This window comes from Rhopalosiphum padi, chromosome 4 (assembly GCF_020882245.1).
Source record: "Rhopalosiphum padi isolate XX-2018 chromosome 4, ASM2088224v1, whole genome shotgun sequence".
Lineage (NCBI taxonomy): Eukaryota > Metazoa > Arthropoda > Insecta > Hemiptera > Aphididae > Rhopalosiphum > Rhopalosiphum padi.
In genome coordinates this window covers 18666360-18776856 of record NC_083600.1, presented here as the reverse complement: position 1 = coordinate 18776856, position 110497 = coordinate 18666360, and the positions used below count along the sequence as shown (strand labels likewise).

The 110497-nt window shown below is 26.6% G+C and overlaps 5 protein-coding genes and 2 non-coding genes across 8 annotated transcripts; 2 read left to right on the top strand and 5 right to left on the bottom strand.

The window, feature by feature from the left end:
• Nucleotides 1-45920: 45920 nt before the first annotated feature.
• On the bottom strand, nucleotides 45921-51850 carry LOC132930224 (large ribosomal subunit protein eL21). Its single transcript, XM_060995969.1, has 5 exons — nucleotides 51694-51850; nucleotides 50796-50937; nucleotides 50574-50707; nucleotides 46695-46824; nucleotides 45921-46039 (listed from the first exon to the last, which is right to left on the bottom strand). Exons 2-5 carry the CDS (start codon nucleotides 50922-50924, stop codon nucleotides 45956-45958), a joined length of 477 nt encoding a protein of 158 aa, XP_060851952.1. The 5' UTR covers nucleotides 50925-50937; nucleotides 51694-51850; the 3' UTR covers nucleotides 45921-45955.
• LOC132931101 (small nucleolar RNA SNORD31) lies at nucleotides 47433-47497 on the bottom strand. The gene has a single exon (XR_009662346.1). It is a non-coding gene; the product is annotated as a small nucleolar RNA SNORD31 (small nucleolar RNA).
• LOC132931100 (small nucleolar RNA SNORD31) lies at nucleotides 48927-48992 on the bottom strand. Its single transcript, XR_009662345.1, has one exon. It is a non-coding gene; the product is annotated as a small nucleolar RNA SNORD31 (small nucleolar RNA).
• Nucleotides 51851-53962: 2112 nt separating the features above from the next.
• LOC132930231 (uncharacterized) lies at nucleotides 53963-54873 on the top strand. The gene has a single exon (XM_060995979.1). It carries the CDS (start codon nucleotides 54421-54423, stop codon nucleotides 54643-54645), a length of 225 nt encoding a protein of 74 aa, XP_060851962.1. The 5' UTR covers nucleotides 53963-54420; the 3' UTR covers nucleotides 54646-54873.
• A 2982-nt stretch (nucleotides 54874-57855) lies between these two features.
• LOC132930230 (large ribosomal subunit protein mL43) lies at nucleotides 57856-58735 on the top strand. Its single transcript, XM_060995978.1, has one exon. It carries the CDS (start codon nucleotides 58005-58007, stop codon nucleotides 58587-58589), a length of 585 nt encoding a protein of 194 aa, XP_060851961.1. The 5' UTR covers nucleotides 57856-58004; the 3' UTR covers nucleotides 58590-58735.
• A 4923-nt stretch (nucleotides 58736-63658) lies between these two features.
• Nucleotides 63659-66048, bottom strand: LOC132930722 (cuticle protein 7-like). Of its 2 annotated transcripts, none has more exons than XM_060996747.1 (2): nucleotides 65859-66048; nucleotides 63659-64542 (listed from the first exon to the last, which is right to left on the bottom strand). In XM_060996747.1, the coding sequence occupies exons 1-2, from the start codon at nucleotides 65871-65873 to the stop codon at nucleotides 63844-63846; spliced, it is 714 nt and encodes a 237-aa protein (XP_060852730.1). In that variant the 5' UTR covers nucleotides 65874-66048; the 3' UTR covers nucleotides 63659-63843. The 2 variants fall into 2 exon arrangements, with proteins under 2 accessions (XP_060852730.1, XP_060852731.1); XM_060996748.1 differs by having other exon boundaries at nucleotides 63659-64539.
• Nucleotides 66049-77379: 11331 nt separating this feature from the next.
• LOC132929195 (proton-coupled zinc antiporter SLC30A2-like) lies at nucleotides 77380-110056 on the bottom strand. Its single transcript, XM_060994369.1, has 7 exons — nucleotides 109296-110056; nucleotides 82775-83001; nucleotides 80865-80978; nucleotides 80447-80747; nucleotides 79568-79754; nucleotides 78094-78334; nucleotides 77380-77853 (listed from the first exon to the last, which is right to left on the bottom strand). Exons 1-7 carry the CDS (start codon nucleotides 109670-109672, stop codon nucleotides 77708-77710), a joined length of 1593 nt encoding a protein of 530 aa, XP_060850352.1. The 5' UTR covers nucleotides 109673-110056; the 3' UTR covers nucleotides 77380-77707.
• Between the last annotated feature and the right edge of the window lie 441 nt (nucleotides 110057-110497).

The window sequence follows — 110497 nt, the reverse complement described above, 5'->3', positions numbered from 1 at the left end:
TATGAATGTATAATATTATCGGTCAATACTCGATATCGTGTTTGTATACATTTTATGAAAAATATTTCCAAAATTAATTTTTTTGTACATAAGAAGTAGCTTTTCAGATTAATAATTTTTATCAACTGTGTGATTGGAAATGTCACGATATCTAGATTCCGTATTGTACAAAAAATTAAAATCAGTATGTTTTAGTATATTGCGGTAATTGTTATTTCGTATCCTATATTATAGTCTGACATGGCGTCGTGTAATTAAGAAATACTTTACTATTTATCTACATAATTTAACTTTTCTATGTTCTACTCATTTCCTGTTTAGAAATTTTATTTTTATTTACTTATTTAATATGCTTAAATATGCATAACATGACTTTGAAAAAAAAGTATTAACCTTTTAAAGAATTACCCTATATATAATATTATACGACACGAGTAAGTTAGATTCAATACGTGCGAAAAAGTTGCCGAGTTTCTCTCAAGTGTATTATTTTATTATACCATGAATTTCATGACTTCAAGAAGCACTCATTTTGATACATCATAAGAGTTGCGAAACGTTTCATATATTATTATGTATATGATTTTGAATCAGTCGTGGTGAATTACAGCGCGCAACATAGGTGTCAAAATATATTGCACTTTATTAGAATATTATATGTGCCTTAGATCCGGACCGAAACAGTATTTCCGGATAAAAGTATAAACGCAAAAGTCAGATTTTACAGTTTTGTTGTTACGTTTTATTTTATTATATCGTTAAAAGCACATTTTAAAATTGTATTTATTTTTTATTTTCAATCCTATGGGAAGTGATTGGTTTTATACAAATATGAGGTTTTTTATTACTATTAATACCTACTTTTTTCGGACTAAATTCAACAATACCTCTTTTCAATAGATAATTGAATCTAGATAGTATTTTGATGATGACATTTTTAATTTACTCACGTTTTCATTTTAAACACCGTGAAAAACTATTTAATTTACGAGAAATATGATATATGAAAAATATCATATAAAATATATTTTGATTAGAAAAAACATTTATGCATTTTTTATTGGTATTTTTAATTATTATTTATTTAATAATTCAAAATATTAAAATTGTACCTATTTTTCTTTCAAAAAAAAAAAAAGTTTTCAAAACAGTTTGTTTTTGTATTTATTGACAATCTAAAAAATATTGACCAACTTTAATAATATTATTAAACAAATTATTTGAAACTGTGTTGTGTAATGAATAATGATAACTTGGAAAATTAAAAATTCTAATATAAGATAAAAATAACGAAATAATATTTTGTTATCATAAACAATGTTACAATATTAAAATATAAACTTTTTTTTTTAATTGAAGAACCCTAGTCTGGTGCATTATTGCATACTAATGTCGAATAAAATGTGTGTACAGACTTTGGCAATGAAGATTATCTATTTTCCATCCAGCTCAATAAAAGTGTAAGACATATAATTTATAGTTAAGGAAAAACATAGATACACTTGAAGTGATGTACGTTGAATACTTGCAAGCACGGTCTTCGCAAATAACTCGACCATCGCAATGCTAAAAACTAATACTAATAATTCTACATTTCTACTACTGAGTATAGTACATAATATATTATATAGTCTAACTTTGGATTTGTGGCTAAGCTTTTTCGTTCAGCAGCGGTTCCGGCACAACTGAAAAACTGAGTATTTATACTATTTATAGAGCCACTAATCACTCTAAATTGTACACGTGCATGCACTCCAAACCGACACTGAAGGAAATTGTATTCTTTTATTTTATTTTAAAAACATTTTATAACGATCTTTCGCATAAAACCACTCGCGATACATACTATATTACATATAAAATTATTTTTCTCAAAAAGTGGAATATATGATAAATTATTCGTAGATTTTAATAAAAAAAGTTTTTTCCTGTGACATGTGCATATACCTCAGTATGGCTACTTGTAAGACAATTTTAAAATACATTTTTTATCGAGGTTATGTGGAACTGTAAAATAGCCAACGATTCAGATAAAAATAATAAATATAAATTGTTAACACTTAGTTGAATTTTATGTGTGGTGTGTTGTGTGTCATGATGAGACGTGAGATAATTATTCAAAATGTATTAATTAGTACTTTTTTTTTTATTTAACGTCGTATAGGTAATTTAGGTTTATCTGCATGTGTGGCTTTCGAATGGAAATCTATTCTGATATGAGTAATTTAATTTGATATGGAAGTATTTCAAAAATTTGAAAAAAAACATGTATCTAGTATGATGAGTGGTGACAAAATAATAAATTAATAAATTATAATAATTTTTATAAGCATTGGTTACGAGAAAGATGCAACTTGTAGTAGTGAGCTTAATCATAAATATTATAAAAAAAAAATATTTGGCTTGATTAATAAAATATATCGATGTTATTTTTAAATATATAGCAATCACTGGATAATTTTCCTTTTTCCTGGGTAGATAGTTATAAATATCTTTTTGATGAAACCTTTCAATCGGAATTTTTTTTTTCAATTACATTTAAAATTAACGTTTCAGAGTACATATTAACTTATTATTATCAAGCAATCTATTAAATACCAGATTAAAGAATTATACGATTCTCATCGACTTTACCATAAGAACCGACTTCTGAAACGTGAAATCATATAACCAAACGATGTAGGTACTCCGTGATTAGGTTAGATAATGGCCACTGCATAATTGGTTATCACAAAAGTGGTGTTATCGTTTGTTGTAAACGGGCGTAATGCTTTTTTTTTTTTTTACATCACGACATTCATATTAAAACAAAACATAAAAACAGAAATACAGAAAACCGACAAAAACATATATTATAATTTATCGTTTTATAAAAAAAATAGCTCCTCACGTGTTTCTTTCTGTCAAGGACAGCATCAATGTGGCATTATTGCCATGATTTATATTGTGTGTGGCAGAATGGTTTTCAATCCAAATTTTTCTTCCATAATGTCCGATAACAGCGAAGCACGGTAACCTGTGCACGAGGTATTCGATACTACTTCCACTCGTACTTTTATCATATTCGTAGAAATTGACGCCCCTTTTCCCCTGCAAACTCAAGATACAGAAAAAAAGTAAACATTATTAATATTAGTCATCTATAACAAAGAAAGCGTGAAACAAGGTAAATAAGGAGAGAATATTAAATTGTTTACGCTGGAATCATCAAAACAGATGACAAAACAAGTGACGTACACAAACACAACCTCCTTGAAAAAATAGCCGATATATCGAAAGAGATGTATGAAGACTAAATTGATGTGGACTCACCTTTCAAAATTTCAAAGGTTCCAACAAAATTTGAGATCTGGAATACGACTTTGAATTCTTAAACACTAGAACAGGTTGCCACTGATAATTTAGAAGAAGAAAACAGTGAGAGACCTCTATTAAAAAAAAACCTTTTAGTGTTTAGTTTTAGAAAGAACAGTCCATCGACGTTAAGTGGCATTAATCTTATGAAAGCATGACCATAAAATTACTTAATACAAAAATCAAACATCTATTGCGATACATTTTTTACATAACACATAAAAGAATTAGTGCTCTAGTTATAAGTTTTTACAATAAGTGAATTGATAAAACAATAAATAAAATAAAATAATTACATAACAATAAGAGAGTGAGGCCTCCCAGTAAAGAGGTATTTCATAAAATAAATATAATATAACATACACAATAATATAAAACGTAATAAATATATAATATAATAATATATTTAATATGTAAATACAGTATGCAGCTAATCGACTATTAGAAATAATCTGTTAATTGACACATTTCACGTTGGTTCCAGAGTGTTACTAATAAGAGGCTTCAAGTGCTTCAACTGTATATCGATTCCATAAAAGGACCATCGTGTACACTTAATTTGTTTTTTCTTTAATTATATTGGCATGATTTTTTACATTACCAGGTGGTCACTGTTTGTTGTCGACGCAACTGAGCTTTTCACAATATTTTTTTTGTTTGTAATGATCAAGAACAATGCTTGAATCTCAAGTGCTTGTCTTAAAGTTTCTTTTTGATTTGAATAAAATTTTTATACGATTTTTATAAACAATCAAAAACAACCTATAAATGTGGCTTTGTCAAAAATACTTACTCACCCTAAATCAAAATATTTTAAAGACTGCTCTATTACACTATTTATACAGTATTATACTACCCCACAAACAAGTAATGGAATAGATATAATATTTGGCATGTTATTTAATATAAACCGCCAAGTTTAGAATATTAACCATATACCATATTACATTATAATATAAATATCTAACGATATTTATGTATAATATACGTATAAGGTCCCTACACCAAAAATACATAAGACCCGCCTGCAGAACTTTACAAAAACGGTTTTCCCGCGGGAAATTTCAATTCGGAAGATCATTCAAGCGTCGATTTATTTATATTTTTATTTCCATTATATACATTCTGTATGGCCATCTGTAGATGAGTACGAGTGCTGTACACTTTTCGATTTGTATTTCGATAAACATTATTTTCCGATAAAAATATGCGTACTGTGGTTTGTTGCCCGTGGCTGCGATGTCTATGGTATTCTCCCCGGTTCGGAAGTTTTTCCACAGCGCATGTTCTAAACGCCCAATGTTCTGCCATACTAATGAGTCTTTTTAATTACCTGTATTATAATAACCGAAAAATATTACGACGCTGTATTTAATATTTAAACAATCAACTTAACAAACTATATTTTAATTAACCCGTTACGGCATACACTAATCCAATCGTGCTGAACATTATATGGGCAGGTATCGCATTTAAAAGACATAACTTATAAACGATCGTTTTTATTGTAGAAACCTACATTTTTTTGAAACCCACACTAATTTAGTAATTAGTTAGCATTTCATTTGTTCGAACGAAACTATTAAAATATACCTTAATACTCAATAATATACTTGCATTATGATGAAAAATCACAAGATCAATAATCTTTGTAATACAGACTGCGTATTAGATTGAGTTTTCTAAATATTCCAACGCCAGTTCTCGCGGCTATATTTTTATGCATCTTATACATTATAAGAGAAAAAATAAAATTATTAAAATAATAGTATACCTAATATACTTAATATACCTATCTCGTCTTAATCTACGGCATACCTCTATTATTTTTTAACATTGATACATATTATTTAGTTTTCTTTTTATATGTGTTATTTGCTTGTACCATAAACCCACAAGCCAAGCATAAGTTTGTTTTTAAAAATGTTTTTTTATTGCCCACATCTTATGGTTCACAATCATAAATATAGTACCTACTTTAGATATAATAAGTATTTCATATAATTAATAATAACTAAAAGTACTAAAATACTCTCTATGTTGGTGATCGGTAATCAAATATGTATTTTAAATATTTGTGAAAAAAATTCTTAGACGTAGTACTTTAAATAGATATTTTAGTTTTTCTTACTTTATAAATTTACTTTTAATTCAAGTACATATAAAATAATAGTAATTATATAATTGTAGAATATAATCTATGTAAAATAATACGAATTTTCTAAAAATTTTATTTTCATTTAAACACATATCTTCAAATTTACAGATAATTATTTCAGAAGTACGAATCAACAATTTAATTCAAAATACCAGTAGGCAGTGCGGTATACTACAACTAGGTACTATCTCCCATCGGTTTTATATAAAGTTGAAAATAGCTTTATAGAGAATAGAGATAAGTGTTTTTAATTTTCTTTCTCATGATTGAATTTTTTTTTGTGTGTGTGATTTATACTAAACTGAAATTCCAAGTAATGAAAATAGATGGGTAATTTATAGTTACACTTCCAAATGGTGCAATATAAAATTATCAACAAAATTAATTTAATATAAAAAAAATTCCAAATAAACTTCGTTCAAAATTGATTTTAGGATTAATAAATAAAATCTATGTTTCATTATTTGGAAATATCTATAAGTTGTACTATTTTCAAATATTTTTAAGTGTTTTCCAATATTTTTATACAAAGAATTTAAATATATATTTTTCAAATAAGTATCTTTATCTGTACTTAAATACTTTTAATATAATGCTTTTAGGTATTTAATCTTAGCTACCAATCAATTGGTCAATCCAATTATTAAAAAATAATAAAAAAAATTGTAAAACTACCACCTCTCTCTCTCTCTCTCTCTCTTTCAAAAAAAAAAAAATAATATTATATACTAATTTTAAACTCATCAATTATCCTACCATATTTTTCGAGACTTAATTAATGGAATTATTTTATACTAACTAAATGCATGAAAATATTTTTTTTCGACATTCAATTGGTTTTCAGTAGGTACCAAACTATTGCAAATTATATTTCATATGATGAATAGTTACTATGTATAATTGCGTACTATATGCTCATGAGCCATACTGATTTTTTGCTTTTAATACAATTATAAAACAGAAATAGGTTCAGGTATACACATTTCATATAATTGAATTCCAATAAAAAAAAAAATTAGAATATTAAATAAAATTCAGGCTATGTAAAAATGTCATTATTAATGACGGAAAATAAATTAAAAACTAGTATTTCTATAAATTGTACTAATAAAGGTTTAAATTTTAATCTAAAATGCATTTTATTATAATTAATAGTATTAATTCATTTTAGCATCATTTAAGTATAATAATATTTGTGAAATGTCTTGAATAAAAGAAATAAATGTCTAAATCTTTAAGTATAATGAATAACATATTTATGTTTAAATATAAAAATAGGTATTTATCTTATTTTCTATTGTTTTTAAATATAATGAGAAAACTGTTATTTTACACAATAGTCAATGATATGGATTCTTGTTCTAATAACACGTAATGATGGAAAAATAGTTTTAAAGAATCATGCCTTAGTAATTTATGACCATGATTGGATCTTAAGCACAAATTTTAATACAAGTAAGTATTATTATTCACATAATTCATATCCATAAAATGGTAAACACAATAAGTGTATTAACTAATAAGTAATATTTTATATTTATTAACTTAAAATAAATAAATTTTTTTTTAAACCAAGTGGAATCTAATTTTTTTACTATAATAATAATTTAATAGTTTATCATAATGTAATTTATTTTTGTATTAAAAAATTATTTATGATCTGCGATAAACCGAATTTATTTCACACATAAATATTCAATAAATTATAGTAGTCTAATTATACAATAATAGTTTTTAATGTCTTATTAATTTAAATTTGTTAGTAAAAATATAATATTAAAAAGAAAAAATTAAAAATTAGTAAAATACAACTGTATTTACTAAGTATGAGAATCAACTAATTGATTTTTAAATGAAGACTTACCTACCTACAAAGTAACTACGTGCTGTAAACTAACTACCTACCTATTTAGATCTATCGAGGTAAATTCTTAAACATTATATTTTACTGCAAATTTAATTTATATATCATATAATGATGATATCATACCTCAACAAAAAAAGAATATGATTTATAATATTTTGGAATTTTTTTCTAAAACAAAAATAAAAATTTTAAATTAAACTAATCCAAGAAAATGTTTGTAAATACTAAAATGAAAGTAACAATTTTAAACCTATATCGTCGCATACTCGTAAATAATAGTCGTGTATAGGTATAGCAATACGTTTTTTTAGTTGTTGTGTATTTTATTTACAGTCAGAGTCAGTTTCCGCGCTGTATTTTTTAATTAAGTTTTTTGATCTATATATTTTGTATCTATACAACAAAAGGCGTTTTACAGTGTATAGGTATAGAAAATACAATTTGTGTTTACAAGCGTAAATCATAGTAGATCATATTCTTTATAATCTACCATAGTGTAAATAACACAATAACAATTAACAACATAATATATTAAAATGGGACTGCAATTCAATTCTGAATTAAATTTGGTCAATGTAACAGCCTCTTTATTTATTTGTTCATTGTTTAATTTAATTGTGTTGAAATATTGAAGTACTTGCGTTGTATTTATTTTGTTATTGTTTATAATTTTGATTAATTTACTTAGCTTGAAAAATAAGTTGTTACGAGATAAAAGTTTTAAATTATATATTTATAGGTTATACGTATCTATATAGACAGCTTGCATAAGATTCTACTACAGTAGAAATAAAATAGTGTAAAAAGTACGATTTTGGCTTCTTTATTTAAATAAGTTTTATTAAGTATTATGTATAGACTATGACTTATTATAATATTAATTAATAAAAAAGCATTTAAATTTAATAAAATAATGGAAAAAATTAGTTTAAATATTGTAAACGAACATTTAATATATGATATTATAATTATAATAAATACAATAAATTGAATAGTAGTGCTATAATTAACAGTACTAGACAGGAACGAAAACAGTTATGTATTACTATGAATCCCGAAAATTATTTTGCTACCTAGATTATGAAAAATGTTTAGATAATAAACATAGTTAAAATTTAAAAACAAAAGAAGACAAATATTCATTATAATAATATCTCAAACAATAATAATAGGCGAAACAAAATAAAAATCTCCGACAGAACACAGAAATATATTCTTTTTTACAAAATCTTCTATCAACCGGTTTAAACTATAACAACTTTATAAACTGTATTGCATAATATAATAATATACTCTATGAGCATAAACACGAGTAGGTTAACAACTACCTGAATCCTATTGCAATGAAACAATTGTACTTTTTTAATATTATGTAAGTTAGATCAATATTCCTACATATTCCTCGTGATAAATGTCCTGAATAAAAATTGTTAACTTCACATTAAAAATTTATTTATTTAGAAAAGTTATAACAAATAATAAATGTACATTAATTTTTCTCCTAAAATATTTCTTTATCTATAAAGGTATACATGCTCAAATATTAGTTTCTAAAAAATTAAATAACTCACTTCTAGAATAAAAGTAGGTACCTATACCGTAAAATGTCTGTAAAAAGCGTACAATGTTACTTGGATATGGTGAATTCCCTACATTCTAAAATGGTTAAACATCAAACGGTAAATTTCTGACGTTATATACATACAGTCGTAACTCGAGGATAAAACATTCCAAATAAAATTCAAAAACTCACAGTCAAAAATAGGTAACCCTTAAGCGGTTCAAGCGCAACACTAGGTGTTAGGCGTCCAACACTATTTACAATCAAAATGGAAATGTTATTATATGAACTACCTAAACATAAAAAAAAAAATAGCATTTTAGACTCGAGATAATAATTTTCACCTGAATAAATTCGTCACAGTTTTTGATAATTCAAATAATTCGATAAAGAAGAAATATAATAAATAATACTATGTTAAAAATAAAAAAAAATGAACGTAACAATTACTAGGAAAAATTGTGGTAGGTACCTACTGTTACGTGTAATCTTTTTTAAAAAAAAAGTCAATTTATTTTAATAAAAATATATAATCTATACATGGTATGATAAGCAAATGAGTGGTAACACAAAGCTTTAAATGAAAGCATTGAGTAGGAGTTTCACGTTATAAACTTCTGAAATAAGATCAGTGGTCTACTTATCGATTATTATCAATATCATTTGAAATGTTTATTTAAAATCAAAACATTTATTAGGAAATGTGGAATTAATTTTATTTTGTTTCAAACAAGTACATAGTCGGGACTAGACAATTTGTACTAATAATCCAGTACCTCTCAAATTTATCAAAAATCATATAATGGTATAGATTAAACCAGACTACCACCGTGTTTGTCTGTCTGTCTAACTGCAATACGATAACTGAATTATCAAATCAATTCAACTATTTCGATTAGCGAAAAATGTCTGTACATATATTTCTGTAGTATATGGGAAAAAATTGTTATTAGTGCGTAAGATCGATAAGTTTGACAGCCTTTTTTAGAACATCTCAAAAACGTTATTACTTTTATTTTTCCCCCTAGATCCCATTTTTTCTCTTTTTTTTTGTTATCTCTTAGATTTCGTCTGCAAAAAACGTCGTCTTTTGTGTTTGCACAACTCATGTTACTTATTTAATTATTATTCAATAATAACCCTTTACTTTTCAAATAATATGTAAATTTAATTTCTTCGCTTATAATAATTCAGTACAAAAAAACTATTGTCGATGAAACTATTAAAAGCATGTTACAGCGAAACTTGAAAATGTGAACACAAAAAACTAACGCACGTAAAACGTTAACAGAGAGTGAGCAACTAATTATTGTATTAGTATAGCTTTTGAATTGTTATCCATTTCTGTATAATCGTTTTGATCGATGATTATATTGTGTCAGAGCTTATTTGTCTTAATTATACCAATAATAAGTAATAATCATATGATATACTAAATCCGTAAATATTAAATTGTTAAGAACGAGTCTTGATCGAACTCTACTGCCGTGATATCCAAACATTACAATAGTACCATAATTGTAAACCCAGTCAAAATATGTAATATAAAATGTAAGCTATGTAGAGCTTATTCTAATAAATTAATACGGATAAACAAAACATTACAAATTTAAATTATTATAATCGTCCTAATCATACTTGTATTGCTATATACTTACCATTGTTTTTTTTTTTTTTTTGTAATACAGTTTATAACCGAAATAAAAATGTTTATTCTTATGTTTAGTTGGCTATTGAGATTTTAAATTGTTAATTTATTAGCCTAATATCATCAGATTTATTTCAATATAATATAATCAAATTACAATAGCCCATAGATGAATATTACTATAAATATAATGTGTATTAATTGAGACATGTTGTATCATTAAGAATTAAAATCATCTTGGTCTTTGAAATTTTAACCACATAGGTATCGGGAACTTAAGAATAATTTGAAGGAATCAGAAAGATATGCCTTTATATTGAATTTGATTTTGATGTTTTTACTCCTTATATAGAAACAAACATACTAACTGAAAGTAATAGTTCAGGTTGAAAATTCAACATAAATAAAGTACATGAAACATAAATGTAAAGCGTAAACAAATAATATAGGTAGCAATATATTTTAAGAAAATTTTTATTTCAGTAACACTAAATAAAATGTGTACGTTATTGAGGTACGAATATTATTTGAATAAACTTAAACTGATACATTGTAAATATTCAAATTGAATTGACTTAATAACTTATTACCATTGCGGCGTATCTATACAAAGTTACAAACAGAATACTATCGGTTTTTGAACTCAGTAACTTGTTCAACATCAAATATTTAAACACAGAAGTTTGCGACTTATTGGCTGCGAACAATATTTTGATCAGTTATTTTGAATTACACTTCGTGTATTTCTATATACGTTTAAAACCCGTTAAGCTTCATTCATTTCTGTTAAAAAAGTTCTATAATTCACATTTTTATGAAATATTCCAGACTCCAAACATTAAAGATTCCTCATAGTTTATTCATATAGCAATTTAATAAAATTTAAAACACATAGGTATAATTTTTTTAATGGATTAAAAATTAAAATATTTGCAACATTCGTCAAAATCTCGGATATTTGCAAATTATTTTGTAGCTAAAACTTAATTAATTTAAGTAATAAAGAAAAATTTTAAATTTCTATGGTTAACATTTATTTAATAACAACAAACATTTAAAAAAATAACGTAGCTTTACGGTGTTTTAATTTTAAATTTCACTTATAAAAACTTTTGAAGAATCTTGTATTTATTTTCCAAAAAATTGTACATAATACGTAAAACAAAAATAAAAGTCAAAAATTTAAAATATTTATAAATAACATAAAAAAATATTAATAAATACTATGACAATTATATCTAGTAAATTATAATATTATTATTTTAGTGAAAATGTTAAGGCTCTACTGTTATTAATTTTTGAATTACAGCGAAAATAACAAAACCTAGTTAATCAAAAACTGAAAAAATTACTAAGAAAAATACTGAAAACTTTTATACCGAATACTGACTAGATTCAATTATAGATCAGAAACGACTCTAAAAATTGAAAATCTAAGAATTTTAAGTGCTCCAAAAGATGACGACAACCATAAAAACACATTATTGTAAAATCTATACATTCAACGCTCTGCTTAGAAACTAATATGGACATGCACTATTTTTTTTTTAAAAAAACAAAAAGAAAATTCTCATTGGTGTTTGAGTCCTAGAGCATCCATGTCTATGTATTTATATATTTATAAATAATATATATATATATACAATATATATAATAATATAATATAAAAATATATAAAATAATATAATATACAAATATATATATAATAATATAATATAAAAATATATAAAATAATATAATATACAAATATATATATAATAATATAATATAAAAATATATAAAATAATATAATATACAAATATATATATAATTATAGGTGTTCTTATAATATTTTTAAAGAATATTAGTTTAAATTTTATAGTTATAATCATATCTTAAGCCATAACTTAATCATATTAATTATTAATATAAATTTCTACTAATTTTTACTGATTAATACTAATTTATTTAAATAATAAAAAATATAATTTATTTTAGTTGGGAAGAATGAAATATTAAGGATAAAATCCCTTAAAAATAACAAAATAACATTTAAAATATTATGAAAAAAACGATTGAGAAAAATGTGAAGTAACATAAAATATATGTTTACGAACAAACAATTACATCAAATTGATAAAAATAATAAGTACATGTTTTTCAAAACAAAATATTTTTGGATTTTTTTTTATCTTTAGTAGTTAACTATTCATTTGTATTTATAGTAAAAAATGTAATTTAACAATAAAATAGTTATTTTTTATTATTAAAACTAATGAATTTAAGAAAAATATAAATTAAATTTATTCAACCGTAAAATTATTACTTACATTTTCTTTGTTTTAATAAAAACGAATACATACTGAATACATTCTAACGCTACTTTATTTTTATGTAAATACATATCTACATAATTTGTTCTTAATTGCTTTACTTTGTAAGGTGTTAGTGCTTAATGAAATATTTTTCACATTGTTTATAAACGATTAATTTTGTTTTCCCATTAGTTTTTTTAATTAAAGTATGTTATGATAGAAATCATGAGCACAATTAGAGGGAAGTGGTACTTCCGGTATTAAACATTGGTAAAATTTATTACTAACATTTTTTGTAAAAAATAAAAATAAAGATATAAAATATTTAGTTTGAATATATTTTTATTTTATTATTTGATCATTATTCAATATATGAAAAATGAATACCAGTTAGAGACTGAAAAAACAATACCTACAATTGTTTAATTTTAAGTTATAAAAATTTGTTTAAAATTATTAATTAATAAATAATACAAATCTTTGTGCTTTAATTTTTTTTTTAATACATTTTTTTTAAAATAAAAAAATATAGTTAGAGAGGACATACATGAACATAACCCTTCGTGGTTTAAATTTTAGCACAGTTAAATTTTTTATTCTTATTGCGACCGCAACATAAGTTATTTAATAACATTTCAAACAACTTTTCACGCAGAGTTGATAAATAAAATATAATATTATTACAAAAGGGACAATTATAAAGCAGTAATAATAAACTTTTATCAGTTTAAATTTCAAACTATGAGGATTTGTTTTCATATAAGTAAATTATAGTACACCAAATTTATACAATTAAAAATGTATTAAAATGCATGTTATTAACTTAATAATTTAATATCATATTTTTTTTCATGATAATATATGCATAGTAGAAATACTTAATATAATATTAATATATTAACGTGATGAAAATAAATATGTCACAACTCATAATAGCTGGTACACTTAATTAGCATAAAATGTATAGTAAATAATTTTAATTATTTATATATGTTCGATGGTTAAAAAAAAATAATAATGTAATTACTAATATGTTTTAAATAATAATTTTATTTAATAAAACAACTTAAGTAATGAATACCTTTTCGTGATAAAAATATAAGCTCTGAATACTGAAATTATATTTAGATAATCAATGATGGATGGTTTAGTGTTGTAACAATAAAGTCCTAACTTGATTAGGCTTTGTGTACATATATGACACATATATGTATCAATACTTTACAAAATATGTAAAGGGTTAGGTTTAAATTGAATTGAATTTGTAAAAAATCTAGTAAACAATGTTTACATTTATTTTCAATGGATAGGTATGAATATAATAATTTTTAGCATTGAAATACAAAACATTATAAAAATGTATTTGTTATTTTCACGGAAATTAAATTGCGTAATATAAGAATAATACATGTTGCTGTTTTTAATTTATTTGCAATATTTAAACTTGGAAAACCATGTACTTAGTAACTATTGGTTTTTTTTTAAATATAATATTAAAAGATATCAAGAATATTTTAATTATTTTAATGGTGGTTTCTCGTAAGATGTTGTTAATAAAACTTTATAAATAGATTAATTATCGGAAACATACTACGAACAAGGTGTTGCTAATCGGCTTTCAACTTTAAATAATTGTATTGGTAATTTTATAAAGTTACAATCCTGTATAGTCAGGTTTCAAAATGATTATCTAATCACCGTGATATTGGAATACATGTAGTATCTATAATATTTCAATACTTGGTATATTCACGAAAATACTGCCAAGTTAATAATACTAATTTAAATAATTCTATATTGTATATACTTAACATATTACTAAATTTAATTGCTTCATTTTAATTAAAATATTTTATGTAGTATTCTGTGAATAGTGTGAACTAAAGTAAGACATATAATATTTCTGTCAAATATCTAATATTTACTCAATAAAAATTGAGTTATTAACCTTTAGTAATGTATTTTATTTATTTTTAAATAAACTAAAATGAATATATACAGATTTATAAAAATAATAAAACGTTTATATACTAGCCTAACCTCTCAGTAAATGTCCACTTTTAACAAATAACATTTAAAAGCAAAAAAATAATACTAGTCAAAGCCGTAAATATTTAAAATAATAAAATAAAAAGTATCTTTAAGCAAAAGATTAAACTCAAACCTTCAAAAAAAGATATAATATAATAATATTTTAACGCTGTATTATATTATCACTATAATTCCACACAATTATACATAATATGTTATAGCCCATGTGGATAAATGACCATTGTAAACACTTACCAGACAAAGTTTACAATTTCCAAGTAACTCAGCCCATGTAAATAATTATTCACATAATACACCATATACATTGTGTAAAATAACCAGTACTGAAAGTGCCAAGTGAACAAAATATTATACAAATTATTGACATTTATATTTTTATTTAATATGTTATCAAAAGATTTGTTTGGTAAAAATACTAAAAATAAAATATTTTGAAAATATTAATATACAAATACATTTTTATTAAATATTAAAATACGATATTTTATTTTTATTTTTTTTTTTAAACGAATTTTCGTTTTATTTTTCGATTTTATTTCTTTTAAATATAATTAAAGTTCACCGAAGTGGTTTTTCAACATCTCAAATATTATTTAAACGACTAATACATTTATTTTCCATTTTAAAAATAACATACACAAATACTACACAAGTATAACACGGCATTAAATAGTTCAAGCAAATGGCAGTATTTATATACTGTCAGCTATTATAAATATGGTAGCATAAAGTCCCAAGATAATAATAATAAATTTCGATATCAATTGTACGTTATAGATGAACGACGAAAAGCAATGTAGCGTACGTTAAGAATGTCCACAAAATTCCTGATCATCTATAGTGTATATACTAATGTGTAATGACACTGCGAATAAAGAGTATCGTAAACCGTAGGACGCAATGTCTAACATTTCTGTATTTTGCTACTTCTCACTTAGTCCAAAATTTAAAAGAAATTATAAAATATAACACACTAAAATAACTCTAATATTCACATTAACCACACGGGTTTTAGTTCAATTACTAGTCTATACGGGTATAAAATATTTATCATTTATTTCGCCCAAATATCTGAAACATTGTATACAATGCCCGGACATTGTATTGCAATAACTGATTTGTCCACCTGGACCGTAACATATATACCCAACCGGCAATCACGTCCAGTAAAACTCATTATTTTTTAACCCACAACAATGGTATCTCAAATAGTACAATGTGTAGCAATTGAAATTTCAGTACTACTATGTTGTTGTCACTTGTCACCTTTAGACGTTTCATACTGTAAAGAAGCTCCTAGGCGAATCTGACAAACACACTCATACCAACTTTTTCAAAAATAAAAACATCTAACATCTTCAACCAAAACTGTATCAGTAAAAAAAAATAGCAAACATATATAATATATATATATTGTTACGTATTATAAAAATCTAAAAATGCAAACAGTAAACCATTATATTAATATTACTTATAAGCAATCTATTTCATCGTAATTTAAAAAAAGTTCCGTCATAATTTAATATTACTTCATTATTAAAACTGAATGTTTACCATTTTGTAATTTATAGTTTACGTGACATAAAAAAATTAAACAAATTCAAAAACTATCGCTCAAAACAAAACATACGCAATTAAAATAATAAAAAAAAACGTTCATCAAGATTTAACTCAAGTTGTATTGGATAGTTTCTGCCCCATTGTGTATATATATTTAAAACTTCAAAAACAACAAAGGCAAATAGTTTTGTATATAATAATGATAAATTTATCAAAAATAATTTGTTTTTGTTAATAAAAAAATAATGGATATATTTATACTTTATATTATAGTAAGTATATAGTTGCACGCAAAATTGAAGAAAAAACTATACAACATAGGCATTATATTCTTCTAACATAAAAGAATAACTAAATATTTTTTTTTTAATGAACCAAACATATCAAAACTAAATCTCGAAAAATATTTGTAGTTTGATAGTACCTATGTAAGAATATAATATATAGTTACTTTAGAAACTTAAGCTATAGCTGCAACTAGTCATTAATCATCAATTTAATAGTTAACATATGAAATATAATAATATATTATAAATCTATTTACGAAGTTGTAGCTAAAAAAAATTATCTGAAATATGCCTAAATTCAATTGCTGTATATTTTGCACACGAAGAACAATTTATTTTAACCAATTATTTGCATGAATGATTTGATGACTGCTGAGTGTCGATTGACATACAAGTGTTTTATTTCCTACTAGCGCCTGAAGTTCAACAGGTGACTCTAGACTACGTCATAATATATTAATAATATACAGATTATTCACGTTTCACGTATATATTTAATATGACTATAGTTATGTACCGAATGCGTTAAAAGAAAATAGATGACAATTTTATTGAATACAACATTGGTTTGAGAGGGGGTTAACCTATTGGCTATACCTACTACTTGTCTTGCTAGTTGCTGGCAATAAACTGAGTAGATAAAATACAATTGAATTTATATTCGATATTAAATATTTAAATTTTCAAAACAAGAGAAGCTCCTAACCAATGGAGTTGTGAACTTGAAATTATTCAGATACATAGTCTATTGGAACTTAAACAAATATTTGTCCATTCAATGGTTTTTCCTCCGATTTCTACTAGTATTATTCTAAGTTTACAAGCAATAAATATATTTTCATATGTTTAAATAATTTTACTGATGCTGGGTGGTTGCATGAATAATCACTAAACATTTAATGAATCGATAGTGAGCTAATATTAATAATTGAAGGATCCTTAAATACGATTTAGTGGCCCATATGAATAAATTAATTTTTATACAACCCGGAATTCATATTCATGAAAATGAAAAGTCCTAACTACAAAAACAAAAATACAACAGCATAATGATTATTAAATATCAAATATAATATTCATAATACGATATTAAAATAAAAAAACAAATATAATACTTTAAATAATTATAAATAATTTCACGAATTTATATAAGTTTTGTCATCTCATTAAAATTAAGTAAAGATTGTCTATTATTTAAGTATCCTTTTGATCTTGAGACAAAAAGGTTATTGCTTATAGTGTGAGTATAATTGATTACTGATGTTATTTTTAAATTGAGCGCCATTTATTTATTCCGTATTATTCATATTTTATAGTAAAGAAAACTCATTGTACTTCATTATTATATCTAACCAGACTTTACAATAATTAAATTTTTTAAACTACATATTAATCAATTTTGTTTTTAGTTATTTTTAAATTTATTATCCATATATTCCAATACAATATTATAGTTTACTAAATCATTGTTATTTTATATTTATACAACTATAAACTATATTATATTTCATACTGAAATGTTCTCGTGTTAAACAATAAAACATATCGCAGAAGAATTTTTTTTAAACAAAAGACAGAAATATAAACATTGTAAAAATAGTTTAAACCTCTACTATTTTATTTTGTTTTATCATTATAAATTTGCATTAATTTTATATTATTTATAATATACATATATTATTTTTTGTTAGTTTATTTTTAATACTTGCCGAAATATTGTATAATTTTATTACAAAATGTATAATTGTTTTCAATTTAAACCTGCATACCAATGTATGATTTAAATTTATAATTTAAATTATTTCATAGTGAATGCTATAGAAAATTTTGGTACGGGAATAATATTACAAGTTATGATAAAATGTATGATCACATTTATACATCAACGAGATCAAACCAATTTAAACACTACAAGTGAAATTGCCAATGTTAAAAGGAAAGTGTCCAACGTTCAAATGTTAAATGTTCACTAAACACCCTTTGAATTATTAGAAAGTGTTTGATGTGTCGTTGGTCTGATAGATTTTATTGACGTATTCGCGTATAAGTACCTAACTGATTTCGGTTACTTCTATTGTGAGGCACAATGATTTATAAAACGGACGAGCTAGTTATATGATGTCAATGTAAAGTGCGCATTTATAACATTCTTTTTAGCTTTAACATATTTGTTTGATAACCAAAAACGTGACACATAAAATAGTCGATTATAGACTACAGTACATGGTACATCTTGACTTATGACGTGGTTTATAATATAATACTGTTTACAGTATACTCACTATTATGAAAGTTAAAATGATTATAGTTATTTAGTTATTATATATTTAAATTTGAAGTTTGCAGTAATTATAGTAGCTTGTAGTAGGCGGCACCTACTTATATTTTAAATCTTACCTAATAAGGTAATAGACTTCGAAAGATGTTTCATATGAGCAGTACAACAAAAACTTTAAAATAAATATAAAATATATACTTAAATACTGTTGTGTAGTGTGTACGATAGTTCGGTCTGAGCCTATACCGTCCGTTAGTCATCAGTCCTGGTTTAATTCCGAATTTGACGACGTTTAAATTATTTTTGAGTTTGCACTTAAGAAATATTCATCACAAAACAAATTGTTTCAAAAAGTTTAATTATTTATTTAATTATCCAAAACACCGTAATAAAATAAAAGAGAATTTCATTAAACTTAACGGAATCGCTGGTTCTTCACGACTGCATACATCGCCCAACGATTGTGTTGTAATAAGAGTAATCAAAAAATTGCAAAATTTATTATGCTTACGTGGCTAAAAAATATCCTAATTACCTAGTGTATTCTTAATACTACAGTCAAGGATTTCCAACAATACAATTGATTCAAAGTACTTTACAAGTCGTACCATGACATTGATGTTTACTGAGTTGCTGTGTATAATAAAATTACGAAATCATATCGAAAGCTTATAAAAACATGTTTACGTAAATAGACTATACAAATATTACCTATACAATATTTTATATAGATATTCTATTTTGAAAATAATGACAACAATTTTTCCCTAAAACAACTTCAGAACGAGACAATGTTGTTGATTTAGTTTTTCGTGACATTTTAATTTTGTTTATATTATTTAACAATAGTCAATACCTAAGTAATAAAATATACTATAAAATACCTAACAATTGTCTTAATGGTTTATATTAAAATGCATAAATAGTCAAAAAGATCACACACGCGACACAATTTAAAATTATTATCTCGCACTACTATGGTAGTTTACTGTAAACAGCACCAGTCACTAATGTGTTTTATAATCACAACAGCAAGTTCAGAAGTTATAAATAACTTTTGGGATAGCCACTTTTGCGATACCTACTATTTATCGCATCACGATAACAGAAAACGATTACATTACCTACATAATTAGTTAACATTTTCAGTTTGATCAATGTTTATGTAATACAATAAAATCATATATTCTCCCAGATAATAATATAATATTTGCATGAGACTTTGTGGTGACGGAGACCAACCACCTATCCATCAACAATTTTATATGTAGGACAATATTGTCCTACATTAACAATAACATAGTGTTTGGCGCCACTTTGAACGAATTATCAATAAATATGTATATGTGTGTGTGTGTGTGTGTGTGTGTATTTAGTTACTAAAAATAATCCTAAGTTAACAAGACATTGGTTATAGTAGTTATGGTTATACTTATAACATATAACGTTGTCTTAAGTAGTAAATTACCTAATAAAAATTAGTCTGTTATTATATATGAACAATATAGGTATAAAAATGAAATACATATTAGTTACTCACAGCTTTTCATTTCCTGTTCAACCGTCTGTTGATATAATTATGATCCGTTGTTAAAAAGAGATTGGCTTTTTTGTGTTTTTAATTCCAGTTTAGTTTAATAAAATATTTATATTAATTTCGTATAATAACAAAACCATTAACACTAACGTTCAAACACTTTTACTGTGTGTCTGTATATTATATAATTACACTGAAGCTAATTGTGTTTAAACCGTTTAATAAAATATCTATTGTTTTTTTTTTTATTTATTCCAATAACCCAACTCGATATCATGAATTTTCTAAAGTTGTTACTTTATTAATTATATAATATATTGTATGTACATCTGTTGACTGAAGTAAAGTGTTTTTCGTTATCAAATATAATTAATAATAATATAATATTTATATCTATATCTGAGTCTTTTAAAAGGGATTAAATCAGTATATCAGTATAGCTGTATTTGACATTTGAAAAAGCATTCTATTGAGATTTGAATTTAGCATTAAGATTTCCTGCAATTCGTTCACAGACCGAATATAATAATAATCTGATAGTCATTATCATATTTTACACGGATAGTTTGTAAATGTATAGGCGAGTTGTATTATATTAATAAGAGATTGAAGAGATTGAAACCTACCCGCCCCACGACCACCGAGCGCAAAGCCATTGAGGCTTTGATGTACTATAATACAGAAAAATTAAATAAATTAAAACTCGTATGCAGTAACGTTTGAAATCGACTAGGTAAAACTAAAAATATAAAAAGGAGAAAGTAGGTAACTGCTCTGCTGAATTCATAAAAAAATGTAGGTACATAGAAATAAAAGCTCGAACACTGACGACAAGAATATATGAAGGTAATCCAGTACCAACAATACGTAAATTCAGTAACCCCGATGAATATTTACGAAACTTATGCTTTATACAGTGGCTGATAATAAAATATCAATGGTAAAATTTTTAATTTATATACTTCGGCCATTTTTGCAGTATTCAAAACCGGAAATAATATTAAAATATTATTAATTTTGAATTTGTGTTCTTTTTTTTTTTTTGTTAGTCTTGAAGTTATAAAATGCTTCGTATTTCAAAAAATGGGGTGGTTTTAAATATAAAATTGTAGCTAGTTTTTACTTTAAAGAGGTCAAACTTAAAAATCCCCAGTACTTATTCTTATAATCTGGAAAAACAAACAAAATATTAAGTAAAAATGGTTTTATTTTGATAGGCATATTTCTATGAGCATAAGAAATTTTCAATATATTTTATGTTTTTTTTTTTTTATAAATATCGAATTTATCATTTCGATTTAAAATGTTTACGGCACTCGATATTTACCCGTAAAGTAATTATTTCTCCTCAAATAATTTGTACACGCCGGAAAAGGACGATGTACCCAAAGGACCACTCGGATTACCAGACTATGTTTCGCTTCTAAGGTTGCCCGCCTTTGCTCGGATAGGCAACCTTTTAGACACACGACGATGACGCAGCGGGATGCGAATCAAAGTACATAACAGGGAAAAGGATAGTCAAAATATTATCACATGGTAGAAATACAATAATATTGTAGAATTCTTAAAACCAACTTAATTTATTTACTTAAATCTATAGCTCCACTTAAGATGCGCTATCGGAATTCTGCGGATTTTCACTCGTATACGACTGATATTTGTATGGACTCTCTCGATGATCTAAACGGCCTTTCACACATACCCTTAGAGTATTGGCATACTTTTAGATTGCTCGGTGATAGTTCCGCAAGCAGGTGCCGGTCCACAAATGGTTGGTGTTGAGAATTCAATGACGAAATTTGAGTATTGTGTTTGGTGTAAGCAGATAACAATTGTTTTTCATGGCAAAAACCAAAAGTTCGTACCGCACTAGCAATAAACGACCAAAAATACCATAAAAACTATGAGCGCCTCAAAGGCAACGAACGAAAAAAAAACATACGGTTTTATATGCCTCAATGGCGACAAGATAAACTTCACAAATTTAAAAATATATAATATTAAAAATAAGATAGCTGCTTGTGCTTACGATAACAAAAAAAAACTTTAATAAATAATAAGAGATGCACCAAGGTGGATATTATATATATATATATATCCACCTTGAGCTGCACAAGATAATGCAAAAATACAACAACTTACCAAAGACAATAGAATATAAATATTCATAATGCACAATAGTAATAATAATAAGTTAGGAGATCAAGGTAGAGTGGACATAATATGAAGATAAGACCACGGGAATCGTTGTGCTCATTAGCATATCACAATGATAATAAATATAAGTTGTAGGCTGATATTTGATTGTATTTCAAAAAAAAAAATAACAAATATTGATACTTAAAAATTTCCCCAAATGATTAAATTATCATTTCATAATACAATAAAAATGTAAAAGTTTGTAACTCTTTTTAAGTTATTTATCAAAAAATTTTAATTTTTTAAGTTTTTTTTTTTGAAGTTGATAAAAAATTATTCACTGGGTCAAAATTCTTAAAAATGTATTATAAGATGTGAAGTTGTTCTTATACCTGTGTAGAAATATTAAAAATACATAGAATCAGTCAGGCACGTATACAAGGGGGGTTTCGGGGTTCAACCCCCCCCCCCCACTACCCACTCCCGAAATTTTTGTAACGTGCCTGGAAACAGTTATTTTTATATTATTTTGAATTTTACTAAACCCAATAACATTATTGATTTTTTTTAAATATTTATCTATTTTAGCGGTTTTTGAAACTACATGACTTAAATATAATCTTGTTATATATTTATATTGTTAGTATGGTAATTTATTTTAGTAGTTTAATTATTATTAATTAAGACAAATTAATCTTTAATGAAAGCATTGCGTTTATTATATTATTATAAACATTTATTTTTATAAAAGTATATTATATAGAAACCACTGTCAAAGTTGAAAATCGAAGCATTTATTAACTGCTCCAATAGGTGAAGCCAACCACAAAAAAGCACATATCATTATACAATCAATACATTTATCGTTTCACTAAAATATAATTGACCAAAATTCAATAAATCTCCCTGTTAAAATAAATTACTGTATTTAGTATATGAATGTATAAAAATACAAACTACTGACCATTATCATTATTTTTTTTTACGGAGAATTCAGTAACATGATCGTTAATTTCAACCTTGAACATCGCGGCAATTATAAATAAGTATGTCGAAGCTACACATCAAAATAATAATAGTAATAATATTATGTACAATAAAAAACAGATAAATTAAATAAATAATAAAATTGCAATAATATCTATGCATATAACCAATCAACTTTACTATATATTATTATTATGAAGTACCGTCCACTGCCAGAACATGTGTAATTTGATATAATTCATCTGCGCCGTATAAATTATACTGTTTTTATATAAAAAAAAAATACATACAGACAAATATTTAACATAATAATATAACAGGCAATTGATATATCAATGAAAATTTGATCTACATAAGAAAATGTGATAAAAAATCACCTGGGAAGTCGCTTTGCTGTATAATAGACCTCGTGAATACATTTTCATTGAGTAAGTCACTGTAATGGATATGTTAAATTTTAGTTAAATTTCAAATCATTACATGTGAAAAAGGATTTTTAGCGGTAATTTACTGTCCTGGCCTTTTATTTTTAAAGATATGATATTGTACAATAATGTCTATAAAAATACCTTCTAAATATTATTTTCTACTAGATCTAAAATTATTCTTACCTGATTGATACGAAGTATTATAAATTAAGCTATATATTTTATAAGAGCGAAAATTGTGAAGACAATTTTTAATGTTATATTATTATATTGTTCATTTCAACGGTATAATATTGTACTTTTAACTCTCGAGGGCACTTTTGTGTTTGCATTTTATTATTTTGCACACGGTTTTGGCAAATAACACTCAGTCTTCATTCAAAATCGTTTTTCGTAAGCAATAATGTATTATTGAATTCAAATTTAATATACAGATAACAGTGACTTTCTCAATTACGATGTACGCTCAACACCTACTGTACATCAAAGTACATGCTTTGCACATTTTTTAGTATGAATTTAAAAAAAAATGTAAATACCTTTGGATTTTATTTTAATTACAATTAATCATTAAACAAAGGATCGATTGTAATACTTGGTTTTAAAGCCCACACATAATAACTAAATAAAAATATTGTTATATTTATAAAGCTATTGTAGTAATTGATTTTACTAAATATTGATAATATTGGTTGAATGAATTATTATTTTCCGAAAACATTACACTTGTTGTATTATATGCGTGTTTATATAATGTGTTATATTGTTATTATAACTTTTGAGTTAATACCGACTTATTAAAGGTTCGTGGTATAAATAGACAATAGCTTAAAATTAATCTTAACGTTTTGAAAATAAAATTGTGTAAGTAAAATTTAATAATAATATGGCCTTAGCTATAAAAATTGAACATTTCATAAATGTTTAACTACAAAATAGATAATATATGCTCAAAAATACGATTACAGTCCAAATCGCATGATTAATAATTGTTACACTATACCACATACACTCTTGAACGGTGATGATAGATATTGGTCTGAATTTGAATATCCCGATGGACGAGGCGAAGATAATCGATAGCCTCTGGTTTCATGTTAGAACAGACCAACAGAAAATAATGATAACATAATATTATATAAACCGGCGGTTCCCAAACTTTTTTTCCGTGGTGGCTTTTTTAGACCAAATTTAGCCGCGATGCCCTGCTGTGAATTTCGTGAAAGACAGAACAAATGAATACTCATTTATAACGATTAATTATTTATTACGAGCCGTAGATCGCGGTGCCCTTAGAAAGTGCTCGCGGCGCTCAGTTTGGGAACCGCTGAATTATAAACCATTGTCTGAATGGCAGGCACCTCGTCAACCCTATCTGTCACTTCGACCATAGTATAAATTCAGCGACCACGGTTCACAATTGGCATTTGTGTTCAGTGACCGAACATAGCAGGTACCTATGATATTTTTCATTGTCGGTAAATCTGTTTTTAAGGAAACGCGTCGTCCACCACAACTTTCTCAGAATCCACGATCGATTCTCGACCAAATAACCGCTTTCGCGTCGTTAGCCATGAATGCTCTGCAATATTAATTAATATATGGTCGTTAAGACGTAGCAATGTTTTTCTTTAGGAGTGCGGTGGCCGAGGGATGCTAATAATTTGAGGCTTAACTGGGATTGCTCATAGTTTGATATGCTGATGCTATGGATATTAGATATACATAGTATTTCAGACTTTTACAGCAACCTTCTTGAAAATTACAATTTTAATATATGGTTATTGGTTATATATTAGGTAGGTATCAATAATACATTCACAGTTCACAGAACACTGAAAGCTGTTACCGTTCAATTATTTGCCAAAAGAGCAATTCGGAAAACGAAGAAAATTTTTTTTTTTATTATTATTTGTGAATCACGTTTTCAATACAATAAAAAGTAATACCGATTATCGACAGCCTCAAGCCGAGAGTATAGTCATCAAAGTAAAACTCACGCTATCCTTTATGTTAATATTATTCACAGGCGTATAATTGGAATAAACAGTTATTTATACGCTTTTATGACTAATGACAAGTTAACTAGGATTATGATGAAAGTTAAGAAACCATTCATTTAAAATTGAATTAATAATGAAACGAATAAAAATCGAGTGCTCGCCAATTTCAATCATTTTTCAAATTAATATAATATCTGAATTGATATAAAACTATTTTTTATTTAATATTTGCAGTAAAATCAAATAATATAAGCTTAATAATAAAAATTCTGATTAAGTTAATTCAAACAACAACAAAAAATACTCCAATTAAAGGTAATATAAACATAAAAAATACGTGACAATTAATCAAGCGACGAGATAACACTAAGAGTACTTATTTCGGAAAAATGTATAAAGGTAAAACAGTTTTCCAAACTTTGTTTAATCTCTAAACAATTTAATATAATTATTAATGGTATAATTATGTGATGGGAATATATAGAACATGTCATATACAATATACACACTACAGAGCGTTGCGTTATAGTATACTATACAGTATACACTACGTTTATAGCTCGTACCGGATGTAGATAATGCCCCATTTTATAAAAATGTTTATTATAATATGGTCGTAAATTAATGCATATACAATAGTAATGGTTATATTACTAGCCTATCATACTCATCTCCATTTTTTCATTTAATAATGAACACATTCAAATTCTGATTTTTAAATATACCAAAATAATCTTGTTTTTAAATTCTTGGGAATTGTTTGAACTAAGTACTTGAAGATAGTATAATCTTATGTGTGGTAATATAAACTCCTATTTTTCGAATGAAAAAATAATGAAAATTATTTAGTGGATAAATTAAAAAAAAAATTATACTCACTTATTTCAAAATCTGAACAAGTAGTTTTTCAATTATTAAAATGTTTAAACTAAGGATACAATATGTCCTTAAAAATGATTCTACAAAAAAATATATTGAGATGTAATATCGGATTTTGTATTTATTTATTAAACTTATTGGGCTATTTTATAAGTTATAAATATATTATAGATTAATATTAATTACTAAAATTTTCAAAACACCAAATACCAATGCCCTCTTATTTTTTAAACCCATTATTATAAACCTAAAAAACACAAAGTTAAAAAACTAAAATACTACTCAATTGAATTTTTATTTTGGTGTGTCAACATTTTAAAAATATCAGATTTTGCTTGCATTGTTAATCAACATGTAATATTTATATAATTACATTTATATATACGTATATATATAGCCGTATAAGTTAACTTTATTTTAATTAGTTGACCATCTGGTCACTCTAGATGCCCAGAATCTACACATGATATTTTCAAATGCCCAGAATCTACACATGATATTTTCAATTATTATAAAAATCGGTTACTATATATACTATATAATATATAAAGTATATACAGTATCTTATAAATATAATAAAAATAACTTCTTCAATCTTTTTTAGTTTTTTTCTCTCGCTCAGCTTGTCTTTTACGGTTTATTCTAATTACATGCTACGTGGTATCCAGCAAACGTTTGATAATATACAATTTAACTTGTACAACGATTTCCCTAGTGCTAAACTTTTTCGAAGCAATTATTCTAAAAGCACGTAGCATAATAATAATGAGCACAGGAGAAATTATTATTCACATTCGGAACATAGCATTTGGAAGCTATGAATGTTCAAAACTCGCGGTCGTCGAACATAAATAAAACTAATGAATTCCAAAAAGTAATTTATCTACGATTTTCTCTTTCGTTTTCGTTTTTTTTAACGCGTTTTTCCTGTAGAATATATCGGATGGATGATTCATAAACAAGCGCTTATATTATATTTTTGTAATATGACAAATTGATGAATACATGCCAACAAATATCCGATTGCTAACGTATAGAGCGTTTTAAACAACATAATATATACTACGACAACATTATAGATGTTATTATAATATGTACTTAGAATTTTGATGGCCCGTGAAAAGTGTTTAGATTCCTAATGTGGTCCTTAAACATTATTAATTGGTGACCCCTGATATAAAGAATGTTATAATAATATTATGTATTGTACGACTTTGGAATCTCGTACCCGACTAAGGTAACGCGGTGGCTTTAAGTGAACACAATATATATTGTCCAGTGACGTAAATAATATATTAAATACCAATCTATTCTGCTTTCACTAAATATAACTATATAAGTAATAAGTATGTACAAATCATTAAACTTCTACAACTGTTAATAACTGAAAATCTACTAAAAGGGGTCAGTAGCGGGTGATTCATTTAAGATAAAACACTCATTATTTCAAAAACTATTAATATTTTTGAAAATATTTTTTCTTGCATAATATTTTAAGTCATTCAAATAACATTTAAAAAAAAATTGGTACTACTAAGTATCTTCCCACTCTGTAATTCCCCATTCTTTTAAACGATTATAAAAATACTTATTGTTCAGATATTAATGTACCTATACATTGTATTCTTACGCTTTTTAATAAAAAAAAATTTTTATTATTTTTTAATGACACATTCATTTTTAATTTCATGTATTTCGAAGCAGAATATTATGAAGTACTTCAACTTATAAACATCGAATTTAAACGATGATTTTATGAATATAAGATGAGTGGTGTAAAGTGGTACATGGTATCCCTCAAAATGTTGATCCATTACTACCTTCATCTAAATTTTAAATGCTTATAACACCTAACCTAATTGTCTTAAATGAATCTATATTTATAGACCAAAATACTCCAAATAATATTCTGCTTGGAAATACATGAAATTAAAAATGTATGTTGTCATTTAATAGTTAAAAACAATAAAAACTTAATAATTGACAATGGTATAATATAGAAAAACTATAATTTTTTTTCAAAAATATTCTTTTGTAACTACTTATAATTATGTAAAAGAAATATATTAAAAACATTAAAGTTTTTTTAAATTACGAGTGTCATGTGTTAATAATGGAACAACCCATACATTATATTTCTTCAGATGATAGGGCGAACGGAGCTCCTAAAAAGAACCCTCTAGCTACAGTATAATGTGTACATCGCTAATCACTATAGCATTAAATCTTGAAGTATACTTCATGAATACATATATATATATACATATACAGGTACCACCTCAAGGCATAATATACATTAGCGATTTCGCTGTCCTCTGTAAAGACTATTCAAAGTAAAAAGTACAAAACATTTTTCGCACTCACGGATGACAATATACTCGTATATATACATCAGCTAGTATAGGTATATATTATGTATGTTCGTTGTTAACACTGAGTATAAATCATCCTGCACTTCATAAAGTAAACAAAAAACTCTCAAACACAGCAAATATCAGATTATCCAAAACATGTTTTTCAAAACCGATTAATTAAATTTACTCTTAAGTCAAAAAAAAAATAATCGATAAACACAATATTTATGCAAATAAATTCCTACACCGCTGTGAGTCATATAATGACCCAGTATATTATATAACATACGGACGTTTTCACGACATTTGGAACTTGTTTCAAAGACGTGAAAAGTTTTCAGCGTACACGCCGCTAAATGAAAACATCATAAATAGATTTTGGTACAAATTGGTTACTAATTATCATACGATTCATACGCGCACATTTACATACGGCAGATACATATAATATAATAAATATTAGATATACGCAACTACAAACTGCTATAATTCTTAGCCAATGTCCGTCCCAATGACTGTTAGTACGGAACATTAATCACGAAACATTGATCACATTACTTAAACATTATCAAAACTCGACGACTCGCGGTTTTGGTCCCTTTGCTACTGCGTATAATAGGTCTTAGATCATAGTATACAATGTATATATATTGTATAATTAGAATTAGAATTAGAATTTGTAGACCGAATTGTGTCTATCGGCAGGCCCGTCACCTTAAAATGTTCATACAATATACGACACGAACGCTCACGACTCAGGGACGTTTACAGGGAAACTTTTAGTGGGTGTTTTTGAAAAGTAGAACTTTTTTTAATAAATAAACAAAATTTTTTTATGAAAATTAGGTATACTTACAATACTTTATTTAAACATTAAACATTGATCTAACAAAATTAACATTAAAATTGAATAAGTAAACAACCATACAAAAACCCAAATATTTCGGGGGGTGTCTGAACACCCAAAACACCCCCCCCCCTGTGTATGTCCAAAGGCCAAAATCAGTTATCAGTCGTCGTAATAACCACCATCACCAGCGGGCAATATAACACAGGCAGCGCATTCGTTTCATTGTGTAGTACGGTGTTCGCGATGCGAACCAACGACGAAATTTTTAAGGCGATCCAAATAACATATTGGGCACGACCGTGTGCAGGAAAAAACACACAGTACATAACCACATCCATATGTACATAGTATAATAGTATGATCTAAGACGTAGGCTGCAGTATCGTCGATGGATGTAGGACAGCAAAACATTTTATTACGGCCGTTGCCGTAAAGCGTGCGCATTTAAACGTCAGTCGGCACAAATATATATTACACTGCACGTACCTATATGTCCTACGCGCACGTGTGCTGCGGCATACGATACGTATACCTATAAATTTAATACGAAATGCTAAAGGTTACCTAACGTCTGCAGCACTGTGTACACAATAATATATATATGTATGTATGTATGTATGTATGTATGTATGTATGTATGTGTATAATAGTGCTTTGGCGGCGGCGTATTACATCATAACGTCGGTGGTTTCTTGCGATACACATATATTTTGCGTAATAATATTATAAATAAAACCACCGAGTCCTATGTGATGGACATGACGGAGAGCGTGTATGCGACCGTCACGCTGGAGAAAATAAAATAAATTTAACTTTTACGTCGCGAACGGTTTGATGTGGCTAATAATTATTTATCGTAATGCGACATTCTTGTATTTTAACGTAAGTACAGCAATAAAATCATATAGCATCAATAGACTAATTTAATATCGTACATTAACTCGTTCAGATTCGGCCGAGCTTCATTCCAATAGTGATGTATTTATATATTACACATACTTTAGGGTGAATCATCAATTGTGTTAACCTCTTTTTCAACAATACAATTATTCGAAATATGATTTTTGACATTTTAAAAGTATATTTAATGACCATATTATTTTCAAATCCTTTAGATTTTTGTACTGTTAAGAAAAATTTTGTAGAGATACAAACATTGATTTTTTAAATGAATAACCTCCCTTTTCTATTGTACATTATTTTACAGATAATTTCTTTGAAAATTTTGATGGATCAAAATCAAAATGCAAACGAGTAGTTTTCGAGCTATTTATGATAATATGTAAGTCCATAATGATAATGAGTTTGAAAAATATGGGTGCTATGGTAATTTGAAAATGTTAATTTATATTATTCTATCAATATTTATAATTTATAAAAATGATTCAAGTATAATAAATTCAATATTCAATGAAACATTTATTTTATATTTTTATAATTTTTAAGGATTATTATCCTTAATAAACCATTTAATAACTGAATAACTACTCGTTCGAATTTGTATTTGATGGGTACATCAAAATGTAAAAAATTAATTTCTCAGTAAAAAGGGGGCTTTTCATTTGAAAAATAGACCACCAGACACTCTATAATATAAAAATCTCAAGAAGCTGGATATATGGTCTTAAAAAATATTTAAAAAATTTCAAAGATCAGAAGTTGAATAAATGTATTATTAAATTTAAAAAATAAGGTTAGCATATACTTAGTAAATCAACCTATACGGCTATATATGCACATTAATCTGCATCAGCATTAATTCAAAATAAACTCCTAGGAATATTATTATCTGCCTACGCATGTAATTAGTTTAAATTTAAATCATCAAAACATTTACGGAGTCATGGTTTTAATCAAGTTACAACGAAGTACAAATAAGGAGCAAATTGATTATATTTATTTTAAGCGCGCTTTTAGCTCACAAATCACAATTTCAACCATGGCCCACGGGCTATATAGTTCAATACCAAGTGTAATCAAAATCCGATCGGTATGATTATAAATTATCATGAAGTATATAATAATTGTTTTATTTTAATGAGCAACTAATAACAAAACCTGTTATATAAACAATTTTCTGATATTATCATAATTTATTATGTATAAAGTAAACTTAATGATTCTAATAAAATATATCATATGATATTAAAAATTACATCCAGCAAAAACTTACTGAATAACTCTGCAGTGTCGAAGCGTGAATCTTTAGGTCGGGAAAACATTGTAAAAAAAATCAACTACAATTAAAATAATAACGATATTTCATATTTAGAAAATATAACAATATTAGACCAGTTTATTGTACTAACAATAAATTAAAAACCAACAATAATAACAATTTCATGGTGGTCGATAATGTGACGTCGATTACTGAGTTAATAACGATTACTTAAAAAAAATAAACCTAACAAAACTATGAACGGCAAGAAATGTTTTATAGAAAATTCCAAACGATCATTTTTATTTTGCTAATACAGTTTTATTATTTATACTTTGTAGGCATGTGTGGACCGTTTTCACAGACCACAAGGAAGATTAATAGAATATATGTAACCAGTTAGAGACAAAGATATTGACTTACAAATTTGGTAAAAAAAAATTATAATTACTTGTTGTGAATACAGAAAAAAAAATATTTTAATGTTAATACCTATTTAAAAAGAATCGAATTATTATTAAATCACATATTTTACACATACCTTGTCAAATTCCGCAGTTCGTGTATGTGCATAATGGACACGACCCGTAGACAAGCTCGTCCAAGTATATTATTATTACACGCATGGAATGTTTCAATAATAAAATAATTACCATCACACACACGGCGTTTTAGATAGGCCATTTAGGTACATTGTTGTCGCGTAGTCCATCTCCTAGTATCTCACGTGTTCGTTTGATTTGATTTTTAATGAAAATCAAAAATTGTCATAATATAGATACTATCGGAAATTTTAAATATCAATTAAATTGCATTTAATAAACATTGAATAAAAATATACAAATTAATATTAATTTTATAAAATCAAAATGTTTAATTAATAATATGATCGTATGTAAACATAATATAATAGTAATTAAATGTAATTTAATGTAGTATAAATTAAACTGTATAATGTAATGAAAATTCAACCCATTGCCTATATAAATAATGTAATTACGGCTAATAACCACGCAGTTTAGACCTTGAAAATTAAATAAAATAAATAAATAAAAAAGTGTGTAATTAGTAATAAATTATTATGTAACCTAAGCACCTACTCGAGAGCTTTTAAATGGTTAAACCAGAATATAATAGGTATATATTATGTAGATATTGTAAATAGGTATCTGACACCTATTTCGCCCGATCCATTCATTTATTTAAACTTGGATTACAAAAGTAATTTCGAGTAATTTTGTTTTATTAATATAATAATATATATATATTCTTACTCGAATTTACTTTTATCTTATATTGTACAATGAAATTGTTTTCTTCTTCAAAAGTTTTCTTCTTACGTGAACTTTTACAGTCTCTATAGGATATAAGAATATTTTAAGAGAGATTATTAAGGCGTAACAGGCGTTTAATAAAATGTAGCCATTGGCGGTTGGCGGTTGCATATACACGCGTGTACGTGTGTAATTAAAATATAACTAATTGTCATCGACTATAAGTAATCGAGAAAATTAAGTTTTAAATTTAATTACGGGCAAAAACTCGCGCTCGCTACATGTACTGACTATACATTTTAGATATGATAATACGGTATAATACACTTACACAGACACACAGTTATACGAATTTACATAAATATTTATGTTCTATTAGATTCTAGATAATTTATTTCAAAAATTATCATTTATTATTTATGAACTATTAATTTTTATTGATATTTATTTTTTTTAGAAAATCTATCAAGATACTTGCATTTTTTTTTCATAATTTATTTGTTTATTTGTTAAAAAGTACTATATAGTCTTTTAAGTTTTCTCATGACAAACTATATTTTTAATTTTTTCTGAGAACGTCAAAGTTTAAATGCATATTGATAAAAAAAAAGGTATAAATATAAAATATATTCGTTGGTTTTTTTTTACTTATACTTCAAAGTATCAAACGATTAATATTCTGGTTCAGTCACTCCGTGGGCTATGGAATAAAAATCTAAGCATTACTTTAAAAATCAAATAGACGTAGAGTTTTCCCTGACATATCCGGTGGTGAAACAAATAAGGGCAATATAAAACTTACAAAAAGAAAATGTCAAATACGAGTATAACAATGAATGTCTTTCTCTGACGGGTGTTTGTTAAAAGAATCGCTCTGTACCCACCACACATATACCTAATATAGGATAGCTGCTGGTCAAATTATATTGTTTACATTACTACAGCACCGGTAGCTATAGGTGGTTGAACAAATAGGATTTGCTGAGCGCTGAAAACTAAAAAGCCGACTTACTTTTTTTTTTTTTTACCTTATTTATGACTCTACGACTGTATGTGAATATATTATAATATATATATATTTGTATGTGTGTGTGCGGTTTTGGGTGTGTATATTGTATATATACAAGTATTAGATATATATATAATAATATACATGGGATCCTACATCTATATAGTATATATATATATATATGTATAGTAGGATGTTTCTTATTGGAGAAAAGCCCACTTGACAACCCTTGTAATTCGAAAGGCGTGTATTTCTATATTTCTTGTGCGAAAGATCTATTTCTCAGACATGAAATGTCATACAATAATTCCACCGCGGTCATTATGCACGTTTTGGTTTATTTCTATATATATATATTACGGTACAACTGCCCTAAAATGCGAGTATATTGGATCTCGAGTGTAACAATGGAATGAACAACGTCCACAAGTACCTACGTCACGGTCAAACAACACAAAAGTTAAAATATATATTATTATATTATACAGTGTTTGGTCGTGTTGATCCTTATATTACTCACCTATAATGCTATAAAGCTAATGACAATATTCGTAATAATTTTACTAATATATACTTCTTTTATGTACCTTTTAATATAAAATTATTTTAATACATTTAAGAAAACGTAATACCCATTTAATAATATAATTTATTATATTGCTACTTCCGTCTATATCCAATGAAAAATATAACATAACGCCACTGCGCAAAAACAAAATTAGTCTATGTAAAATTATTATAGAATCTAGCACCTTTTATCAAGTTTTAAAAGAAGAATATCTTGAAGATGATAATAATTAATATTCTGTTTGTAAAATATTCTCTTAAACGATAATTTCTTCGTTAATTAATATTTTATAAAATATAATTAGCCATTTTCTCGAAAATATTATCATATTTAAGTTCAGTAATAGTGATGAATTTAAACTCTAATACTATTGTATAGATGGCACAACTTTAATTTTGTGCACCTGATGGTATTTCGTTGCGTTGATCATTAGATAAACTGAAAAATCTAATTTACACATGTACTTACTGTTCACTTACTCTCAGTGAAAATTTATAATTCAACTTTTAAAATATTTTCTTATAAACGATGCCTTTTGACTATTTCCGTAATTATAATAGAAAAGCGAATACTGCGCAACAATTTTTCAGTATTCTTCGAATTTATATTCTTAGTATCTAAACCCTAACTCAATTATAAACAATAATAAAAATAAAAATAATAACAATTTTACTATAAAAATGTAAATATATATAAATTTAAAAAATATTGAAAATCTCTAATATTTATAATTTATATGTTAATTAAAAAAACACGTTTACCCTGAAAAATACAATGAAAATAATAAACTTTAAAACCAATATTGTGACGACATTTATTCAATGAATCGCTATATGTAGACGCCGTGTATAATAATTTAACGTGTGTTGTCATGAACGCTTTAGATATAAAAATCGTGAGAAATTCTAACTATATTAACATTAGTGAAAAATCTTAAACTATAAGTTGAATCGAATAAAACATACTTAACTAGCTACAATATGAATGAATAAATTATACACGATTACAGCACAAAATAAACAAAACAGTTTTTTCACAACTGTAAAATTGTGAATAATGATAGTAATACCTAACGTTTTATCCACAGCAGTTTGGACATTGATCGGTCATTCGAGTCGGGTATATCAAATAACTAATGGCGAATGGGTGTAAAATCCTACCCTAATATGTCAAACAGTTTCTACCATTTTAGGCTTGTAAAAAAAAAAAATAACTCTGGGACACATGACTTTATAATAATACATACTATATAATATATACATAGGGTTTTGGCGCTCGTTCTCGCGTTGTCGTTGATTTTTTTTCACGCCCAAAGTATACAATTTAAAAACAAAAGCTTATTCTCGTAAGACAATTTATTTTTACGCGTATGACGTGTTAGTAAAAATGTAAATATTAAATAACAATTTTTCAAATTCCTATCACAGTTTTTGTAATTATAAAAAAATTCGTTACCGGTGATCGATGACTGCACCTATAATTCAAAGTATTTGGCAGCGAAGGCAAACAACGTCAAACTACCATAAAGTCATATTATTGTTATAAATACTTAACACACGGTATTATATCATATATGTATAATACAAACGACCAAGAGGGGGAACGTCAACGTCACGATATTAAGTACACGATTCGCAAAGTTTGTGGTCTATATTAGTTGTCGCTCGTCTTCGAAATAATTTTCGTATATTTGTCTATACTATACTGCTCATTGTAATCGATAACAAATACGCCGCGGGCAATATTACATATATTTTATTAAAGTAGACGCACCGTGCATGCGTAACGATAGAGGCTGAAATTGTTTAAAATATAAAATCAAAAATTGTGCAGTAATGCTGCGTATTACGAAAATATGTTATTATTTTTTTATTTTATTTTTCGTAATTAGTGTTAATTCGATAGTGTTTTCTATCTTCTATGCATTTTTACATAATTAATACTATTGTGAAAAAAATATCTTTACAAAAGATATAAGCATAATATTTTGAGAAATTCAATAATCTCTTAAATTTTTACTTATGAGTAAAATCAATATAGGTATCGATGATAATCATAATAATGGGACGGATTTTAATTTAAATAAATGTTTTTTATATAGTTTTAATATTAGAAAGTTTTTGACATATTTGTACGTTTCATTTAATTTTGAATAAGCTGATGCTAATTGTATTTTAAATATTTTCAAATATTTTAGAATAATTAAATATTTTATAAATAAATAAATAATAATTAAATTGTTTACAAATAAATATACGTAATTTATATTATTGTAGAATGTCCTGGAGAAATTGGAGTTTTAACCAATTCTAAATTACAAAACATATTGAGAAAAAACCCAGGATTAAACTCCGTAATGTCGATAAGGGATATACTATTAAACAAGTTAAAACTCCAAAAAACAATTTAGAAGTACAATACAATCCAAAAGAATAATTTACGTGTATGAAATATGCACGTATCACTTCTGTTGATGTGGAGAGAGATGTCAATTAACCGTTATAAAGCGATACTAAGATCGAATCACCGTAATTTTAAATTTGAACATCTCAAATTATATGTCAATTCTAACTGTTTCCCCTACGAATACTATTTGGATGATTCAAAATAAAAATTTTTAATTTGTATTATGCCTTCCTTATGCGTTATTTATAAATTATAGTGAATTCTATCTTATTTTCAATTTAAATATTTCAATATTATAAATACATTTTTATGAAGTAATAAACAAATATATATTTAAATATTTTTGATTTTGTATTAAATTAAAATCCGTTCCTTAATCCTAAATCATGTATTCATGTATACAATGCATCTGTAAAGGAATTGAGAAGAGAAATGTGTATTTTTTGTGCCATTTTTTATAATTGACAAAAAATGGAGTTTATTTAGAATGAACCGAATAAAAATTTGTAAAAACATTTTTCTTTTTTAGTGAATTTTATTTAGGTTTTTATAAAAAAAAATATTATCGCTTCTTTTAATTTTGAACCATTAGCCATTAGGTCATCTTTAGATAATGTACCTACATATGTGGCTTATTATTATGGTACATACATCAAGTGTGCAATACGGCCAATACGAGCAAACATATAACTTAGCCTCTGCTTTATACATTAAATATTATTTAAGTACGAATTGTATAGTAAAAAGTTATTCGATTATAATATAAATTAAAAATATGAGTGTCGCACTGCACTTGGAGTTTACCCGGAAATGGTATTTGAACTGTTTGTAGGTACCGCGTATAGTTACGTTTATTAGATTCTATTTTTGCCGTTTTCCAGAAATATACTGGGAAACTCATAAAATTATCTCTTTCCGAGTACAATCTGCGTTCAATTTGCAATCTATGGGATTGCGCAGCATACAAAACTTTTTCACATTTCTCTATTGTAGCAAAAAGCGTTAACCGAATGATCAAAACGCATATTACATTGTAACAAAACCAATAAAGCTCTATAAGGCCCTGCATGGGATATTAAACTAAAATTGATTCGTTAGTAGAATGTAATCGATGTCACCCGTGGGTGTGTGCTACAATAACCCCTAACTCCATCACTACCCGTTTACCCACTTTGAATTATAATAATAATATTATTCCTACCTTGCGATATATTATATACCTACGTATCTATTATTGATATTTGATTTTATTCGGTACAATATACACGATATATAAATATAATATGTATTATGTATAAATATTAAATATACGATGATCAATAAATAGTACACACACGCGTCGTTGTCGTGGTAGACAGTGCTACAGCGGCAGTTTTTTTCAATTATTTTTTCGTAAAAGAGTTCTCAAATCTGTTCACATTTGTATCTATGTATATTTAATTGGAATAGCATTTGCATAAAGGTGGTCGTGGTATGGACGTTACAATTCAATAAGATGGAAAGTATATGCTAAAAGCTAAAAAGGCACCAATTTCTTACATAAAACCGTCGAGCTGCTTAAAAATACAGTACACACAAATTACATAATATACGAATAAATAACCCTCCATTTTGTCTACTCAACGTAGGGATTTAAGAAAACTCAAGCTTACGGGTCGGTGGTTAATCAGCTATGAGCTAACGCTCTTGTAGCAATGTAGCGTTCCATGACAAAATATATATTTTATAGGTACCTATAAGTGTATGGCGTATATAAGGTGAAATTAATGTTTACGCAAGTTTATCCTATTTCGGAATGATAAATCTAAAATATCTAATCAGTAATCTATAATACTTAATATAGAAACATATGCATAAAATACACGAGCACGAAATAACCCATATGTAGTCGCAGTTACCTATATCTTTAGCCATTTTATATTTACAAAAATAAATTATAAGCTAACATTATAATATTTTAATAAAGGTTTTATATAGATATAAATAGGTTTAGGTACATCATTAATTTATTTTTATAGATATTAATATATTATTTATTATATTATAAGTAGTCGTTATTACCTTGGGGACCATAGAATACTTATAACATGGAAATGGAATACAAGACATATTATAATTATTTTTGACATAAATTATTTAATTAGATGTTTTGTTTGACAGTTGGTTTGAGTCCAAATTTAGAAGACATTTTTATAAAAATGTATGTAATATTAAATTCAGAAGTTTATAATTACCTACTTCATATTTTTTTCGACAATCTATTTATAGTTTAAAATAAAAAACCATACATAGTTCAACCTTTTAATTTTAGGACAAATATACATTTTATTATATAGGTACAATATGTACATCTATTTTGTTATAAAAATATTATTATAAAATCGATATTTTTATTTTTTATCAATACAAAACCAAATATAATTCTTTATTGGTGTAAATAGGAATAATTAATCAGTGCTCTAAGTACCCAATAAGGTATAATTAACAAATTATTAACAAGATTAAACATTTTGAATTTAAAATATATTAATTAAATACCTACTGTAACACAATATATGCTAATACAGCTAGAATTATGTAGGTATATATCGTAATCAAAATAAAATATTATCATACAAATTATTGTCCCTATAAGAAATAAGCAAAAAAGCCCACAATTTAAGCTTATCGAAATTACTTACTCAGCAAAAGTCTGAACAAATAATAAATATAAGTACCAACAGCCATATACCAGATAAAACTTAATATTCTTAATTAAAACTACTTAACCATTACCTGCATTTGTAAGTCTAGCGATATTCAGTTTATCACGTTCACCTAATTATAAATCGAAAATCCACAAACGCATGAATTTATCCCGAAATTTGCATAACTTATACACAATTATACCTACGTTATCAATATTCCACATGCAAATTCGCGAATTATATGATTACGGAAACTCAGTCTTCCCGATTATTACTGATCGGTAGAGTTAGGATGTTGATGACCTAAAAAAAAACACAAAAATGCCCTAAAAAAATGCGAAAATGCCCTAAAAGCTTCAAAAAATTACCTTAAAAATGGAAATATGAATTATAGATTATAATATTAAATAATAAACAATAATATACATTTACACTTTAAGCATTATATAAAATTATTAAAAATAAATTAAAAAGTAAAATATAAATTAAATTTTATTCCAAACATGAGTTTAACACATGCTTTAAAATCTAAAATTGCCCCACATTGTACAAAAACTACAAAAATGACCTAAAAAATTACGTTAAAAAACAATAAATGCATTTATAGCTAAAAATGCGAAAAATGCAAAAAAATGCAAAATAAAATTAGAATATTCTGCATCAAGAGAGTATGATTAAATTTTTAGCTAAAATAGCATTGTATAGAATTAAAGGGAAAAAAATGCAAGTCATCAACATCCTAACTCTACTGTTCGGTGTGACGGTGTTAGTAAGACAGTTTTCGTACCTATATTTTATATCTACCTAACTGTATAATTCGATAACTCAAAAGTCAAAAATGACTTAGTTTTGCTAGGTAGGTCGATAAAACTAATTGTAATAACTATCTTAAGGCTATTGGATACCAGTCAATTTTTCTGTCAAAAACTACCCATTTAACTTCAAACAGTGCGATCATTGTATTGAAGTGATAATACTTCTGAAAACTAATTTGAATTCGGCATGAAGTCTACTTGAGATCGGTCGGACTACATTTTTTAATTTTGACCTTAAAATTTCACAAATTTGATTTACATTTTTTGAAAAATATTAAATATTGTAGTAGTGTTTAACAAATATTATTAAATAAAACTGAAAAAGTGGCCTGACCGATCTCAAGTATACTTCACGCTGAATTCAAATTAATTTTTAGAAGTGTTATCGCATCAATACAACGATCGGACTGATTGAAGATAAATTGGTAGTTTTTGACGGAAAAAAATGTACGAATCCTGAACAGTAGCTGTTTTAACCGACTTGTGCGTGTGTGTACGAGAGTCACCCTCGTTGGTTTTTCTAACAATAGTCAATACGTTACGCGGTCTCCGATAACGCAATATCTGGTTTTATACACAATACACGAATAGGTGCATCATTATTATAATCGATAACAATAATATTATTGTGTATGAATTATTGAACTAATGTAAAACATTATGAAATATAATTCTGTGATCAACGACATTGAACGTTATTTGTCAAATAAACAGTCAAAAAATAAAAAAAGTCTAGTAAAACTACTGTAAAGGAACTTTACCCCTCTCTTTATATACATACAAATTCATATCACTTCCATAAACCATATTTATGACATTGGGCATTTTCTTGTTTATTAATTAAACAATTTATAGTTGACAAATCACTACTTGCAATAAAATAAAATTCTTTTGCCAACATATTGTGTATATGAATACGTAATATAAATTACAGTGTCGCACAATAAGTGATCTACTGACTACTGAGCATCTGTGTCCATACTTTTACGAAATGTTGAAGCATTTTTATCAAAAGTTATAATGTATAAGTATAAAGATTAAGCGTTAACCAAAGAAAAAAGATTAAGTCCTATCTATAAAAGATAGTCAAAAACCTGTGTATTATCAAACCGGCCGCTTGGAAGCCACATTTTATTAGGATTTCGGTAAAAATTGTTCTATTTTAAAATGGAAAAAATTCATCAAAATACAAAATCGTTATTTTAAATTTCCTTTTACCTAATTATTTATTTTTTAGCCATTTTAAGGATAAAAAAAATATATTAAGCCCATTTTTAGTGTTTCGTGTTTCTAAAACTTTTCGGAATGAGGGTATCTCATTGTAGTTAAATTAGTTTTAAGTGGCACTGTTGCTTACTCATTTATCAGACACAAAATAACAAGAAAATTGACTTAAAACTTCGTTTTACTTCAAACTCATTTAAGCCATATTGTATTTGTTAACCCACTTACTCTTTTTTGACACATTCTTGTATTTCTTAGCAACTGTCTGATTACTCTGATTAACTTCCAGCACATCATTAATAAATATGGAATTTCTTTAGCAACAATAAACGACAATCTAATTATATTATTTGTCAACTAAGTACTAACAATAGAATAATTGAGATTTTCATCAAATGTTTTAACTTTATAGTGTACTTTGTGATATGAATAAAATGACATAACAAATACCAACACAATAAAACATTTCATGTACAAGTCACGATAAGTCCAATAGGTACTGACGTACTGTCATTCTTTCATTAAAATAATTTTAAATTTAATTTAGTTAAGCTTTCGTATAAATTATAATAAACAATTGTACTTGGAAACAAGACGAAAAAAATTATATTTTAAATAAAAATAAAACGATAATCTTGATTAAAGTAACATAATAATACAAACGCCTATCATTATTTTTATTTTTCTAACATAATATTATAGGCTATTACTTATTCGTCCTACCATTGATTATAGAATAATTCTATAATCAATGGTCCTACACTCCTACCTAATGTTAATACCACGGATATAGATACTACGTACGTCCGTGATACTAATTATTAACAACTATACTGTTTATCATTATCAATTATCATTCATTATAATATTTATTATTATAATTACCTTCATCAATTTTAAATAATTTATGTATATATATTATATCATATAGCACATAAATAGGTATGTTTATTATTATTGTAATATAATTTTACAAATAAATGAATTCCGCAGTTTTTTTACTCGTTTCCTATTCCTATACTAAAACCTGATAAAACGAAAATTTAAGTTTCAACAACACTGTCCAGCGAGAGAACGCGCCGCAACCCGACCAAAATCAGTTATTCTGCGCATTCCCCAATGATACCCAGTCATAAGCACAGAACCAGTTTTGATAGCATGGTGACGCAGGGGAAAGCGCAGAATCGGCGCGTTCTCTCGCTGGATAGACCAGCTATTTACAGTGTTGCGCAAAGATAACTAAAAATGTATCTAGATACAGCGGATAAAAGATGGTCAATATCGAAATTAACTAGATAAAGATTAAACACTATTTATCTAGATAAAAAAAGTTAGAAATTTTTATTTTATTTTTTACACACTATTATAGATGTAGTATGGAACTTACTTTACTATATTATAATATCTATTAATATATAAAATACATATTAATCTTAATGCAACTATAAAGCACGATTAAAGATATTCTTTTTTAATCGTGCTATAAAATCATAAAGATACCTATTCCATTTCCGGAAATCAATGCATTATTCTATTTATATAAAGATTTTAACGGATATGAATATACCATTATACCAAAATATCATTGTTGTGTACATAATGTGTTGTTTGGCCTATCGCTTATGGTCTACTTCTACACAAGTATACAACGTCGTAAGTCACAACCTATTATTACGTATAAGGTATAACCAGTATCAGACTAGATAGAATTTAAAGGAATTACGTTAATAAACGGTACAGAAAGTTATAATTACTTTATATTTATAATTTAGTTCCGTTTCTATACTCTAAAGAAACAAATAAAAATAATATAATAAAAATAGTGAGACTGGTTTTCAACTATCTCACTAATAGTTGTGTACTAACCTAACGTTCTATTTTCTGGAAAAAAATATCCCATAATTTATTTATATAGATGAATTGGGAAAAACAACACAATTATTTCGAAGATAATTCTTCAGATAATCAAATTAATTTATTTAGATAATGCTCAACACTGACTATACAATAACTTTACTGATTACGAATATTCTAAAATAAAAGAAGGTAGATTTTGTAAATTTTGCGTGGCATTTGTAAAATTTGGAGGTGGAACAAGGGTTTCTTTCTAAAGCATTTAACAATTGTAATTTCATTAATCATTTTAATTTTAATATTAAAATTCAAAATATAATATATTTATACATAATTAAAATTAATTTTTTTGTTTATATTTTATTTATCAATAGGCGTTTTAAAAATTATTTATTTTGACTATTATTTAACTTAATTCAATTACGAAATTAGCTATGAAAAATTTGAGAAGTATATGAATAAAAAACCCGAAACATTATCTATGAGTATATTTAACATAATATGTTAAATTACCTATCACTAATTATATCAACTAAAACATTAATTAATATTAACACGAGCAATTATGTTAGGTAGGTAAAAACCAACAAACTGAATTTTGTGTAAACTTAACATCTCAGGACTAATAAAAGGAAAAAAAACTAACAGTCCTATAAAATTAAAATAGTTAAATAGATCAATAGATGTATACATTGAATATACGTGTTTATCACCTAATTTTGATTAACGGAAACAGAGGAATAAAATACTTAGATTTAAGATCATTTTGCTTAGTTATTTTAAAACTAAATGAATGTATTATATTAAATAACGTTCTCTTATGCCAATAAATAAATATGAAACATTGAGCTAGGTATTCAAGTTTCTGACCACGGTTTTGGAATCTTAAGTGTATGCATGCTTTGTCTATAGATCTTTTATCATCAATCATCGTTTACAACAAATATCCAGACACTATTTGTTTTATATACTTTAAATAGGTATTTATACTTATATATGATTACGTACACAGGTTTAATCTAATACCAACCGTGGGTTGCACGATGTCGTTGGTCAAATTTTGTTCCTTGATAAAAAAAAACTTAACCAATTTTTATGACGAATAACTTAAACCGAACAATTACACGTCTAATAATATCTTTCATAGCCTAATCATTGACGAATTAAACGTTAACGCTACAACGTACAAAATAGATAGTCTTTTAAACGGAATAGTTAAATTGCGTCCGCACAAAAACGAAAGTACATTATATGTAATGTACGAGATTCGTGTATGCATAAAAATAATCACACGAGATGATTAAAATGAGTAAAATTCTAAATAAATTTTACCAGCAAACAGTATATATAAAAAACAAAAAATGTTGCGAAACTTTAGACACGTTTGCATTGCGGTGTTTGTAAAGAACTTGCATAATAGCGCATCGTTTTCCATGTACACAGATCTCCACTATTTTACACGATATAACGAGGGAAATCTCAGTTTGTAGGAAAACTGGGAAAGGATTTAACTACAGGGATAAAAGTTGAATGGAACCGACAACCGAGGCGGCTTACTGATACTTTTCAATGCCAGAATCCTTTCAGATAGTTTCAGGAGAGGAGAGGTTTATACGGACTAACGAAACATAATTAATAGGAAGTGTCAAACAAGAATTTAATAATTGAAAAAAATAAACGATAAAATGTGTTTAAATCGACATTTATATTTAAAACAGCAATTAAGCAATAAATTCATAAGGTAGAGGAGCTAAACTGATTGGATCCGTTCCTCTTACTATGTGACCTGGTCGGGGTCCTTGAGGCTGAAAACAAATTGAACAAATTAAATAAATGATAAACAATATTTAATCAAATGTTAGTTTATATACTAAAATTTAAATGGTATACTTATAACTTTGTGATAATTTGTATAAATAATTATGGTGGACAAAAAAAGGATAATTATTTATATATATATATATTTTTAGTAATTACGTACTAGTTTTTTCTAAAATATTAGATAATATTATCTTTATTGTTTACCCACTATTAGTAAATTTTTATTATTTTTGGCTTTCATAAATATTTCTGTAAATAAGTATACACATAAAAATGTTCAAATGTACATTTTTTCATGTCTTTCAAATTCTTTTTAATTTAAAATTAAATTATACAAACATTCAAGAACATTGAAGCAACTTTAGAATTCTATAAAATGTCATTAAGCTAAAAATCATAACATTTTTATGAAAATGTAGTATTTTTTAAAATCATAATCATAGAACAATGTTCAATTTATAAAATCTATTAGAGTACATACACGGCACAATGATAAAAAATATAAACATAGGAAGTAATACTATTTACAGCTTCATTAATAGATTCAAAAATTAACAATTTTTTTTTAACAATAAAAACAATACCTATAGGCTATAATGAATCTAATGTATTTACTGAAAAATGAATTATTAATCTTACTTTGCGTTTAAGGCACACTCTGATTCCCTTCTTTTTAGCGTCAGCAACTTTATCTTCGTTTTCTTTGACGCGCTTCAAGAAATCATCTCGGCATTTTGATGGGTTGACATGTTCAATACGAATGTTAATTCTAAACAATTAAATTTTAAATATGTTATAAAATAATTAATTTTTAATATAATATGTTTATTTCAAGTACAGAAAAAAATATATATCAACAACACAAACATGTATTGACTAGACCCATTGTCTATAATAGTATCTATTTATAGGTATTTACCAACAAAACTATAGTGTACATTACAAGAAATGTTTTCATATGTGTATATCTCTTATTGAATTGGATAAATATTAGGTAATCCAATTTTTTTTTTTTAATTAATTCTTTGAAAGTGAAATAAGAATTGTCAATACTCTCCATGCAAACATTTTTAAAAACTTCAGGGTTTGTCAAAAAATTAAAGACATTATAATAAAATGTATTTTCTTCAAAATAGCACTACACATATGGTAGAATAATTTATTTTGCAATCATTAAAAAATATATTAGGAATTTTTAATTTATTAATTGTTGGTAAAAAGTTAAACATACAAATATGTACAGATTAACCAACATCATTACACTCAGTCTGGGGTGGTAAATAATCATAGCAATGAATACATTAAAGGTACTCCACAGACCACATTTAACTTTGAATATAACATTTAATTAAGGGTAAAATAAAATTTAAATTGTATTATTGCTCAGATCAAACCTTCAACATGACTTTCAGTCTGGGGCGGTATAAAATCATCATATAATGCATTAAATTACAATTTATATTTTAATATTTGATGAACAATTATTGCAATTTACAATATCTCAAGTTGACAAATACTCAGATTAAACCTTCAACATGACATTCAGTCTGGGGCGGTATAATGTCATCATAATTTGTTAAGTAATATAACTGTTATTTTAAAATTAATAACATTTTATTACATAATTTAATATTATGGATAATGTTTAATGTAGATTTTATCCATGTACCTAATATTAGTATACCTGAATATATTTGAATAATATAAAAAGAAGATTTATATTTTTTAACTATAATACTTAAATATGTATAATCCCTAGTACTTATTTACAATGATTATTTAACAACTTAATAATACTTATTACTACTTATTATTATAATATGTTAATCTATTGTGAAATCTAGAACTACATACAAATTTACCTAATAGTGTATATAGAACATAATACAATTTAAAATATAATTAACATAAAAAAATTAATGGTTCAATATTAATTATTATTCAGATTAAACCTTCAACATGATATTCAGTCTGGGGCGGTATAATGTCATCATGTAATAATTATGATATGTAACTAGATGTATTTTCTTACAAGAGCATAATAAATTATTATGTATGGAAAACTTAAGGTTTCTATTTAAATAAAATTATTTATTTTTAAATGGTCACTCGTACAAAAATTACATTAAAAAAAAATTCCCACAAATCATAAAATGCCATTACCTCTAAGTTTAATAACAAATAAATTAATTGTAGTACCAAAACTATCAAAGCTATATAATGAATACTACTGAAAATAAATTTTCTTTTGCAGAACTATAAAATGGAGACAAAACATATGTGTGAGATTTTCTCTAAATTATATTAGTTAGATTTACTTAAGCTTCATTAATTATATTTTAATATTATAAATCATTAACAATATAATAACTATTATTCAGGTAATATTTTAAATTAATAGGAAAACATATAACAACGAACATTCAGATCAAACCTTCAACATGAGTTTCAGACTGGGGCGGTATAATGTCATCATAAAGTGTTCAGAATGTTACATGTTTCTTAAAATCAGAGATTTTATCTCAAAAAAGAGATTATTAAAAATTGCTAATAAAAGAAAACACTGAATTTAATAAATACTCAGATCAAACCTTCAACACAAGATTCTGTCTGGGGCGGTATAATGTTATCATATAAAATATGTAAATTAATAACCTTTAAGATTTATTTTTATCAACAGATGCAAAACAATATTATTAAATATAATTTAGAGAAAAAAAACTTAAAATTACACACATTCAGATCAAACCTTCAACATGAGTTTCAGTCTGGGGCGGTATAAAATCATCATAAAATGTTTATGTCTGTGGCTTAGATAAATTTATCAATAAAGATTATATAAAATTTCTAAAAAAATATCTTAAATCGTATAATTACTCAGATTAAACCTTCAACATAAGATTCAGTCTGGGGCGGTATAATGTCATCATATAAAATGTGTATATAAATAATCTATAAGCTTTATTTTATTTAACAGATCCATTATAATATTACTAAAAATATAATTTAGAGAAAAAAAATGTATAATTTCATTCAGATCAAACCTTCAACATAAGATTCAGTCTGGGGCGGTATAATGTCATCATATAAAATGTGTATATTAATAATCTATAAGCTTTATTTTATTTAACAGATCCATTATAATATTACTAAAAATATAATTTAGAGAAAAAAAATGTAAAATTTCATTCAGATCAAACCTTCAACATAACATTCAGTCTGGGGCGGTATAATGTCATCATATAAAATGTACAATTAATAATCTATAAGCTTTATTTTATTTAACAGATCCATTATAATATTACTAAAAATATAATTTAGAGAAAAAAAATGTATAATTTCATTCAGATCAAACCTTCAACATAAGATTCAGTCTGGGGCGGTATAATGTCATCATATAAAATGTGTATATTAATAATCTATAAGCTTTATTTTATTTAACAGATCCATTATAATATTACTAAAAATATAATTTAGAGAAAAAAAATGTAAAATTTCATTCAGATCAAACCTTCAACATAACATTCAGTCTGGGGCGGTATAATGTCATCATATAAAATGTACAATTAATAATCTATAAGCTTTATTTTATTTAACAGATCCATTATAATATTACTAAAAATATAATTTAGAGAAAAAAAATGTATAATTTCATTCAGATCAAACCTTCAACATAAGATTCAGTCTGGGGCGGTATAATGTCATCATATAAAATGTGTATATTAATAATCTATAAGCTTTATTTTATTTAACAGATCCATTATAATATTACTAAAAATATAATTTAGAGAAAAAAAATGTATAATTTCATTCAGATCAAACCTTCAACATAACATTCAGTCTGGGGCGGTATAATGTCATCATATAAAATGTGTATATTAATAATCTATAAGCTTTATTTTATTTAACAGATCCATTATAATATTACTAAAAATATAATTTAGAGAAAAAAAATGTATAAATTCATTCAGATCAAACCTTCAACATAAGATTCAGTCTGGGGCGGTATAATGTCATCATATAAAATGTATATATTAATAATCTATTAGCTTTATTTTATTTAGAGAAATAAAAACTTAAAATTACAAACATTCAGATCAAACCTTCAACATGAGTTTCAGACTGGGGCGGTATAATATCATCATAATTTGTTCAGCATTCTTCATGTTTTTCTATTACTTAGATCAGCCAGCAGTTCCAGAAGTTTCTTAGACTCAGAGCCTTTTTTTAAATAAAAGTTTCTCGCAGAGCCCCCAAGTAATATTTATTATTAATTTTTATCTGTCTGTGTAAATTTATTGTGGTATACGAACAGAGCCCAAAGAATCAAAGGCTGCATGGAGCACAGTTTGGGAACTACTGACTTATTTATTTGGTTTATCTATCTACAGATTATACAAAATAGATATGTAGGTAGTAACAGGTATTCATTGTAACCACATATATTGAAGTATACATTTAGTCAACAATAAACAAATAAAATTTAATATACCTATATTTAAAAAAAAACTAATTTACCTTTTTGCAATAATACGGTTGCGGACTCTTTTATTGACAATTACTCCAAGAGCGTGTTTAGATACATTGAATACTCGTCCAGTTTTACCGTGATAGACTTTGTAAGGCATACCCTTTTGAACAGCTCCATTTCCCTAAGAAGTAATGGTTTCATTAAAATATAATATAATATATTGATTTTAACAATTATAAATACTTAATATAATTAAATAATTTATTTACCTTAATATCAACTCGATCGCCAACTTTATACACTTTCATGTACGTTGACAGAGGAATGACTCCATGTCTACGGAATCTTCTGGAGAATAAATCCCTAGTACCATGCCTATAACCTTTGGAGTTGGTCATATTTGATTATTATCTGAAACAGAAAAAAATATGTAGAGAAACCTAAACAATTCAATAAAGAAAAACATTTCAATACCTGAAGAAATAATTTATATAATTAAGATCAATTACTCAACTAAAAAAAATAAGCATTTTACCACATTATCTATTTGACACAGTACTTAAAAGAATCCTTAGACCAAACCTTAAATTTAACATTCAATGAAGGACAGTTCATGTCTTCAGAGCACCTTGTTCATTGATAATTATGATGAATCAAGAATTCCAAACAAGAATAATAAAAATTAAATTGAATGATCATGAAGAGTAAATTAAACACATATCAGATAGGTATATTCTGAGACGTTTCAATTGTGAAACACATTCCATTTGTCATGATTGATCGCTGAACGTTTCAGCCAACTTGAGCGCATTGGAAATTGTAATAATCAATCGCGATGAAATCAAGAAGCATACCATACATACAATCTTTAATGCCATTCACATAGCAGCTTTGTCGACCTGGTCAAGCCAATCCCAATATCCAGACATTCGATTTACGAACCAAAAGTTCAACGGTACGATAACGTTCTGTTAGCAAACGATCAATCGAAAGAGAAAGAATAGAAGATCCAAGACGAAATGCGAATGTCTCATTATGGTCGGAATTTAGATACGAACTCTGAGAAATCGTCAATGTCGAAATGCAAATAAACACGAAAATGATTCAACCCTTTAAGATAATAACAGTGTTCATTACATCAAAATAATATGAAAAAGATGTACTTACTTAAAGTTACGACTTAAAAAAAAAGTCCTAAGACACACCACACTTCAAAAAACGAGTACGTGAAAGTAAAAGAACCGAACAGAGGTAAATTACTTTTAGGTTATGTTATGTGTTTTTCATTCGAAAGACGATTCGTCCGAAAAACCACGATACAAAATAATATTATTTCGTCATGGAGAAGAAAAAATATGTGATTATTTTTTCATTCAAAAATCGATAACCACGAAATTCGATAGTCTTATTATTTATATTATTCCATGATAATATAGTTCATTGTGTATAGCATTATTAACCATGGTCTTATTTACAACCGTATATATACCGCATTGACCACAGAAAACAGAGTTGACTTACCCAACCTTATCATCGGTCCTAACATTTGGCGCAAAAATTAAATTTAAATAAACTAAGAATATCATGGCCTTGGTGACTTATGTCAATTAGATTAGTAAGATTGTCCAATGATTGAAATTAAAATCAAATAAATAATCTTTTTATAATAATTAAAAATTTAATTTTTTTATAAATGCACGTATCTACCAACCAATTCACTGATAGTACTTAAAAAATATTCAATTTATGAGGTCAAAGTGTGGAAGCTTATAAAGCTGGTTTATAAAAACATCGAAATAAAAGAAAGAAAATAAATAAAATAATTAAAATTTACATTAAGTCAAAAGTAGTTAGTTAAAAAAATTTGTCTTGAAATAAAATATTTAGGTAGGTACCACTTACTTTTATATACAATTTTTTGTAAGAAATAACTCAAAATAATTTATTTTTCAGAAACATTTAATTATAATAATATTGGTAAAAAATAAGAATACATTAAGCATATAGGTAATTAACTTATTGAACAAATTGGTTTTAATTTGGTAAACTAAGTATATAAAAATAATATTATATAATAGTTTACATTACTTGAATTCAGATACAAATTTAAAAACACTTTTGAAACGTCAATTTCTTATAATAAAATTCAAGTACCTAGTATGTAATACCAATATTCAGTTCCATAGTACCACAGAACAATATAGAAGCGACACTCAACCAGCTGATCGGACTGTATCCCTGCGGTATGAAGTATAGAGTATGGACTGATAGTACAAATACTACAAATTCATTTTCATCATGTTTTTTTGGATCTGATAGATCTGGACTTGATCCTTAAAGTTGTTTAAATGTAGCCGGGCAATTGATTTTTTTATTTTAGAAAAACATAATGATATTAATTTCTAAATTTAAAAGATTAATTTTCAGATACTCATACTTTAAGAATTGTTAGAACGTGGTGAATTTTATCACCCATTTACCTACTTAAGTTTATTATTATTCCTAGATTTATTTATGATTATTTTTATAACTTATTAATTAATCTATCACCCTCCATTATTTGTGACCAACTCACCTAGAATTATAATTTAAATTTTTTGGCTAAACAAAAATTAATTATTAAAATTGTAGGTATTATTCACAACTTACTTTGGATTCTTGCAATAGTGCAATACCATATCAAACCATTCAAACTACTCACAAGAACTATAGATTATGGTAATTACTAATTAGACCAAACCAATTAACAGCTTAATATGGATATATGCAAATATTTATTTTTGCACTACTTTAGTAGGTAAATATTATAATAAACCTAGACTTTATTTTAATTTATTTTTATAAATTTTTGACTCGTTAAACTAACTAATAATAAATCCCACTGTATAGTTATAATAATGAAATACCTACCTATTAATATTATTTGTCACAAAATTGACCTTAGAATGTAACAAAATATTAAGTATTTTGTTCAATATTCATCCAAATTTACATAAATAATAATAATTAATGTCAATACAATGTTTGAAAGTATTTAAAAAAAGGTAATTAATATTAATATATCGGTATTATATTATTAAGCCCATATTTCATAGGTATCAGGATTTTTTTAAGCTAAGTAATGTTAGTAAAGGTATCAGTGGTTTCTATTCCATATTATAATGAATAGATAGGTACTACAAATCAATGAAAGTATGTATTAAATGAAATTCAAATATATTTCGTATATTTCCCATTTTGTGGTACTGTGTGTGATTATTATTAGTTATTTCGTTTAGTGTTTGTAATTAAACACACTACTACACAGTCTGTTATTACTATTTTAGTCTGTCTACTCTGTATATGTTCAGCACTTCAGCGGTAGACTTCTAGACTATATTGTTTTCAGAACAATTATATTACTATCATGATTTAAACTATGTTTTCTGTACAGTATACAATTATTGCCAATCACTATTCACTAGGTGTTCTGTTTTTTGTCAAGTGCTAATGTCCCAAAGAGTAAAGAGTAAAGACCTAACTAGTAAACTGTAAAGACTATATTATAATTATCATTAATCATTATTCGAACTCGTAATCTATTATGTGGTCGTACTGTCAGACATCGGATAACACTAATCTGTACCTACACGAAGATAATAGAAACATTAGAAACAATATCGGAATCTATAATAATATTATAATAATTATTAATTATACTTATTCTTATTATATAAGTTATTAACTTAATAATTTATTTTACATAATATCTCGAACAGTCTTTAAACGGCGTATTATAATAATTACTTCTTACCAACCTGGTTTAAGTTTTATTATGTATGTTATTTTATTATGTTTAAATTGGAAATCAAATTATATTAAAATAAAAATTGATAGCGTTTAGCATAAATCAAAATGGATAGCTTTCATTTACCTTGTAACAAGATAAAAGATGAATATCAAAAATGTTTCAGTTCTTGGTTCACTGAATGTTATATGAAAGGCGATTATGATGACAAAAGGTGTGCCAAAAAATTTGATGAGTATCAAAAGTGCCTTCGAGAAGGTATGCAAATACACACCTTGGATATTGAAGATGTATTAAAACCTTACTTGGGAACAGAGCGCATGAAGAAGTAGTTATAATAAATCTTTTTTATATTATCTTACTAGTTAAAAATTAAATTTAGTAAGTACCTTTTTGTTAGTAGCTTAGAATAGGTAATTTAATGTCTTTTAACTGTTCCTTAACAAGTTTTGTTAACTTGTAGCTGTTGAGTAATTATATTATTAGAGTATAAGTTTTATATTTATCCAACTGTTTTCAATTTATTTTTTACAATTAATAGATAAATTTGGAACAATTAACGTTGTTATTTAATTTATATTCTTTGTACTTACCCGTACTATAATACAACAAAATATATTATTAGGAGTGGCAAAAGTGTTGTAATTAAGTATGTTTTAATACCATTTGATGTTATTTTTTAACTAGTTAATTATATCATCAACTGCATATTTTAACTTAGTTATTTAAGTAAATAATCTATTTGATAATTTTTTATTTTAAAAATATACAATTTATGTGTGTTTTTGCAACATTCAAAACAACAAAAATTTTGGTTTTATTACTGCATTATGTTGTATCACATAAAATCCACTGTAACATTATACCGTGTTTAATGTTCATAATTCTTTTATAGAAGATACTAATGACTTCTAGTTATAACGTTTAAGAGGTTAATAAGAGGAGTCACTTAGTACTTACACAATGTTGTACATTTTAAAACAAACTTCTGTTATTAGCTTTAATATAGAGTGAATGATAAAAAAAAAAAATGAGTGATTATACAACTTGACGTTAAGAATATTTACTATGACACCTCATAGCCATACATAGGTATATACTAATTTTAATGTGAGTTACAAGTAGATAAAATTATAATTTTAAATTGTTTAGAACTTGCTTCATTGATCTAGGTCAGAAAGAGATGAAACAAAATAATGCACTGATAACTTCTTAAAGAATCAATACTACTGAAACTAGTGCTTATAGAGAAAAGGTATGATTTTAAATTATAAATCAAATTACATATTTTTATATGATTTTATTCTAATTGAATTAAAGAATACAATTAAAACTTGGTTTTGCTCATGTGCCAATACACATTATCTATAGTAAATTGTTTACTTGTAAGATCCTTGAAGGGTTAATGTAAGTTTAACTTTTATTAAGTCTGATGCTAGTACAAAAATGCTAGTCACTATATCATACCTACTTAATACAGTAAACTGTAACATAAGTGAATTGATGTTTGATAATTTAATCGATCAATTACCTACCTACCTACCTACCAAATTAAGGAGGGACTATTGCCTCCCCTGTTCCACTAATTTGCGCCTTTGAAAAAAATATAATCTAGATGACCGACCACGATTAGTTGAAGATTTGGTAGTCTTTTTTTTTAATCTATTGAACCATGTTTGGAATACCAGAAACAGTTGTTGTGAATTTACCTATTTTTAAACTTTTAGGTAAGAACATTATCTGTGTTCTCTCAGTGGGTTTTTACAAAATTTTAATTTTTAAGTGAGTTACGCGTATGAAAAATATAAATATTTGAAAATGCTCACAATTGTAATTTAGTCAACACTTTGTCTATAATTAATTTTTAAACATTTAAACACATTGTAGTATTTAATATTCATAAATATTTATGTATTTTTTTAGTTTAATTAATTGTCTCAACAATTTTTATAACATAACATTTAAAATTATATTGCCCTACTTTCTCAAGCATTTGTAAATATCCACCCCCATGGTAGAAAAATTGGACAATTTTGCATAATTAATTTGTTAACAACCATTTCTTTCAATTAGTATAGTCATTATAGTGAGCCAAATACTTATAAATTACACTATGATGTTTGATTGTTTATTGCTTCTTGTTTCCATTCTAATGTTGCTGTTGATTTGTTGTGCCGTAAATTTCTCGCTACTGAGTCGTTGAAGTAGATGTTCAGAAGTTGTCTTCTTCAACCATGATGAATTGCCTCTGTAAACTACGTGAAGTTGAATTATTTTCAAAAATAAATTCAAAAATATTTTCAAGAATTTAATTAAACAAAAAAATTAAGATTAAGGAATTTTGCTTGAAAAAATTTTAAATTTCATTACTGACTGTACCAAATCAGTGACTGTTGAATAGTGTTTTGAAGTAGTGGTGAAATAAAAAATTATTAATTAGAAAAAATGTCCAAATGATAAGTTTCTGGTATAGGCTAGCATGAATGCGCTGCTCTAGCTCTGGTAAATCACGTCTAGTTCACGTTCTTCGTCCTGACCTCAACATGCTTGTGTTATTAATTTATAAAAACGTGTTGAAACTCTGTACAATATGTGTAATATAAATCATTTGATTTATATTTATACATAATACATATCATAGGTTTCATATAACATTATTAGGACTCGGATTTTAAAGCATAATAAATAACAAAAAAAGCACAAAATTATTTTAAAAAAGCAAAAATGAAGCATATTTATTCTTTAAAAAAGCAAAAAAAAGCATGACTAAAAATTAACATGAATTAGTTATAATTTATAAAACTGAATAAAAAAAAATTGAAAAATTAATTTAAATTAAAAAAAAAATTAATACCATGTATTTGGCAAGATTTTCAGAAGTGAAACTGACTCTATTATCTGAAAGGATGTTTTCGCCACACAGTATAGTATTAATGTTTATTTTTATAGCATAACAGTAAACAGACATATAAAAATTCCAGTTAGAATAACTGAAAAAAGCAAAAAAAGTCAAAATAAATTTTGTTTATTTGGAAACAGATTGATGTGAAACGAATTTATGTATAATAATTAGATTTCTATCTTAAATATATAAAAAGAAGCATTTCCTTTAAAATCCGAGCCCTAATTATTATGATTCCATGCATGAACTAGATGCACTGATGTCTGATACTGAACATCATCAATACATTTATAATATTAATAATTTTATTAAAATTATTACAGTTTAAGAAACTGTCTTAGAATTTATAAGGTAGTTTTTTATTATTATCACAATCAAATAAACAAATATTGTTTGACATAAATTCTTTGAAGATTTAAATATTTAAAATTCAATGATTGATTTTAGGTTTTGGCGGAATTTTGCCAAAACGAGTATAAAATATAAAGTTCATAAAATCATAACCTCAATTAAGTTTAACCTGTAGCGCTCGTGAGTAACAATTGAACTAAATCTGCCTCAGCAAGCGGACCTTATCTTCTTAGTCCATGGTTCATGATATTATCACAGAATAACTATATTATCATTATTATCTATCTCGCAAATATAAAAGATAAGCCCACGAGTTTTAGTCTTCAGCAATACTCGATATTCTCATTTCTCAATGAATTGTTCAAATTCCAATCTTAATGTCTATAGTTTTTAAATTAACAGTTAATAATAAATCTTTGGAATAATCATCGTTAAACTATGTCGAGCAGTCGTTTTACACCAAGAGGATTTCCCAGAGTTCCGCTTCAAAATGGTATTGGACGTTATATATGTCAATTGAAAAGAGTCACATTAAGATTTTGTAAAAGCAGTGGATCTAGTCGCGGAATTCGTGATTTCATTGAAACAGATCTAATAAGTTTTGCACAAGACCACCCAGGTACAGCAGTGTACTTGAAGCCTCGTCGTCACAAGTCCCCTTCATTTGTCGCCGAATATTTGAATGGTGAACGTGAAGTAATCAGCTGTCACAATTTTACTGCACAAGAAATGATCAAGTGGTTAAATTTATATGGCACTCGATCTGGTATACCACTTATGAGGTACGTCAAAATGTGGCATACAGAATGCCCTTCTATTCAAGGTGTCTGGAGTCCGTTTACAAATAAGGATCCAGCATTAAACATTACACAATTTCCATCTGAGATGTTATCAAAGCCTGTATGGGAAGAAAAGTCAGCCACAGAAGAGTTATTAGAAATGATAAATAAACAAAAAATCAGTGACGAAAATAATGATGAAAATAATGATGATACACAGAAGGTTCAAGCAGCTAATATGTAAATTAGAAATTTTCAAAAAATTGTTAGTTACACGATTTAATAAAATATTATTTTTAATTTTATATAATTTTATCAAATAAGTATATTTTTAATAATTCATACTTGTATTAGTTAAATTAAATCAATAAAATAGGTATATAATTAGTATTTAGTTTGACATTTTCGTTTCATTTGATAAAACATTAACTATGACCAGTGGTGGAATGGTATTAAAATGTTTACTAGTATATAATAGTTTTTTGCTTATAATTTTTGATATAGGCAAGTACATAATTTTTAATTTGAGTAATTTAAATTACTGTGAATTTTTACTTTATATATGACCCTCCCAAAGTACCTACTAGTCCATTTTACTATTACTTATTAGTAACTATCTTGAAAATCATTTTCATTGGCTAGGAGAAGTGCTGTGAAGATTTTCAGAACTTTAACTTCAATCATTAACTCACTACAAAGCTATAAAGCTGAAAAACATAAAAAAAACTCCTAATAAATGTGTTTTAATTTTTTTTTAAGTTCTGTAGTAAATTAACTATAAAATATAAAGTTCTGAAAATCTTCACTTCACTTCTTCTAGCCAATGTGAATCTAACAAGACCCCAAACAACAAAATCCACTCTTCTGTTTCAGAGATCTATCTCACTAAATAAAAATGAAAATAAAATACTTTATAAGTACCTACGTCCTACATACATATTGCATACGATTAATACATTTCTAAAAATTGAAAATCAAGAAAATTTATATGCCGATCTCTGACTTGGCAAGCGTTTTTTTTCTGATTTTTCTACAAATTATTGTATCTACTTAGTTATATTCGTTACATTGACAACAGAAACTTGAAATAATTAATATTAATAAAATTACATAAATTTTAACCACTCATTGTAGAAATTGACTAGGTACCATTATTTTTTCACAATTATGCAAACATTACAGAATTGGTTATAGAATAAATTAATTCATTATTAAAAAAAAAGTGGTGGTGAGCATTGTTCGTGAATCACCCAGAATGACTGTGGAAAAAAAATGGTTTTTTTTTATAGAAGTGCTTTGAAATTTAATACAAAGCTCCTCATAAGTTGTTATAACTTCTCAATTAAAAAATATCAAAAAATCTAATCACATATTTTTTTTTATAAGCATTTAATAGATATATATTATAATAGTAATTAAATAATAATAATCTAATAAATACAATATTTTTGGAAAAAAATTATATACACCTATAACGTATACTAAAAATATATTAGTGTACTTATACTTGGTGATATTATAATAAGCTGACAGATTATTGCGTTCAGAATCGTTTTTCGTATACATACAATAATATATGATTGTATTCAAATTTAACACACCCATTAAAGTGACCTTAATTACATCATCAAAGCGGTACACACTTGCCTACTTTTTATTTTTTTGTTTTTTTTTCAATGTCAATTTTGGTTGGTTGTTTGCCATGTATTTTTATATTGCAAGCTGCGCACCGATCACCGACATCACTATACATAGTCGGATTTATGCAGTAAACAGCTAGTAGACCTAATAAACGGATCATGGTTATTACATATTCGTGGGTGTACTACACATATTACTGGTAGGTACCTATATATTGTATATTATATTATTCATTTTGCTGCTATATCATAACCATTAACCGCACAGCTACTAGCTAGTATACCTAAGCATAATATGGTCGCGTACAGGTCTTCTCAGAGTTCACGGGAACCAGGTCTCGTAGGTATTTGTTCCTTGTGTTTACCCGCAAATAACTGCTCTGCTGCACTATTATAATAATAATGTAATAATATTATGCTTGTCGTGTGTCTTGAAATCGATTATCCGCGAGGATACTGCACGCACGTACGGCCCGGAGGCTGTCGTTGCGACGGAACGCGTGATCTGTTTGTCGGGGTGTATAACGGATGATATAAGAATAATAATAATACATAATCTACTATCTGCAGCAAGGACAACACTACAACAGTCAACTCTACACGAATTGCTTTACAAGTATTCGGAGTGATCCATTATTATTATTTATTAACTTGTAACACCAGTGCTGAGTAAAAACAAAAAAAATATTTATATTATCTAGATAAATATTAGATTACTATAGCTAAATAAATATTTATGAAGATAGCATATTCAATTTTTATCTAGATATTTATATAGATTTCCATAGTTTTATTTAAATCTTGGATACCAATTAGATACTAATTTATTAATTTATCTAGATAAGGTGTAGGTATTTAATTTGTATCTAGATGATTTATCTAGAAATCACTCAACACTGTATAACACTAATTATTTCAGATTACGTTAACGTTGTAGAAATATCTTACATAATTTTAATATAAAATAAAAATAACAAAATTATTAGGAAAAGTTTCTAACTAAAAAATAAAAAAAAATTTTATATTAGGCACAAAAGAATCAAACTTCACTTTCGAGACATTTTGCCTTATTGTTTATAGATTTTCCGATGGAATTTCTGAAAAAACCATAAAAAGTAGAAAAACTGGAAAAAAAGCACTTTCAAATTTCATAATTGAACGTGTTGTAACATGATATACACTTCCATAGCACTGCTGCATTTTAAGTCAATCCATAAAAATAAGCAAATGCTTTAAGTCCCAAGCCTTGATTATTATAAATTATCATATATTATTTTAACATGGTACATCTCTACACAAATTATCAGCCGAGATATACAGCATTGCAAGCCTATATTATATTAAATATACTATATTTTACATATATCTTAATATTACGTCATACGCGGAAGATTTGAACACATACTGTTTTATATATTGTCTACCTATATATTATTTATTTTCACAGTGCGCGGCGGCGTACATGGTACGCGCGTGTATACCAATATTACCAGTTATGGTATAATACTATATTATTATAGTCTATAAACTCCATAAAAATCGATTAAAATATTGTTTTGTGCAGAAAATGCGCGGAAACGAAATTCGTAATATGAAATTTTAAAAGTCTTGAACGTGTAGCAAAGCACGACTGCGTGACTATGACTAATATACCTAATAAACACAGCCGTTTACTGATTTTAGTGTACTTTTAATGTGGATACAATAATAATATACAATGAAAGTTTTAAGGTTTACCTACTTATATGTTTCTACTTTTCTAGCCGTCATTCATATTTCATAATGTACTATCACATTAACTATACTAATTAATAATTATGTTGCCGCGTAAACGTATGGTAAAAATCAAAAATAATATAAGTTTCTAATATAATATAAATTATTCTAATATTAATTGATGTATAATACTTTAATGGTTACATTGTATTTTAGACGATTTAATGTGTTATCATCGCTATCAGCAGTCCAGTAACATCAATCACAAATAACAACTCCAATTTTTAGATTAACAAATCAAACTGTCAATATCATCAGTGGTGTCCCTAGGAATTTTAAACGGTAGGGAATTTGATCTTATAAGCAATCATAAATAGGTACATCAGTAAATATTTGTGTTATAAAATAAGTAAAATAAAATTGTTAATATAGTTTATAACCTGCAATTGGAATAAAATATAAGTTATAACACTAATACCTTTATAAGCATATTTTATTCCGTGTTTAATGCTTATATAAGTTATAACTGTTAACTGTATAATATGTAGATGGATATATTTTATACATGAGTTTGTGCTGTATATACTCATTATACTCGTATGAATATTACTTTACTATAATGTGTATACGCTTTTTTTGCAGACTGTCGTTGTCTAAACGGTGGCGACTATGTCCTATGTCAGAGATGAATGTTCACTGTAGATGCTCCGTGAAGACGTTCCGTAGAAAATATATTGGTACACTTTGGAATAGCTACTGCAGATAAGTGATTTAACACAAGTTTACTGATGGAGATACCAAATTTGATAAAATTTTTGTACGTGCTTTGTATATATTAAACGCATATAGTAGGCAGTAGCACAAAACATAATAATATTATTATAGAAGTGATGGCACACATTATATTCGTAAAACAAAAAAATTTCGAAAATATTAATATTTCTAGGATAGGGGTGAAAATATGTATTGTTCCGTTTTGTATTTGTTGCTCCATGGGGTTTTAATTTTGAGAAAAGGAGTGTTACAAGTTAACAACTTACAAATTTCAAAACTAGTCTTAGATTTTCACGGAAATGGTTTCGTTTTTATTAGCAATAAAAAAAAATTTCGAAAAAAGTTTATTTTAACTGTCGACTCTCGACTGAGGCTGGCGAAAGAAATTAAACCGTGTCCAGGGAGACTTGTTGCTTGCCATTTCTTTGTACTTTTCACTTTACGTCATTTTACCGAGGAAGGATTGTGATTGTCGTACGAAATTTCAAAATAAAAAGCTCCTTGTTACGGGAATGTAGCTGTGCAGTGTGCATCATTATTATATTCGCGCAAAAAAAATGTTATCAAAAATCTTAATTTTCTCTTATAGAGCTGGAAATACGTACCTATTTTTGGGTTTTACTTGAGTTTTTTTTTTGAGTGATTTTGATTTTAAGGCGAAAGGAGTGTTCTACCAATTCAAAACTAGATTAGTATTTTCACGTGAATGGTGTTCTTTTTATACACATAAAAAAACAATTTTACAAAACTTATCGTTGTTGATACCTGGTGCTAGCCGATCTTGCCTTGTGTGATTTTGATTTTGCTCGGCACAGGAGCGTCTTGTGAATTTCAAAAGTATAGGTTTGAATGTACACGGAAATGGCGTAAATCATATTCGGAAAAGAAAATGTCAAAAATCTTATTTTTTATTTGAATAGAGTTGGAAATACATATTATTATTGCTCGCTTTGGGTAATTTTGATTTTGCCAAGGAAAGAGTGTCATGCGAATTTATTAAAACAAGGCTGGCTACGTTCACGAGAATGCCTTTACGTTTACATTTATCAGTCACGTCAAAACAGGCAGATTATTGTAATAAATTATAATGTAGGTAGGCACCTACGTATAATAATCGCAATATGCCCATATAATTGTCACGAACTCCGCATGCCTACGCGGTAAGGATCGACAAGTAAAAATGTTAACGATCGATCTATATATATATTATACATTCAACATTGACATTTTTTTATAATATTAAATATAGTGATAATGAATAAATTTACAGTCATAAGCATAACATAATAATAATATATAATATTATATAGTCATTATTGATCGATATAATATAATATTAAATTATTTATTAAAATCGTAATGATTCGATCAGTACGGTCTGCGCGGGTAATAGGAAGGCGGTTGCTTGTAGGCGGATTTGTATAGCGGTGCGGCCGGGTAAGTGGTAGGCTCGACGTCGGCGTCGTCGGCGTGCTGGTAGACCGCGGCCGGGGCCGGACGGTAAGCGGCGGACGTGATGGACGGCTTGTAGGCCGGTTTGTAGGCCGGTCGGTAAGCAAGAGCGGCGGCTGGTCGGTAAGCAGGGGCGGCGACCGGTCGGTAAGCAGGAGCGGCGACCGGTCGGTAAGCAGGAGCGGCTGGGACAGCCTGTACCGGTCGGTAAACCGGACCGGCGTCCTGCGGTCGGTGAGCCGGGACAGAAGGGGCCGGGTGGCCCTCTTTGGACACGACCGCGTTGAAGCCGTTCTGCTCGTCAGCCGTATAGTCCACCACGCGCTTGGTGCCGTCCGGTTCGACGACCGTGTACTGTCCCTTGACATAGTCGCCGTCCCTCACTTCGGTCTGCGTCTTGTAGTCGCCCGTGTACGCGTCGGACACGTCGTAAGCAAAGTTGTATTTGGGCGGGGCGTCGGCGTGTTCGTCATCGGCGGCCGCGCGCCTGTAGTAGCCGCCGTGACGGTAGTAGTCCGGTGTCGCTCCGTAACCGTACGCCGACACGGGGCTGCCCGACGTCATCTGCAGCAGAACGGTGGCGATGACCACTACTACGACCAGTGACCGCAGCTGCTAAAAAGGCATATACAGTGATTAGTTAGTGATTTGATGTTTTTGTTACGGTCTCGGTTTCTTTTTTTTTTTTAAAATTACAAAATCGAGATGATGGTCATTATATACGTATGTAGGCTAGGTAGTGTATTAAACGTGGTCCGCGGCGCTTACTTCTCACCTTTTTTTAAAGTCCTACCAATAAAAATTAACATTTAAAAAACTACTATAATACAAACTAGTGATTATAGTATAACGTTAGTCATTTAGAAATTGTTTATTTTTCTAGATCAAAATGTTTTAATGTGTATGAATAATTGAAATTTTATTGAAACTGTTAAATATGTCCTACATGATTACATGATAAAACCATACATTATGTTAAGATACCTAAGTACATTATTTCTATGAGAACTCAAAAATCACGTATTTTTAGATGTGTTAAACTATTCTCATGGATAGTTTAATAATTAGCCTTGTATAATTGTTTAATAATTATTATAAATATATTTAATATTATATTATAGTGACATAGAATATACATTTTATGTGCCAATATTTGGAAGAACGATAGGTTGTGGGTATTGTAGTGTTTTAGCGGGTTTGTTGTTATTTCTTTATAAAGAAAAATCGAGTATAACAGGCAGTCATTGATAGCTATTATACTTGTTTAATGAAAACTAATTAAAAAAAAAAAAATATTATTTTTAAATAAAAAATTATATCCTTTTTACGGTTTAATAATATTAAAACGAATTATACGTTTAAACGTTTAAACGTTTTGAATGATTATAATAATATAAATAATATAATATTGTGTATGTTAGGCGTTAGCCAGTCGAAAGTTAGACGCATATATTATAATACTAATGTGATATTGAATAAACGAATAGCAACTCTTAGAGTTTCGTAGTGAGACGTGTGTTTTGATCATTAAAACGAACACCAAAATTTGATTAACGGAACTACTTTTAGAGTTAAGAATATTATACGTACAGCTTAATATTATAAACACATTTATGACAAAATATAGCGATTGTTATTATTGTGTGGTTAGCAAACTACCGCAACGTTTTATCAACAATTTTCGCATACATTCAGCGATTAAAACACTATAAGATAATATGTACCTCCTATTGTATTAAAATACAGTCAGCATATAACTAAGTCATGATAATATATCGTAAAAAACCGATTGAAATAAAAAGCGAAATAAATACGTATTATTACATATTATATATAATACGTACATGTATATATAGTATATTCAATAATTTAGAAGAAGCGAATACATTATGGTGAGGTCTGAATAGATTTTAACCGTATCATAAGCTTACCGTGTGTGATGACATTGTAGTAGATTGCGTACTTAGTATATATAGCTAACGTAGAGAACTTTTGCGAACCAATCACGTGTGAGTATCGTTTAGAAAGATAACGATATTTTGTGGGTAGCAGTTATAAAAAAAAAAAAAAATGACAATATTGTAAGCCAACGTGCGCGAGTAAAAAGACTGAAAGCGAACGGTTATCGGCGCGTATTTATATATAATATGTACGGAAGGTGTACAGGCGGTTGGCGTAAGACGAAGGAAAGGAAGAGGTAATAAAAACGAAGGACTGCACGCGAGTGTGTGGTGGGTACCTACTCGTAGCCTCGGGCCTTATCCCGGCCCCGAGAAAATATATTTACGTATGTGCGTGTATATGTGAGTGGCACTCTGCAGTGGCTATACATGAGTATGATAATAATAATTGGATTCCGTGGTATACGGTTCGCGTTGACCACGGCGGTAGCTGTTCGCGCTTTGAAACTTGAAGTCAAACGTCGCCGAGTGCGCGTGAGAACGGTCCTCGTTACTGTATAATATACTGCTAGACAATGATATAAGTATAATAATAGATCGTCGGTTTCATAAGTCGTACTACGCTGTACGTCTGAACAATGGCTGATGCACTTTTAGCTCCGTAATATGGATATATCATATTATATCTATACCTTCACAATATGTATAGGGTGAATTACCAAGCATGCTCATTCAAACTTTTGTGTTAATGTTTATTTATTTAATGATGGATTTATTGAAACCTTTGGGAATACAGACTTCTGTTATTCAACCGAAACTCCCTCTTTTAAACAGTAAATTATTTAACAACTATATTAAATGACCCACAACTATCAATATACTTGTAATAAGAAAAACAAGTATTAACGAATTGTAACATTTTCGTTTTTCGTAATATACTTACCTACTAACAGAAAACAAAATGTACACTGTACAATAAAATCCGCCTATCTCGGCAATAAGCAGTAACGATATCTTTTGTACAATTATCCGCTAAATAATTTATAGTAGAAAAGGGAGAATGTATTTTGAAAAATTGTATCTCCTCAGGATGCTTTCTTCATATTAAGTGTGATTTTCAAAATCAAAAGAATTAAGATATTTATGAATGTTTATTGAGATATTTAAAAATTTAAAAAATCAGATTACGGTGCTAATGAAGAAGACAAAAAGGGTGAGGATGCTTGGTGAATATAATAATATGTAATTTAAATAACGCAATGCACTCATTACGATAAAAACGCAGCCCTAGAGGTATATTATATATTTATATGTATCAATATATCATAAAATAGGTATACGTTTAATAGTTATGTCTTATGTGATATCTCAAGTTTACACTCGCAAAACTGTACGCTATAACTGACCACTGCCGCCGCCGAAAAACTATTTTTTATGTTATACAAGAATACAATATTGAGCAAAACTGTTTTAAAATTATATTTCATGCATCAACATTTTTCTGTGCTATTATATTACTGTCGGACTATCGTGCAAATTTCAAAACTTAGTTTGCATGTTCACTAGAATGGAGAGCTGAGCTTATCAATTAGGGCAATATTCTATTTTAGAAAACAAAATCGGTCGCTGTGCCCCTTAAATACATGTATAGTACTATGTATAGTGTATATACTGCTATATAATCATGGAAAATAAAAACAGATAGAATAAATTAACGCGAGAAGGGGGAAGAATTTACGAGAGAAAAAAATATAGGTATTTATATAAAAAAAAATTCGGAGTTGTCGTCGAAAGTTGCTGAGGTTTTACATTTTTTATAGACTTTTATTTCTACACATAATAATATACGATATACATAATATTCAAATTGACAAAATTATACTTTACCATAATAGTGAACCTATACAGGCTACAGGCTATAATCTACATAATAATATACGTATACAGGGTACAAGGTACAACATCGTGCAGTATAAACTTTATACTTTATCTATAAAGTATAAAAATAAAATCTATGTAAAAAATAGGGTAATAACTAATAACTAATAATTGTTATATACGTAAATATTTTCTGTTTTCTCATTTAAATTAGAAGAAACACGGTGTACCACACTGTATATATAAGGTTAGAATATATTCAGTATCAATTTCAGTGAACTATACAATGTATAGGCATATTTGTTATGTATATAAATATATAATATACGCAGTTTAGACACCGCTTATAAGACTCACAAGTGACAGATATAAAATTCAATCGCTTATTAGATTAAAAATCATCTGGTTTGGTTTGAACGTAACCAAATCCATTAAAAAATTCAGTTATAAGGCTCATCATCATTTCGGTTACAAGACTAAAATTTCATAAAATAAGGTAGATATTTTTGATAACATTTTAAAATAAATTAGTTTTGAAAAGTTATTTTTGTTGTAGTGGTTTAAATTCATATGTTATTTTCATATAAAATACGAGTATATGAGTAATATATCTTCGGAATATTAAAACAAAAAAAATTTATAAATTTATATCATAATTTATTTTAGTACATTTTTTGATAAATATCATAAATTGTATAGGTACATGCAAAATTAAAATATAAAATATTATCTGATTTTATTTATAATACCTAAGTAAAAATAATAATGAGAGTTTAAAATTAAGATATCATGTATTTAATTGGTAATATGTTTAATACATATTTATTTAATAATATTTAATAATATCTAACATACTAACATAGTAATATCATTTATTATAAATAGTATATAAATCAATGGTAATATACTAATATGTAAAAAAGCAAATAACAAAATAAAGTTAATAATTACAATTTTTGTTTCATTTTTCCCAATTCACCTATACGACTCACTTTGTGCTGGTCAGAAATTGAGTCGTATAAGCGGTGTCCACTGTATGTCTGTATATATATTATATGCTTGAAAGTAGGCACACAGGACTTAATAAATAAATCTCGTGACTCGTATATTATTGAATCAAATAGGAACGAAATAACTCACATGTAATGCCTTTCGCAAACTGTAGGACCGATGGAATGACTCTCGTAGTAAGATAATCAAATATCTATAAAAAAAAAAGTAATAATAATAAATAATGAGTAAAATTGTTTTCATACGTAATGTAATAAACAGTATAGCAGGTAATATAGGCTTTTGGTTTTTTTTTATAATATAGCCCGTCAAAAAATATTTTTAGAAACGAACAATATTACGTAACAAAAAACCGTAGATAATAACTACAACACACTGCAGCAACTGAAATCGTTATAATTTATCATTTTTATATAGTAGCATATTATAGTGCCTATTTGTATAGAAACATATATATTATATAGGTTAGTGTTATAATGTATTATTATTTGATAGTTACCATCGGTTATAATAACATTAACACTATTTTTTTCTAATCGTTTATCAAAAAATCTTCTTATACATACCTATAGAAATAAATATATACATTACTATATAATATCGTATATCAAGTATTATTATACGATTAAGTGTCGGAATTATATTGTGAAAGACGCAGAGAACATGTGACGGTGAAAAGTTTATAGTTTCTGTGAACGACTTAGAATTATGTAACAATCACCTGAATCACCTAGTAATATCTAAATAGAAGATCACCAAAAGTGACAAAATATACGTTGTAATATCCACACGAAATCAAGTGACGTAAATATAAAAAGTAAAAAATAGTCATAGCCTACAATATGGACGTTAACATGAGTGGAACAGATAAACAAAAACTGAAAGAAAAAACATGGAAATATAATGGGTACAGTTTTGTATACAAAGGACTTATCTTGCGAAAATCTACTTTTTCCTGTTTACGCGTATCTACGCGAAGTGCCGAAAACGTGACGACGTTACGTTTATATACGTATTAAAATAATAAAGTACCTTACGTTGTTCGGAATAAGCTATGTATGCTATATGTATAAGTTTATTCGGTATATTTTTTGTTAAGACCAAAGGTTAAATTTTTAAAGTTTTTGGATTTTTAGTTCAAATCTCAGAATAATGTGTTGGCCCACTTATATGGTATTAGATCATATTGGAATTTATGTATTTAAGGTATTAATTCAAAAGCCCTGCATAAGTTATAATTTATTTTGCCTAGAGTCTCACTAGAGGTAACGCCGTCTTTGCAGTTAAACATCGTGATATGAACCGACCGCGGAGCAGGATTTGAATCCCCGAATAATTTGTAAACTCATTTCCGACGACGGTCAGAGAGAAACCTTCAGTCTAAATATTACTGCTGCAGCTGCTATTATTGTGCAAGTCTGCAATGACGGTTATTATTACTTACTTGGGTACAATTCAGTTTGCAGCCACCAACGACATAGGTTCGTATATACACACACACACAATTATAATAATAATAATAATATAATATAGTAAATAATATTTCATAGGTAATAGTAGAAATATCAAATACCTATATATACATAATATATTATCTGTAACGAGACATAATGAGTCGCAACAGGTCGGCAACGTTTCATGAGACACGCCGCCCTGGAAATGACACGAGCAAAATATAATGTACCTAACACCTGTGCCTAAATTGCTCAACTTCGTTCAACTTGACCCCGTGACTTCTCGTGAATTATTTACATCGACCGCACAGCTCGTGATTCATTAGCGATATATTGTGGTTTTTTTCTGAAATAATTGAGCTGCTAACCGTTACCATTAAAACGTAAACACAAAATAAATTCACACATTATTATTACTCTAGTTTTTGCTTCTTTATCAAGGGGTAGGGTAAAATAAACATTTACCATTAATCATGTGTTCGTATTATATTATTATTTTTTAATTATTCCAACATTGAAAATCATATTTTACCCCTACTAAGATGTTTAGTCGTTTTTAAACATTGACGGATAACGATTGGACTGCTGATTGTTATTGATGTAACTGAAGCTTTGATTGCTTTAACTCATGTATTCTGCCCATTTATAACACGCAACTTTATTATTCTTTTTTTTTTTGGTGTGAACTCTATTTTGAATTAGTTGAATTGTTTTAGGTAATTTTGTATCGAATTGCATTCTAAATCTCTAATTGACTAAATGAGAACTAAGTAATCTAAATACATGTAATAAAACAATAATATAACAATAGTATATTAGTACATTTGATATACATAAAATACACTTATGTGAATTTTAAATGCTACCAATTAAATCTATTTGGACAATGAACATAATTTGTACAATATATCCATTTCACAAATTAAAATATCATACAATTTACACGTTGCAAACCACTAGCTGGCGAATGATAATGACCAATGAATCATTCAATAGTTAGCCAGAATATTAGATACATATATAGAATTTAGATCAGGATCGTTAGTGAATAAATACGTTAATAAGTTATGTGTACATGACATATGTGTAATTTGTATAGGTAACTTATATAACATGCAATAACGCATTACTTAACACTTGATATACCTAATATAAGTGAGTGCACGAGTTGGGTCTTATAAAAATATGTAGTATCAAGTAGACACTAGATACTACGAGTAACATTTTAATGCGATCTGTGAAAACATAGGACTATAATATACTACCTATAATATAATATTATGAATTTAGGGAATGACTTTTATGGATAATACCATCAAAATGTAATTATTTAATATAAAATATGTGCTACATAACTGTATGTATATTAATTATTAAAATATGCCTCATCGCAATAAATTAAGAATAATAAGTATAGGTTTAAACAATAAAATTCGTTTTTTAAATTTATTATTGTATGTACATATTATAAACTGTAAAGATAATAATTAAGATTTTTAAAATGATATTATATTGATAAAAATTTATAATATTTCGATGAAATGTATTATTTTTATTATTATAAATAATGTAATCGTACATCGGTACTCAAACATCGATCAGTTACCATCATAATTCATAATCATAGTAAACGATTTAAGTAAAACGATTAGTAATCGTGACTTATTATAGTTATTACTATAATAATATTATACGTTTATATAATTATATTGAATATGGCAATTATATTAAGTATACTTAATGAGTAATGACTAATGTATAAATATACAATTAACGTTATTGTTATTATATAAAGCATCTACGTCTTACACGTTTTTAGTTTGATAATGTTTTTCATTAGTTACTTTCAATACCTAAAAAGTTATAAATAGTGGTGTAACTGTGAAAAAAACTAGGGGAAGAGGGTGTAAAAATTATACCATTGTCCTTCCTCACCCGTAATTACGCCACTGATTGTAAATAATTATTCATTTTAAATCTCTGTAAAGATTAGCGAAAGACACGCGTTCGACAACTGGAGATTTGACATTTCGAATAATTTAATATCTCAAGTTCAATTTTAAGTGTCATTTTTATTATTATGTTTTATTATAAGTGTTTTCCAAATCGAATAAGTACATATAATACTATGATACTGTCTATATTTTCTTTTGGTTTAGCCTAAATAATATTTACCTATCTTATTCCCCAAACTCAATCCGATAAATACCTATCATATAGTTTCCTCGTATATAATATCGTCATATTTTTTGTACGTATAATATTTGATAATATTATTTGTTTTCAATTAGTAGGTACTTAAAATAAATATTGAAGTTATTAAATTTTTACATCTATTAAACACAAAAAAAACTCGCCTACATATTACCTAACCTAAATGTATGTATATAGTAATGCGTGAAATTATTTAAATTATTATATAATAAAATTTAGATTCTGAAAATAAAAAAATTGTAAGAGACTAAGAATTGTAAAAACTTAATATTCTATAATAATTACAAGCTTGTAATAATACTAGTATTCCTAAATATCTGGGAATCAGTTAAATATTGTAATTTTTAATAATAATACCATATTATTAAGTATGAATTATTTTTTATAGCTAATAAAATATAAATTTATGGTATCTATCGTGAGAAATTTGCAGAAGTATTTACTTGAAATTTTAGGTATCTATAAAGGCTAATAGTCATGTTGAAAAAATTCAAATTGTAATTTATAATTTTATACGGTTGTAATAAAAAGTAAATGTTCCTTAAGTATCTAAGTATATATTATATAGCCATATAGGTATAGTATTAATGATTATAAAATAGTCTATTCTATGATCAATGCTAGTATAGGTTCTCAAATTAATAAATAACCTAATAACCTCAAATTGTAATTTTAGTTTAAATGCTTCAAATGTAATAAACAAATTATAAAATAATGAATTTTTTTTTATAATTTGAAAATTGGATTTAAAATTGTAAAACAAATTACATATATTTGGTATACTATTGACGGTGAGCCAAAACTATTGGTTCTTTCCAAGATACGTAAAAAAGGTATTAGGTTATTGGAGTACTGCTATCTTTCTGACATAGTTTTTATGGATAACGCTTTCGTTAGTCTTTACTCTTTATAGTAACTAAATACATATAATATATACATACTAAAGTACTAAATATGTTCGATTGTCTGATATCGGTATAAAACAATATCGGTATTATGATCGAAACAGGTCATGCATCTATATTTTATTTAACTTAGAAAACTAAAAGTGTCAATATGTGAAATCACTAAAAAAAAACCTACTGTATCAAATCTATTAACAATTGATCGGCTCAGGTAAGCATTATTAAAGGAATCAGTAATATAAGTAAGTATTTTAATTTATTTTATATGATATAAATGTAGTTTAAAACCTAATTTTTTTGTTGTTCTTTAAAAATTAAGAGCTAAAAAGGTATTTTTTGTTTAATAGTAATTAAAAGAACTATTATTTAATAAAAGAAATTATTTTTTTTAAGGTACATATTTTTGAAAAATTTTAATTGTACTAACGGAATGGATTGGATTTCATATGATTTTATTTAACGGAAAATTGCATGTAGTTCATTATACGATTTATAATTTATTTACTATAAAATTAACTTAAAACGAAAGACTACAGTGAATAATTATTCAACCACGTGGTGACCTGTAATAATATATTATGATAGAAATCATAAAGTATAGTTTATTTGTCAAACAAGTGGTCCATCGAATTCTATAATCATTTTAACGGCAATAGCCAATAAGATTTAATTAAGTGTAAGCAATTTTTTAATTGGTTATCATTTATTTATTAATATAAGTAAAAGTAAATACTATTAATAATGTTACAAATTTTAATACTTATAAATTATAATAAGCGAACTACTTAGATATTATGAGTCGATGTGTGTGTTATTAGAATCAAAAGAAACAATAGATCATTAGATTATATATAAAAAAAAAAAATGCTATCACATGCTAAAACGGGTGTTGTACAAAGAATTTCCTGTACCTATTATGAATTATGAACATAAAAAAAAACCTTTTGTACTTACCTATAAAATTTTTTATTTTATATTGAAATTTTGAAATATTTAATCAAGATTTTTTAGTAGTAGGTACTGAAATATTACCTTTAATTATAAAAAAATGTTACTTCCATGTGGGATCACTTGTATTTCGAAATTTGTCAATAAAATGTATTCCATGTTTAGGTACTTAATTAAAAAAAAAAAAACAACAACAATAATAATAATTTTAATTACTTATATATTATCTATATAATTATTTAACGTAAAATAATAAAAAATTTAAATTAGACAAAATCAAAATAATATTATGTTAATAATCAATAATTCGGAAAACTAACACATTCAACTCGGACGCTAATAATAACAAATAAGCATACTTTGTAACATACCTTAATATTTATTTACTATAATAACAAAATACACTCTAATTATTTGGTGTTTATATTATACACGTAGTTATACGTGTAGACGGATAGAGCACCGAAAACAAGTACCATCCTATTAAAATAAGTAGGTAGGTACATTGACGGCCAACATCAATTTGTATTGTACAGCTAATATTTACACGCTGATTGTTTGTTTGTTTGTTTTATATACATAGAAAACGAGTATAGTGTATAAACAATAATATTATATAATAATGGGCGCAGAATATAATACCTATACGCTGCTGTGTGCCGAACGAGTCAATCGCGAAAAAAAACAGATCATCGTCACACTGCTTTGACTGCAGGTAAATACCCGTGTAAAGGACGCAAAGGGAAAGTTAAATATTTTTAACTTTTACGCGTCGTACACGTCTAAAACCGTTCGACGACACATCATCAGCGTCATCTGCCGCAGCTCTGCGTGGAAAGTTTAGATTTCCGTACGTATAAGATCGTCACCGATGACGTCCGATAATTCGCACCAAGTCGGCGGACCTTTGCAGCGGTGCCGTTGCGATTACCCACAGCCGCCGGACGCCGATCTCATAACGGTATCGGCCGTCGTCGATTCCGCGGCAGAGGCGGAGGCGCAAAGGAGACAGAAGCAGCGGCGGCAACGTGCCGCGGAAAGCGAAGCGCTTGATGACGGTGCGGCGGGCAAGTCCTTTTGGAAAAGGCTCACGGCGTTTGTAACGGATTGTGCCGTCCGTCTGTGTCCGAACTGTTGTCGGTGAATAATTCGTAAAATATTATAAAATATAATACTATTATATGGGTAATCTATACAGGGGATGATTCATTTAACGCAAGACACTCATTATTTCAAAAGATATTTCTTTTACATAATTTTCAGTCGTTACAAACGATCATTTTTGAAGAAATTATATTTTTACTTTTCTTTAAGAGTTTTTCTCTTTTGAATGACAACATGTATTTTTAATTTCATATATTCCGAAGCGGAATATTATTCAAAGTATTATCATCAATACAAATCCAATTACAAGCAAGTAGTTATTAAAATTTAGATGAACGGAGTAGTAGGTCAACATTTTTCGGGATATCCATATGTAGGTATCCCTCGTCTAAACTTTAAATACCTACTTAGTACTTATAACTCCTACAGTACTCATTCAAATTTCAATTTTTATGTACCAAATAACTCCAAAAAATATTCTGCTTTACATTTAGAATTAAAAATGTATGTTATCGTTAAAAATTGACAATGATAATTTTAATAAAAAATGTATAAATAATGTTATGCGTTAAATTCATCACACGGTATACGTTATTGCAGTATACCGAGTTGTATAAATCATATTGTTATTAGTAATAATAATGTTAGGTTAGGTAATAACTTATCACTATTGGGATAAGCTGATTTTACTGTATATGTTGTTTCATGTATTATGAGACACGAACATTTTGTTATTCGTTTATATTTGTTTTTTAATATAAGTGCAGATGATTATAAGTTTGTGAGTTGTACTTACAGTTGATACCTGACTATTTAAAATTATTTAAGATTTTATACGGAGCGAGGAATGTATTATTGGTTTTACAACGATTATTATTTTTTTTTAAACATAATAAGACTGAAAACCAACATGGGATTTTATTTGTTACGCATCTATAGTAAAAAAGTACTAAATTATATTATATTTAGTAGGCAGTACAGTTCAATCAGTAAGAACATAAAAAAAAAAAATTGAACAATAATAATTATATTATATAATTGTATCAGTCTTGTCAAACAGTTCAAGTTTTTAAAGTAAAATATCCTAGATTTTAGTAATAATCCAGAGTAAAGGAATAAATAATAATTCATAATCAAGAATAAATGTTCATCGATAAAGTATTTTTGGAATTTAAATACAATACTATAAATCTAAATCCTTACTCCGCTCAGTAATGTACAATCTAAAAACACCCAGTTTAGAACCAGAAAGTATTGAAGTATGTTTTTCGTCATAACTAAATAATATTATGTAGGTACAACTACATTTTTTAAACTGTATTTCATTTATGAATTTTCACTAAAATATAATTTTATATGTTTTATAATTTATATTTATATTTTGTAATTATATAATACTATCTTTAGGTAACTACATTTTTATAGTAATTATTATAATATTAAACAAAATTAATTAATTATTTTTTTTAATTAATTATTAATCAATAAATACATTTTTAAGTTTTTATCTTTGGTAAAAACTTCTTTTCAGTATAGTTTAATACACAATTACTTTGTAAAGTTAATTTATATATTGAATATATGTACCTGTAGTATGAAACTATAAAAATGTACCATCAAACGAGAGGATTCAAAATTTATTTAGATACCTATTGGCTACTGTATTATAGGTACATAATATAAGACTAAATTAGCACATAAATATATTAGATTTTATTAATTTAAATTTATTAAATGATTGGTGTTATTTTATTGAATAGTTGAGCGTACTATGAAATAGACAATTTAAATTGTATTATTTTAATTATTATTAAAAATATATGGGTTTACTTATAAGTTACATTTTACTAAATTTTTTAACTTGACAATTAGTTCTGCTACATTCATTGTAGCATTATTTAACGAATTAACAAGTCGTAAACAATAAAAGTTAAGTATATAACCAAAACATTGAATTTGTCTAAAATTATAAATTCCAATCATAAGTTTGTAAAATATCAGTATTGATTATAAACACTAACTAAATAAAAATAATCGTTTAAAATAACCAAAATTTACTCGGTTTATGATCTATACTGATCGAATACACATGATTCATATATATTATATTTATAATATACATACACATAAGACATAAACATATAAAAATATGGATAACAGCAATAATATGCGCATGGGTGATAAATACATATGGGTATTTAGTATTCTCGCAGTAGAGAATCGATGGTTAAAATATATTTTATATACATGGTGTAATAATCTATAATATTATAATAGGAAATTATAATAAACACGTTAGGTGACAATTTTTGGCGGGGGAGGGTATGGTTGTGAGGGTTACAGTTGTGGATAGGTAACCATTTGATCAGCACTTGGGCGGCTGACATTGTTTGCAGTTCTCCATCTGAGTTTCAAATTCTTCGATTTGTAGCGTGCAATCGAAGAAATTATACTTTTTGTACATCTTGCGCGAAGCTTCTTTTAGTACTGTAGTAGTGTTCGCACCAGGCTCTGTATAAATAGAATACGTAGATGAATAATTAACTTGCCCACATACCAAGACATATGGGTATGTCGTGCATACAATAAATTATATTACACAGCGATATTTCTTTGCAACGGTCACCGAGGAAATTATAAGCTACGTTAAAAGACGATCCAAAGTCTTCCCGCTGACATTAGTAAGTCACCATTACTAGACGCTTATCGCTGTATGCTATGCGTATAAATGAAATCTATGATTATACTCACTGACTGCCAAATGGGCGGCTAATGCGATTTTGTCCGGACTCAAAGCCCAAACCCTTAGATTATGCACCCTAACCACGCCGTCGATGCTCATGAATGTTTCTAGGACATCTACAAAATTCACACCTTTTGGCATGCCTTCCATCAACACTATCATAGTATCCCGGAGTATGTTAAATGTAGTGACCAACACTAGTAAGGAAAACAAGAACGTGCATATTGGATCTACGATTTTCCAATCAGGCTGAAAAAATAAATATTCATTAGTATATATCTTTTAATCTATATTCTCATATATATATATATAGCAATTGGGTCAATTAGGATAGATGATTGAGCCAGATATGATTTAAAATTAAACATATTTTCTTAATTTAAGACATTTTATTATTCAATATTCAAGTATTAATGATTTTAATTGTACGGTCAACAAAATATTCGATACATTCTTTTGCACCTATTCATATTACTTAAACAAAGAATAAGTGAAATCTTTTACAAAAAGTACTTATCCATGTACTTTCTTTGAAATATCAAAAAAAGTAAAAATCAAATATTTTTAAATTTAACGAGATATAAAACAAAGTACCTATAGGATCTATAATAATATTGAAATATAATTTAAATTAACGTTCACAATTGCTTGACGGTATATAATAAAATAACGACGATGTGTCAACTCTGTGAGTTATTTATTAATATTTTACTGGCAGAATATTATATATTGTATAATCTCAGCTCACGTACAAGGTTTAGACAAGCTGTACGTGGCGAGTTCAAGTATACAGATTTGCATTACAAACTCCGGAACGTACATATACTTACACGCGTATAAAGTTAATTTAAGTGACCGTAGACAGAGAATACAAATATTTTATGAGTTCATTTAAACATATCGCAAACAAACCGTCAATTATTGAATTAATTAAAATGAATACATTTACAAGTGTTGATTTACACATTTTACGTGCGTTAAATACACTGTCAATGTCGTGTTACGTTTTATAAAAGAATTACATACAATATTATGTAAAACATAATTTTTTAGTACTTATCATATACACAATGCGGGGATAATTTTTTATCGAAATTATTATAAAATTATGTAACGTGACGGAGTACCTCTAATCGTTATTTGGATTGTTATACACCGCATATCGCTTGGTATCTAACATTTTGTGGATCAGTAACATAAAACGAGTACATACATCAATATAATACCTACTATAACAGGATATAATTTAATATAGGCATGGAAACTCAAAATTCTACGAACGCTGATAAAAATTAAATTTTAACACTTTTAGAAAATTCATGGTATAATAATAGCCTGACGAGTTAGATAAGAGTATATATAAAAAATAAAAGAATTAAATACCGTCGAGGAATTTTATGTGTATTAAGTATTCAACGAGCGTTAAACAGAATACGTGCTGGGTGGCACGTATTTGCTCTTAATATAGTCACCTATACTTACTCTAAAGTATACGATAACGGCGGCAATCAACACACCAAGGCTCTGAATAATGTCTCCGAGGACATGTATGTAGGCTGCTCTAACATTGATGTTGGAACTGCTCCGGCCGGTCCCCTCGTCGTGGCTGTGCGATTCGAGACTGCCGCCACCGTGAGAGTGTGAGTGTTGGTGAAGCGTCAAGCCCATACTGTAACAACGCAAACGCGCAAAAGCAACTTTAAAAGCGACAGTAATATAAATTTTTAAACATCGTATTGTTAGTGTAATCGAGACCCTAGATTTACATACAAATAAATATTTTTTATTTAAATTTGACCATAATTGAAACGATTCTCATTAAAATCTATAGGTATAAATAACACTTAAACGTTAGCATTTTATAATTATGAGTTCTTTTGGGGAAATTGTTGTTTACGTATTTGAGCAAATTGATTATTAATAATTATAAATATTCCTATACAACAGCAGCGGTTATCCATTTATTTAAAAGTATAAAAATATTTTCACATTAAATCATTATATTTGAAATGTTATATTTGCAATTTGTTTTATATGCATACTGCATACAGTAAATAAAAACATGTTTTTTTTTTCATACACATGACTCAGGCCAAACTTATGGTAATTATCGTATTGTACAGTAATGTGTATTGTTATACAATTAGCGGCTGTTACTTTTTAATACTTAATGTATGATTAAATTATAATTTTTCTATGCCTACACCGCCAGCTACGATCGTTAATATTTAAATAATTTTATAGATAGATTTATATGTCGATCTACGTCATGTATGATAACGATAATATCAATAATAATAATTAATATCGCATAACGTAGTCGAGTATAATATCGAATTGCACGTAATATATCATACTCACACCAAGTTAACACACAGTCCGACGGCGGACGTGATGAGCATAATGTCGGCGTCGATCGTATACGTCATGTCTGTGAGGCGTTCGACGGCCAAGTACAAGAGCACACCGGTGACCACCCAGATAAGAAGAACAGACGTGAGGGCACCCAACACTTCGGCCCTGTACCATCCGAACGGCATCGACTGCGTGGCAGGTCTCGAGGCCACCCATATAGCGCAAAGCGATATCATGAAGCTGGCGAAGTCCGTGAGGAGATGTGACGCATCTGTCGCGATCGCCAAACTACTCGACAAATACCCTCCTACCCAACATAATGTAATTTAATTAATTACATCAGTAGAATAATAATATTATATGTACGTCGTGCGCCTATTCCGACCGTTAATACTAAACATGAATAATCCTTGCCAAAACTTACCGACTCCCTCTCCGACCATGAACAACAGACATAGTATGCTGGCAAATATGAGTTTTCTCCTAGCCTTTTGACTGCTTGACGTACTCTCTCGGTTCGGATGACAGTGTTCATTGACTAGGAATTATAAATCAATTCGTCAATGAGGTGCAGACTCAAGATTTTAATATTAACTTTATACAGCAGATACATTAATATAATGATTATTTTAATTTCAAGATATCACAAGAAACATAATAAGAAAATAATAATTTCCCAAGATTATAATAAAATTTACGTATATAGCTATTTGTTATTTATTTACTAGCAAATTTTGGTATAGTGCGTAAACACAATGGGCGGATGACTTAATGAGTAATAATATAATAAGCGTCGTGGGTGCTAAGACATGATAGTGCCTAAATTAAAATATTAAGTTCTCGAATATACATATACCTACTGTTTTAATTTTTGGGAATACATTTTATTTAATATATATTATACATAGAGAGAATCACCAATAACCATCACGTCTTTTTTATTCAGTAAAGAAGTTATTTGTATGAAAAATTATTCACTAAATAATGTACAGTAAACAAGCGAAGTTCTCATTTTAAAAACAGTAAAAATTCCAAAAGTCAACATTCGAATAAATTTATTATTAAATTAAAAATGAGAGTGTGCTTTTTTGGTAAATCATCCTGTATATATGTCTAAAAAGGGTTTTTAAATATTTCGTATTATATGAAAATTAATGTCTTACAACAAAACAAATTTAAACTACAATATTAATATAATATTGATTACATATATAAGATATAACAACTATATATTATACACACATAGTATAACTCATATACAAATATTAGCTTCACTTTAATGTTAGTTTATGTTAGATTATTTTATTCTCTTCCTCACAAAGTCACAAGTCACAGATCTTTAATTTTTTAATTTCCTCATTTCTGTTTGACTAGAAATTAATAAAGAAGTCTTTTTTTCTCCAAACATAATTTTGCTGTATTATGTACAATACGGATATACATTGATGAAAATTAAAGAAACAAATATAGCACCTTAAAACAACTAAATGAAATATAATAAATTCCAAAATATCCTATATAAGCACTCGCCCTATTTAGATTCCAAAATAATTCATTCTATATTGTAAAATCGGTACAGCCGTTTAGACGTTTCACAATACTCACACATATATGATACAATTATTGTTATATAGGATTTAGTTGTATTTAATAATGATCATATAATAAACTATTTTTATTTCTTGTATATGCAGGCTTTTTTATTGATTATGAAAATGGTCTTTCAACTAAAAGTGTTATCAGAATAAAAAATAGATATATTATATTAAATTATCATTAACTTTGCTACATTCGTTTAATCTAATCTGGTCGTGCAACTGTGCATATTAAATATTATACAGTAAACAATATATTTTTAATAAAATGTTCAATAACTTAAAGTGTTATTCAGAACACATAGCAACTTTATGTTTAATTTGTTTTTTTTTAAATAATGCATAGGTAAGTACCAATGAATGGTTATAGGATACTATAGGAAATGTAAATTTGTTCATATTAAAATATACCACTTACCTATTATTGGTTTAGGTAGGTGCTTGGTATAGTAATATGCCTAAAATTGTAGTATATATAACAATACACTAAACACTTTCAACGTAGAAACAGTTTTTATTTTATTTTTAACTAATACAATTTTGTTACGATACATTAAAAACAGTTTATTTCTATAAATATCAAAATTATAGTCATTATTAATACTTAAGTGAAGAAATTTAATATGATTGCGTCTCCGTTCTTATTGATTTATTATTTTTATTAACTGCAGACGTTTATCTATCTCCACGTATTATAAATGTGTGTAATTTGTTAAGTAAACTTTAGACGGATACTTACAGATTGTGATTGATGATTTTCCGTCTATCGGGTCTGGGGTTTCGTGGTTGGAATTATTGTCGTCGGCCGATACCAATGTGGCGCAACAGCCGGACGGTTTGCCATGTATGCAGTACACTTTACCAGAACTGTTCGACGGTTGCCGTACAAAAGCTCCAGTCATCGTCGGTGTCGTGCTCATGAACACTTCTTCATTAACGGACCCGTACTTGGAACTTTCACCTAACCTGAAAAAAAACCAAAACGATAATTATTATTCCGCATTGTTATGAACACGACGCGCATATCGTAATATCATCATTTATTGGCGTTTTATCAAATAAAAGCCGTTATATCGTGATGGTTAACTAATAATATAATATACATAAGTAAGAAAAACTTGTATACATAAAACGGATAGATTTAAATACTAAGAAATTACGCGTGAAAGATACTAATAGAAAATATTAAATATTAAAACACTCGCGATCGTTGCTTACAGTGGAATAAATTCGTTTTCCATGGTGCATTAGGATCGGCAATTCACTGTGTAGAACTGCAGCAAAACCGATATATATTATAATTATATTATTAAATTATTATTGCCAAGACCGAAGAACATCGATATACGATGATAGAACAAAACACTTTGCGCACAATCGCACTGCTAATATAGCGTAACAGTTATCTACGTCATGCTACAATCGAAATTGAAATAATATTCATTTCGAGACAAGAAATGCGTTCAACAGGTCCCATTTTTCAGTAACTACTATATTTACCGATGGAATTGGTCCGATAAGCGCTCTAATATTGAATATAAAATAAAGTGAAAAAAATATTTAAATTGTTTTCCATGTTGTTATCTATACTAATTATGATGACACAACCCTGGAGGGGGTTTCGATTCCACCCAAGAACTACGTTGCCGTTGTGCTCGAGATTCGAGATTAAAACACACCTACAGTATTATGATATTAATATTATATTTGTTTTGTATTATTTGAGATTATTTTCATTCAGATCCGTATAAGTATAACAGCAAATAAATCTTTACAGTGGCACTCAAACATGCTTTTCTAACTTAATATAATATTTTAAGAAAACGCGGCAACGCTTCACACATTTTTCGAATCCACAGGAAAATGCTATATGATACGAATAACCTTTGGCTTTCATTATCAATACTGTTTGGTCCGTTCAAATGTTTATCTTGTAATTCAATATTAGTTTCAATTTTTTTTCATATAAATTAAACAAATCTAAATAATGATATTGATGTATACTGTATAGTATACCCTATGTAAGCCAATCGAATAATTTCTAAAATATATATATAATTAATTATAGTTACCTATACTATTATACTATTGTTTAAAGATTTAACTATTTAAGGGTGACGACTGTATACCTAATATTTGTTTATTTAAAAGTATAAACTATAAATAACAAACAAAAAAACTAGGTATACGTGTTATTGAATGACAATAGTATTGTGTTCATGTTCATGAATAAATTATAATTTAATAATTAATCATAAAACAAAAATGATTAAAAAATGAAAAATGAGTACAACAGGTATTGTAGATATTATTACTCGGCTAATAATTTGCAATTTACATTTGACTTTGCCAATGTCATAATTAATGTTATTATTGCATATTAACTAACAAAACGAATCAAAAACTCTATTCTTGACTAAACTATGGACTATAATAGTATGAACTATTATTAAGTAGGTAAGTAAGTAATATTATAAAATTACATTAAAAAGAATCATCTTTATAGTAAATACTAATCATATAAAAAAAAAGTATTCTCAGGTGTATTGACGTATAGTATAAACACTACAAACAATTGAATGTCTACAGATAGTTGATTGCTATACAAATTGATAACTAAAGCCATAAAAAGAATAATTTAGAAAAAGTAAACATTTTTATTTAAGTTAACAATGGAGGCCAAGTGTGTATTTCATGAAAATTGATACAAAGTAATTGGTAGGTGAATAGGTATCTGATAAAAATTATAATGACCATAAATTTAAAACACCACGTAAATTATGCATATCAATGGGCCAGTTATTAATAGTATAAAAAAAATCTCTGTACATTAAGGATTAATGATAAAGATCAATTAAGGATATCTAGCTTAAGCTGTTAAATAATTAATTCGTTATCAAACAATCCGAAATCGATTAGTTCAATGATTAGATCGTGATATAGTGTACTCAAAATATATTGTATTCGACATTGGAGTTAATAGTCCATGATCAAAAATTTCGATAGAAATTTTTATATTAACATTAAACACTAACCTTGACCGGAAACGTCAACGTTACGCTAATTTCCATTTGTAAAAAGATTTTCAAAGAATTTTATCGCCTATAAAATATAAATAATTACACTAAAGGCAATTTTAGACTCAAGACACAAGATGATACATTATTATTACATGTATAGTGTTGTATAAAATTATTATAATAACTATATATGTAAATTGTAATTGAACATTTTAAGAATGGTTTGTATTGAGACTAATAAAAATCAAAAATATATCCGGTTTTATATGACGTACCTAGGAGTTCTACTTAGCATTAACAAAATGTGTAAACTAGTTACCTACATATGATTTAATACATACACTTCAAATTTAATCGTAATAATAATTAGTACAATTAAAATAATATAAACAAATAGGTAACATACATACGTATTAAATATTTATTAAATATTAAACATAAACTTTGATAAGACTTGTTTAATGACTAATACAAATTTTACACATAAATACTACAAATATATTTATATTTTGGATAAACAAAGAATTTTATAGCAGGATTCTTATTTAAATTATTGTTTATTATTATATAATTTAAAACATGACTTGGACATATTTTGTTTTATTAATTTAATTAAATATGTATACTATATCGTTATTTCATAATTTTCAATTAATTATCTTAATAGTACTATATTTGTTTTAAAAAAACATACGTAATATGATGCAACATTTGTAAAGTTAATACTAAAATTGTGATACAAAAAATCATATATGTCTATTGGCTATAATAAGCTTTTTAATCATATCTCTCTTTCTCTATATTTATATATATAATCATAATATTTTATTATCGTTCATATAAATAAGATTCTTTTTTAAAATTACCTACATACTTAATAAATGTATATTCAACAATGATGAAGAAAGAATATAAGAGAGATTCATATAATAAGTGTAGACAAATTCAGGCCACCTCCACCAAATTTCCTACCTTAACTAATAACATTATTATTATGTTTTTAAGTTAAAATTACATTTATGAAAAATAATCAACAGTAATTAATAAACTGCAAATTTGCTGCTCTTAATATTGTCATGCTCATTAATATTATCGGTGAAAGTTAAATGACAATATGATTTGTTTTGATGAAGAAAACCCCCTGAACTGTGTGACGTATCGTAATTAAGTAACAAAATATATCTAATACTTAAGTTTTTATTTGAAACTGTTTTATTAAATATTTTCAAACTATTTATTAAATTATTTTGTTGGCAACATTTTATGAGCAGTATTTTAAGCTATTTAGTATTATGCTTGAATACAATTTTATACTTTTATTAATACTTTTTATAAAACTATATTTAGGTAATTTAGCAAAAAAAATATTTAATACCTAGTTTCCGCTTATTTTTATTATGACTTTAGTTATTGTTTATAAGATTAAAAACTTGGTCAAGAATCAGAAAAACTGAGAATAGACTTATTAATTATTTCTGCAGGTTTGCAGGCACTTTTGAATAGATATACTATTTACACCGCTCACCGAATAAATATTATATTTAAGGTAGATAGTTTTTGATTGCTATTTCTTAAAGAGCTATGGATTTTATTATTTAGATATATTTTAATTTTATTATATTATATTATATAAATACATTTGATAAATTAAAATTTTTAGTTGTATTTTTAGCAATATATTTTTGTATTTTAAGTATTTTTCTATGCCAATAAAAGTAAAAATGATTCCAAACTTAAAGTATTTTTTAATCAGAATGGTATTCTTAGTAAAAATAATTACTTTATTTTATTATATATGCGTCGTCAAAATAATTGAAATATTAAAAGATTGATTGTAAATAACATGATTTTTGATTTTCTACCCAAAAAAAGTATAAAATTTGTAAAAGTTAAAGATTTTTGTAATAAAAAGAAGTGTTGGTGACTGATCAACAGTTTACTATATACACTAAAATCTGGTCAATCAATGTTATTTAACCACAAGCTATCATAATTATTAAAAATATATCATGATACCAATTATAATCACCGTTTAATTTCTCTTTATTTCGCTAGAACTTAGAAAAAAGACATTTACATTTTAAACAAAATGCTACATTTTACTTTTATAACAACATATCTTAAATTCATAATATAAAGTAATACTACTTAAGTAATTACTATTGGCAAATAGTAATTATTTACCAAAAATATCAAATTGTTTACTTAAAAAATTAATGTCATGCTTAAACAAGTTTTTTTATAAGCAAACAATTATTTAAGTTATTAAATTAAATACATATGTACAATATGATTTATAAAAATAAATATTAATCTTATTTCAAGATCCATCCAATTTACAAGAGCTCTCTGTATATAATTGTCGTTGATTATAATACAATCTATATGCATAAATATAGATATTACTAAAAGTACCACTTCCTCAAAGTGTTTAAAGACTACTTGACCTTGAACGAGAGTGAATGATGAACAAGTTATTTTAAACTAGTTTAAGTTAAGCTAGTTAAAATTAATAGGTAAAAGTATTTAAAAATTACCAATAGTTAAAATTAATAGGTAGAAGTAAAAGTATTCAAAAATTACCAATTAGCAAAGTAATGAGAAGATTTTATAGTATTTTCACCTTTTTTATCTCGGTTAAATACATATTTAATATTGAAAACAATATTTTTAGTCAAATTTAATACAGAAATTATAATTTAAAATACTTTTATAATATTACATTTGAATTATAATACATGTAAAAATATTAAATTTAAACTAAAATAAAATATAGCGAAAAAAAGTAGGACATTTTTTAAAAACGCGTTAAATTTAAGTATTTTTAAATTTTGTAAAAACAATCTTAATAAAGTGTTAACAATATTACTTCAGTGTTCTAACTTGACCTTTTACATGGAATGAAAGACTTTTATAAAAATATAATTCAAATTTTAAAATTTAAACAAACAGCGAGTCTATACACTTTAATATTTTTTTTTTAAAGAACGGAAAAACAAAATAAATGTATTTTTAAAAATTATTTGAGTATCAATTAGAAAAATAGTTAGGACATTCTGTATACGGGTGAATAATATAATAGGTATAAAAGAAACACTGCAGATAGTCACTTTATATTTACATATATATATATAATATGTACCTATATATTATTATTATTATATTGATAAATATACAAAATTATTTATTCATTATATTAATGTTATTGCCACTTATGACTAAATAGTTAATTTGATTAATAGACTTCAATATTACTTGTAGGTACCTACCTACTAAACGTCAGTTTATCTGTTTAATTTCAATTATACAAAACTATAAAATACTCTGTAAAAAATAGATGATAAATTTTAATCTGTACATTATATACATCGACTGCAGTTGTTAGTAACTAATGGTAATTTTATTAGTCGTTATTTTGTTGTTTATATGAAAATAAGCTATAAAATCGAATGGATATATCAATAACATAATAATAATTGTACATTATTATTAATCGCATAAAATGTTATTGTAATATTATCAAATATCGAACAATATAGTGATAAAATAAACGTAAATTCGAAAAAGTCGTTAAAAGTTGAATTAAATACGAGAACTCCACCGTATATTTCCGCATTGTTGCAATTAATAATTAATAGGTACGTAAAAACGGACGACTATAATATATTATAGTAAAATTAAATTAAAATATAAATATTTCTCACCAGTTTTGTTTTGGGTTTCTATATTATATATAATATGTATACAAACAATTTTTGTGTATCTACATGATCACAAGCGAGCCGTGTATTTTTGAAATAAAGTCATTATGTCCAAAAAAAAAAAAGAAAAACGAACGTATATGTGGCGTGTTTTTGTGTACCTACACATAATAATATGATATATTAAAAATAAATTAAAACACTTTCTGTGAGAGTGACTGCAGTCACGTATTAATAACACGATAGGTGCGATAAACAAGCGAAAATAACCACTATAGCGTATCCATGCATTGTATATAATGTACATATTTATTATCAGTAATCAGACCACAAGAATTCATAATAATATACTCATGAAATATTATAAGGAAGATAGAACGCGATGGTGGCGGAAAACGATTGGAAACAATATATTATTATATTATGATGTGACTACTGTGTCGGTTGTAATACGCAAACACTAGAACCGCAATCTATCAAACTTAAATTAAAATGTTAGTAAAAAATATTGAATCATTTGATAGATTAGCTTGAAATACTACAAAATAATAATTTAAAAACAAATCCAATAAACTGTCGAATTTCAAATCTATTTTTCATTAAATATACCATAATTATTCCTAATTAATTTCGCTGAAAACGCTGTAAAAAATATTGATTATTTCAATGAATTTTTATCAGATGCTATATATTTTAAAAATGAATTATCTTTATTCTTGCGTTACCTAATGTGTATAACAAAATCTTTTTGTAATTGGAATTTGTTCCCGTTATCAAGAAATTGTTATTATTATTATTTTCCACACAACCCGATGAATATAACACAATAATATCATAATATTATATACAACATCATGGTATTTAGTTACACGTAACAAACCAAAACTGGTCTAAATGGGCATTTTCCTGAAGGTTAAAAAATAATAATAATACTGTCTGTATTATATATTTTTATAATAATGTTTGATCCCACTATAGGAAGCCATAATAAATACATACAACATAGCAAATTTGCATTCAGCAGAACCCATTTTATGTTAATAGCTTTAATACTACAGTAAATTTACATAATAGCCTATGAGATTCTCTAGATAATATTCTCACTTTTAAGTTTAATATTAGGTAAATTTACTCTAATATTAAAGCTAATAATGTATAATGGATTCTGCTGAATGCAAATTTGCTATGTTGTAGGTATATCATTTTAATATACTTATTACTTAATATGATAAATTGATAAATGTATCGAATAATCATTTTGTTTTAACCAACATAGTAAAAATATCACTCTCTAACCACTTCTATATAGGCTTACCTTAAAAGACTCATACAAGCTCATAAAACCAACTGTTATATAAACATTGTTTTTTTATAGCATGTATATTAACATTAAAATAATTTTGAATCAAATAAAAGTTGGATTATTTTTGTTTTTATTAATACAATGGTTGATCCTTGTTCAACCCATTTCATTTCGGGAATAAAAATATAGCACTAGAAAAAAGTATTCAATACAATTTAAAAAACAAATAATCATTTACACAGTTGATTTTTTGCTATTATAAAAATATTAAATGTTTATAATTTTTAACTGTGATTTAATTGTAATTTTTATTGATTTAATTTTACAATAGCTAATGTTCACGGTAAAACCGGCAACAGGTAAAAATAAAATTTGGGGGGGGGGGGTTACAAAATATAGCAATACAAATTGTACCACGATATAATAAAATAATTTCTTCCTCGTTAGTCGTTACTCGAAATTATTTCAGAAGGGGGGATTAACCTACCCCCCTCCCTGTATACGTGCCTACGGTAAAAAGATCAAAATCACTAAAACAGTTTTAGAAAGAGAGATAGTGGCTAAGTTTGAAATTTAAATATAAAATAAGAAATTAAGCCTCCCCTGGAATTCAGCTCAATCTCTAACTATGAATTCGTGTCCCTATTACACGGTGACTTTAGTCTATGCATTTTATATTGCTGGGTCATTCTCACTAATAGAGACTTCAGAGACGTACCACGTACATGCATTATAGGTAAATATTAACTACATAAAGAAATCTTTTTGGAAATTTGGCCGGAGCGATTATTTGGTCAGTATTTGTATAATGAACATGAACACTGCATCTGATCCAGTTACCAAGACTAGATAACTCATAGTCATATATGTAAAAACGGTAAAAAAATATAAAAATATGCACTAAAGATGAGAGTGTATTATATATAGCATATAATACATATGTATATAGCATAGCACAGATTGACGTTTGATTAGACGCGGTGTTCGGATGGTAGCGAACTCACAGTATACAAATATGTAAGTAAATTAAACGAAATTATAGGCGTATTCAATCGACACCGGAAAAATAAGGTAAGTAGGTTAATAATACTAAATTATTAAACGTTGAAAATTCGTTGATCCCGATATCAATAGGAGAGAAAACTATAAATTAACGTTATTTTATAATATACTTATTATCTTAAATATTAATTGAAATTTAACTAAAAAAATTATATACTGCAAGTTTAATGTGAGGTTTAATAGGCGATTAGAGTAGAGGAAAATAAATTGATCTAGAAGAAAAAAAACTACGTGATTGTCACTGCAGATCAATTAGTCCACGATATGGTCATATTTCAATCAAAATTTTATTTTCCTCTACATATCGCGCAAGTGATCAAAAACGTATGACCGTTTGCATGTATTCATACATGTTCCAGAACTACTATATTTTAGAATTTATTGCATTATATATATTAATAAAATGTAAACGTACAAAATTCGCTTTTATAAATACATTAATATTTTAAAAATTTTAAGGATACAATTTAAATAAATTATAACTGAAAAATACCTACTTCAAATACATTTCAAGCAAATTATTATTTCATCAAAATATTTAGACAGTACATCAGTTATTAAATTTTAATTGTACGTATATTTAGTATCAGAACACGTATTTAATTTAATATTTTTTTATAATTTTATATATTTCTAAATCATATTAACTCGATAAATTGTAATTGTGAGTTATTCTTATTAGTTATTACGTTTGGAACTCAACGATTAACAACCGTGTAAGACTATTACTGAATAAAGTTTGTATACGCTAAAGAATAATACAATTTTACCGTACAAAAATCAAATCATTTGTAGATAGTCAAATTAAACTGATTTACATTTAAAAAAACATTTATAGAATTAATTATAGTTTATAGGTATACATAAAAGATAGAAAACTTTACAGAATATACATAATTTCAAAAAGCTATCAGGTAAGAAACCGTTCTTCTTTACAATATAGTGTACCTCGTAATTTAGTAGATAAATGTATAATAGGTGTTTTAAATTTAAATAATTGTACATTATGAAAAACGAGTAATAATATTATTTGTTATTATATAGGTACATTTTACTACTATATTAATAAAATAATATTAAAACCTAAAAGAAAATAAAACGTAAATTTTTTTTGTTTTCCACGATTATTTTAGAAAGTACTAGGGAATTTCTACTCTTGACTCCTTCAATAAGTATAAAATATAAACTAGATTAAATTTATAAATAGAAACTTGAGAAACCTCCCTCAAACTTAAAAATTTTTTCGAACACAAAACACGTACAAAATTTTAAAACCAATACATTTATCGCTCCGCTCAAAATCTAAAATGTGTTTAACAAATATTTACAAATTATTAATTGTAAATCAAGTTATTATTATAAAAAAAATAATATCTTATAAAAATATAACAAGATGGATTAATAAATATTATATAAGCTGAATAATTACTACTGCCTAATACCTGTTGTCTGTCACAAGGTTGAATAATAATTTAAACGCATTATATAATAATCATTAATCAATATTATCTGGAGTATTTAGCTAGCACTACTGTTATTAATTAAATTTATATTTTCAGGCGCACATATTATCAGCAATTTTTATTTAATTAATAAGAAACAATTAATTTTATTAATTTAGGTAACATAAATTATAAATTGTATACTTATTAATGCTGATTTTGTCACTGTATAATGTTGTACCCTGTAATATGAATAATTGACATTATTAATTTTGTTTAAAATACAAATACAACCATATTAGTGTACCGGCAGCATTTAAGGGGATGGCATAGGGGACATTTCTGCCCCCTAGATATTTTGATCTCAATAATTATTATACATTATTATATATCTTACAAGTCTAGGTTAATAGCCTAGATTTGAGCAGGTTAATAGTAAACAGTAGAATTTTATTATATATAGACAACTCGGGCCCAAAGGATATTTGCCCTCCCTTTAGATTCTAATATTCAGAAAATTAATCAAATTCACCAATAATACCGTGTATGATAATCCCTAACGTTAAAATAATGTATTTATCTTACAACAATATAAAAGAAAAATACAAATATTTCAATTAGGTATATTAATACATTTTATGATAAAAAAAGGTGTTTAACCGTATGAAATCTTAAATAAATTGGTATAATAAATACTTAAATAAATAAAATAAGTAAATTTGAATCAAAATTAACAGAATGGAGTATATTATTTAAATATATTTTAATATTATAATCCCGTTAAATTTTTACATTTTTACATAATGCTCAAAACATTTATAAATAAGTAGGTAATACTAACGTTAGTTTCTATACTTTTTTGAGTTGTTTTTAATTTACATATAAAAAATACACCTACTCGTACATGATATATGTCTTAACAAATAATTCTATTCAGGTATTTTTTTAAATAATTGTGTGGAACAAAATATTACCTATTGCTTTTTTTTTTTTAAACATCGATAAAAAATTTCTGGCTATTTTATAATTTAGTAAAATTCAACTAAATCCCATTTTAATATAAATGTATTTAATTTTAAAGTTTTGAAATAAAACAACATTAATTGTTGAAGATCTTATAAATAGAAAATATCTTATAGCTCCATAACATATTAAGTTAATCAGTGACCACTACCAATGTTATCAGTCATCATCAAATAAACAAAATAAATAAGATATATATAGCGTAATAACTTAATAAATAAAAATTCATTATCGTTATTCAATTGATCTATAATTTACATTTTATGATAAAAAAAACGATTTATTTTTAATTTTTATTATAATTATTTTTGCACACATTTCTTATCTATAATAATACTATAAAATAATATATAAAGAATTTGATTCATGTATAATATTTGTTTAATTGTGTAACAAATAAATTCAATTAAAACTGATTCGATTTTCTAAAATAATTTTAAATTATGTTTTTAGTAGGTTTCAAATTTCCAAATTATAATTTAGTATATTTAAGATATTTATATCTGAGAGCATTTTGTAATTTTGAAATAAACATATAACTGTTTTTTATGTATTTCTTTGCAAAATAAATACAATTTAAATAAGCATTTTTGAAAACTCAAAATATATATATTTTAATTGTAGTATTGAAAAATAAGAACTATAATACAAATATTATTACTTGAATCCTTTAAAACCATGCTGATATTATACTAAATCCTGTATTTATATTAATACAAAATATGACGGGCTACCTAATTAAAACACTTTAATACATAAAAAGTGATCAATCGTATTATTTTCAAATTAACCTTTTAGTATTTAGAAAAATTATTGACAAATAATATGATCAGAATACCGTATCCTGAATAGTGTATAATATATTTAATGAAAACGTTAGTATTCAAATATGTGATAATAATACAATAGTTATGACTTACAGTTGTTATGTATGTTATGATATGGTAAATTTTAGTCTCATATTACAAGTTAAATATTACTATATTATTTTAGTAAATTGAAACAATTTAACATACCTAACATACAAGTACTTATAAAATATCAGATTTTCAAAGTGCATATTATGTTAGATACGTTGGTTATCAAATTAGGCCACGTAAACTGTTGTAAAATAACATAGATATTAGATATAACTGCGTGCCATTAAAATCAGGGATTATATAAAACAAAAAAATATCGTTTAGACAAAATATTAAGTTTTTAAACGTTTATAATAAAAAAAGTTTATCAAATTTATTTAAGATTTCTGTGTGGTATCAGTAAATGTATTTTATATATACAGATTATCAAAGTATTATTTATTCAGTGTAAATAACTTAGGATTACCGATAAGCTCTTTTTCTTGGATTTATATGGAAGCTAATAGGTATACAGCTAAATAATAATATATATATATATATATTTGATGTTAACTTGAAAAAAATATTTTGTCTAATATTATATAGTAGTTATTAAAAACTCAAGATAAAATCCTAATATAAATTATGTTAATTATTATAATTGCTAAATTAAACTCCAGTATATTAAATATTATACACAGTTGTATTAGTAAATAATAAATAATAATCCATAATATAATGAACAATTATTTTAAATTAGCATATTTTACTTTATTTATAATTATATTGTTTTGAAGGAGAGAGTAAATTTACAAATAAAAAAAGTTGACACTCGTTCCGGTTTCAAAAAAACTCTCTATTTATTATTATCTTTATAAACAACAAATATAGTCAAATGAAAGAAAAATTAATATTTATTTTTAATACAAAGATACATGAATAAATCACTTAGTTTTTTACTTATAAACAGTAAATAATTTAAATTGAATTCCAAAACGTTAAAAAGCATAAGTAATTTTCATGATGACAAGATACGTCGTAAACAATAAAATAACGTTAAAATATTAATTGTTTGTAGTCAAAACTATTATTTTAAGACAAATAATAATTGTCAAAATATATATAGTATATTTTAATTCCATAATCATAGGAAATCAAAATAAATACCAAATCACATATTATTATGTATTTAAAATATATAATAAAAACCTAACCTAGATACATTTATGCATCATTTCTCCATCTTTGAAATAATAAGTGAAACATTTTTTAATTTTTCTTCTTAAATTTAAGTCATCAGAATTGTTTTATATTTAATTTCGTTCTATTAAATGTTCATCGTTAAAAAAAAAATATGTAAAATCGGTCGAAATGTTTTCAACATTTTAATAATACTTATGTGGGTTTATGCTCTAGATAATGATAAAAATGTATTCATCACTTTTGTTCATCAAAAAACAAAATAGTTTTTTTACCACTTAATTAATTTCGTTTATCACAATTAGGTACCACAACCATATTAATATCATACTATATTATATAGATGCATGAGCTTTTCTCCCCTTATATGTTTTACTAGTTTTATATCAAAGTAAATTAATAATTAATTGTTATCAATACAGCCCATAAAAATAAATTAATGTAAGGTTTGGTTTCTAGAAAAACATTTGAGTTAAATTATGTTGTAGAAAATACTATTTTTTTATAAAGTTAATTAATTAACAGAACGAGTTATAATAATATTTCTGATTAAAATATTGATGTTTACTTCAATTAATTTATTCTTACGCAACTTTAAAAATAATGTTATCATTTTATTACTAACTATATTCAATATTGTATTTTAGCATAACGTACAGTTTTATGAAAAAATCATTTAAAACAATTGTAGCTTTAAGTCGAAGAAAATTACTTTTTTTTTTAATTTTTCAAAACTATGAACAATTTTGTTGAAAATATATATTAAATACTTGAAATAGAAAGGTAAGCAACGTTTTTTTGATTAAAGTTGTGTTTTTTGTCAACATAAATATTTAAACCTGAAATACCTTAAAACTCGGATATAAGAAATTGTGCTGAAATTCAAAAATACGCTCTACAATATTGATGCACATGTTAATAATTATATATTATTTAAAAATAAAAGTGCCATAACTTACTCGCGTAACAATTGGATTTAAGCGATCCACACAGAATGCACAGACAATTGTTAGTGTCAAATAATCGCGAGTCTATGTATTTATATAATGTAATTTATATATTAAAATTGTGTAGAAAAGAATATTCAATAACGCGAAAGAATAAATTGCTGTCCGCGAACGGCACACGCTGCGCGGCACGGTATTAATCAAACATTATATACAATACAGGTACACTACGATGGAAAAACAAAATATAATTTAAACGACAAAATATAAAAACGTTTAGGTAGGTAAATGTGATAATGCGTGTATATAAAACGAATTCGGCGACGGAAGAGGTGCGTGACGATGATGACCGGTGCAGGTGGCGCAAGCGAGACGGCGGACGACAGTCGAATGAACGGGCGGCAGTGCTCGCATTCCCATTTAAACTGAGTGCCGCGCGTTGTGACAGTAGTACGCGGTGTTTTTTTTCCACGACGATTTCTCTTTCCACCGCGAGTTTAGTAAACCATTTTACAATATTATAATATTATATGTATATAATTAATTATTATCGTCGTTGGCCTACGCAACAGCGTCCATCCCCCGACGACGACGACGACGACCGGAACCCGCGACGTAATAAACGCGCCGATTACATATTCTAAATAACTGTTATGCCTAGTGCCCACATATATATATACCATATATGTACACACATACCTATCTATATAAAAAGGTAAGGTTAGATAGGTGACAGTCTTGTAAGGTATTCGAATAAGTGTTTTAATACTCGTAGTTTTTTCTTATTGATTTTAAGCGATTCGATGAATCTATGTTTGGTTTTACAAAGATGTGTGATTTTTATATATTTTTCGTGCCTGTCATCAAGTTTTGGAGCAGTAAAAATTCTTTAGTTTTAAACTTTAAGGATGGTCTCTAAAAAAAAAAAATTGGTTAAAACTACAAGAAAATTAGAACATAAACATTATACTAGATTTTTTTTGACATTTTAACACTTTCAAAATAATTTGGTTCTTTTTGAGCTATTTATAGATGATTGGCATTTAGACTTTTTTTTAGTTTTTTTACGATATACGCAGTAAAAAGTTTCCTATAAGCTATATAAGTTGTTCTTACAAATATATAAAATTTTTGGTCGTATTTTTTTTTTAATTATTAATTTCTAAGTATAAATAAGTTTTACGTAAAACTTATGTATTTTTTTTATAACGTCATTATATAATATAAGTTTAAAAAATATATTAAATGTTCATAAAATATTAAAAGTATTAGAAGTTAGGACTTAACGTGAATCCAAAAAGAAGACGGTAACCAAAAATATACATTAATGAATTAATAATATTAAACATAACTAAATGTAAAAAAATGTAAAAAAATAATATTCAATTACTATTTTAAATACTCTTTATCCTGAATATATTTTAATAAAGTATTTATACGAATAGGCGTTTATAGAGACAAAAAAGTATTTTAATCAAGAATGTAAATACCTAACCTATAGCTAGGTAAGTTTTTTCATACGGACTATGGAGTGTAGTGTTTTAATTCACGTGCGACGTCATATTATTGGCTTTTTATGTATATACTATATTATTATCAACCACCATAACCACCTCGGCATAGTTAAAAATACTTTATTCCCTTACATACCTATATGTAGGCACCGTTTAAAAAAAAAAATTTTCGATAATGTTTCACGGTCATTAAGAGTCAGGTTTTAACGGCGACAGTCGCCACCGCTGAAGAATGTTTTTTACGGCACGCGTTTGTACACATATATACAATATATATATTATTATTATTTGTATACGTAATATATATACATGTGTATTTTATTATAATTATATAAATATGTATATGGGACAAATGCACGTATTACGTATATTGCATACATATATTATTGTAGTGACCGACATTTTCGTATCGTTGTTACCTATCTATAAAAAATAATATTCAGCCGTGCACGTGCACTATGATATTATATAGCAATAATATTATGTAGAAGCGGTATTTTAGTCTTTTTAATATTGTTATAATTTGAGCTGCAGAATGCAGTTTATATTAGAATAAGAACACTTAACACCTATTAATCTCCTGCAAGTTTGCGAATATTTGTGTGGTATATAGTACCGCTGCTATACAGAACGATTCACTTTGCATACTCACTCCAATTTTTCTTGCCAAATTACATAAGTTGTTTATCAACTGTTACGTTTATTTTAATGAACTATCCATGTGAGCGGAAGAAATTTTCGTCAATCTTTAATTTTAGTCAACTAACTCATTATATGATTTATATCAATGGCATGCATCATTTTACTCGTATATTGAGGAAGGGTAAATTTAAATAAATACTGGCAAATAAAAAATATAGCTGTAGCTATTTTTCTCCAAAAATAAGATACCTTATACACGCCCCCACTATGCATTATCCTCCAAAAAAAAATCTTGACCATTTTCCTCCACGCGATTCACATATATTTTTCAAATGAGTGGTGATTGACTCCTTGAATTAATTTATTGGAATTAATTTTGTATTAAAATGCATTAACAAAACTATATATATTTCAATTAAAAAAAAAAAACCAAACATTTTAACAGAATTCATCAATAAAACCATAACTTAAATATGGATTTATTAATGTTAATAGAATTTTGATTTTTATAACTAATGCACAAAATTGTTTAATATTTATAGGCTAAATAGGGCGTTTTGTTTCTTAGATAATCATAAATTTGAAAGCTAATAAATTACGTAATCTATAGGGCACTGGAGCTATTATATGGCCCACGAGTTAATAAATAATTCATATTGACCCTACATGGCCCACTAAAAAAAATGCAACTGAGGAATAAAAGTGGCTCTCATGGCAGTCAATTTATTTTAAAAAATAAGTTCGTCACAGAGCCCTACAGAAAGATAATAAAAGTATCTAAAATATGGTATATAAATATGCCATAAAATTTCATAACAGAATTTGAACAACTGCAGTATTAAAGGATAAAAGGAGATTAAAATATTTGATGAATCTTCTTGTATATAATAGTATAATACATTAATACATGTATTTTCGATGAATACGTATGTATAACAATAAACAGAATCACTAACATATTTCGTATGTCGTTACGTAACTATATTGTCCATTAAACATTTTTAAAATGCAAACGTATTTTTCAACGAAAAAGTTTAAAGGAAATAATAAAATGTTTCAAAACATTTAAATTTAATTCTGGAGACACAGTAAAACATATTAAAAGTTTTTATTTTCATATCAAACAAACTTATTTACTAATTAACCTGTATAAAATATAGATTAGATAAAATAATTTAAAGTTTATAGCTAATAAAATAAAACATATTTGTAATTTTAATGTATTATGTAATTTATATTCTCGTTTTAATTATAATGTGTAATTTAGAATGTAACCTGTATACAAATATCGTGTTGAAAAACCTATCCATTTTCTCAAAACATTGAAACAGTTAAGAATTTTTAAGCGCATGTCTAAAAATGTATTGACGTTTACAATAATTGCATACTAAAATATACCTACAATACAAAATAATTACAAAATGTAATTTAAAACAGTAAAGACAATAAAATAACCAAGTGATAAGATTAATTGCAATACGATATATATTAAAACATATATTTAAGTTCACAAACACGCACTAATATACTCATAGAACTACAAACGAATTATTAGTTGTTTTAATATTAAATACAATCTTAGGATTTATCAATTAAAAAAATAATAGAAATTAAATAAACTTTGTAAATTTTATACACAACACGGTAGTGTCAATGAGTCATATACAACAATAAACATAACATAACACCATTTTCACACGCTTAAATCCCTATCTAAAAGCTAAAATCCCTAGCTTAAGCTATGAGACAATTATATTTTTAAATGAAATAACTTAGTTTAGAACAATTGATATTTGTTTGAAATGGTAAGTTAATCTTATGATATACGTATATTGAATTATTTTTCGAATAATAATAGAAACACACACACACACATATTATACACATATGTAATGGTACACGATATTAATAAATTATGTAATATTTAAATTTTTAATCAATAATTAATCATCACATTCAATTAACAACTAATTAAAACCGCACTTATTAGTAACTTGTATCAATATATTTTGACAGTAAGTTTAACGTCTTACACTTAGAAAAACTATTTATTCAAAAAATAAAAAATCTCCGGTCAAGTATAATGTATAGACTAAATTATCGAAGTCTTACATGAAACTTTAAAATTTTAAAAAATTCACAGAAAACTAAAAAGGCAATAAATTAATTCCTTTGCACAAAATCCAATCCAATATAAGAATTAATTTTAATTTTCCTTTCTTTAAAGACTTAAAATACAGAAATCATTTTTATATCTGATTTAGTTCAAAAATGCTATGTTCAACAAAGCATACATGACATATATATATTATGAATTTATATATTTATGAAGTTAAATTGAATTGTATTCTCAATTGCTAATTAATAAATATAAAGTTGTCATTTTTATTCATCAACAGTATTGTACGTGTAAATCATATTGCGAATAGCCAGGAACAGAAAGATTTATTATGAGGTCACGCTGGGACACTGGCGGTGAGTGCACGATTGCATAGAAAAATAACATTGATCCTTCAATATTTGCGATAACCTTGTGTGGTTTCACCTTTACGTAGGCCATACTAAGCTTAGGCTAAAAAAATAACGGCAAATTTATTCTTGTAAATAATATTCATCTTTCAAACAAATACTTAGGAAATTAATATATTATTATAAGTTCAATAATGAAAAGACACGTTGAACTTGTTCGAGGACAAATGCAAATATAATCACCATACTTAATCTTCGTTAAAATGACTCTCATCACTTCATCACTCAAAGGTTTTATCGAAGTTAAACATTTATCATAAAAAAAAAAATCAGGTTGGGTGCAAAAAGGGACGAATCATCAACCGCTATAACTCGTAGTGACTTACACTATGTTGGTTATTATCATTTAGTTTTGATGTATATGTTAGAGCAGGCATATGAAATACGCGGCCCTCGGCTCATTTGTTTGTGATCCGTGGCTACCAATATTAATAAACAATAAAAAATAATAGTAAAATATTAATATCGTGTCACAACTCTTAGATTATTTAAGAATTGTTAAATGTTTTTTTTGTTAAATTTTTATGTACGGTCCACGTAGTAAATTATTCTCTATTTTTGGACCACTTGATACTTTGAGTTTGAAATGTCTGTGTTAGAGAATGAGAACGATAATTTAAATTAACTATTATGGTTACATTTTGTTGTATTACATCTAGCAATTATTGTATTGTATTTATTTATTTATCGTTAATATTGTTATATTATTTTTTAAGAATATTTATTGTAATCTTTAAATATATTTTATTTCAATTAATTTGATTTAAAGTACTGTATATTACCATTTTATTTCATTTTATATTTATATTTTATTATTATTATTTAGAAGTATCATAACTCCATAACTCCAACACAAACTTTTACACAATAGCTGCTGGCCAACACTAGATAATACCAAAATATTTAAATCTATATAAAATTTAAACGATGTAAACGACTTGCAATCTGATATAAATAATTGTGTTAATTAATGTATAATAATAACGACATTTTGACATGTTAATAACATTGATAGATAAAACTGTTACTGCTAAAAAAAAATTACAAATTCAAATAATTACCATATAAATAAATAACTATAATGAAATAAATATGATTTGACAACAAATTACTATTTAACGACAACCTGAACAAAATAAATTGCAAACATTTGTTTCAGCCACCTCTCAGTTACCTTTTTTGACACGCCACTAATCACCAGATAATATTTCTTGTCTTATTTATAAATATTTATCATTTACTAATTTCTAATGTTTAAACACGTTTAGCGTATATTATAATAAATAATAATTAATATTAGTTGCATACTAATTTAACTTCCACGACGTCATTATAATATTTAATAATTTAAATGAATTAAATTTCTTTTTATTGATCATTAATATTATTTGAAAACAAATAATTGAGCAATGAAAAACACTGAACAGTAAAATATAATTTTATTTTCATAGAAAGTAAATCAGATCACAAAGTCACCAACATAAAGACAAGACATCCATCAGCATAATGATAAGAATTTAGGACAGGAAGAAATCGCCAAGATGAAAAGGTTTAGTTATATTTATTGTATTAAGAGTTCACCAAAGCAATTAAGATAAACTATATAATAGTATACTGGCATTCCATTGTTAAAAGATTGTAGATAAAGAAATTAAAGTAATTTAAGATTTAAATAAAGAATATAACTTAATTGTATTGAGGAAGCAAAATTATTTTAACGACCAAGTTTTGGAATAAAATAATAACATGAAAACAGAGTTAAGAATCTTGAAATCATAAGCGATATTTTAAGATAATTAGTATCTAGTATCTACCTATCGTTTTTAATTAATAGATACTACACTTATTTTCATATTTTATGAGATAATATTATATTATAAAATTGTAGATTGAATCAGTATTATAAATCCAAATAGATTTAAATTATGAGTATATTTTAAAAATTGTATATTAAATTATATTTGTACAATACTTTTAAAATTCTTCAAGCTCATGGAGTCATGGATAAGTTATAGTGTTAATAAAAAAAGGAGGATGTACCTCATCATTGAAGTATGTCTGTAATGGATGTAGGTATTCAATTGAAATTCAATGATAAATTATTGCATGCGAAAAATGATTCTGATTTCTGAGCAGATATACACCGTACAAGCTTCTATTCTAAGGACAATTTATAATTTATTTATATTGCTATATCTAATTTTGATATTTTTAGAATGCTGCAATACTAACTTGTGCAGAACCTTGTATTTAATTTTCAAATGTATACTATTAAGATTGAAAATTGTATGATTTTTTAACTAAGTTAAAAATGTTTATGATTTTGACATTATATTATAACGATTTTTTTTTTAAATGTGACCTTGTATTTTCGATATTAGATAATTTCTGCACTAATAAAATAATGTTATATAAAAAATGTTTTATCCAATTTTCAAACAGTTTAACTTATAAACAAAAATATTTAAGTTTGAATACATAAATCCAAAAACATGACAATTATTACTATTTTTTGTTCATAGTAAATTATCAACTTATTCAAAATTATAAAACCTAATTGCGAGAATTCTATAAATCACTGTTCTAAATTAAAATTGCATTATTATAAATGATGCAATATAATATCTTATGATCCACTGCAGACCTCTGATTAGGTTAACTACTCAAAAATTTGTTTTCATTAAAACATGACACCAAATATATTTAATACACCACACAATTTATTATATTACCTAGACACGGTGCATCGCAATATAAATATTTACATAATATAAATATGTACTAAATAATACGTACACGAATTCATGGTCATAATAAATTATTCCGGACATATTTTGACCACGTAGGTACATTTTCAAGTGCCTATATTATTTCATAATAATGCTATGAATTACAACTCTTATATAATAATTCCTCGTCATGACAAAAACCCAATTTACAATTTCTTTTCTCGAGATTCCCGATATAAAATCCAGTACCTATAAAGTATCGTAATGTAGATTTTTACTCGTAAAATTATATTATCTTAAATTTAAAATCAACATTTAAGTGCACTGCCATTGTTCGCTTACTGTTATAAACAACTACCTATGTACAGAAACAATTGAATTTTATTATACTTAGATTAAGATTTGGTTTGATATAATGTTGTATATTATTATTTTTTTTAGGCCGTGAACATTACATTTAATGGAAATCACTAGAAAATGAATGAAAAAATTCCAACGAAAAATTCCAACACTATAATTTATCCACAATAACTACATGACGTGATGATCGGGTGGTTTGGGGGTTCTATCACTGGACAAGTTTTTCTTTCTCATTTTTGTATTTTATGATAAAATGTGTGTACGTAAATATTGTAAACATCTCAGTTTTTTTATTAAAAAACAGAGGTAATCATTACGAAGAAAATATAATTTATAACGTCTAGTAAATAAATTGTAAATAAAATACAAATGAATAATACATATCTATTATATCTATACACGTATATGTATATTATATTACCGTAGATTCCACTTAATGTGGGCTCGTCGGAACCAGCCCTGTTTGCCCACATTAAGCGGTTGCCAATAAAAACCGAAATTAGTTGAATTAATTATTTGTATTGGGACCAGATCATTTTGCCCATATTAAGCGGATGCCCATATTGATCGGTGCCCACATTAGGCGGAATCCACTGTATATAGTTAACCGTAATACTAAAATTTAATATGAACATCAATCAAAAACTGTACGAATACGAATGTAAAACGAGTACTGTGGTCTATGATAACATTGATAACTATTTAAACAAAAGCAATTTGGAAAATTATCGTCGGAAAATGAATTAAATACTAAAAGAAAAAAATAGGATAAATAATGTAAATATTTCTTTTTAAAAGAAATTTCACTTTTTTAAATGTACTATAAAAGGTAGATATTAGAACCTCATATGAACAAGACATTTTTTCCGAATCTCAGCGAACGACGTGGTGTAACTATCATATTTTATTATGTACTACCTATAATTAATACATGTTGCGTCATAAATGTTTTACGAGTACATTATACATAATATAAAAACATACACTATATATAGGTAATAGGTACATTATACAACTCCACATTGATTTGTGTCATCACCCCTACTCCGATGTTTGTATCTATATGTAATGTATAAAAGCTATTGCCTACTAATAAAGTAGTTAATAAATAATATTTCAAATACAAATCGTATCGCGTATACGATATACAAACCGGTCTTAATGACAGTGTAGATTTATCTATACGATTCGTGGACGAATATATTGTATTATGATTCAGAACAAAATGTATTATTCTACATTCAATGGAAACGTACTAAAAGTTCATTGCCATCAAGCATTCATAATACGTAAATTATTGTAGTTAAATGATGTGTTTACTTATTTTCTTCTTATTAGGTATACTTATTGTATTTACATAATATTATACATTTATATTACATATTACTAAAGTTAATTTATTATGCATAACTTTTAAGTTTTAACTGACAACAACTATTTTTAATATAAATTAATTTTATACGAGTTACTACTCAGCATATGTTATATCTAATACCTATAATAGGCTATAGCCTATAAGTAATATAATATGGTTACAATAACCAACAAATCCTTGTCTATTGGCTGAGAAAAATAGCATTTGAAAAACAAAAATATTATACACATGATTTTTAACGATTTTTCAAAAAAGAAACCAAATTTCAACTAAATAAACCTTAAAAGTTTAGATCGATTTTAATTGAAATATAAAAGTTCATTGTTTAATACAATACATTACAAATCCTTAAATCGTTGTTCCTCATTTTAGATATAATTTGTGTGTGAACATTATTATTTATTAAATAGCTAATAAAGTAACAGTGTATGCAAATAATAAAAAAAAAACATCCAACTATTAATTCACGAAAGTTATAATATTTTACACTTTTATTCTAAGGAATAATCATACTCCCTATACTATGGATTTAATTTCTACTATTAACGAGAGACTTAAGAAAGAAATACTCCACCGTAATTAATAAACAAAATAATATAGTTATCAAGCTACAATAAATATAATATAAATAAAATATAACGTGATCCAAGTAAATAATATAACATATAAGTAAAGTGTAACCAGAGTTATAATAAAATATTGTTTTATGTTAGTATGTTACAATATTAAAGCAGAAAAAATTTCTCAATTTACCTTTTAATTGGCCCCTATAAATGTCAGAATATTAAAATTATATAAAAACTGATTTTTTTGTGAAGTAATGAAGCAATGTCTATAGAAAATATTTAAGCATTTTATATTTTAAATACTTATAAATAACCATAATTGAAAAAATATAATATATTGTTAGGTATGTCATTAATCACAGTAATAATATAGTTAGTTACAAAAAATGACAATGGCTTAAAGTTATGATAAAATGTAATTTGAATTACTCAGAATTTTCTTATAAAAGATAATAATTATTTATCTAAAACTATAATATTATATACTTTGCAGTATGCTTTAAAATGTTCCTTTAAGTTTTACTAGTAATATAATCGCAATATAACAGTAGAGTAAAAAAAGAGATGTCATAGAAAATATAATATGTACGTATATATTATGTAAAGGTATGTTCTATAATAATATACAATAAAAATCCAGTGTACGTATTGTTTATATTTTTTAAATGACAAAATATATTTTTAATTCTGCATTCCAAAGCAGATTGTTTTCCTAAGTATTTAAATTTAAATTTGAAATCGAATTTCAAACGAGTATGTTAATTAGTTATATTTATTTAAAATTGAAATGTACTGATGCTTTGGTGCGTATAGTGACACAGGGGTGCCTTCCTAAAAAAAAAATATTGTATTTCACTTCTCAGCTCATCGCACTCTAAAAGATAATTTCTTATTAATAAATAATAACTATACTTGTTTGAAACTTGATTTTAATAAATTTAAATTCTAATATTTTGCTACGGAATACAAAATAAAATAAAAAAAATATAATATAGATAAAGTAAATACTTGAAACATGATAATAAAAATAAATTTTTTTTTCAAAAATGTTGTAATATGTAATGTAAATAATGACATCAAATTATGTAAAAAAAATATTTCAAATACGTTGATACTTTTCAAAAAATTACGCGTTCTCTACTTTTATAAAAAAATTTCCCAGTTCTTCCTACCTAATAATAAATTGTAAATAAATTGTATTTCTATATGGAGTCATGTATTATATTTCATATACCTAAATTTTTTTATTCAATATCTTTTAAATTCTATTTCTATTAAAAAAAAAAAATAATTAATATGACTAATCTAACCTATACGTAATTTAATTTACATACTAGACAATCTATAATATTTGTGATACTTTATACCTTATCTATGATTTGGTTGTTTATATTTATATGTTTCATATGTCAAATTGTAAATAGAATTTTATTTATATAGTCACCAAATATCCTAAGATACCTTAGGATATCTATACAATTATTATTGAAAAAGTAGATTACAATAATGACACTTTAAACCATGTATTCCTAATTTGTTAAGCTTTTTTCGTGTAATTTAGAGTAACCCGTAAAATAATTAAACATATCTAATATAATAATTAAAAAATAGTGATGTGATTTAACTAATTTTTTATAGATAAGCACATCGCACATCACATTGTTCTGTATTGAATCTTAAATACGTAATAGATTCCCCACGTGTCAATTTAATACGCAGTTTATTCGTGTTATTATAGGTAAACTTTTTTTGTACGGTTAGCTATACAGTTTTATACACGTTTGTAAGTTGTAATGTTTCTACTCTTATTATTTTACTAAAATCTGATGTCATAATACGAATACAGTGACTCGATGGGTACTTATAACCAATACAGCATAACACAAAGTACGACGTCGCGCGTATAATTATATTATAGGTAGTACCTACGTAACAGCATTTCAGCGCATCGATTATAAATACCCGGCCAGTGAGCAATCCGTAGTATTAATAAATCAGTGGCAGCGGTGACTTTGGCGTGTACGAAATACCTGTAAGCCTAAATCGGGATTCCGCGGAACGGTAAACTCGGGAAAAACGAACACGGGGCCACGGCTGCAACGACTGCACGAGGATGTATGGTGCTGCATTGCGATTATAATTCATAATCAGGGCTCGGAAGTTATAGCACTAAAAAAATTACCTAATTTTTAGCGCTTAAATATGCACATAAAAACATCAATATCAGCGCTATAAATAGTACTACAAATTGGAAAATAAGCAAAATAAAATTTTCAAAAAAAATTTTTAACATGAAATTTAAGATATATTTAATTTTACAGATTTTTAATTTTTTTCATAGAATATGATGGTAATTGGTAGGTATCGACAGGAATTTATACGACTGCAGCACGATAATACAATGAATCTAATGATAGTGCGATAGTACGATATGTGACTGACACGATTTTTAAAATAAACAATTATTGGAAACGAACGGAGTTGTCCAATTTAATTGACGATAACATCGGTCTAAGGCCGTTTATTTCGGATGCGTTCCATCTTAAAATAGAACAATTTGTTTTCATCCACATATTCGTAGGCGCCCGTTTGGTAGGTAATTTACTAAATTTAGTTTTTAAAAATATGCCCATAAACAGAATTTATAACTGCAAATTAGCAAAATAGCAGTAAAAACCGTAAATATGCAAAAAATAGCGAAATAAAATTTCGTGTATGACATCAGAGAAGTGTGAAACATATTTGTATCTTACTTTGGATGTTCTAGGACGAACCAAGAAAAATATGCATTTGCTAGAACTTCCGAGCCCTGTTCATAATATTATCGTCGACCAACTTTAAATTTTGTAAACATCGCGAACTCGTTTCGAACGGCGGCATTTTGTTGTGGGCGACTCTGGGGAGGGGGGATCGTTGAAACCGCGGAGTGTTGTTATGGGTAACTTATAAAATATAATTATTATAATATATAGCGACCGGTACGTAAAGTGCGGACGAGATTTACTTGCCCGTCGACGACGATTCTGATGTCCGATCCGCGGTCGTTGTAGCCGCTTCCGTCTTCGTCGCGGTAATCGACCCTCCGAGTCAGCAGTGGCGTCCGATCAGTGACACCGTCGTCGGCGGTGCGGGATACGGAGCCGTCGGTATCTGACGTCCACGATCCGCGACGTTCCAAGTCGTCGTACGTCGCTGCTCCGGCGCCGACTGACGTCGCCGACCCGTGGTGTTGTTGTTGATACTGCTGCTGCTGTTGTTGTTGTTGTTGTTGTGGTTGTGGTTGTTGCTGTTGTCGTCGTCGCCGGTCGGAACCGTCGTCTTCTCGGGCGACGGCTTCGGACGTGGCGGGAGGTACAGGCGCGTCGATGACACTGATGACAGACATTTTCGCCGACGACCACCAACACTCGGCGCGAAACGATACAATGCGTAATATTATTATAGGTTAAGCCGGTCGGCTTTGCGGGCGGACGGACGCCGGAATGTCGTTCGGCCGCGAAAATCGTACGATCGCGAAAATCAACGAATTAGCAATACAACCGTATTGTATTATAATTATAATTTTTGCCGCACAATATTATTACGGTGGACTGCGACCGCGGGTACGACATAATAACAATATTATAATATTATGGGCAACGAAAAATTATCCGACGGACGAATCGCGTGGAACAACGCTCCGGCTCTTATCACGGGTTAATAGTTCCCGGCGATTGTATAACACGATATCGCGGTATACCAAATAAACGATCGAACATAACGCGATATTATTATTATACATACCTATATATGTGTACCCCGTAGGTTCGACGAACCGCGTGCGAGTTCGATCATTATCGCGCGCGGTACAGTAATGATAATAATGATAATAATAATAATAATTCGAACACACCGCAGCCCACCCGGTGGCGCGCGTGCAGCAGGTGTCGATGTGTTATATTTGTACAGCTGATTTGTGCGTAATGCGTAGGTACGAGCTTTTTTCGAGAGAGAGAGAGAGAGCGACGTACCTACGCGCGGCTCACCGCGGGCGGCCGGTCGGCCGGCAATATTGTTGTAACGTTATGCTCATTGTACGCGGCCATTATAGAGATGTATTATATTATAACATAGCGACTGATGTATAATAGTTATTGTGATAATCGCAGCGACTAACTGTAATATTGCCGTAGCCCCAAAAACAGTGTTATGATGTTAATATTGTCGTCGC

Bases quoted from the DNA above. Each gene is read 5' to 3' on its own strand.
- LOC132929195 (XM_060994369.1), bottom strand. From the start codon at position 109,672: ATGTCTGTCATCAGTGTCATCGACGCGCCTGTACCTCCCGCCACGTCC. The intron at 83,002-109,295 runs GCAAGTAAATCT...GTTTTTTTTCAG, and splicing joins ATCAGAATCGTCGTCGACGG to GTTAGGTGAAAGTTCCAAGT. The intron at 80,748-80,864 runs GTAAGTTTTGGC...TATGTTGGGTAG, and splicing joins CATGGTCGGAGAGGGAGTCG to GAGGGTATTTGTCGAGTAGT.
- LOC132930230 (XM_060995978.1), top strand. From the start codon at position 58,005: ATGTCGAGCAGTCGTTTTACACCAAGAGGATTTCCCAGAGTTCCGCTT.
- LOC132930231 (XM_060995979.1), top strand. From the start codon at position 54,421: ATGGATAGCTTTCATTTACCTTGTAACAAGATAAAAGATGAATATCAA.
- LOC132930224 (XM_060995969.1), bottom strand. From the start codon at position 50,924: ATGACCAACTCCAAAGGTTATAGGCATGGTACTAGGGATTTATTCTCC. The intron at 46,825-50,573 runs GTAAATTAGTTT...TTAATTGTTTAG, and splicing joins AACCGTATTATTGCAAAAAG to AATTAACATTCGTATTGAAC. The intron at 46,040-46,694 runs GTAAGATTAATA...ATTTGTTTTCAG, and splicing joins GAGTGTGCCTTAAACGCAAA to CCTCAAGGACCCCGACCAGG.